At 45.3% G+C, this 110,478-nt stretch overlaps 1 protein-coding gene across 1 annotated transcript; it reads left to right on the top strand.

Moving 5' to 3' along the window:
• Positions 1-49,356: 49,356 nt before the first annotated feature.
• rasgrp3 (RAS guanyl releasing protein 3 (calcium and DAG-regulated)) lies at positions 49,357-110,134 on the top strand. The gene is made up of 17 exons (XM_056291543.1): positions 49,357-49,365; positions 76,097-76,227; positions 77,512-77,614; positions 79,139-79,201; positions 90,797-90,928; positions 91,170-91,317; positions 98,964-99,137; positions 100,313-100,429; positions 101,361-101,639; positions 102,465-102,545; positions 102,810-102,923; positions 103,314-103,429; positions 104,198-104,345; positions 106,046-106,082; positions 106,319-106,468; positions 107,319-107,698; positions 108,754-110,134. The coding sequence occupies exons 2-17, from the start codon at positions 76,158-76,160 to the stop codon at positions 108,760-108,762; spliced, it is 2,121 nt and encodes a 706-aa protein (XP_056147518.1). The 5' UTR covers positions 49,357-49,365; positions 76,097-76,157; the 3' UTR covers positions 108,763-110,134.
• The last annotated feature ends 344 nt before the right edge of the window (positions 110,135-110,478 follow it).

Here is a 110,478-nt window from a genome sequence, read left to right as displayed (position 1 = left end):
CCATGAGTAAATGGGGATGTGTTTGTTGACGCTACAGTCTATCGCCATTAGGTGGCACTGTGAGACGATGGCTGAAGGAGAAGTACTGCTGAAGGGGGACAGAAGAAGAACAAGCACGGCGAGGACCGGAAGTTACGTGTGGTTAACAACGGTTTGTTCTTCTCCTGTGATTCGCTGACCAACACAGCAGCAGGGACGGGCTCTTGTAAAGGCTCAGGAGACCTGCTGGGTGGATCCGGTCTCATGATTATAGTGCAGCGAATTTAGGGGGGCAGCCCGGGACCGCCACAGCCGGGACGCGAACCCGTGTCTCCTGCGCCGCAGGGGACAACGTTAACCCGTCGACTTATGCACGCACGTCCCAATATGTCGGGTATTTGGTTATTATAACGGACAGCGTCAGTGAGCCGTGTCTGGGTCAGAGGGGACCGGGTCCTGTGCGGGGACCGGGTCCTGTGAGGGGACCGGGTCGTGTGAGGGGACCGGGTCCTGTGAGGGGACCGGGTCATGTGAGGATACGCATGCAAAGTAAAACTTCATGCCCTGAAGTAAAAAAAACAAAGCAAGTCGAATTCAAATAAAGTCTGGGGTTAAATGATTGGTCAGGCTGGGGGGGTGTGTGTGTGACGTATCTGCAGCACGTTGTCACGTTGTGCCCTCGGCCGCGTGCTCTGAGCGCGTGTAGGCGCGTGTCTGCTGCGCTGTCGTTTAACTGCCCCTCGAACGGAACGCTGATGCGTCCTGCAGACCTCGCTGCCGGGACTGTGTGAGCAGCTGTGGTTTTTGATCTCGATTCTGTGGCGGCAGCAGGGTTTGGACTGTGTTGGTCCCGGTCTCGGTCTCTGGTCCCATCCTGCCCTTCAGGGCCTTGGCTGAGATCTGTGTCTGGGGGGACGCTGACCTCTGGCTGGGACGGGGCGTTGCCACAACAGACCCATGAAGATGTGCAGGGTTCTGCTGGAGGTCAGAGGACACCGCATCACCTGCAAAGCTACACAGGTGGTGGTGAGGAGTGTGCACCACCCGGCCGGTGTGCCGAGACTGAGGCTGGACAGGAAGCTCACTGTGGACTACACACGTCACCGTCCACGTGGCAGGGCGGTGTCGATGGGGAACAATGGCAGAAGCTCCAGCAGGACAGAAAGAGGGTTAGAGGAATAAGCCAGCAGACAAAACGTCAGAGGCCTTTGACCCCGGGTGACCTTATTACTGCTGCATTCTTGCTGTGCACCAGCCTTGATGGTGTCAGCACATGCCTGCTCCCTTTGTTTCTGCACCACCCGATTTTCCACCGTCCCCTCCGCCACCACTGACCCGCGAAGCCCCGAAGTCACACATAGAAATGACCACAGCTTCTCTGCATGAGCACTGCCTTTCTTTCTTTCTTTGTGACTGTGGCTGGTATATATCATAATATGACTGGTATATATAATAATGTGACTGGTATATATCATAATCCGACTGGTATATATCATAATATGACTGGTATATATAATAATGTGACTGGTATATATCATAATCCGACTGGTATATATCATAATGTGGCTGGTATATATCATAATATGACTGGTATATATCATAATATGGATGGTATATATCATAATAAGAATGGTATATATCATAATATGACTGGTATATCTCATAATATGGATGGTATATATCAGAACAAGACTGGTATATATCATCATATGACTGATATATATCATAATAAGACTGGTATATACCATAGTTTGACTGGTATACACTCACTGGCCACTTTATTAGGTACACCTTGCTAGTACCGGGTTGGACCCCCTTTTGCCTTCAGAACTGCCTTAATCCTTCGTGGCATAGATTCAACAAGGTACTGGAAACATTCCTCAGAGAGTTTGGTCCATATTGGCATGATAGCATCACGCAGTTGCTGCAGATTTGTCGGCTGCACATCCATGATGCGAATCTCCCGGTCCACCACATCCCAAAGGTGCTCTGTTGGATTGAGATCTGGTGACTGTGGAGGCCATTTGAGTACAGTGAACTCATTGTCATGTTCAAGAAACCAGTCTGAGATGATTCGAGCTTTATGACATGGGGCGTTATCCTGCTGGAAGTAGCCATCAGAAGATGGGAACACTGTGGTCATAAAGGGATGGACATGGTCAGCAACAATACTCAGGTAGGCTGTGGCGTTGATACGAGGATCAATTGGTACTAAGGGGTCCAAAGTGTGCCAAGAAAATATCCCCCACACCATTACACCACCACCACCAGCCTGAACCGTTGATACAAGGCAGGATGGATCCATGCTTTCATGTTGTTGACGCCAAATTCTGACCCTACCATCCGAATGTCGCAGCAGAAATCGAGACTCATCAGACCAGGCAACGTTTTTCCAATCTTCTATTGTCCAATTTTGGTGAGCCTGTGCGAATTGTAGCCTCAGTTTCCTGTTCTTAGCTGACAGGAGTGGCACCCGGTGTGGTCTTCTGCTGCTGTAGCCCATCTGCCTCAAGGTTCGACGTGTTGTGCGTTCAGAGATGCTCTTCTGCATACCTCGGTTGTAATGAGTGGTTATTTGAGTTACTGTTGCCTTTCTATCAGCTCGAACCAGTCTGGCCATTCTCCTCTGACCTCTGGCATCAACAAGGCATTTTCGCCCACAGAACCGCCGCTCACTGGATATTTTCTCTTTTTCGGACCATTCTCTGTAAACCCTAGAGATGGTTGTGCGTGAAAATCCCAGTAGATCAGCAGTTTCTGAAATACTCAGACCAGCCCGTCTGGCACCAACAACCATGCCACGTTCAAAGTCACTTAAATCACCTTTCTTCCCCATTCTGATGCTCGGTTTGAACTGCAGCAGATTGTCTTGACCATGTCTACAAGCCTAAATGCATTGAGTTGCTGCCATGTGATTGGCTGATTAGAAATTTGCGTTAACGAGCAGTTGGACAGGTGTGCCTAATAAAGTGGCCGGTGAGTGTATATTATAGCATGGATGGTATATATCATAATAAGAATGGTATATATCATAATATGGATGGTATATATCATAATATGGATGGTATATATCATAATATGGATGGTATATATCATATTAAGACTGGTATATATCATTATATGCCTGGTATATTTCATAATAAGACTGGTATATACCATAGTTTGACTGGTTTAAGTCATAATATGGATGGTATATAGCATAATAAGACTGGTATATATCATAATATGACTGGTAAAATCTCATAATATGGATGGTATATATCATAATAAGACTGGTATATATCATCATATGACTGGTGTATATCATAATAAGACTGGTATATACCATAGTTTGACTGGTATATATCATAATATGACTGATATATATCATAATATGACTGGTATATATCATAATATGATTGGTATATATTATAATATGGATGGTATATATCATCATATGACTGGTATATATCATAATAAGACTGGTATATCTCATAATATGGATGGTATATATCATAATAAGACTGGTATATATCATAATATGACTGGTATATATCATAATATGGATGGTATATATATCATAATATTACTGGTATATATTATAATATGGATGTACGTATATATCATAATAAGACTGGTATATATCATAATATGACTGGTATATCTCATAATATGGATGGTTTATAGCATAATAAGACTGGTATATATCATCATATGACTGGTGTATATCATAATAAGACTGGTATATACCATAGTTTGACTGGTTTATATTATAATATGGATGGTATATATCATGATATGACTGGTATATATAATAATAAGACTGGTATATACCATAGTTTGACTGGTATATATTATAATATGACTGGTATATATTATAATATGGATGGGATGTATCATAATATGACTGGTATATATCATAATAACACTGGTATATATCATAATATGACTGGTATATATTATAATATGGATGGTATATATCATAATATGACTGGTATATATCATAATAACACTGGTATATATCATAATATGACTGGTATATCTCATAATATGGATGGTTTATAGCATAATAAGACTGGTATATATCATCAAATGACTGGTGTATATCATAATAAGACTGGTATATACCATAGTTTGACTGGTATATATTATAATATGGATGATATATATCATAATAAGAATGGTATATATCATAATATGACTGGTATATATCATAATATTGATGGTATATAGCATAATATGACTGGTATATATCATAATAACACTGGTATATATCCTAATATGACTGATATATCATAACATGACTGGTATATATCATAATATGATTGGTATATATTATAATATGGATGGTATATATCATAATAAGACCGGTATATATCATCATATGACTGGTGTATGTCATAATAAGACTGGTATATACCATAGTTTGACTGGTATATATTATAATATGGATTGTATATATCATAATAAGACTGGTATATAATCATCATATGACTGGTGTATATCATGATAAGACTGGTATATACCATAGTTTGACTGGTATATATTATAATATGGATGGTATATATCATAATAAGACTGGTATATATCATAATATGACTGGTATATATCATAATATGACTGATATATATCATAATATGACTGGTATATATAATAATATGATTGGTATATATCATAATATGACTGGTATATCTCATAATATGGATGGTATATATCATAACAAGACTGGTATATATCATCATATGACTGATATATATCACAATAAGAATGGTATATACCATAGTTTGACTGGTATATATTATAACATGGATGGTATATATCATAATAAGAATGGTATATATCATAATATGGATGTATATATCATAATATGGATGGTATATATCATAACATGGATGGTATATATCATATTAAGACTGGTATATATCATTATATGCCTTGTATATTTCATAATAAGACTGGTATATACCATAGTTTGACTGGTATAAGTCATAATATGGATGGTATATAGCATAATAAGACTGGTATATATCATAATATGACTGGTATATCTCATAATATGGATGGTATATATCATAATAAGACTGGTATATATCATCATATGACTGGTATATTTCATAATAAGACCGGTTATACCATAGTTTGACTGGTATATATTATAATATGGATGGTATATATTATAATATGGATGGTATATATCATCATATGACTGGTATATATCATAATGTGGATGGTATGTTGCATAATAAGACTGGTATATATCATCATATGACTGGTGTATATCATAATAAGACTGGTATATACCATAGTTTGACTGGTATATATCATAATATGACTGATATATATCATAATATGACTGGTATATATCATAATATGATTGGTATATATTATAATATGGATGGTATATATCATCATATGACTGGTATATATCATAATAAGACTGGTATATCTCATAATATGGATGGTATATATCATAATAAGACTGGTATATATCATAATATGACTGGTATATATCATAATATGGACTGTATATATATCATAATATTACTGGTATATATTATAATATGGATATATATATCATAATAAGACTGGTATATATCATAATATGACTGGTATATCTCATAATATGGATGGTTTATAGCATAATAAGACTGGTATATATCATCATATGACTGGTGTATATCATAATAAGACTGGTATATACCATAGTTTGACTGGTTTATATTATAATATGGATGGTATATATCATAATATGACTGGTATATATCATAATATGACTGGTATATATCATAATATTGATAGTATATAGCATAATATGACTGGTATATATCATAATAACACTGGTATATATCATAATATGACTGATATATCATAACATGACTGGTATATATCATAATATGATTGGTATATATTATAATATGGATGGTATATATCATAATAAGACTGGTATATCTCATAATATGGATGTATATATCATAATAAGACTGGTATATATCATCATATGACTGGTGTATGTCATAATAAGACTGGTATATACCATAGTTTGACTGGTATATATTATAGTATGGATTGTATATATCATAATAAGACTGGTATATAATCATCATATGACTGGTGTATATCATAATAAGACTGGTATATACCATAGTTTGATTGGTATATATTATAATATGGATGGTATATATCATAATAAGACTGGTATATATCATAATATGACTGGTATATATCATAATATGACTGATATATATCATAATATGACTGGTATATATAATAATATGATTGGTATATATCATAATATGACTGGTATATATTATAATATGGATGGTATATATCATAATAAGACTGGTATATCTCATCATATGGATGGTATATATCATAATAAGACTGGTATATAATCATCATATGACTGGTGTATGTCATATTAAGACTGGTATATACCATAGTTTGACTGGTATATATTATAATATGGATGGTATATATCATAATAAGACTGGTATATAATCATCATATGACTGGTGTATATCATATTAAGACTGGTATATACCATAGTTTGACTGGTATATATTATAATATGGATGGTATATATCATAATAAGACTGGTATATATCATAATATGACTGGTATATATCATAATATGACTGATATATATCATAATATGACTGGTATATATAATAATATGATCGGTATATATCATAATATGACTGGTATATATAATAATATGATTTGTATATATCATAATATGACTGGTATATATCATAATAAGACTGATATATATCATAATATGACTGGTATATATAATAATGTGATTGGTATATTTCATAATATGACTGGTATATATTATAATATGGATGGCATATATCATAATAAGACTGGTATATATCATAATATGACTGGTGTATATCATAATAAGACTGGTGTATACCATAGTTTGACTGGTGTATATCATAATAAGACTGGTATATATCATAATATGACTGGTATATATTATAATATGGATGGCATATATCATAATAAGACTGGTATATATCATAATATGACTGGTGTAAATCATAATAAGACTGGTGTATACCATAGTTTGACTGGTGTATATCATAATAAAACTGGTATATATCATAATATGACTGGTGTATATCATAATAAGACTGGTGTATACCATAGTTTGACTGGTGTATATCATAATAAGACTGGTATATATCATAATATGACTGGTATATATCATAATAACGCCAACGGCAGCTCTCCCAGCCACACACATTCGACACGCCTCCCCGCGCTCCACACGACGACACAAACGGATACGCAGAAAAACACACCGCCCAGGCGACGCTAGGCGAGGCCGCCGCCTGGCCACCTACTGTGTCCTCTCGGGCGGGGCCGTTGGCTAGCAGTTAGCTTAGCCTGCCCCGCTTCCATGTCTGGTCAGAAATCTTGACAATCTTCAGGCTTCATCTTCAAAAAATAAAACTTCAGAGATCTAAACGTGTGCTTTTCACTGTGTACACACAGACACGCACTGCACCTCAGTTTAATGCACACACTGTGAACTGTGCTGAGATGATGCAGCACAACACATGCACAACATGCACGCTGCAGAAGGCCAAATGCAAGACCCGCAGCATTGTTGTGGAGAGCAACACGTGTAAGATGTGATGAATGGCGTTGAGCTGATTATCAAACACTGTCTGGTGACTCCTACTTCCTTTTTGTGTCCTGTCACAGTCGTCCCACGTTATGTCCGCTCACAGTGGAGGTGACAGCGGCAGTTAGCCCAGCTAGCTGAGAAAACACGTTCATCATATGATGCACACAATATCAACACGTGAAACACACTGACATGGCAGAACAGAAAGAAAATGCATTTAGGCCAAGCACGATCAGCCAAAACATGAAGTCCACCAGCCCCCCGTCTGGTCTGATCCCCCAGAAGAGCCGCTCTAGCTCAAACTGCCGAACAAGTTCATGCTGGCCATGAGAGCCAGGTGTCACGACACACAGCGCATCATAGCTTGTTGTGTATGGGGCTGCGTAGCTGCAGACCAGTCCAAGTGTCCATGAGGACCCCTGTCCACTACCGGAAGCTTCTACAAACCCCAATTCCAGTGAAGCTGGGACTTTGTGTAAAACGGGAATAACAACAGAATACAACGGTTTGCAAATCCTTTTCCACCTATATTCAATTGAATACACTACATAGACAAGATATTTAATGTTCAAACTGATAAACTTTATTGTTTTTGGCAAATATTCACTCATTTTGAATTTGGTGCCTGCAACACGTTCCAAAGAAGCTGGGACAGGGGCAACACAAGACTGGGAAAGTTGAGGAATGCTCAAAAAACACCTGTCTGGAACATTCCACAGGTGAACAGGTTAACTGGGAACAGGGGAGTGTCATGATTGGGTATAAAAGGAGCATCCCCGAAAGGCTCACAAGCAAGGATGGGGCGAGGTTCACCACTTTGTGAACAACTGCGTGAGCAAATAGTCCAACAGTTTAAGAACAACGTTTCTCAACGTACAACTGCAAGGAATTTAGGGATTTCATCATCTCCAGTCCATAATATCATCACAAGATTCAGAGAATCCGGAGAAATCTCTGCATGTAAGCGGCAAGGCCGAAAACCAACACTGAATGCCCGTGACCTTTGATCCCTCAGGCAGCACTGCATTAAAAACTGACATCATTCTGTAAAGGATATGACCAGGTGGGCTCAGGAGCACTTGGGAAAACCATCGTCAGTTAACACAGTTCGCCGCTACATCTACAAGTGCAAGTTAAAACTCTACCATGCAAAGCCAAAGCCAGATATCAACACCACCCAGAAACACCGCCGGCTTCTCTGGCCCGAGCTCATCTGAGATGGACTGACGCAAAGTGGACAAGTGTGCTGTGGTCTGACGAGTCCACATTTCAGATTGTTTTTGGAAATCATGGATGTGGTGTCCTCTGGGCTAAAGAGGAAAAGGACCACCCAGACTGTTATCAGCACAAAGTCCAAAAGCCAGCATCTGTGATGGTATGGGGGGTGTTAGTGCCCATGGCATCATGGGTAACTTGCACATCTGTGAAGGCCCCATTAATGCTGAAAGGTACATACAGGTTTTGGAGCAACATGTGCTGCCATCCAAGCGACGTCTTTTTCAGGGACGTCCCTGCTTATTTCAGCAAGACAACACCAAGCCACATTCTGCACGTGTTACACCAGCGGGGCTTCGTAGTAAAAGAGTGCGGGTACTGGACTGGCCTGCCTGCAGTCCAGACCTGTCTCCCATTGAACATGTGTGGCGCATTATGAAGCGCAACATACGACAATACGACAAAATACGACGGGTTCACTCAGTTTGTTCAAGAGTCAACTCGTTGCAGTGGGAACACCCTTGATTTGGTTTTATCTAAAGGAATAGCTGTTTCTGATCTGAATGTCTTACCAACCACATCTGCTGTGTCAGATCATTTTCTCATCAAATTTGAAGCATTATTGGTCTGTCCAGTTAATGTCAGCACAGATGTAATTGCCACTTGCCATATTGGTCCCTCCACTGTAGCTGCATTTGGCCAGCAGCTGCCTGAAGTCTTGGCTCCTTTCACTGTGGTCAACGACTCTGTTGAAAATTTCACTAATTTCACTCTAGTCTCCTCGATTCAGTTGCACCTCTCACTACCAGAGCTAGGCAACTAAAGAGGCCTACACCCTGGTTTAATGATGAGACACGTGCTCTTAAGCGGACCTGCAGGAGACTGGAACGTAAATGGCGAAAATCAAAATTGGAAGCTTTTTACCTATCATGGCACGAGTGTTTATTGAAATACAAACGTGCTTTATGTACTGCAAAAACATCGTATCTCTCTCACTTAATAAATATTAATAAACATAACCCCAGATTTCTCTTTGACACTGTATCTAAACTTATTAAAAAGCAGTCGTCTATTAGCTGCTCACCATTCATGGCCCACGAATTTCTAGATTTTTCCTGCAATAAGGTTGAGGAGATCTTAAGCAAAATGAGTTCTTCAACTCCATCTACTCCTGCAGATCCTGTCATACTAAATTCATATCTACACAATGAATCACTGACAGTTCCAGTTATCACAGCTTTTGAGACTATCTCTCTCCTGATACTTTGACTAAGTTCGTGTAAGCTTCTAAACCAACTGCTAGCCTACTTGATCCCTTACCAGCAAAACTTTTTAAAGACCTCTGGCCTTTTCTTGGACCTACAATGCTAGACATCGTTAATTTATCTCTTACTACTGGCATTGTTCCCAGGAGTTTTAAGACTGCTGTGGTTAAACCTCTACTTAAAAAACCGCACCGTGATCCAGGGGTCTCTTAATAACTATCGGCCAGTCTCTAATCTTCCATTCTTCTCTAAAGTACTAGAGAGAGTTGTGTATCAACAACTTTTGACCCATATAAAAGAAAACCATCTATATGAACCTTTTCAGTCGTCTTTCAGGCCCTGTCACTCCACTGAAACTGCTCTGACCAGAGTGGTAAATGATCTTCTACTGGCGATCGACTCCAATTCCACTTCTGTGCTTCTACTACTGGACCTCAGTGCAGCCTTTGACACCATTGATCACTGTATACTTTTAGATAGATTAAATTGTAATTTTGGTGTCTCTGGCTTAGCTCTCTCTTGGCTTAAGTCCTACTTATCTGGAAGAACACATTGTGTCTGCTATAATAATATATCAAAATTTTCGGACATTAAATATGGTGTGCCTCAGGGCTCAGTACTTGGCCCTCTACTTTTCTCTCTTTACATTACACCTCTTGGCCAAATTATACGCAGTTATGGAATAAATTTCCATTGCTATGCTGATGATACTCAGTTGTATGTGCCTATAAGGGCTGATGATCATACTCAAATCACTAATTTAGAGGCCTGCTTGGCTACTGTGAAAAACTGGATGTCACTTAACTTTCTGCTTTTAAATTCAGATAAAACCGAGATGCTGGTCATTGGCCCTGCTAGACACAGACACCAATTTGATCAAGTAACGATAACAATCAACAACTCTGTGGTTTCACAAAGTGTGGCAGCCAAAAATCTTGGTGTTACGTTCAATCCCAGCCTTTCCTTTGGTAAGCACATTAAAGAAATCACCAAGACTGCCTTTTTTCACTTACATAACATAGCTAAAATACAGTCTTTTCTCTCCATGGCTGACGCAGAGACTCTAATACATGCATTTGTTTCATCCAGACTTGATTACTGTAATGTTCTGTTCTCAGGTCTGCCACATTCTAGTACTAAAAGTCTTCAGATGGTCCAGAAGGCTGCTGCTAGAATCCTAACTAAAACTAGGAAATTTGACCATATTACACCAATACTTGCCTCCCTTCATTGGCCTCCTATCCGTGTTAGATCAGAATACAAGGTACTTCTGCTGACTTATAAAATCCTAAATGGGCTTGCCCCATCCTACCTGTCTGATCTCCTTAAACCTTACATGCCATGTCGAGCACTTCGTTCTCAAAATACAGGGCTCCTGTGTGTACCCAAAGTTAAAAAAGAAGTCAGCTGGTGGCAGCAGGGCCTTTTCCTATCGGGCTCCATTGTTGTGGAATAACCTGCCTGCTGCCATCAGACAATCAGAGTCTGTTGAGTCTTTAAATCCAAACTTAAAACTCATCTTTTTGCCTTAGTTTACAACTAGTTGCCTTTAAGCTTAGTGCTTCACAACCTGTACTGGATGGCGGGTTGGTTTTCTGTCTCAACGAATTTACCAACCACTGTTCTGCCGACGAGATTACAGAGTATAGATTATGACTAATTGATGACTTAATTGATTATGGCTAATGACTATTGCAAACTGTTCTCTTCTCTAACATGTCTTTTCTGTCTCTCTGAATGACGTCTTCTCCTTCCTCTTTCTCTGTGTTTGAATGGTGTCATGTGAGTCTCTCCTGCATGCATGTGCAGTCGGTTCTCCTCCCAGGTCTCCGTGGTGATGGTGGTCGCCATTTGGATGCTGCCTGCCCTTCCTCTCCTCACATAAGTTTTTCTTTTTTTACATGATGATGCTGGTCACGTGGCTTGGGTCCTGGACTGCTCCGTTGGCATGTGGACACTGCTTGGCATCCTGTGCATCATGTTCGTCATAAATGTTATGTCCATTATAATTCTGTTATCCTCTTTCAGTGTTGTATTATGTAAATTGCGTGAACACAACATCCATTGCACGCTGTCCGTCTTGGGAGAGAGATCCTCCTCTGTTGCTCTCCCTGAGGTTTCTTCCTATTTCTTCTCCCTGTTAAAGGGTTTTTAGGGAGGTGTTCCTTATCCGATGAGAGGGTCTAAGGACAGGATGTTGTGTTGCTGTTAAGCCCACTGAGGCACATTTGTAATTTGTGATATTGGGCTATACAAATAAAATTGATTTGACAAGGGAGACCCCGGACTGGTGAGCAACTGAAGTCGTACATCAAGCAAGAATGGGAAAGAATCCCACCTACAAAGCTTCAACAAGTAGTGTCCTCAGTTCCCAAACGCTTATTGAGTGTTGTTAAAAGGAAAGGTGGTGAAACACAGTGGTGAACATGCCCCTGTCCCAGCTTCTTTGTTGCCCCTGTCCCAGCTTCTTTGTTGCCCCTGTCCCAGCTTCTTTGGAACGTGTTGCAGGCATCAAATTCAAAATGAGTGAATATTTGCAAAAAAACAATAATAAAGTTGATCAGTTTGAACATTAAATATCTTGTCTTTGTAGTGTATTCAACTGAATACAGGTGGAAAAGGATTTGCAAATCACTGTATTCTGTTTTTATTTACGTTTTACACAACGTCCCAACTTCACTGGAATTGGGGTTTGTACAGTGGGCATGTGAGCATTGGAGCTGGACCATAGAGCAGTAGAAGAAGGTGGCCTGCTCCGACGAATCACATGTTCCTCTACATCCTGTGGATGGCTGGGTGTGTGTGTGTGTTGTTCCCCTGGGGAAGAGATGGCACCAGGATGCACTATGGGTAGAAGGCAAGCCTGTGGAGGCAGTGTGAGGCTCTGGCCAGAGTTCTGCTGGGAAACCCTGGGTCCTGGCGTTCATGCGGATGGTAAGTTGCAGACCAGGTTCACCCCTTCATGTCGGTATTCCCTGATGGCAGCGGCCTCTTTCAGCAGGAGGATGCTCCCGGCCACACTGCACACATTGTTCAGGAACGGTTTGAGGAACATGAGGAAGAGTTCAAGGTGTCGCCTTGGCCTCCAGATACCCCGGGTCTCCATCTGATCGAGCATCTGTGGGATGCGCTGGAAAAACAAGTCCGATCCACGGAGGCCGCACCTCGCAACTTACAGGACTTAAAGGGTCTGCTGCTAACGTCTCGGTGCCGGATACCAGAGGACACCTTCGGAGGTCTTGTGGAGTCCACGCCTCGACCGGTCAGAGCTGTTTTGGTGGCACGAGGGGGTCCTCCACAGTGTTAGGCAGGTCAAGTCAGTTTTAGTTGTGTAGCCCCATATGGTTCTGGCTGATCGGTTTGTATGTCTGGTTTTCATTTGAGTTGGATGTCCGGGTGGTTCTTTCACGTTGTCTTCGAGACACCTCGGCACTTGGAAATTTCAAGGTGAAATTTTACTACTTCTGATGTCACATTTTATGCTGTTAACTTGGGGGGGGGGGGTTATCAACGCTTGTAGGAAGAACTGTAACATATTTATGTTAAATATTCTATTTTTCAGTTAGAAGTGGGTTTTATCTAGATATTCATCAGTTTCACTGTGACGTCACTGAGGACCGTGGGTCAGGTCAGATAAGCCAGGAAACGATGCCTGAATCTGCAGCCTGTGACGGAGTTCAGGTGTTCCAGCAGTCCTGTGTGTGTGTGTGTTGGTAACATCTCTGAGTTGTCTTGGACGCAGCATGCAGAATCAGAGGCGACTCGTCTGGTTAGATACAGGACACCTGTGTGTGAGTCCAGTCTCTCCTTCTTCTTTCTTATCGCTCGGATCAACAAAACGAGATCTGTTCTGAAGGGTTTTCCTGCAGCTGCTGCTGCACGGCTGCCTGTGCGGCTCCATGTCGGCGCGCTGCTGGAGACGCAGGCGCGGCTGCGCGTCACACCGGCGGCATCTCGGGTGACGTACACCCGGCCCTCCTCACCGGCTCACACGCCCTCCGTCACACGAGTCTTCGTGGAGTCGAAGTCACGTGGGGAGGAGGGGAGGCGTGTGGGGGAGTGGGGAAGGGAGGAGTGAAGAGGAAGGGAGGAGTGTGGAAGGGAGGACCGAGGAGGAAGGGAGGAGTGTAGAAGGGAGGAGTGTGGAAGGGAGGAGTGAGGAGGAGTGTGGAAGGGAGGAGTGTGGAAGGGAGGAGTGAAGAGGAGTGTGGAAGGGAGGAGTGAAGAGGAAGGGAGGATTGTGGAAGGGAGGACTGAGGAGGAAGGGAGGAGTGTGGAAGGGAGGAGTGAGGAGGAGTGTGGAAGGGAGGAATGAGGAGGAGTGTGGAAGGGAGGAGTGTGGAAGGGAGGAGTGTGGAAGGGAGGCGTGAGGAGGAAGGGAAGAGTGTGGAAGGGAGGAGTGAGGAGGAGTGTGGAAGGGAGGAATATGGAAGGGAGGAGTGAGGAGGAGTGTGGAAGGGAGGAGTGAGGAGGAGTGTGGAAGGGAGGAGCGTGGAAGGGAGGAGTGAGGAGGAAGAGAGGAGTGAGGAGGAGCGTGGACGGGAGGAGTGTGGAAGGGAGGAGTGTGGAAGGGAGGAGTGAGGAGGAGTGTGGAAGGGAGGAATGAGGAGGAGTGTGGAAGGCAGGAGTGTGGAAGGGAGGAGTGTGGAAGGGAGGCGTGAGGAGGAAGGGAAGAGTGTGGAAGGGAGGAGTGAAGAGGAAGGGAGGAGTGTGGAAGGGAGGAGTGAGGAGGAAGGGAGGAGTGAGGAGGAGCGTGGAAGGGAGGAGTGAGGAGGAGCGTGGAAGGGAGGAGTGAGGAGGAGTGTGGAAGGGAGGAGCGTGGAAGGGAGGAGTGAGGAGGAAGGGAGGAGTGAGGAGGAGCGTGGAAGGGAGGCCTGAGGAGGAAGGGAGGAGTGAGGAGGAGCGTGGAATGGGGGCGTTAGGAGGAAGGGAGGAGTGAGGAGGAGTGTGGAAGGGAGGCGTGAGGAGGAAGGGAGGAGTGTGGAAGGGAGGAGTGGGAGGAGTATGGAACAGATTGTGCTCGTGTCATGTGTGTGTGTCTGTGTTCACAGGCCAACAGACGCAGGCGGAGCACCGCGTGTGGAGAACAAACGCGCACAGCTGGCGTGTGAGAGAGGGAACGGACGCATGTGTGCAGCATGAAAGGCCTATCTGATTATTAGAGAACCGGTCATGTGACTCTCGGGTGTTTATTAGAGAACCTGTCATGTGACTTGTAATGTCCGTAGACGCCTTGTCTTACTGACATAAGAATAATTCAAGAACGAGCCGACTTCTTAGGTTCTTAACTGTGTAGCTTTTACTAGCGTTCATCCGAGTTACAACCTTCATAACATGCGCTTCTCACTTCCTGTATACGTCACACGCACTGCACGTACATCCGTGAGTAGGTCAAGTTAAACACGTGACCTTTCATTCATTACATCTCCCCCTCTAAGATTATTTTCTAAACATTTCTCTGAACATTTACTGCCAACAATTTTAACCTGTATATCACCCCCCTTTTCACAAAAAATTAAAAATCTCCCACAGTACACAAGTCCATACGCCTCACAAATCCAGCCGGATTGCAGGCTTGCTCACCCTGCCAGAGCGAGTAACATATGGTGTGGAAGTTGGCATTTCTGCTGCTCGGGACTCATCCGTGTTTCCACTCTCCCCTGGAGTGACATGGTCAGGATCCCTGCTGACAAAGGTGAGTGTTTTAGGTGTGGCCAACAGGTGGCGCCTGTTCCTTCTGTAATGTTCACCTTGAGCTGTCTCCACTATGTAGGATCTGGGAGTGGAGCTCTGACTGTGAACAACTGCTGGCATTGTCCATGTTTTCTGTCCATCAGGTTTGGTGAGTACTGCGTCACCCGGGTTCAGTGGGCGCAGTGTCCGCACGCCGTTCCTGCGGTTGTAGTAGAAAGCCTGCCTCGATTTGGCTGCGGCGTCAGCGGTTTTGATCAGTTCCTCTTTAGGCCAGGCCGGTTTCAGGTTATGCTGCAATGTGGGTAAGGTGGTTCTGAGTCTCCTACCCATGAGCAATTCCGCTGGACTGGCTCCAGTGGAAGAAGAGGGTGTAGCTCTGTATGTCAACAGGGCGAGGAGAGGGTCTTCCTGCCTTAATATGCTTTTGGCTATCTGAACAGCCCTCTCTGCCTGTCCATTACTCTGGGGGTAGTGTGGGCTTGAAGTCACATGGATGAAATCATAATCCTCACTGAACCTCCTCATCTCTTCTGAAACTAGCTGTGGCCCATTATCACTAACTACAATTTCAGGGATACCAAAACGTGCAAATGTAGCCTTCAGCCTAGCTACAACCTGACTGCTAGTAGTTGTTGGTAGATTTAGGATCTCCAAAAACCTGGAATAATAGTCAGACACTATCAAGTAGTTTTGCTTTTTGTACTCACACAGGTCTATGCCAACTTTCTGCCATGGTCTGGATGGGAGCTCACTTGACATTAAAGGCTCTTTTCTCTGTGTGTTCTTGTGTTCTCTGCAGAATTGACATTGCTGTATCTTTGTTGTAATGTGCTCTGTCATTTTGGGCCACCACACTGACTGGCTAGCTCTCTCTCTGCACTTAGCTATCCCCTGGTGCCCGTCGTGTATTCTGTCTAAGATCACCTCCCTCATCTCTGTGGGAATGACGATACGACTGCCTCTGATGACTAAACCATCTACCTCAGATAACTCCCCTCTCACCTGATAAAAGTCTCTGACTGTCTCCGGCACTTTATCGACATACTCAGGCCAGCCGTGTCTGATGAAGCCCAACACTGTCTGGAGCTGCAGATCCCCATCCGTGCTCTGTTTTATCTCCTGCATCCTTTGAGGTGTGGCAGGCACCTGGCACACGATGGCATCAATGTGCGCTGCAACATCATCATGAGAAGCACCATCTCCGTAGCACTGCTCTGGGCCTCTGGAGAGTGCATCAGCCACAGCTAAAGTTTTGCCTGGTGCGTATTCAGCCACTGCATTGAAACGCATCAGCCTCATTAACAGTCTCTGGCACCTAATGGGCACATTATCCAAGTCTTTGCTGTTCATGAGAGGCACTAGTGGTTTATGATCGGTGACAAGTCTGAAATTGTCAAGCCCAAACAAGTACTTCTCGAACCTTTCACATGCCCAGACGCTGGCTAAGCACTCTTTCTCGATCTGTGCGTACCTTGTCTCTGCGTCACTCAGCCGTCGGGAGCAGTAGGCCACGGGCTTCCAGTGTTCCCCGTGCTGCTGGAGCAGAACGCCCCCCAGCCCGTAGCTGCTGGCATCTGCTGACACCACCGTAGCCTTAGTGACGTCATAAAAGGTGAGTACCGGGGCGGTGGCGAGTGCTGCTTTAAGGTCTTGGAATGCTGTGTTCTGTGCAGGTCCCCACAGCCACTCTGTCGTTGCTTTAAGCAGTCCATAAAGCGGCTGACCTACAGTGGACAGCTCTGGGACGTATTTTGCCAAATAGTTCACCATCCCGAGGAACCTCTTGAGTTCCGTCACGTTCTGGGGCTGAGGAAAGTTCTCAATTCCGGCCACTTTGTCCGGGTCAGGTCTGATGCCTGCCTCGTTGATGATATGACCAAGGAAGCGGACTTGTTTCTGTTTGAACTTGCATTTCGCTTGGTTCAGTTTGAGACCTGCTGTTTCAATGACCCCCAGCGCCTCTGCTAGGCGCCGGTCATGGATTTCCTCAGTCTCTCCATGTATAAGGATGTCATCCATGTACACCTCTGTGCCCTCTAGCCCGGTCAGAGTTTCCGCCATCTTTCTCTGGAAAATCTCTGGAGCACTCGTTATACCAAATGGAAGGCGGCAGAAAGCATACCTCCCAAATGGGGTGATGAAAGTGGTGAGCCCCCTGCTGTCTTCATGCAAGGGGATCTGGTAAAACCCACTTGCTGCATCCAACGTTGTGAAGAACTTTGACCCTGCGAGCCTTGGCATTATTTCCTCCATAGTGGGCAGCACGTATTTCTCACGTTTCACCGCTCGATTCAGCCTCCTGAGGTCAGCGCAGCAGCGAACCTCTTTCTTGTTCGGTTTCAGCACCGGCACCATAGCGGCGCACCATTCTGTGGGCTGAGTCACTTTTTCAATAATGCCCTCATTTTCCATGCGCTGCAGTTCTTTCTTAACCAGTGGTACAAGTGGCAGTGGTATCCGTCTGGCTGTATGCACCGCGTATGGCTGGGCACCCTCCACCAGAGCTATTTTCACTGGGTCTGTTTTCAGCAGTCCACTTGAACCGAAAACTCCACTGACCTCATTCATCCGCTTCACTAGACCCATCTCCACTGCCTCTGGACGACTCAGCAGACAGCTGCCTCTCCCCTTGATCACATACACTGGAAAGGAGTATTGTTTCTCCTTGTATTTGGTTGTGGCTTGAAACTGTCCTATGCAGCTGATGTTTCCACCTGGGCTTATGAAGCATGTGTCAGGAGGTCCCAGTTTTATGTTTGGCTTCAGCTTTTTAAATGTCCCTTGGTTGATAACAGTAGCGTCAGCCCCCGTGTCAATTTTAAAGGTTATTGGTACATCACTTATTGTTAAACTAACAGTCCAATCTTCCTGACTGCTCTCTTTGCCAACTTCTCCCAGAAAGTACAGCTGTTTAACCTCTTCAGTGACTTCTCTCACCGCTTTAGAGTGACATACACGCTCCCAATGTCCCTTTTTATGACACTTGTTGCACTTACTGTTCGTTGCAGGACACTTCCGCTCATCGGTGTGCTGCGTCTTGCCGCACCTCCCGCATTCATCTACTTTGTTGGTTGAAGGTCTGCTGCCACCATGACGCTGTCCGCCCTTTTTGTTTTGGCGTCCGTCCCGCCGTCGGACAACATTGACGTTAGCCAGCAGGGCCTCTGGTTGGTTAGCTTGGAGGCTGAGCTGCTTTGTTATTGCCTCCGCCTGGCGCACTTGTTCAATGACTTTCACCAGAGTAAGGTCCGCTGTGAGCTGGAACTGACGGGAGAGCACCTTATCTTTTATGCCCACTACCAGACGATCTCTGATATGTTCATCCCTCTTGTCCCCAAACTCACAGTGTTCAGACAGCTCATACAATGTCCGGATGTACATCTCCGCTGTCTCTCCTGGCTGCTGGCTACGTTGATAGAAGCACGCCCTCTCATGTATGATGTTACGGCGGGGAATAAAGTAGTCGTCGAACTTTTTCAGTACGATATCATAGTCCACTTTATCACCCTCCGCCGCGAAGTCAAACGAGCTGAATATCTTTTCAGCCTCGCTGCCCATTGCATAAATCAGCGAACTCACTTGAATCTCCCCGTCGTCTTTATCCAGCTTTGTCGCGAGCCTGAAGCGCGAAAACCGTTGTCTCCACTCCGGCCATTCAACGGGGCAGTCAAACTTGAATTCACTCGGCGGATTAAACTTCGGCATGACCGCTCGTGTTCAGATACACAGACTATTCTGACACCATGTAATGTCCGTAGACGCCTTGTCTTACTGACATAAGAATAATTCAAGAACGAGCCGACTTCGTAGGTTCTTAACTGTGTAGCTTTTACTAGCGTTCATCCGAGTTACAACCTTCATAACATGCGCTTCTCACTTCCTGTATACGTCACATGCACTGCACGTACATCCGTGAGTAGGTCAAGTTAAACACGTGACCTTTCATTCATTACATGACTCTCGGGTGTTTATTAGAGAACCTGTCATGTGACTCTCAGGTGTTTATTAGAGAACCTGTCATGTGACTCTCGGGTGTTTTTTAGAGAACCTGTCATGTGACTCTCGGGTGTTTATTAGAGAACCTGTCATGTGACTCTCAGGTGTTTATTAGAGAACCTGTCATGTGACTCTCAGGTGTTTATTAGAGAACCTGTCATGTGACTCTCAGGTGTTTATTAGAGAACCTGTCATGTGACTCTCAGGTGTTTATTAGAGAACCTGTCATGTGACTCTCGGGTGTTTATTAGAGAACCTGTCATGTGACTCTCAGGTGATTATTAGAGAACCTGTCATGTGACTCTCAGGTGTTTATTAGAGAACCTGTCATGTGACTCTCGGGTTTTTAATTAGAGAACCTGTCATGTGACTCTCAGGTGTTTATTAGAGAACCTGTCATGTGACTCTCAGGTGATTATTAGAGAACCTGTCATGTGACTCTCAGGTGTTTATTAGAGAACCTGTCATGTGACTCTCGGGTGTTTATTAGAGAACCTGTCATGTGACTCTCGGGTGTTTATTAGAGAACCTGTCATGTGACTCTCGGGTGTTTATTAGAGAACGTGTCATGTGACTCTCGGGTGTTTATTAGAGAACCTGTCATGTGACTCTCGGGTGTTTATTAGAGAACCTGTCATGTGACTCTCGGGTGTTTATTAGAGAACCTGTCATGTGACTCTCAAGTGTTTATTAGAGAACCTGTCATGTGACTCTCGGGTGTTTATTAGAGAACCTGTCATGTGACTCTCGGGTGTTTATTAGAGAACCTGTCATGTGACTCTCGGGTGTTTATTAGAGAACCTGTCATGTGACTCTCGGGTGTTTATTAGAGAACCTGTCATGTGACTCTCGGGTGATTATTAGAGAACCTGTCATGTGACTCTCGGGTGTTTATTAGAGAACCTGTCATGTGACTCTCGGGTGTTTATTAGAGAACCTGTCATGTGACTCTCGGGTGTTTATTAGAGAACCTGTCATGTGACTCTCAGGTGATTATTAGAGAACCTGTCATGTGACTCTCGGGTGTTTATTAGAGAACCTGTCATGTGACTCTCAGGTGTTATTAGAGAACGTGTCATGTGACTCTCAGGTGTTATTAGAGAACGTGTCATGTGACTCTCAGGTGTTTATTAGAGAACGTGCCATGTGACTCTCAGGTGTTTATTAGAGAACGTGTCATGTGACTGTGGGGGGGGGGGTCTAAATGGTCCACGGTGGTTAGATGGAGCACTACAGCAGGGCAGCCACTGTGCTTGACAGGAGGAGGGCAGCTTCAGATTATAACTGATTTCTGACTCTGGCTCACAGCAACAACAGACAGGAAGACCGGGATTTCACTCCTACCTAAAACGGCCGTGGGTGGTCAAAATGACCGCCGGGGTTATAAACTCCATACTCTGTCAAGATAAATACCCAGCTGAGATATGAATGCACTACATAGGTTAGTATGTCTGTTAAGAAACTAACTGACACCAAAATTAACATTTTAACAACTCTAATACTATTTTTAAACAATGTAAAATGGCGGCTGTCCAACGCCTGTAAATCCTGCAGCGCCTCGGTGGGAGTCATGGTGCGTCTGTAACCAGACATGTTGGACATCATCACACATCAAGTTTAGACTATTTCTCTGCACTGGGGGGCGCTAGTGTGTTTCTAGGACAGAGCAACAAACTTCACCAAGGAAATGACGCCACCAACACACGTCGTCAATACTGACATGACGCGCTCCATCACGCGCACGTTTTAGGTAGAGCTCATCATGACTTTTTCGTGCAGTTGGTCTAAAAGTCATTTGAATGCCAATATATGCAATGTTAGTGTTATGTTAATTAAGTGAATTAGGTTTCCTTCATCAATCCCCTTGTGGACGTTCAGTTGCTGCAGGTGAAGCCATCCTGGCTGTGACGTGTGCAGCTAGGAGCAGCGGGCTGCCGCCTTCATGCTGCGTCCGGAGACCAACTCCAGTTCTCTCCCCACTGCCTTGCTCAGGGGCACAGACAGGAGTATAAACCCTACATGCATGTCTCTTTTGAGGGTGGGGGAGTAACGAGGGGAGTTGGCATGCAACATGAGGTAGCATAGAACAACAGATGAAAGCAGACTAAAGAGAAGCTAAATGAGCCGCAGCCGTATAAAGTGGCCAACGACACAGAAACAGTCAGATGGATCAAAAAATAAAGACACCATATGTGACAAACAGAGAGAGAGGGGGAGAGAGAGGGAGAGAGAATTTTTAAAACAAGTCTTTGTGGAGTTAGAAAACAACGAGACAGAAGACGTGAGAGTAGTAGTCGAGGTAGTTTACTAGCTCCAACTTTGCATGTCATACATTCGACAACGACACTGAACTCTGAACCGGAAGCGGAAGTGCATTATCTGACCCCTCGCCTCTTTCCTTAAAGGTACACCGTCCTCTTAGGTGAATGTCTCTAGTTATATAGATGTGGGTCACCACATCTTTAACAAAATAATATTTTTTAAAAAAAGACTTGAAATCTTTTTAACAATTGTTGACATATAGGAAATGTGTGCTCTCAATTGTAGAAGTAAATCTATATTTTTTGTATTAACACAGGCAAACTTCAGGAGTACATACGGGTACTGTATGATGGACAATGATAACCAATGAAATGTGCTGAGATTGACACGTGGTCTGTGCGTATCTAACGGTGTATCTGTCAACGAAGTTTCTCTTTCTACGTTTGACCCCGGTAAGAGCAGAACTGACACCCCGCTGTGTATTTATTCCTCCTTAAAGTCAGCATTTATTTGGGTCCAGCACTGGGTCTACACGCCAGAATCGCTGAACAATTCAGCTCTGACAGCAGGTTGTGGGCCCAGAGTTACATGGCATGAGATTCTAGGGCACTGTAATTACGATGATGTTCAGAAATTACAAAATGTTGTTGATGGTATGACAATCAAGGGCAAAGTAGACAAACCTACCCTACATTGCGAAGTGTGCACTCAGGGAAAATATACCCAAACTAGGAATAGGGAGCCTGATGTGAGAGCCAAAGCAGCTCTAGAGTTGGTACACACAGATCTAGCGGGACCAACAGACCCAGAGTCCAGAGACGGGTATAGGTTTGCGTTATCATTCACTGGTGATTATTCCAGTGCAGTGTTCGTGTACTTTCTAAGAAATCAGAGTGACACGGTGCAAGCAACAGAGAAGTTTCTTGCTGACACAGCCCCCATACGGGAAAATTAAATGTATCAGATCTGACAATGGCACAGAATTCATGGGAAAGAATTACCAGGCACTGCTCAGCAGAAATGCAGTTAGGCAGGTGTAACGGGGGCAGTCCTATGCTGTTCTCTGCTGGTCAGCCTGCTGCACGCCCGTCACTCTCATCATTAGCTCTGCGTTGTGTTCTATTTTCGGTGGGGCCCTCAGTCTCTCATCATCATCATCATGATCAAGGAAGGAGGGGGGACACACAGGACTCTATTTGGCCCACCTTGCCATTTATTTTGGTTTCAAACCCTTCGACAAACGTCCAGTCCTCCAGCGGGAGCGGTGTTTCTTACGGACGTGGGGGTCGAAGTTCAACCACTGCCCGGACTTCACTCGTGTGCGTTAGAAGGAGAAACCGTCCACGGGACTCCGATGTAAGAAAGGATAAACAAGTATTTTATCCCACAGCTTGCAGTATCTTCTTACAGGGATACTCAAGGTTACGTTCTCTTCAACCAGCAAAACTGTGCTACGGTCAGAAACACGCGTGGCTCGGCTCGATCGCTGCTTGAGACTCCTCCCACAAAACAAAAATGGCCTCTCCCGCGTTCCCTCTTCCGTGTACCCACAAGACCTCTCTCTTAAAGCGACAGTACACGTATATGACGGTCGTTGTAAAACATACATAAAAGTAAATAATGACATAAAATAAAATGTAGTAAACACAAATAACAGCACACAGACAGGATTTGGTGATATTTCATACTCAAACAAAATAAAATAAAAACATTAATTTTAACCTGGTTACACACGAGACCTCAGCACCATACTCGCCACACCAGAATGGTACAGCTGAGCGAAACTAGCGAACCCTGTTTGACATGGCGAGGTGTATGCTAATAGAGAGCGAGTTGCCAAAAGTGTTATGGACCTATGCAGTGCAGACAACAGCTGTAGCGAGGAACAGATGCTTTTGCAATCGCACGAAGCAGACGCCTTACTTAATGTTGACAGGAAAACGGCCTAACACTGCTAGGATGCATAAGTTTGGGTCAGTGTGTTACGCCTATAAGCATGGCAAGAGAAAACTAGACTCGAGGTGTGAGAAAGGAATCTTTGGCGGGTACGACAAGAATAGGCCAGCCTACATGGTCCATTCTCCTGACAATGGGAAAGTGCAGAAGCACGGACTGGTTAAGTTTGTGACAAAAACGATTGCAGAGCAGCAGACACAGACTGGCATGACGCCTGATGACGATGACTTCGAGGTGCAGAATAAGGCTAGCAAGACCAGGCAAAATACTGATGTGAGTCCAGGATGTACTCAGAGCCAGGTCCCAGTAACTAGGCCTGAGGTGAACAGCCAAACACAGACGGGCGAGCCCAGCCATGAGCCTACACGATGCCCTTCTAGAGTGAGGCAGAAACCAGGTTATTTAAGTGAATATGTATCTGATGAGGAGAGTGATGATCAGGTACTGACGAACATAGATTACTGTTACAGACTGATGTGTAATGTACCCCTAACATTCAGGGCAGCGGTAACCTCACCTAACTCAAAGGAATGGATTAATGCAGTGGATGACGAAATGCAATCGCTCAGAGAACATCACACATTTACCCTGACCAACTTACCTGAGGGTAAGAATGCAGTGGGGGGTAGATGGGTATATGCGATTAAGAACGATGTTTACGGATCTGACAAATACAAGGCACGGTACGTAGCTAAGGGATACAGTCAAAAGATGGGTGTAGACTATGACGAGACATTTTCTCCTACTGCTAACTTGACCAGTATCAGAGTGTTGATGCAAAAAGCAGTGTAGGAATACCTGATTTTTACATCAGATGGATGTCAAAACTGCCTACCTACATGCACCAATAGATTGAGAGGTTTTCATGGAACAACCAGAGAGTTACGAGGTGAAATCCAGCACAAATGAAAAGTTGGTGTATAAGCTAGAAAAGTCATTATATGGGTTAAAACAGTCAGGCAGGAACTGGAACAAAATGTTGCATGGGTATCTGAGCGAAAATGAGTTTTTGCAAAACCCAGCTGATCATTGTGTTTACACAAGGGAAACAGAAACGGAGAAAGTCATAATTATAATATGGGTTGATGACTTGATTATTGCTGCCAGTGATGAAAATGCACTGAAGGCTGTAAAGGAGATGCTCACAGCAAACTTCCAGATGAAGGACTCGGGTAAACTGAAACCTTTTCTTGGTATGGATCTTGACCAGTGTGATAAATGCGTGAAAATGTCACGGAAGAGGTACGTGGAGAAAATGCTAGAAAGGTTTGACATGCAAGATTGTAAACCCGGAGCAACACCCCGTGAACAAAAATTGAACTACACTAATGATGCAGAAATGTTGAGTGATGCCAGAAAATATAGAGAGGTAGTAGGTAGCCTAATCTATCTGACTACACGTGTAGCCCTGGCTAAATATACCAGGCTTTAAAAATGCAGAGAATAAATAATGTCATATTATTGGGAAAATAAATTCATTTAAGAGAGAAGGTTAAGATCATGTAAATACTGTAACCGGTTATTTTCTTGCCCGGTGCGGGATTCGATACGGAGTGTACTGCACCACAAAGCGACATCACCAACCGCTCGGATAATGGGTCAGACCCGTTAGCTAGAGGCTAACGTGTCTTATTAGTAGTTTACAATAGTTTACAATAGTTTTAAAAGGTCATTTCATAGAGTTTCATAACATTGAATAGTATTGTGTGTTTCACTATTTACAAGGTTTATGCTCATACGTCATAAATTCATAGTTGAGCATAGTTTATTTGAATTACACATGGTCCAGCACGTGTTAAGTTTAACAACCTGACCTGATTTAATCCAAATGTCATTCATTCTTTTCCTTTAATGCTATTCGTGTATCCTAAATGATTAACCAATCTGATAGGTTATCGAGAGGAAAAGGGGTGGGGCTTGCGGCCCCAATACTTGGTTTCGTGGGTGACAAGATAGCAGTGAACCCGTCATTTTTTACATTGATCGTGAACTTTGTATTGTGGCGAACGCAGAAGTAACGACAAAGGTAACTTTACAGCCCCTTTATTGAACTCACACAGAAACGAGGTCTTACAGAAATGTGACGCAATACATGGTGGTGATCTACTCGAACAACAAAGTTGTTCAGGGTTTCAGTTCCAAGGTTACACAACACAACAGAATGACAACTGCAATTACGCCACAACAAATAGTAATCACATAAAACACATAAAACACTTACAAAACATTTAATAACAACTGACAATCTGCACGCAGTGCCTGATGGGTAAAACAGGACAATTGGCACAATTCTGACGGGGTAGCGACTGGGGATTGACGACCAGTTAATTTCATCGTGTGTTTGCGTATATTGTGTCTACTACAGGTAACTATGCAGTTTATATCCTGTATTATTGGCTATGACTACTCGTTATAGTTAAGAAACATATGTTTTTAGCTAATCGCCAGCCGCGATTAGCCTAGCATAGCGACGTTAGCTGTGTGTGTTGCTTTCGTATGTTGGCTGCCTGAGACCGGTTGTTACCAGCTCAAACCGGGATAGTATCGGGACTTGGTAGCTTAGCCATTGTGGAGTTAGAAAACAACGAGACGGGAGACGTGAGAGTAGACGTAGTCGAGGTAGTTTACTAGCTCCAACTTAGCACGTCATACATTCGACAACGACACTGAACTGAACTCTCAACCGGAAGCGGAAGTGCATTATCTGACCCCTCGCCTCTTCCCTTAAAGATACACCGTCCTCTTAGGGGAATGTCTCTCGTTATATAGATGTGGGTCACCACGCCATCTAGTTTATTCAAAAGGAGTCGGGACAAGGTGAACGGTGAGCAGGGAAGGCCTCCGTGGACAACACTGAAACGTTCTCCCCCGGCTGCTCTCCTCCTCTGGTGCTCGCTGCGGTTACCCTGATTCTCGCCATCGTTGCCCCTCTCCCCTGGCGCGGGGACTCGTGAGTACAACCCTCCATTCCTACACGTGGCCATAACAGTTTGTAGGCCCCACCGCTCCCAAGTGTTGGTAAATAAGGGTGTACCGCTTTAAGAGCAAGATGTGGGGTCGGACTCTGATTGGTTGGTAGAGAGGGGGAATGAGGAAGTTGTTGTGTGGCGCGAACGGTAGTGGGAGCTCCGCGCAAGTGAAAGGAAATATTACTACTAAGAACTGTGATATACTGGACCTATGTCAACGTTTTGTGCAGCTGTGAAGAAGGATTAAACGTGTTTCCGAAGAGAGAAGACGGTGCCCTCGCCATTTTCAGACGAAGTGAACTATTGAACCGTGTTGGGTTGTGCTCCGGAGGTTAGCTAGCTAGCTAGCACCAGGCAGTGACGGACAGCGCCGGCGAACTTCGGCCCTGGATCCCAAATAAATTCGGTTCCCCCGTAGCTTCCGGCGAAGGTAGTCAGAAGACGGAGACAGGACAAGTAACAGAAGCTACATGTCAGGCCTGCAACGTACCTGTGACAGTCTGGGTAAAAGTTGGACTGTGTCGTTGCATCGTGTGAGTGTATGTGCGAGTGTGTGGGCCCACTTTATTAATTTGTGCTGTTGAAAGTTGATAACAGAGTCTAATTGGAGACCCCGCTTTATTATCTTTCTAGGTTTTGAACCTACATGGCTTAAAGCCATACATTGTGTTTACATACAAATCCTGCTATTGTGATTTCCTGTCTATAGTATCATTGCCTATAATAGACCATTCCTCATTTCATTTCATATTGTTTGTTAAATAAATATCTATATTTTGGTCCATTTTAAGTTAAAGGTGTTGTGTCACATATTTAAAAAATAGATAATTCATATAATTCATAAGGTAAACAGGAAGTCTTAATTCATGTTACTTGCTTTTAGTCATGGAGGCGCCGCCAATATTTACAGTTTATTTACAGCATTAGGACATTTTGGTAACCAGTTGATAAGGTAAGAGCGCCATTTATTTAGATCATAACCCAGGGCCCGCCCGTATTAGTAACAGACTGCAGATTTTCTTTAGATAAATATGGGACGGGTGTTACACATTGGAGGCACCGCTGGGATGTTTGTAGCATAACAAGCATTTATTTAGTTTACTAATACAAGGGGTTTTTTGTGACACAACTACCAATCAGTTTACATTGTTTAGCACGTTGCAAGAATGGCAGGCCAAACAAGTAGCCCTTCACAGCTTGAGTTGGTCAACTGGTGTAGAGGAGAGAGATTGAACATAGAACATGCCCTTCTAGTGTATGGAGTGCCAGAAGAAACTACCATAGCAGAGATAGAGGAAACAGTAGGAGCAGTTAAAGTCTTGGGCAAGGTTGCTGTTAAGGGCAAAATGTTTAACTTGAAACATCAGTCCTTGATGGTGTTGTGTGACTGTCGTGAAGTAATAGACCCCATAACAGTCCCCCCAGAAATACCCCCCCTAGAGGAGGGTGGTAGTGCATGGAAGACGGTGTACTACACCGAGGAGGAGGAGGCTGAGACCCCAGATGACTTTGCAGTGAAGTTATCCCAGTTCCTACAGCATGAGGGAAAAACGATGGATGATATCCCGAGACTAGGCCAACCCACTGTAGCAGGGCACAGTAGCCCTGAGTCTATTATACGTGCCGTTGGTGATGTATGGGGTAAAAGTAGTAAACCACCAGACAGTGGTTAATATAGATGTCTGAGAACTTTTTCTGGGGTCAATCCCACCCCCACAGGAGAAGAAAGTCTACACCTCTGGTTAGAGCAAGCTAAAGTCATGGTAGACGAAGGCGAGTGCTCTGAGAAAGAAAAACGTAGAAGAATCCTTGAGTCTAAAAGGCCCTGCGTTGGAGATCATACAGGCTGTGCGTATGACTGATCCTCATGCTAGCCCAATGGAGTACATTCAGGCAATAGAGAGCATCTTTGGTACGTCCAAATCTGGGGAAGACCTCTATTTTTCCTTTAGATCTCTTCGACAAGAGTCTAGTGAGAGTTTGTCTGACTTCCTCAGACGTTTAGAGAGGTCCCTTGTAAAAATAGTGCAGAGAGGAGGTCTCCCAGCTAGTTCAGCTAACAAAGCCAGAGTTGAGCAGCTTATTAGAGGTTCAACCTCCGACCTTCTTCTACTCCAGTTGAAAGTTAGGGAGCGGAAAGATGATCCCCTTACCTTTCTGAGTCTGCTCCAAGAGATCTGTGAAGAGGAAGAACACCAGTCTGATCGCCAAAGCCTAGGAGCAACCACCACTAAGCAGCGAGTACGCGCTGTGCAGGCTGAGCAGGAAACAGAGCCTGAGATGGACCAGCAGCGTGAACTTCGAGCTCAGATCAAAGAACTAACTGCCAAGATGGATGAACAAAAGAGCAACCAGCGCCAGCAGCGATCTGACTGTTCACAAGCTGGGTCCAAGAAAAAACAAACACGGAGAGTTAAAAAGGAATCACATAGTGACATGGAGTCACTTGGCCAACAAGTGAAAGCGTTAGAAGAGAAAATAAGAGTGATGTCTGTGAGACCCAAATCAGAAAACACGCGAGAAACCACAACTCAGTCCCGTCGATCAGCTCCAGGCCATAGAGCTGGTTCATCCAAAGAATGCTTTTGCCATCGATGTGGCGAAAATGGTCGTATTGCACCAAAGTGCTCTGCACCAGAGAACGCACAGAAGGTAATCAAAAAGCTTGTGCGTTTGTTGCACGGACCAAAAGACAAACCTGATGAGACTCCCAAAACCTCTTCAGAAGAGGAGACAGTAGCTAGGACCCACAAGCTCGAAGTCTCGGAAGAGGGCACTGGTCTGCTTGGCGGTCTTCTGGGTCCATCAAGTATCTACCCTATCAAAAAAGTCAATGACCTGTCCTGCAATGCGCTCTTGGACAGTGGTTCTACTGTGACCATCATTTTCGAGCACTGGTATAACGAACACCTGCAGGGCGTGCCAATCAAACCCATCTCGCAGTTATGCCTCTGGGGTTTGTCAGACACAGAGTACCCCTACAAAGGTTATGTAGTCGTGGAGATGGAGTTTCCAGAAAAGCTGACAGGTGTGAATGGACCCCTAGTTGTTTTAGCGTTGATCTGTCCTTAGCCAAAGAACTATAACGAGGCCCCAGTGATTGTCGGCACCAACGCATTCCTGTTCCACCGACTCTGGGAGCTGTTGCAGCAGAACGGAAATGAAAACGTGGTTCACACCATGAGAGTACAACCAGCGTATGCCCCAGTCCAAGCACGGTCTCAGCTCTCTCAATCAGAGACAAAGGATGATGCCGTCGGAAAAGTGAAATGGGAGGGACCTGGCTCGCTTTCCATAGCCCCAGGAGAAAAGCACTATGCTACCTGTAAAGTAGACAAACCAGCCCCCACATCAAAAGATATAGTGCTGATCGATGCACCCACCATACGGACACTCCCAACTGGTGTGCTAGTACAGCCCAGTGTGTTCCAGAACGCCGACATAGACACAAACAGTTTCACAGTTCTCATTCATAATGAGTCCAAAAAGACAACCGCTATTCCTGAGGGAACAGTAATCGCAGAGATGTATGCTGTGGATACAGTTACTCCAGTCCAGCCATCTGACCTCCCCGCTGATGTGATCGACCCAGCCCTTTTTGACTTTGGCGACTCTCCTATTCCAGAGGATTGGAAAACCCGACTTTGCCAGAAGTTATCCGAGAGACGGAATGTATTCTTGCACAAGTGGGATGTTGGTCTGGCTAAGGGAGTGGAGCACCACACATAAGAGACCTGATCTAAGTTTTATAGTAAGTAAACTGTCACAGTACTTTACTGAGCCACCTGAGATATCTGAAAGGCACAACTGGCAAAGAGTTGTGTTACAGGAAATGTGACGATGAGAAACTGTGGCTACAAGCGTACAGTGATGCAGATTGGGCAGCTGATGTAACTGACAGACGCATCACAACTGGTTATTGTATAAGCCTAAATGAAAATGGTCCTTTGGTTTCATGGAAAACCAAAAAGCAGCCCACTGTTGCACTTCCCACTTGTGAGGCAGAGTATGTGGCGTTAGCTGCAACTACACAAGAGTGTATGTACCTAGTACAACTACTAGAAGGTATTGACAGACGTCAGTAGGCACCACCTACGGTACCAAGGTGTAATAGCATTGGCAAAGAATCCTGTAAGCAGCAGACAGAGATGTAAACACGTTGACATGAAGTATCAATTTGTGAGGTCAACTGTGAGTGGTGGAAAAACAAGTCTGGAGTACTGCCCAACAGACCAGATGGTAGCAGATGTGCTGACGAAACTCATAACAAAGATTAAGTTGGTTAAGTTTGCAAAGTTGATGTCTGGAGAGTAACCATGTAAGGGAAAGACTACATGATGCGAGGTAGAAAACCTTATGATGTGTTGAGTTCAGAAGGTGAGCAACATGAGAGCAAGTGGGGGGGCGGACATATATGAAATGTGTGCTCTCAGTTGTAGAAGTACGTCTTTATTTTTGTATTAACACAGGCAAACATGAGTACATACGGGTACTGTATGATGGACAATGATAACAGCCAATGAAATGTGCTGAGATTGACACGTGTTCTGTACGGGTATAACAGTGTGCATCTGTTAATAAAGTCCCTCTTTCTCTGTTGATCCCGGTAAGAGCAGAGCTGGCGCCCCACTGTGTATTTATTCCTCCGTCAAGTTAGCATTTATTCCGGTTTAGCACTGGGTATACAAACCAGAATCGCTGAACAATTCAACTCTGACAACAACAATATAAACAATATTTGTCAAGTTACGAACAAACACTCGACATGCATCTTTTTACAATCCCAAAAATAATCACACAACAACTCAAACCTAAACAAACAAAACAGGTAAGACCTCTTTTATCCGAGCTCTGCAAGCAAAAACAATAGAGACAGGCAGCAAAAGAGAGAGAGAGAGAGAGAGAGAGAGAGAGAGAGAGAGAGAGAGAGAGAGAGAGAGAGAGAGAGAGAGAGAGAGAGAGAGAGAGAGAAAGGGGGGGTGCAAGACAGCAGCAGGAGGAGAGAGACGGGTTAACAGGCTGACAGGAAGAGTGGGCACGAAGCCACGGGGGAGTCATATCACATGCTCCTCTCCCACTCCGGTCTACTCCTCCTCCCTTCCTCTCTCTCTGTGTCCTTATTCCTTCTTGTCACCTGCCCCCCCCCCCTTCACAGTGCGCTGGGTTTTTTTTTTCCATGTCTTTGGCCTCCACAGAGCAGTTCAGATGGAGGGCTGGTCAGCTGGCTCAGCTCACAGCGACTCCAGCAACGTGTCTCTGCTGCCCTGCTGTCCAGGACCCCTGCACCACACACTGGCTGTCCAGGACCCCTGCACCACATACTGGCTGTCCAGGACCCCTGCACCACACACCGGCTGTCCAGGACCCCTGCACCACACACTGGCTGCACTCCACCACTTGTTCTGCTGACGAGGAACACCACCGAAGAACCAACGAAGAACCCCACGAGTCACTACAAGGTACAGTAACAGCTGTCTATATATATGTATATATAGACACTGTCTGTTTCCAAAATCTACCATTTGAAATGCACACTGTTGTTTCTTATAAATGTACTCAGGCCCTTGTGTATAATGATAATATACATGACACAGTGCATGTCATGTTAGACACATGACACATGTTGGAAGCCGAGGGGCTGCTGACCTGTCTGCAGACCTCTGCCGACCTGTCTGCAGCCCTCTGCCGACCTGTCTGCAGACCTCTGCTGACCTGTCTGCAGACCTCTGCCGACCTGTCTGCAGCCCTCTGCCGACCTGTCTGCAGCCCTCTGCCGACCTGTCTGCAGCCCTCTGCCGACCAGCACAGCTGTTCTAACGCACTATTTGTAGGGGCAAAATGTCATCCGGTGTGTTTTACCCCAACATGAGCGTTGATGAGGTTTAGAACGCACACACTTTATCTCCAGTGTGTGGTGCTGGTCAGAAGTTGTTGTCTGAGGCTGTGTGACGCCACCATGTCAGACGGAAAAATGCTTTTGGGTCGATACTGAAGAAAGAGAGGTGGTTTCTGAGGGGGCCGTGTGTGGCTGCTTGTTCATACCCCGCAAGTTATACATGCACCAAGTACATTTACCACCCTCGCTTACTTCATTCTTACATATCCTGTAAAAACAGATTCACACTGTAAATGCCAAAGGTCCACCTCTCAGCCACTGCAAAGCAGCCTGCTGATGGTTTACATGGCGGTAGAGACCAGAGCTGCAATACCAGCGTAAAGCATGCCGACTCCTGACTTGTGGGATTCCTGCAGGATTGCCTTGTCTGTATGTTAGTAAATGGGGAAATCTGACGAGGTTACACGTCCGGAAAGTGTTGTGCAGCAGAGTTCAGTCCCACCTTAAAGAAAGCGGCTGCAGAACATGTCTGTGGAGGGGCGCAGGGCGCGTTTGTTGTGGGTTGAGTGGATTCGGTGAAACCACATTCATCTCGTTGGTATTATTCCTCATTCCTCTGCAGCTTAAGGAGGACGCAGGGGGCCTCGCCAGCGGCATTATGGGGGTTTGTTTACCATGCTGTCGCCAAACACTCGTGTGACATTTTGAATTTAAAAATAAAATGTGCATGGCGTGTGTGTTGTGTAAGCCTGGAAATGTTGTCCCCCGGATGGTGACCTTTGTGTAGGTGCCACAGCGGCTTCGCAGCGGACGGTGTTTGTGTTGTCATTGTCAGTGACTTTTAGCTGAGCCGAACTGTGGGCATGTCAGTGAGTCTGAGAGGCACCAAAAACTCCCTCCACCCCTGGAAAAGAGCGCCGAGAGTCACGCTGATAAAAAAGCATTTCTAGGAAGGGGGAAGGTCATGTGTGTGTGTGTGTGTGTGTGTGTGTGTGTGTGTGCTTGTATATTCCCGTGAGAACACCAGTTTACTGTCTGTCCATCTGCCTCTGTTCCAGAAAGTACTCTGACAGTCTTCATAAGCATTGCTGTGAATGTGTCGTCAGCTTTATTTGTGTAGCTGTTAGAAGTGATGGGGGTTATATTTGCCTCTTTCCCCTCTTCCTTTTCTGACATACTTGGACTGGTTTTAATTGAAATGACCAGGGGCGTGGTTAAGCAGTATTTATAACAGGACGTCACTGTGAGGTGCCGGCGCGCCCCCTGGAGCTAGTTAATGGCGGCAGTTTGCATACAGGATACGCCGTTTTGAACACGCCGTCCGGGACACTACAAGTTCCCGCCTTTCCGGCTCAACACCATCAACCTAAACTGAACTAACCTACCAAGACGGAGTCCGCTGCTTGCGGGAGCGGAGACCCACATGGCCGAGGCCTTGTCGGAGGGACCTGCTAACTGCTAGCCTGCTACCTCGGTAAGCTAGCCCACCTCCCGGCTATTTCTCTAGTCTTGGAAATCGGTCCTTCCTTCTTTTTCTTCCCTTGTTTTTCATCTTTTCTACACACTCCAGGTTAGGACTAGCATTGCACGTTTAACCGTTAACCCCTAGACCCGACTAGTCCGTAACAATAGCCCAATATCACAAATTACACATTTATCTCATTTACCTTACAGCAACACAACATCCTGTCCTTAGACTCTTGTATCGGATAAGAAACAACTCCCTAAAAATAGGAGAAGAAATAGGAGGAAACCTCAGGGAGAGCAACAGAGGAGGGATCTCTCTCTCCCAAGATGGACAGACATGAAATGGATGCTGTGAGTACAGAATAAAAAACAATTTACAGAATACAACATTGAAAGAGGATGACAGAATTATAATGGAATTATAAGATATATGAAGAATATGATGAGGAAGATGCCAAGCAGTGTCCAGATGCCACCAGAACAGCCCAGGACCTGAGCCACGTGACCGCCGTCACCATGTAGACCTGACAGGAGGACAGACTACACACGCACACAAGAGAGACTCACATCACATCATCAGGGGCGTTGTAGTGGAGGGGAGGGAGGGAGGGAAAGGACCTACCAGGGCCCAGAAGCGAGTGGGGGTCTCAGAAAGCCTAGAATTAAACATTTGTTTTGGTTTGCAAATTTTTATTTCTACCTAATTAGTGTCATAACTTCAGTTAAAATTGGCTCAATACATCGGTTGATGGACTTAAAGAGAATAGTGGAGGCTCTCTGAGGCCCCTCTCACCCCTCTCTGAGGCCCCTCTCACCCCTTACAAAAGGTGCAAAATGGTTCAGTCTGCCCCTCGCGCACATCTCTCAATGCAGCTCATCTAGTCCTGTCGTGAGTGGCTGCTGATACAAGCACAAGCAAAGATCAGATCAGCGGTGCCCCAGGAGAGCCTGAACAGCCTGCCACTACTCTCAATTTAAAGCCAATTAGCAAAACAATTGGACTTTAAAGTGCTAATCAATGACTTTGCAAACAAGAAGTCCCATCAGTGGACATTTACTGTGGAGTAAACATCATGGGTGTTGGCATCAGTACCCTAAGATGCATCAACGTTTGAGTCACCGTTTGAAATGATACTACACATGTTTTCAATCAATGCGAGATCGTTGAGTTAGGTTAAGGTTAGGTTAAGTTAGGTTAAAATGGATAATGTACTGTGATTGTAAATAATATACAGCAGGGGTGCCCAACTGCAGGCCACGAGGGCCGCAGTGTCTGCGGGTATTTGTGCCAACCATGCACTACACCACCTGATTTAACTAATTAGCTCACCTCTTGGACCAAGGAGGGAAAGGAATTAGTTAAATCAGGTGGTGTAGTGCAAGGTTGCAACAAATACGTACCTGCAGACACTGCGGCCCTCGAGGCCTGCAGTTGGGCACCCCTGATATACAGTGTGCTAGAACTCAAAAAATTGATGCGTGAGAGACAAAAGAGAAGAGGGGCCCACCGAGACTGCTTATGTATAGGCCCCAGAATTTTGTGCTACACCCCTGCACACCATTCACATACACGGGAGAAGAGACATGAGAAGGCATCATTCAGAGAGAGAGAGAAAAGACATGTGAGAGAAGAGAACAGTTTGCAATAGTCAATAGGGTATAATCTCATCAGCAGAACAGTGCTTGGTAAATTCATTGAGCCATGCAGTACAGGTTGTAAAGCACTCAACTTAAAGGAAACTAATTGTAAACTAAGGCAAAAGGTTGAGTTTTAAGTTTGGATTTAAAGGACTCAACAGACTCTAATTATCTGATGGCAGCAGGCAGGTTATTCCACAACAGTGCCCGATAGGAAAAGGCCCTGCCACCAGCTGACTCTTTTTACTCTGGGTACACACAGGAGCCCTGTATTTTGAGAGTGAAGGTAGGATGGGGCCAGCCCATTTAGGATTTTATAAGTCAGCAGAAGCACCTTGTATTCTGATCTAACCTGGATAGGAAGCCAATGAAGGGAGGCAAGAATTGGTGTAGTATGGTCAAATTTTCTAGATTTAGTTAGGATTCTAGCAGCAGCATTCTGGACCATCTGAAGACTTTTAGTGCTAGCATGTGGCAGACCCGAAAACACAACATTACAGTAATCAAGTCTGGATGAAACAAATGCATGTATTAGAGTCTGTGCATCAGCCATGGACAGTGTAGGTGCCTAAATGCATAGTTTGTATAAAAAAAAATAATTTAAGTTCACTTACAAGATTTCTTATGAATAAGAAAATAATTTTGTACATGTAGTTCATGGGATTTAAATAAGATATTTCATGATAATAAATAGATACAGTATAGTATTTACAGGAGATAAAATGTTAAGAAATAATTCATGTTTATTGATTAGACAGTGATTTCATGTGTAGAGTTCGTTTTTAGATGATATTAGTATGACATAGTATAGGGGACTTTTATTTTGAAGATAGGACTTTATTGTCATCAGATGTAAGAATTGCATTCTGGTCAAGTTTAGTTTAGTAAGAAATATCCAGATTAATCCGGTTAGTCAGGCCAAGTATGAGAGTGGAGCCAGACAGTCTTTTGACCTCTCTCTCTCTCTCTCTCTCTCTCTCTCTCTCTCTCTCTCTCTCTCTCTCTCTATCGCTCATCTGTATTTGTCCCTCTCTTTAAGTTTAGGAATCGTGAAAATATGTATGAACCTTTTTGATTTTGATAATTAAACAGTTAATTGTACTTCGTGGTCCGTGGATTTCCTTTTACGTGGAAATGGAAGACGGGAGATTGAAGTTTAGCATTGGGAGCATCAGAAGCTAATGGCATCGTTGTTTGGAACCTACATTCTAGTCAAAAGACTCGCTCTTCATGGAAAATTGGAACTCAAGTGGACTGGCCTGACTCAGGAGGAAACTTTTCACGGACATTTGGTCGTTTAATGAAAGAGAAGACATCAATCTGTAAGTCGTATCTTTTCTATATTGCCTGGAAGTGCCGATTGAAGCTAGCAACGGATTGTTGATGGAAAATAGGCCACACGAGGACGGTTGGCTCATGCGGTCTGAAAGTGAAAGTAAAAATTCTAACTAGCCTGCTCGCGCTACGGTGAATTGACATCTTTACTAATTAAGTGTGGAAAGCCTGACTGTTGATTTATTACGATGGCAGGTCAAGAGGAAGGCAGTGGAATTGGAAGACGGATAGTAAAACTGACTCAGAATGCCGTGGCAGAGCAGGCATCTAAACATGTACAAGCACGCAGGCACAAGTTATCCCAGCTAACTGGCATGATGAAAGAGATAGAGATGTTAATGGAAGATGTTGGCATTGTTAATAATAAAATGCGTGTTTACTTCAGTGGTTTGCAACAAGAAATCACACAACTAAATGCTGAGCTGGGTCGTTTTATGGCTGAAGAAGACTATGAAGATGATCAGAAGAATTTGTTTGATCCTAAAATTAAATTACTGAATGAGTTCTTCTGGAAATGTGAGGAATGGATGAAAGAGGTCGCAAAACGCTCTGATCAGGCTGAGGAGTGTGATAATCAGGTAAAGCCTATGGATAGTAAGTCTGGATCAGTAAGAACGAAAAGCTCATCGGGCTCAACACACACAGTCAGACTGAATACAGAGATGGAGTGTGCAGCTCTACAAGCAAAGGCTGCAGCTTTAAAGGAAAGTTAGGTATTGGGCAGGAAGAAGCAGACTGGTTAGCACAAAAGCGATGCAGGGAGGCTCAACTACAAGCTGAGGAAATGAGGTTCGAGGCAGAACAAAAAAGAAGGAAAGAAATACATGCAATGGAGACAGCTCTTGCTGAGTCAGATGCAAAAATGGGAGTTCTGGAAAATATGAATATACTTCAATAGACAGGACTGTCTTAAACATTGAAAAGGCTGAAGAAACGAAAGAGAATGCGAACTTCCAATCACTATACCAACATGCCTCACCACCTTCTCCCAGTATCAAACACAATGTGCAGCCTCAAGCAGCACCACCAACGACCAGCACATTAAAGGCACCAAAAAGGGAAGTCAATGATGGATTGGAGCTTGATAGTCTGAGCAAAGCTATCTATCAACAGGCCAACGTCACCGAATACCTCCTGAAGAATCACAAAGCGTCATTACTTCCTGATCTCACCATTCCAACGTTCACTGGTAACCCTCTTGAATACAAGACATTCATCAGATCTATGGAACATGGAATTGAAGACCGCACCAGTGACAATCGTGACCGCCTACAGTGTCTGTTGCAGTACACAAGTGGACAACCACATAAGCTGGTTAAAAGCTGCCTTCACATGGAACCAACAGCAGGCTACGTCAAAGTGAAACAAATGCTGAAACAGTTCTTCGGTGATGACTTCAAGATAGCGGAAGCCTACATAAAAGAGGCTCTGGAGTGGCAGACAATCAAGCCAGAAGATGGTGCAGCATTGCAGTCCTTTGCATTGTTTCTCACAGGCCGCTCCAACCCAATGACAGATATTAGCTACATGGAGGACTTGGTAAAGGCATCCAACATAAGAGCGCTGGCTAACAAGCTACCGTACAAACTCAAAGAAACATGGAGAAGACACGCCTGCGACTTACAAGACAAAGCAAACCAAAGAGCAAGGTTCAAGGATTTCGTGGACTTTGTCAACAAGCAAATTAGATACATTCTACACCCGCTCTACAGAAACGTAAAAGACAACACTCCAGCCACAAAAGAACCAGGCCAACAGAAATCAAAACCACACAAGACAAAGACACACAGGTCGCAGAAAGTGTTCGCGACAGCAGTCGATTCCCCCAAGGCTGAAAAGTCTAAAGCCAAGAAAGAGAGCGACAAACAAGCATTGCCAAAAACACTAACAGCTGCAGTGGATGCAAACAGCAGGCCCTGTGGCTATTGCAACGGAGAGCAGCACAGCCTAATGGTTTGTAGAAACTCAGGAGCAAACCACACAGAGAGAAGATAGACTTCCTAAAAAGCAAAGGTCTGTGTTTTGCATGTCTGAAACACGGTCACATGAGTAACAGCTGCACAAACAAAGTGCAGTGTCAAGAATGCTCTCGACAACAACCTACGCTGCTGCACTACGACTCTAAAGATGACTCTAAATATATGCTAGCCGCAGGTGGCGGCAAGTTCAGTACATCACAGATGTCTTCTGGAAACGCTGGTGCAAGAAGTACCTCACACAGCTCCAAGAATGACAAAGGTGGTCCACACCTTGAAGAAACTTCAGTGAGGGTAATGTGGTGCTGATCGTGGATGAGACTTCACCCAGAAATTCATGGCCACTTGGGAGGATTGTTGAGACCTTTTCAGACAAGAAAGGTTTTGTTCGCCAAGTGAGAGTCAAGACCAAGACCAACGAGCTTTGTCGCCCTGTAACAAAGCTTGTCCTTCTTCATAAGTCCGAGGACTTTTGATGAACTGTATCTGAAGGCAAAGCCTCACCTCGGGTGGGGAGAAGATGATGAACCGAAGTAAAGTCCCTGTCTGGGGCAGGGTGAAGATCAAGAGCTTCACCTCTTAAGTCTAGTTTAATTTAGAGACTTTAGATAGGTGATATTTAAGTTGGATGGCATTTAGACGCCTTAAGTTGATGTTTTAGTAATTGTTTCAAGGCCGTTGATAACAATTAGGGGCCGGTAATGTAGGTGCCTAAATGCATAGTTTGTATAAATAAAAATAATTTAAGTTCATTTACAAGATTTCTTATGAATAAGAAAATAATTTTGTACATTTAGTTCATGGGATTTAAATAAGATAATTCATGATAATAAATAGATACAGTATAGTATTTACAGGCACCTCCTCGCGCCCTCCAGCGCCAGGAGGTGCCTGGAGGGCGTTGTTGGGGAGAGGGACGTCTGGAGTGTCCTACTTAGCTTGCTGCCACTGCAACCTGACCCCGGAGAAGCGGCTGATGATGAGATGAGACAAGATGAGATGAGATGAGAGATGATAGTAGGAGCAAGCTAAGAGTTTCCCTCAGCTCAGAGATGCAGGTTGTCTTAGCCCATAGGGTTTGTGGTGACAACTGGATTGACAGCTGAAGTGACACTTGTAGATTCCGTAGGCTGCTGGTCTGTCCTGGGATAAGGCCTGTCAATATGAAGCATGGTTGGATGATTTTTTCCGCAAACCTTGCAGGTTAGTCGCTTGTCGCAATCACCACTCATGTGACCGGAACACAAACATCCAAAACAAATTCCCTTTTGCTTCAGAAAGAGAATTTTATCCTTGTGCTTCTTACTTTTCAGCCGCGGGCACTCCGCCAGAGAGTGACTCCAAAAGCAGCACACACAAGATCCAGATTTCTCCACTTTGGCATCATGCCCCTTCTGGACAGAGCCTGAGTCTGGTTCTTTGGAGTCCAGACGTGTCACAGTTGTAGCAAAGCTGTTGCCTTTACACACCACACCATTTTCAAGGCAGGAATGTTGCGCCATTAATCTGCCTTGTCGTTCGTTCTGTGTAAAACGTACGGACATGGAATGGGGGGCGGGGCGCTGTTGTTGGAGCGTTAAGCCGGTAGTGGAGGAGGTCACAGAGTCGAGTCGACGGGACAGCCGACGCTGTTGTGTTACGGGTCGTGAGGCCTCTGCGGCACGCCGTGTAAAACCACCAGCCTGAAGGTGATGCAATCCGTGCGAGGCTTCAGCGCGTAAAATAGCGAGAGCAGCTGACACGAGTTTGAAGGGAGCTGGTGTTACGACTATTTCCTTCCGGTGGAAACGTGAGCCAGGGGAGTTATTCGACAAGAGTTCCGGCCATATGTCATTGGGTTAATCGGGTGGGATAAGGGGGAAAACTAGAAATAAATGTATATTTAAAAAAATTTTTTTTTCCAGCGATGGCTTGGGGGGGGGCACGAAAAGAGACTTCATATGGTGTGACACATTATACTAAATACTGTAACGTGCATGCATAAGTAAACACGTTGGTCCTTGCCTAACGGGAAGAACCCTTTAGTCCAGCGGTCAGCAATGTCTCCCGCGGTGCGGGCGATACGGGTTCGCGCCGCGGCAGTTCCTGTGGTTGCCCTCTGAAGTCGCCACAATACGTTTACTGTTGTTTTGCATCGGAGCCTCCTTTTCACATCAGTGCGACTTCAAGACGTTTTTTTTTAATGTATTCACAGATCTTCATGTTTTTCCTAATTGGATTAAGCTTCTCTTGAGTGTTGATTCCATGTTACCCTTCTTCTGACATTCTCCTCACTTTTCTCCTCCTCATTTTGTGTTCATCTTCCTCCGTTGTCTTGTCTCCTCTTCCTCTTCTGTTCTATTCTGTTCTATTTCTGAGTACCCCCCCTTTTTTTCTCCCCAAATGTACTTGGCCAATTACCCCACTCTTCCGAGCTGTCCCGGTCGCTGCTCCACCCCCTCTGCCGATCCGGGGAGGGCTGCAGACTACCACATGCCTCCTCCGACACATGTGGAGTCACCAGCCGCTTCTTTTCACCTGACAGACCGACCAGAGGAGGCGCTAGTGCAGCGACCAGGACACATACCTACATCCAGCCTCCCATCCACAGACACGGCCAGTTGTGTTTGTAGGGACACCCAACCAAGCTGGAGGTAACACGGGGATTCGAACCAGCGATCCCTGTGTTGGTAGGCGCCCTTGTTTTCTGGGTATTTTAATGAGTCATTGGCCTTAAAGATGAAATCTGTCATTTTGTTCTATATTAAAAATGCCATATCTGATACCTTCTCCTGCCGCCTTCTTTTAAGCAACAGCCTTTCAGTGGAGTGGCGTTCTTTAGATGCTCCTCTACATGCCATTCTTCACCGCTTCCGGTGGGGTCCACCACTCCCGCCAAGTACCTAGATGTAATGGTGCCGGCACAGGACATTTATCATGTCTGGCACAAAAGGAGGAGAGGAGGAGAAGAAGAAACTTGAATGATAAATGGAAAAAAACAAGCAATAGGTGCTTAAATACAAAACTAAACATTATCCGTTGTTAAAATGAGGTTTGATTAGATGTTTGATATGATTTGATGTGTTGCTCAGCACTACCATGTCAGAGGACATTGGTGATCAGTCTTCTGTCACCAAAATGTGCTACCGCCGGACTGTCTTGCTGCTGTTCACCATGTTGACCAACATCTGGAGCTTGGTCAGCACGTGGACGTTCTCTGCGCGTGCAGGATTACATTCAATTTGAATGAAGGAGAGGGATTTGTGGAAGGAAAACGACTGTTGTGGCCACCAGATGATGCCAAATCCAGCCCAGACTGCAGAAATGAAGGATAACCACTTGAAATAACTTTTGTAAATTGTACCCTGCAGTGTTTCAGTTGCTGTGTGGTATGTAGTATCTCGTAAACAATTATAAGTAGGAAAAAAATTTCTCTCAAACACGTTATTATTGATTCTCTCTCTCTCTCTCTCTCTCTCTCTCTCTCTCTCTCTCTCTCTCTCTCACACACAGACACACACACACACACACACACACACACACACACACACACACACACACACACACACACACACACACAGCACTCCCTAATTCCATTATCTATATGTATCATTCACTCCCTCCTCCCTTCTGTCCCTACACACTGTGTTATTTGCAGAGCCGGTGTGCAGCTCCTGTTTCCAGTAAAGACTGAGTCTATTTATAGAGAGAGTGAGGGAGAGAGGGAGAGAGCGAGAGAGGGAGAGAGAGAGAGAGAGTGAGTGAGAGAGGGAGAGAGCGAGAGAGAGAGAGAGGGAGGGAAGGAAGGAGGGAGAGAGAGTGCACGTGTGAGAGGATTGCGTTTGCGTAAGCACAACTGGCAGTGTTCACCTGCACTACGTGAAGCAGGTGTTGGTGTTTTCTTGCCTACGCTGATCAGTTTTGGGGGGCGGTGCTGTGGAGGAACAAGGGTTCATGTCTGGGAGGAACAGGTCAGCATGGAGCCATGTTGTCTGGGAATGAATACAGGGAAAGTATAAGGGTAACAAGTACTCATTTCAGGGAGAATTGAGATTTATCAACTTCATCTCGCAGAGCCTTCAACTCTTTGTGTGACTGTATGGGATGGTTTATAGCTCAGCAGCAGCACAAATGACTGTCTGATTTAGTTTTTTTTTTTTTTAATAATGGACCTATTGTGCCTCCTTCACCATGCTTTTAATTCTTATAGAAGGGAAAACGATAAAGAAGTTTAAGCATGCGCCATCTGTCAGACACGGGGCTGAAAAAGAGGAAAATGTTCAATCTAAACGTCTAATGTCCACCTATATTTCCTTTATGTACCCGTGTTGACTGTTAGTTGCTTAATCCTACGTACAACCATGCACTGTAAAAAAAAAAAGTCTGTAGATTTTACGATGAAAAACTGTCAAAACATGACAGTAAAAGACTGTAAACTCTAAATAGGTCCAATACAGTTTCTGTCTCAGTAACACACCACCCACTCCACCCTGCCTGCACTCTCTTCTTCACCTCTCTTCTGCACGCCCCGTTACTTTGCACAGCTGACCCCAAGTATTTAAACTGATACGCCTTCGTCACCTCTGCTCCTTGTTTCCTCACCATTCCACTGTCCTTCGTCTCGTTCACGCATATTCAGTTTTGCTCCTTCTGACTTTCATTCTTCTCTCCGGCGCATACCTCCAGCTCTCCAGGCTCTCCAGAAAAATCATATCAAGTCAAGTCAATTTTATTTGTTTAGCCCAAGATCACAAATGGATCTTCATGGAAATACACAACAATATTCTGCCATTATAGCTGCAGTCAGCAGGATGGATAATGATACTGAAACACTTGAAACATGATCACAATGCTCCAGTACCTCATGTAGTTGTTCTCAGCCAGTGCCATTGCAGCCAGAGTATGTACAAAAGCGGAGGCAGCATGTGCGCAAGCATCATTTGCACAAAGGGAAACAGACACGATTAAAGCCAAGTATAGATTGAGGAGGAGGAACAAAAGGCTGCAGCGGAGGCTGCTAGAAAGAAAGCAGAGCTTCAAGCCAATCTGCACACACTGCGGCTAGAGAGTGCAGCTGTAGCTGCCATCGGTGAAGCTGAAGTTCTGGAAGCAGCTGCTGAGAACGAATTTGGGGATCTAGATCGTGCAAGCCTAAAGAGTGAATATGCTGAGCATATGTACATAGTGAATTCAGCACCTGACTCTCACCAAGACTTAAAGCTACTAGAACCCACATCCATAGCAATGTAACAGCTAGCAATGGATGACTGTGAGGCAGCTAAAAGCTAAATGGGGATAGGTAATGTGCAGTCAAGTGAGATCAGCGACCATGAATATCAGGATTTACCTGCTCAGTACACGTTCAGACAGAAGGTTGATGCCCCTCCAAATTATCTTCATGCTCAAAGCCTATCCAGGAACTCCTACTACAAGCTAGAGTGTCAGCACAGTCCAAATCTATACAAAGACACCTACAGCCACCAAGACTGGTAACACAATACAAAATCACACAATACAAAACCATCCAGCAGTGGTTACCAATCTCCTCCGCCACATCCCGGTGTTGCTTTCAGAGTCCAGTTCGTTAGCTACAACAGATTTGGCCAAGTATCTAATACGTCGTGAAATGGTAAGCTCCGGGCTATTAAAGTTTGACGACCAACTAGATAATTATTGGGCCTGGAAAGCATCTTTCCACAGCCCTACAGAGGACTTAAACTTGACATCAAGAGAAGAGCCCAGTCTCCTGTGTAAATGGCTTAGGCCAAAATCATCTGAGCACGCAAAGAGAATACGAGCAGTCCACGTCCTCAATGCATCAGCAGGGATAAACATGGTATGGCAAACGTTGGAAGATTGCTATGGCTCACCAGATGCAATAGAAAATCTATTTCTTGCCACTGGATTCCTTACCACTGGACCTGGGCCTTCTTATTTTCAAGGACCATGTGGTGACTGACTGTGTGCCAGTCTCTCCACCTAAAAAACCAATGCATAGGTGTTCTCCTGAAGGTCTCTTTCTATTGCCTACCATCTCCTAAATCCTATGGCGATCGGGAAATGATGATCGAAGCGGTACAAGTGAAGACTGGGAGCTCCTAGCCACGCCCTGGCACATAGGTGGTGGGTGTTTTGAATCAGTCGCCTTGCCCTTGGAACTGAGGCAGAGTGAGCATTCCAGCAGCTGCACCCATGACTGAGCGGCCCTATTAAGGATCCACTTTGCTCGCCCCACATGGGGAAGGGGCTAGAAAAGGTTCCCTAAAAATAGCCTGCCTCATCAAAACCTGACTGGAATACCGCAGCCAGTGGGTTCACCTCATAATGGTCGAAAGCAAAAAACTATGAACTTTGTAGCATGGACTGTTGTGAGCCCTCATGGACAGTGCCTCCAGTGATCGACCTGAATGCAGACCGGCAATCATCACAAGGAGCCAAGAAGGTTTAAGATCGACTTTGCTACCCTATCAGAAACCCACCTAGCAGAGAAGGGACAACTGAAGGAGGAGAAAGGTGGAGATACCTTCTTCTGGAAGGGCAAAATGGTGGACGAACCCAGAATTTGTTTGAGTTGGATTATCCATCAAAAACATCTTATTACCTACCTCTCCAAATCCCCTGTGGGCACCAACGAGCAGCTCATGACTTTGTGTCTGAGGCTCATGAAGAACCAGATGGCCACAGCTGTGAATACCTATGCCCCAACTTGGGCTCGCAGGATGAGGATAAAGAGACCTTCTATGATACACTGGCCAACATACTTATAAAAAGCCAAAAAGAAGAAAAAGTCCTCTTACTTAGAGATTTCAATGCCATGGTAGGCAAAGATCACAAGGTCTGGAAAGGTACGATGGGTAAAGAGAGTGTAGGTAATATCAACCTCAATGAGTCCTCTTGCTCTCATAATGAGCTGAAAACGACCTTGTCATAACCAACACTCTTTTCCGGCAGAGAAATAAATTCAAATCATCATGGATACATCCCCGATCCAAGTGCGGACACTGGTAACACCAGAGGTCTCTTCAGTGCTACCAATGCTGTGTATGGACCCAGTGACCAAGGCCTCAATCCCCTCCACTCCACAGATGGACAATATTTCCTGAACCACAAAGCAGCCATCAGCTCTAGATGAGAGAACACTTGCAGGAGCTACTGAAATGAAACACCTATATTGAGACGGAAGCCAGCAAGCAAATCCCACAGAGGCCCATCATGGAACACATGGGTAACCCCCCCCCCTCCGGCATAATCATGGTCTAAGATGCTATCAGAAACCTGAGCAACAACAAGGCCTCTGATCCTGATGGGATCCCAGCGGAAGTCCTCAAAGAAGGCAGCTCTGAACTCTTGTATCACAGCTATAACCTGCTCCATGAAATCTGGGATGAGGTGGAAATTCCTGCCAAAATCAGGGACGTCCTAATTGTGACAGTCTTTAAGAAGGGAGATAAGGTGGACCGTGGCAACTACAGAGGGATAGCACTTCTAACCCACTGCAGGTAAAATACTGACTCACATACTGGCTAGTGGACTAATAGCTCTGGGACAAGAGATCATCCCTGTGTGTCAGTGTGGCTTTCGCCCAGTTAGTGGGACAAGAGACATGATTTTCACAGCTCATCAGCATCAAGAGAAATCCTGGGAGCAATATCTGCCACTGTAAATGGCTTTCATTGACTTCACAAAGGCCTTTGACTCCATGAACCGGGCCACCCTCTGGTGTGTCCTCTCCACGAAAGGATACCCAGACAAATACATCAGGATTCTCTAACCCCTGCGTGAAGATATGACAGCTACAATCAGCAATGGCGGCTCTGAAACTACTCGTTTCGGAGTAGACACTGGGATGAAGTAATACCATACTCCATCATAGGAACCACCCTGTTTGCCATCTTCATTGCAACTATCCACCACATCCCCAGCAACAACCTACCTGAGGGTGTCGAAATCCTCTACAGGACCGACAGTGGGCTCTTCAACCTTAGGCTGTTTAAGGCTAAAAGCAAAGTGCTTTCCACTACCATCACGGAACATGGAACAATGGTGAGGTGTGCAGTTGGAATGACAGATGGGTTAAAGGTGGAGGTGGGATTACATCAAGGATCAGCTCTGAGCCCTTTCTTATTTGCAATGGTGATGGACAGGTCGACAGACGAGATCAGGCAGGAGTCTCTGTGGACTATGATGTTTGCGGATGACATTGTGATCTGTAGCGAGAGTAGTGTGCAGGCTGAGGAGAGCCTGGAGAGGTGGAGGTATGCACTGGAGAGAAAAGGAATGAAAGTCAGTAGGAGCAAGACTGAGTGAGACTGAATGAGAGGGGGGACAGTGGAATGGTGAGGATGCAAGTAGAGGTGACGAAGGCAAATGAGTTTAAATACTTTTGGTCAGCTGTCCAAAGTAATGGGGAGTGCAGGAGAGAGGTGAAGAAGAGAGTGCAGGCTGGGTGGAGTGGGTGGAGAAGAGTGTCAGGAGTGATTTGTGACAGAAGGGTACCAGCAAGAGTTAAAGGGAAGGTTTACAAGATGGTTGTGAGACCAGCTTTGTTATATGGTTTGGAGACATTGGCACTCACGAAAAGACAGGAGGTGGAGCTGGAGGTGGCAGAGATGAAGATACTAAGATTTTCATTGGGAGTGATGAAGAAGGACAGGATTAGGGACGAGTATATTAAAGGGACAGCTCAGGTTGGACGGTTTGGAGACAAAGCAAGAGAGGCAAGATGGAGATGGTTGGACATGTGTGGAGGAGAGATGCTGGGTATATTGGGAGAAGGATGCTGAATGTGGAGCTGCCAGGGAAGAGGAGAAGAGGAAGGCCAAAGAGGAGGTTTCACACCAGTCACATGCAGGTGACTGGTGTGACAGAGGAAGATGCAGAGGACAGGAAGAGATGGAAATGGATGATCCGTTGTGGCGACCCCTAACAGGAGCAGTCTAAAGTAGTAGTAGTAGTAGTAGTAGCAAGAGTTGTTCCTAGTTGTCTCCACAGTAGAGTAAGTTTGTGAGCCAAGGGCTACCGAGCCTATTCATGCGTGATCTCTATGAAAAAAACCACCCCACTTTAACGTGACTTAATGAGGCTTTCCACATTTAGATAGTGTTGTGTTTCCGAGTGGTAGAGTTGTGGCGGTGTTTGCTACCGGGCCGGGATGACAGAGCTGGACTCTAACCACCACGGCGAGGCTCATCCTGTGAGTGGTCCATTCAAGCAGCAGGATATGCAGTCATTGTTTTTTATTTTGAAACTTTTTTTTTTAGAAGCTGGAGACAAAACAATATGTACAACGTCACTGGAGTGGGGCATGGGGATGGGTTGACCCTCACACACACACACACACACACACACACACACACACACACACACACACATATATGGAATAAAGAATTATTATTATTATTATTATTATCAAACTAATTGGTTTTGGCTTTGCTGTTGACCAAATAGTTACATTCTCAAATTAGTTAAAAAATAAAGTTAAAAAAAGGGAGAAGGTCACCGTGCAATAGTTAAATTGTTCTCTGCCCCATTCTTCATTACCGTCACTGTGCTGGATTTGCTGTTTTGGGGTCAGAAGAGGGTTGAAGACCGTTTTGAAAGCATCAGGCATCAAACTCTGTTGTCCCTTAAGAGAGCCGATGAGGCCTAGTAGTGATGTCAAACACCACCTTTTTAAAAGAAAATACTTTAAGCTTTTCAGTCCTACAACTGTGTCGCCAGACACGTGAGTGTCCACACAAACATGATGTGACACATTTCCTGCTGGACTTTTTTCCCCCCACTTAACCTTGTGTGGTCCCTATATTTAGTCCAGCCCAGGGAAACCCACCAACACAGACAGGAAAACTAAGTTTGGAAAGAATTGAAGGAAGTCAACATGCCATTTGGACAAACAACCCGCACACTGGATGCGGCGCTAAAGCTGAACAGCTCGCTGGGTGAGACGGCGAGAGGCAAGGCAGTGAAGGGAGGACCGGGAGGACCGAGACAGACCAGCACAGAGGAGCCTGTCTTAAAGAAGGGCTGGTAGAACTATGCTGGTACTGGGTGTGGGCAGGAGTGAGCCGGTTTTGGACTTGATGTGGATTTTTGGCAACGAATGGCGTGTCTTCATGTGCGAAAAGTGGACTGATAGATGTGGACTGGAAAACCACCGGGCTGACTGATCGACTTGTTTAAGGTAAGGTGACGATGAAGGGTCTGAAGAAGATTCTGAAGGGAGACATTTTAGACCGTGTATTGTTGTCTGTACAGGACTGGTTGAGTACTTGGCTGAGACCAGATCTGCTACGTGCTGTAGTGGTCGTCCGGTGGTTGTGCGTGCTATCTGACAACATAATGCACGACAGTGGCTCAACTGGCAGACAAACAACAGGAAAGAGTCCACTAAACTGTGTACAACATTATCTGTACCAGAGCCTGCTTTGTGAATTTGAGGGTGTCTTTACTGACCTCCCTTGTATGCCACCCTCTATGCATCTCACAATCTCCATACACTGTCAGTCCACTTTACAATATTACGTAGTCTACATCTAGTGTCTATGGTGTATTATAACCCATCTGCCGCTGCATTTATTTACACCATTTTTTGTGTTTTTTTAAATTGCATAATTGCACATAATTTAATGATTTCATATAACAATGTATAATTTAATATAATTATAAAAATTTAATATAACAGCATAATGATTTAATAATTCATCAATACATTCTATGTGCAGTTAGTTCTATAATGGTAGTATGTGCAGTGTAGTAGAATGTCATCAGTATAGCAGTATAGTAGCATGTACACATACTATTATGACAGTAAGTATGCATTCTGTAGTATGCATACATACTGTCATAATAGCAGCATGCAGGTGGCTGGTGTGACAGAGGAAGATGCAGCGGACAGGAAGAGATGGAAACGGATGATCCGCTGTGGCGACTCCTAATGGGAGCAGCCGAAAGTAGTAGTAGTAGTAGTAGTAGTAGTATGCATTCTGTGGTAGTATGTACAGTTGGGACAACACATATTATAAATACCTTATTTTCGTCCTGTATATTTGCTTTTATGTTTTATCTCAACATGTTACATGTCATATGTTAAGTTATATTTCTTACATCTCCTACATAGTTTTGCCCACTTCACTGTATTAACAGTTGAGGGCGTCTGCAGGGATATATTTGCGCTGGTTGCTCTGTGTGTAAGAGCTGCACATGATGAGTGAGTTTGAGACAAGAAGCTACTTCCCAACAAAAACAAAAGACTTGCAGTCACAACATTAAGGCGAATAAAGTGAGCCATGGATTTTAAATATTTAGCTGAATAACCACTCATCAACAACCAACTAGCTAGCTAGCTAGCTAGCTAACTAACCAGGTGCTATATTATCTCATGCCATATGAGGGTAGTGAAGATCTTTTCACATTAAGGGGAAATGCACTACATATAAAGTGGCAGAGGTCATCACAGGCTGTATGTCAATGTGTAGTGAGTGGACTTATGGACATAATTCACCACACCCTGTTGTTTGTATTGTAGCGACCGGGGAGGACGGTCACTGGGCTGCTGGGGGCTGTGTGCTGGGGGAGCGCAAGGGATTATGGGACTGTTAACGTTCATATTCAGGTCATTGTTTTAGTAATGTTGTAATGTCGTGTTTTGACTGTTGTTGTATTGTTTGGGGGTTTGACTTGGACTGGGTAGACGACAATTTTACTGACTGACTTGAACGTAGGCCCATGACTAAGACTGATGTGTGCAACAGTGACCTCGTTAGGGGAAGCCGTTGTTCAATAGGCAAAATAAAGGAGCATCCCTGGGGTCGGGCGGTGTACGGGACACAAAAGCTGGCATTCAAATGACATCCTTGCCTCACCTCTCTCATCAGTGGTGTATGGGTCACTGGTGCCTCACAGCAAGAAGGTCCTGGGTTCAAACCCCAGACCGTTCCAGGTCCTTCCTGTGTGGAGTTTGTATGTTCCCCCCCGTGTCTCTGTAGGTTTCCTCCTGGTGCTCCGGTTTCCTCCCACCATCAAAAAGACATGCACGTTAGGATTAATACTCCTGCCTGTGCCCCTGAGCAAGGCGATGGAAAGAAGTACTGGAGTTGGTCCCCGGGTGCTGCAGCTGCCCACTGCGGCTATACAATAGGATGGGTTAAATGCAGAGAACACATTCGCTGCAAGAATACAATGCCAAATTAAGTGGCTTTCATTACGTCACCGAGACCTGGTGTTCGACTTCTGCAGTCACATCTGTACCCGTGTGACAGAATTGCCTGTAACGCTACACACACTGAAGTGCTTACCACAGATCAGCTCATTAGCCGAGCCACATCACTAGCGAGAGACAGGAGTACAACTGTCTAATGTCAAACGCAAACATGCAGACAGGCACAAACACGTGAATACGTGCAGACGCACAAACAGACAAAATTTCATGCATGCATGTGCACACAACCCCACGCAAAAACAGTTGACAAAAAGCCTGAAAACACACACAACAGACCCTCTCAAACACAAGAAAAGCAACATCATACGCACAATAATAATAATAATAATAATCAACATTATAATAATTAACACTGCTAATTATTAACTGAAATTGTGTTATTATTAACTAGCTATTAACTGAAATTGTGTAATTGTAAAGCGCTTTGAGTGGCTGTTGCAGCCAAAAAGCGCTATATAAAATGCAACTTGATTGGTTGATTGAATCATTATATTTAGTATATAGCGCTTTTCTAGGGGGAAATAATCCCAATTTTATATCCCTGTAAACTTGTGACTTACAAAGGTATGTACGTGCTGGCCTTGGAGAGAAGACTCACAAACCATCAAATCAAGAGGAAATCCCAGCTGCAATCACAGGCCTTTATTAAATGACACCCCAAAAAGTGAATTTCAAAAGAAATTTTAACTCAATTTCAGAGGGAGTTTAAAAACACGGATTTGTTGTTGTTGTTGTTGTTGTTGTTGTTGTTCACATCGTCCCATAACTGGAAGCTTTGTGTAATGATGAAATATGAAATAACGTCCTGGGTACCAAAAGCACAAATTAAAGCAACGCTTGTGTTTTCATCCATTTGAAAGCACATGGTATGTTTTGATGTCTTGCTCTGAATAGTACACATGGCCACTGTAACTCTAATTAGCGGTCACGGTAATTTGCACAGGAAATTGATGGTTGGTTTGGGTCGGTATTGTTTATAAGGGTGGGATACCTGCAGTCAGCTGAGACTGAAGAGGTCACTCAATAAACGTGGTGTCCGGATGAAGTGTTTCCGCTCTCTGTGACTTGTGGGTTCTGTAAACCCGTGTTTTCACTGAGAGGTGCGCGTGAGAAAGTGTCTGCCATTAGCAGGGCTTTCCCTGGAGTGCAGTAGATGGAGTACCTCATGGGTCTGAGTCAAAACCGCGGGGTTCTTGGAGGAAGCCCGGTTAGTTTGATTTGGATTTTGATATACTTTTAATGATCCCCGCAGGGAAATTACGCTCTGCATTCAAGCCATCCTAGCTGCGTAGCCAGGAGCAGTAGGTGGCCTCCGTGCAGCACCCGGGGACACTACCCCCCAATGCATGACTAGACTCGCTAGCCGGTCGGCTAACGGGTTGGACCCTTTAGTTGACTGGTTAATGTAGTCGCTCATGGTGCAGGAGGCCCAGGCTCGCGTCCCGGCTGTGGCGGTTCCCGGCTGCCCCTGAACTCGCTACACTGGTGTCAGAAGTGGGATGGTGAGACCGGGAGGCCATCGGAAGCACATGAGGCGCGAGGGAGCTGGTATCACTCCGATATCTCAGAATGGTTCATGCAACAGTTTTACTCTGGCGCTTAGGCTTGACAGAATTCTTGATTTTGTTAATACCCTCCCTTGTGTTACCTACAAGTTTTATCAATATTGACTGACATTCTTGTAAACTTGCCGAATCTTGCCCCCCCCCATCCCTCAGCACTGGTGCCCCCCCAGGGCTGTGTCCTGTCTCCCCTGTTTTTGTGTCTGTACACTGAACAATTCACCTCCCTGGACAGCTCAGTTGAAGTATTGAAATATGTGGACAATACCACAATGTTTGGCCTCATCTTGCACAACAATGGGACTCTGTACCAGCTTTTAGTGGTGCAGTAAGATGTTGCAATAACAACAACCTCCTGCTCAACACTTCCAAAGCTATGGAAATAGCCAGTGACTTAAGAACAAAAATCAAGACTACCAAAAAACCCATCCATATAGCTGACCGAGCCATACCTATGACAGACTCCTTCAAATTCCTTGGCACTTATCCAAAGCATCCTCACATCCTCCTATACGGTCTGGTAGGGAACCACGGACAGCATCACCAAAACCAAGCTCGAACAGATAGTGAAAAATGCCTCCAAAAATCATAGGATGTAGCCTTCCCCGACCCCCCCGGACTCCCTCTTCACCACCCACACAGCCAACCGTGCAGGTAAAATCATTGATGACTCCTTCCACCCAGCCAACTACCTCTTTAAGCTCATCAGGAAGTCGCTACAGGTCAATCAGTGCAAAAAACACCCGTTTCAGAGACAGTTTTCCCCACTGCAATAAGAGTTTTCAACTCCATCCCCTCCTAACCATGACCTCTGATGCATGGGTGGGCAATCTTAACCAGAAAGTCCCGCTGTGGGTGCAGGTTTTTGTTCCAACCAAGCAGTTACACACCTGATCCCACTAATCAACCAGAGTCTTTGCTGAGGAACTTGATTAGGAGACACAGGTGTGGAACTGCTGGGTTGAAACAAAAACCTGCACCCACACCTACACCCACACCGGCCCTTTCTGGATAAGTTTGCCCACCCCTGACTATACGACTGTTGTGTCTTTATGCATGCTCAATAATCCAAGTAAGGAGATCACAGAAAGTCACATCAGCTAATCTCAACACGTTTACTGACAGAAACGTTTCATCACTACTTTACTTATGTAAAAACGTGTTGTTGGTGACATTCTTGACAGTTCCCTCTGTAACCCTGGCTCACACGGCTGTCGGCATCATCTGCTGCTCTCCACTGCACAAGACCTGCTGAGGAGCTATGCCGATACTGACTTGTGAAGGTAGAACCTACTAGACAACATCCAGCTGGCCCAGGTGCCTCGGTGAGGTGATGTACAGGTGGGGAAGACCGGCTCTCCAGCAACCGCGCAGTGCCAGATACTCACTGCCCCCAGACCAGCATCTGCTAGTAAGCTCTCCTCCGGTTGTCAGGACTGGTTGGAGAGTATCGTCATCCACCAGTATCCGGCCCTTTCTCGTGTCTGAAAAACGGTCTGTTATGGGACATTTGGGGGCATGTAGGGAGACGCAGGCGAAGGGGGAGTGGTCGCTGGGGCCGGGGTGTCTCTAGGATCAGCAGGGGTGACAACATTCATAACGGTTTTGCATGTGTGACACGTCTGTGGATAAAAGTATTTGGACCCATAAGCATTAGGGAACGGATACTAATGGCAGTGTTCGGCCAGCAGAGGGCAGAATAGTTGCAGTTTTTATAATGCGAGAGGCGGATATTATCACGTTTGCACAGAAATGGTGAGACGTCATAGATATAGACTCATTAAAAATAACATAATTAGTAACACTAATGATGTAATCGTGCCACGGTATCTCTAGGCATATAACCCATCTAGACACCAACTATTTAATGCCAAATGTCACATTATTGACTAAGCAAATTAATAATGAATAGATCACAATAAAATGTTTAGGTTACCTAATCAAATTTAATGCTCCTTATCCCCTCTGCATCCAAGTCTTGCAACACCTTTGTGCTGCCAGCTTCACAGACTGGGGTAGATAACCTCCAACACTGGTACAATGAATACGGTGGCTGCAATGCATGGAATTAACCAACGAGCGCATTTATGGGCATTGTGTATTTAACGAAAAGTAGTCAATAGCAACAAAAAAAAAATCCCATTATGTCTGCAGCGTGTGCTAATATTGCCACCCGTGCTGTGGCGACTTGATAAAGAACCCACAGGAGACACACACAGCTCTTGTCATGGTTATGTTATCTGGGTTTCCTGTTTTATTTTGAAGACTCGCCGGTGTTGCCTTTTCCATTCCTGGCCCTGCCTTGCTCAGCTGTTCCCCGGCCCCTGATTGGCTCCCCGGCAGTTATAGTCCCCCTGGTTGCCCTGTCTCTCTGTCGGATTGTTATGTTAGCCTGGTGCTTCATGCCTTGTCCACTGTACCTTTCCTGTTATGTGGACCTTTAAACCCATTAAATCACTGCTCTGTCCCGGCCTGTCTCCGCTGTCTGCATGTGGGTCCTCAGGTCCTGCTGCCGGCGTGACAGCTCTCCTTCAGTGCTTCACTGATTGGTGTGTAATCACAGTGTACACCAGGGAAAGGGTGATGAACGTCAATGCACTCTGACATAACAGCGTACTCCTGTCTCTCTCAGTCCCAACCCGAACTGACAGTATGTGTATGACACACTATGAGCAGGCACAATACCCCCGGTGGCTATACCCAGTAGCCAAGACGGCTAAACGGGCACATTTACAGAAATCTGTATTACGGTGTACAGTCCCTAAACAAGTCACTACACAAGAACATACAGAAATAACGGAATAACTCAAAATACATAGGGTTAGAATCAACATACAGTGCATCCGGAAAGTATTCACACCCCTTCACTTTCCCCACATGTTGTTATGTTACAGCCTTATTCCAAAATGGATTAAATTCCTTTTTTTCCTCATCAATCTACACACAATTCCCCATAATGACAAAGTGAAAAAGGTTTTGTAGAATTTTTTGCAGATTTATTAAAAATAAAAAACTGAAATATTGCATGTACATAAGTATTCACACCCTTTGCTATGACACTCAACATTGAGCTCAGGTTCATCCTGTTTCCACTGATCATCCTTGAGATGTTTCTACATCTTGATTGGAGTCCACCTGTAGTAAATTCAATTGATGGGACATGATTTGGAAAGGCACACACCTGTCTATATAAGGTCCCACTGTTGACAGTGCATGTCAGAGCAGAAACCAAGCCATGAAGTCAAAGGAATTGTCTGTGGACCCCCGAGACAGAATTTTATCGAGGCACAGATCTGGGGAAGGGTACAGAAAAATGTCTACAGCTTTGAAGGTCCCGAAGAGCACAGTGGTCTCCATCATTCGTAAATGGAAGAAGTTTGGATCCACCAGGACTCTTCCTAGAGCTGGCCGCCCAGCCAAACTGAGCAATCGGGGGAGAAGGGCCTTGGTCAGGGAGGTGACCAAGAACCCCATAGTCACTCTGACAGAGCTCCAGCGTTCCTCTGTGGAGATGGGAGAATCTTCCAGAAGGACAACCATCTCTGCAGCACTCCACCAATCAGGCCTTTATGGTAGAGTGGCCAGACGGAAGCCTCTGCTCAGTAAAAGGCACATGACAGCCCGCTTGGAGTTTGCCAGAAAGCACCTAAAGGACTCTTAGACCATGAGAAACAAGATTCTCTGGTCTGATGAAACCACGATTGAACTCTTTGGCCTGAATGCCAAACCTCACGTCTGGAGGAAACCAGGCACCTCTCATCACCTTGCTAATACCATCCCTACAGTGAAGCATGGTGGTGGCAGCATCATGCTGTGGGGATGTTCTTCAGCAGCAGGAACTGGGAGACTAGTCAAGATCGAGGGAAAGATGAATGGAGCAAAGTACAGAGAGATCCTTGATGAAAACCTGCTCCAGAGCGCTCAGGACCTCAGACTGGGGGGAAGGTTTACCTTTCAACACGACAACGACCCTAAGCACACAGCCAAGACAATGAAGGAGTGGCCTCGGGACAAGTCTGTGAATGTCCTTGAGTGGCCCAGCCAGAGCCCAGACTTGAACCCCATTGAACATCTCTGGAAAGACCTGAAAATAGCTGTGCAGCGACGCTCCCCATCTAACCTTACAGAGCTCGAGAGGATCTGCAGAGAAGAATGGGAGAAATACCCCAAATATAGGTGTGCCAAGCTTGTAGCTTCGTACCCAAGAAGACTTGAGGCTGTAATCGCTGCCAAGGGTGCCTCAACCAAGTACTGAATAAAGGGTGTGAATACTTATGTACATGCAATATTTCAGTTTTTTATTTTTAATAAATTTGCCAGAATTTCCACAAAACCTTTTTCGCTTTGTCATTATGGGGTATTGTGTGTAAATTGATGAGAAAAAAAAGGAATTTAATCCATTTTGGAATTAAGTCTGTAACATAACAAAATGTGGGGAAAGTGAAGGGGTGTGAAACTTTCCGGATGCACTGTACCTGCAATCACAGCGTACAATAGGACAATGAAACCCTTACCACAATCCGCTTTCACACTGCAGGTCTAGTGAAATGCAGGAATGTATGTACATTCAGTCCCGCCTCACATACCAACAAACATGGCCTGGTTAGATCAGTCTGCCTGGTGCAGAAGTGAAAACTACATTCCCGACAACAGACCGTGACACAGCACAGAGGGGCGGCCACTTCAACGGCTAGCTTACACCAAAATGGCGGTCACAAAGCTTGCTCTATTTTAAATACTACAACGCTACAAATTCAGCTGAATCTCAGTTTACACAAAGCTGTTATACTACACTTAATCCACATCATCCATCCATCCATTGTCCGGCAGGTGGGGAGACACCCTCGACAGGCCGCCAGTCCATCACAGGGCCCACACACTCACTCACTCACATCCACACCTAGGGACCATTTAGTACAGCCGAGTCACCTGACCTGCATGTCTTTGGACTGTGGGAGGAAACCGGAGCACCTAGAGGAAACCCACGCAGACAACATGCCAACTCCACACAGAGGAGGACCCGGGAGGCCCCCAAGGTTGGCCTACCCTGGGGCTCGAACCCAGGACCTTCTTGTTGCGAGGCGACCGTGCTAACCACTGCGCCACCGTGCCACCAACATCATATCATCACATCATATCACCTGCATTTCAGCTTACATTAAGCAGTTAACCACAGTTTTATGTGCAGCACCTTGTTACCGTACCTGTCTCTGTCAGTCCCCAGCCCCAACTGAGGGGGGACCGCGTATGTGCCCATACCAACATGCAACAGGTGACGTCACATTTAAGATGCTTAACAAATGAGATTTCAAACAGCATCACTTATATTGACTGCATTAACCTCTTTTCAATAAAATACAGAACAAGTGCGCTTTGTATTGTAAACGTTATATGGAAAAGCAAAAATGAACAAATGATCAATACCTTATAACATGTCATCCCTTTAATCTCCCTCTAGTGTAACCTTCTGGCCCAAACCACTTCGCTAACATAGGGGTGCATCATTTGAAATGTAACGATCACAGATGATTGGACTCGCTAGCCCGTTGGCTAACGGGTCAGACCCTGAGGTTGACTGGTTAGTGCAGTCACCCGTGGTGCCCGTGGTGCAGGCGACCAGGGTTCACTTCCCAGCTGCCCCTGAATTCGCCACATTGAGATCAGTAGTGGGATGGTGAGACCGTGAGGTCATCGAGATTACGTGTGCCCAGAGGCCTGAGGGAGCTGGTATGCCGAAGCCGAAGGAGGAGGGTAGTGCTGAAGGTGGGGGGTGAGGCCACCGGAAGCGTGCACCCAGAGGTGTGAGGGAGCTGGTATGCTGAAGCCGAAGGAGGGGGGTAGTGTAATGATCACAGATGACTGGACTCGCTAGCCCGTTGGCTAACGGGTCGGACCCTTTAGCTGACTGGTTAGCGCAGTCGCCCGTGGTGCGGGCGACCCGGGTTCGCGTCCCGGCTGCAGCGGTTCCCGGCCGCCCCCTGAATTTGCTACAGTCCCCTGAATTCGCTACAGTAGGGATCTTCCTCAACCACAATGTTACCATTATTACACTTCTCACGTTGTGTTCTGGGGAAAGTGTGGGGGTGCCAACGAGAACGGTGTGAGATGAAGCCTCGATTAAAGGAAAAGGTAGCATTAACATGAGGGATGGTTAGAATCCAGACTAATGCTGTAAATGTGATTAACTAGGTTACACTACACTGCCGAGTCTAATGTCTGGTCTGTGAGTAGACACGTGACTGGCCAGGCTGAGCACACACACACACACACACACACACACACACACACACACACACACACACACACACACACACACACACACACACACACACAGAAACCATCTGTTTCACTCCCCCTGCCAATTCTTTGTTTCCAAGGTCATGTAACATCTGTCTGTTGTGTGCACTCTCTGTCTCTCTCTGTCTCTCTCTCTGTCTCTCTCTCTGTCTCTCTCTCTGTCTCTCTCTCTGTCTCTCTCTCTGTCTCTCTCTGTCTCTCTCTGTCTCTCTCTCTGTCTCTCTCTCTGTCTCTCTCTCTGTCTCTCTCTCTCTGTCTCTCTCTCTCTGTCTCTCTCTCTGTCTCTCTCTCTCTCTGTCTCTCTCTCTCTCTCTGTCTCCCTGTCTCTCTCTCTGTCTCTCTCTCTCTCTCTGTCTCTCTCTCTGTCTCTCTCTCTGTCTCTCTCTCTGTCTCTCTGTCTCTCTCTCTGTCTCTGTCTTTGTCTCTTTCTCTCTGTCTCTCTCTGTCTCTGTCTTTGTCTCTTTCTCTCTCTCTCTCTCTCTCTCTCTCTCTCTCTCTCTCTCTCTCTCTCTCTCTCTCTCTCTCTCTCTCTCTCTCTCTCTCTCTCTGTCTCTCTCTGTCTCTCTGTCTCTCTCTCTCTCTGTCTCTCTCTCTCTCTCTCTGTCTCTCTGTCTCTGTCTCTCTGTCTCTCTCTCTCTCTCTGTCTCTCTGGCTCTCTCTGTCTGTCTCTCTCTCTCTGTCTGTCTCTCTCTCTCTCTGTGTATCTGACCGTTTTCCTCTTTTACCCCTGGATCTAACATGAATCCAATATGCATGTTATTTTGCTAGGGGTGTTTCTGTGTGCGTGTGGGTGAGTGTGTGTGTGTGTGTGTGTGTGTGTGTGTGTGTGTGTGTGTGTGTGTGTGTGTGTGTGTGTGTGTGTGTGTGTGTGTGTGTGTGTGTCTCAGTGTGCGTATCCGAGGAGAGCTTCCTTTTGATTTGCTGAGGAGTGAAAGGTCACATGTCAGGGTTGCACCAAGACTGCTGCTCCAGGCTGCAGGCTGCTGCTGTGTTTACCAATGGAAAGAGGTAGAGAGGCGGAGGAGAGGAGGAGGAGGAGGAGGAGGAGGAGCGGGGCAGGATATCATGAGCAGAGGAGAGAAGAAGAGTACAGTGTATGTATCATAGCATGTCCTCCACCGTACCAGTCTGTCCGTTTCGACAGACAGACAGTAGCAGCCAGTGGTGTCTGCCAGCCAGGTGTCGGCGCTACAGAGCAAGTAGCCGGAGGGGAGAATGGTCTCCGCCGTGCACGGGGATTAACGGAGTGAGACGGGGGGTAAGAGTTAAGAGTTGGAGAACTCCGGCTTGTATGTGGACTTTGCGGGGGGTTTTGTCCTTTGGCTGTTGTCTGCTTTGTAAGTGCGGTGAGAACAGCTTTTACATGCTGTTTGTTCCGTGGTAGAGCTTTTGATAGATTTTCAAACCCTAAAACTTATTTTGATGAAATGTTAGTTTCATTAGGGTGGTAACATGTATTTCTGGAGAGGTTTCTTTGTCGCCTTAAAGCAATATGTAAGATCCAGAGTAGGAGTCGGGGCGGAAAAAGTGTATAAAAGTTCACATATTTGGCTAGCTCTGTCTATTTCTGCTTTTTTTGTTCGTGGATCTGCTTGTGTAGGTGGCTACCTGTCATTTAGCCTCCGGCACTATTAGTCTGTCTTCGTGACCCAGTCTATCTACCTCAATGGCAGTTGTCCATCTTTCTGCCTTTCTCTATATCTGCTTTTCTGTGTCGTGTGTAGAGTGGAGGACAAAGGTGAATGTGTTAGTGTGGGGAGTTTGTGTGTCTGCATGCGTGAATTGTATCTATTTTTGGGGGCGTGTGTATATTTTTTACAAATTATGTCACTTAAGTATGTGTTTGAGTATAAACACATACACAGTGCATACACACTGATGCGTCCGCAAGTCAGAGACAGAGACAGTGACCCATTGTGAAAGCAGAGAGCACAATTCATGCTAAAGGGCATAGCTGACCCTAACATGCACCACTCAGATTGGCCCACATGGTAGGTCTTTGCATTAAGATCCTTATTTCAATAATTATGCAGTGGCCTCTGTGTGTGAATATGGTGTAAGAGGTGTGGGAAGATGGCGGCGCAAATTCACGTTTGCTGCAGCCTCACCCAGTACCGTCCATGCAGTGTCTTTGTCCACGTCTGCATCTAAGTTTGTGTCTTCATTTGATGGCTGGGAGAGCCGGCGCTGGATCAGCTGGGGTAGCTTGGTCTGCTGCGTCCTGTGGGCCCAGGGACCACGGCCCTGCCTGGAGCTGTGCCTGAAGAGGAAACACCGAGGGCGGTGTGACATCATGCGAAAGTGGGGCAGGCTATGCTAACTGCTAGCCCACGCAGACCGGCAGTTCCGATAACATCCAGGGTGGTGTGGCGGCGGCCTCGCCTAGCCTTAACTGTGTTTTTACTGTTGTCGTGTGGAGTGCGGGGAGGTGTGTCGGGGGTGTCTGGCTGGGAGAGCTGGCGTTGGATCGGCTGAGGGAGCTTGGTTTGCTGCAACCTGTGGGCTCAAGGACCACGGACCTGACCGAAGATGCACCCGAAGAGAAAACACCGAGGTCAGTCTGGCAGGATGCAGAAGGGGGGCAGGCTAGGCTAGCCGCTGGCCTGTGCAGACCGGCAGTTTTGGCGGTCATCCTGGCTGGCGTTCGTTCTGCTGGACAGTGATTTTTATTTTTTATTTTTAGAATCTAAACTAAACAACAACAACACACAAAAAAAAAAATCAAAGCTGGCCCATGCCGCGCTCTCCTGAACTGCCAAGGACCAGATGAGAGTGCCTTGTTGGGAGCAAAGTTTAGCTAGCAGCTCGCTGGTCTTTAGCTTTCATGTGTCCCCGTAGTACTTTGAAAAAGCCGCTGGATGTTTAGTATCGTAGTGACGGCGGACATTGTACTCCTTCAGTAGAGCAACAGATTGCTTGCATGTAAGACAGACTGCCTTGGAATTCACTTCTGTGAAAAAGAAGTCTTCTTGCCAGCTTTGTTTGAAATGCCTTTTATCGGTGTGCCACAGTCTCTCTCTTTCCATTTTTCTGTTACTCTCGTCTCACTCGCGCCAAACTGACTTCCTGCACAAAGTGTCACTGCCCACCGTGCTCAGATTATGAAAAATAATTATTGTTAATAATTAGGGATCCAACATATTAAACATATGTTTTATTTAATTTTTTTACTAGAAACATCCTGCGGGCCAAATAGAACCTTGTGGTGGGCCAACTCTGGCCCGCGGGCCCCACTTTGGGCAGCCCAGGTTTTGATATATGTGATAGTTTGGATATATGTGTTCTTGTAGTTCTTGTAGTTTGGATCTGTGTTTTTGTCTTTGTGTTGCACTGCTGTGGGCTGGGGGAAACCATGTTTCATTTCATTTCATGTGCGCAAATGCATGAAATGAAATGACAAATAAAGTGTTTCTGATTCTGAGATATATATATATATATAGCATCAGTCCCAACAATAGTTAGATGTAAAGTCATGTTCCTAGACGGACTCCTTCATTTCATTCATCCATTTTCCAAGCTGCTTATCCTAATGAGGGTCACAGCAGGGTACTGGAGCCTATTGCAGCGCTCGTTGGGTGGAAGGCAGGGAAACACTCTGGACAGGTCGCCAGTCCACCATGAGGCAAACACACAGGCAGGCTCGTTCATGCACACATTCACACCTAGGGGGGGCAGCTTAGTATTGCTGACTTACATGTCTTTTGAAGGTGGGAGGAAGCTGGAACTCCCAGCGGAAACCCACGCAGACAACATGCAAACTCCACACAGAAAGGACCCTGGCCAGCCGGGAATTGAACCCAGGACCTTCTTGCTGTAAGGTGACAGCGCTAACCACTGCGCCACCGTGCCGTCTACACCATGCGGTGTAGAGGGATTCAGTTCTTCTATAATGCAGTTTGGCTGCTGCACAACTTGCATCAAGTGCATCTCAACGACCCTGAGAGCAGGATAAGTGGTTTGGGTAATGGATGGAGGGATGGGTTTAAAATGATTATATCTATTGTACATCATTTAAAGCTGCACTCTGAGACTTTTCTGCGTAAACAAATTATTTGAAATGTGATGACGATGTGGTGACTCTGTTGGACAGACAATCAGTATGACAGCAGAGCATTGTTTTGATAGAACTCCGTCAGGAACGACAACCAACAACAAAAGTATCGTAACAACATCCATCCATTATCCAAACCACATATCCTGATCTCAGGGTCGCGGGGATGCTGGAGCCTATCCCAGCAGCCATTGGGCGGCAGGCAGGGAGACACCCTGGACAGGCCACCAGGCCATCACAGGGCCGATAGTAAGAACAATGTTTAATATGATATCTAGAAGAACTTTGACCCTGTCGTTGATGACAATTTACAGGGCACCAGACTCTGTAAATGAATCTGGGTTTGGAGATTTTCCCTCGGAGTCGGAAGCCATGGATGGGGTCTTGACACTGGTTGTGGAGGAGCAAGTGGAATAGACAGCATCGAGATGTGTCGGTTACAATGTTCAAATCCTGTCAGCAAGCTGGCCATTGGCTGACAAGAAAGCACACCTGACCGAGCGTGATCAGTGGATGATAACAGAGAGGTGGAGACCAGGTGATTGATGATCAGTGGATGATAACAGGGAGGTGGAGACCAGGTGATTGATGATCAGTGGATAATAACAGAGAGGTGGAGACCAGGTGATTGATGATCAGTGGATGATAACAGAGAGGTGGAGACCAGGTGATTGATGATCAGTGGATGATAACAGAGAGGTGGAGACCAGGTGATTGATGATCAGTGGATAATAACAGAGAGGTGGAGACCAGGTGATTGATGATCAGTGGATGATAACAGAGAGGTGGAGACCACGTGATTGATGATCAGTGGATGATAACAGAGAGGTGGAGACCACGTGATTGATGATCAGTGGATGAATTTCTGAATTTCTTTCGAAAATTGTTTTGATTTAAAAATACACATTTTGAAGTGCCCTCCCACCTCAACAAGTTGCTTAGTTTAATGTTTAGAATAGTAAACAAAATTAAAGAAAACCCGTACTATGAGTAGATGTGTCCAACCTTTTGCCTGGCACTGTACATGGAACAGTGCTCTACTGTAATATCTCTTGTCCAACAGAAGCATCTCCACATTTTCATCACGTCTCAGTGCTTTTTCCTGTTTGAGTAGGAATGTGTTTGCCCTGCACCAAAGTTCATCCTTCCTGGTCAAAACATTTCAACAGCAATATACAGATACTAGAGAATGTCTCCAACCATGGAAAAGATGTTACCTGAGTCCATGGTCCAGACGGATAAAATAACTGTCAGTTCATAAAACAATCTAATGTATTAGTGAGACAGGAGAGAAACGGTGAGTTTCTGACATGACTGTACGGGATCGCTTGAGTCATAAAACTCTACAGATCAGAAAAGGTGGGAGCTGGCTGCCCAGGGGCCGATCTTGGCCAACAAGCAGACCACCTCTTTCACCTGCTGCGCAGCTGTGGGTGGGTCTAGGTGGGCATGAGCCCACCCACTTGGCACCCAGGCTCACCCAATCAGAAGGCTTCCTTTTTTATCAGAACATCCGGTGAGTAACAGCCAGTGAATACTTTTTCAGTTATCTGACTACGCGACCAATAAAAATAAAACAGTTCTTGTTTCTTGCTTCTTGTTCACCATATAATGATGATAGGTCAGGTGTTCGAACCGGTGTCTTGGACTCTGCCAGGGTTGTCCCTTGTCTCCGATTCTGTTTGTGATATTCATGGATAGGATCTCAAGGCGCAGCCAAGGTGAGGAGTGTGTCTGTTTTGGTAACCTCAGAATTGCATCGCTGCTCTTCGCAGATGATGTGGTTTTGTTGGCTTCATCAGAACGTGACCTCCGGTGTGCACTAGGGTGGTTTGCAGCTGAGTGTGAAACGGCCGGGATGAGAGTCAGCACCTCCAAGTCTGAGGCCATGGTTCTCTACCGGAAAATGGTGGATTGCTCCCTCTGGGTTGGGGATGAGTTGTTGCCTCAAGTGAAGGAATTCAAGTATCTCGGGGTCTTGTTCACTAGTGAGGGTAGGATGGAGCGGGAGATTGACAGGCGGATTGGTGCAGCATCAGCAGTAATGCGGACGTTGTGCCGGACCGTTGTGGTGAAGAGGGAGCTGAGCCGGAAGACAAAACTCTCAATTACCAGTCAATCTTCGTTCCAACCCTCACCTATGGTCATGAGCTTTGAGTGACCGAAAGGGTGAGATCATGGATACAAGCAGCTGAAATTAGTTTCCTCCGAAGGGTGTCTGGGCTCAGCCTTAGAGATAGGGTGAGGAGCTTGGACATCCAGAGACCGCTCGGAGTAGAGCCGCTGCTCCTTCACGTCGAAAGGAGCCAGTTGAGGTGGTTCGGGCATCTGATCAGGTTGCCTCCTGGGCGCCTTCCTTTGGAGGTTTACCGGGCACAGCCAACTGGGAGGAGATCCCGGGGTAGACCCAGAACTCGCTGGAGGGACTACATGTCCAATCTGGCCTGGGAACGCCTTGGGATCCCCCAGGAGGAGCTGGAGGGCGTTGCTGGGGGTAGGGACGTCTGGAGTGCCCTACTTAGCTTGCTGCCACCATGACCCAACCCTGGAGAAGCGGATGATGATTCGTTGAATGAATGAATGAATGAATGAAGGTCAGGTGTTTTGAGTGGCAGTGCAGTTCACAAATGGCAGATACTGAGTAGCCCCATCCCGCCCACTGCACAGAGGGACAGAAGCTACTTCCTGCTAGCTAGCTGCTTGTAATGTAGGTTAAGATAACAATCATGGCAAAACAAAGCAGTTTGCTTAAGTTTGTCACAAAAAGACGTCGTGAGGAGCAGGAGGATGAGAATTCAGCTCAAGTTCAACATCATTCTCAACTCACCACCCACACCAAGCCCCGTCATCTCCTGCGGTTATCAAAAATAAGCTAATTTACAACTTCGGGCTGTACTACCCAGTTGCCTATTCCAATATTATTGTTTTTTGGTGTAGTTTATGTTGGTTGTACAGTTGAATTTTGTGCTGATGTTGCTGTGTGTGTGTGAGTGTGAGTGTGTGTGCGGTGTTGTACAAGTCTATACTTCTCTAGAGCTAGCTCAAAGTTCAGTTCACACAGATTTTTTTCAACAATATATTCATTAATTTTTCAATAATAACAACAAAAACATTGCAAAGTATAACAATACAATGCACATCTGGAGACAAGGGAAAAAATGAAAAGTAATAAATACAATAAAACTCTATGTACCTACACTAAGTGTACATCGTCACATGTAACATCAAGCATAGTTTCCGAAAGGTCAAGTCAAGTCAAGTCGATTTTATTTGTATAGCCCGATATCACAAATTACAAATTTACCTCAAGGGGCTTTACAGTAACACAACATCCTGTCTTCAGACACAGTCAGAATGTAAATAATTAAACACAAGCGATATCAAGTAAGAAAGCTAAACCCATGAGCCATCTGGGATCATCAAGCTCAGCAACATGTAGCCTTGCCTTCTTCCATGAATTCTCTGATCGCCTCCCTCAATTCAAAAAACCTTTTCAGGACACTGCCCCTGCTCAACCAGCACAATTGTGTGAAGTACAACACGTCTCCATATGTTGCATCTCTTTCCTCCAGAAACACACAGGACTGATGGTGTTGTGAACCTTGATCTGATGTAATTAAAGCGTTTCACCCCAACAGTCACATTTCAAGTGTTTGCTGCAGCGTGCCTGTTGGTGAATGATGCAGTGCAGTGCAGTTGCAGGATCTAGCCTCTTCCTCCAGCCTTCTTTGAATCAGTGCTACAAGCCCAGCTTTTCTTCCCGTCATTGGCGGGGCACCATCAGTGGTGATTCCAGCCAATTTATTCCAGGGTAGACCACCACCCTCAGTTGCATTGCACAGCACCTGAACTTTATCTTTGGCTGTGGTCTTTCCCTGCATTGGATATAAAGTTAGCAGGTCTTCTGTTAACTCAAAACGGTCATTGATACCCCTTACCCCCACTACAGCGAGCTGAGCGTTGTCACTTACATCTGTGTAGGATGTAAACAACAACGGACATCCACTGTAGGTAGGACACACGCGGGGAAGAACGTGAACGAGGGTTGCACTCCGGCTGCCATTGAGGTGTCCCCAAATGAGACATGTTATTTATTTATTTTCCCCTTTTTTCTCCCCAATTGTACTTAGCCAATTACCCCGCTCTTCCGAGCTGTCCCGGTCGCTGCTCCACCCTCTCTGCTGATCCGGGGAGGGCTGCAGACTACCACATGCCTCCTCCCATACATGTGGAGTCGCCAGCCGCTTCTTTTCACCTGACAGTGAGGAGTTTCACCAGGTGGACGTAGCGCATGGGAGGATCACGCAGTTCCCCCTCCCCCCCTGAACCGATGCCCCGACCAACTAGAGGAGGCGCTAGTGCAGCGACCAGGACACATACCCACATCCGGCTTCCCACCCGCAGACACGGCCAATTGTGTCTGTAGGGCCGCCTGACCAAGCTGGAGGTAACACGGGGATTCGAACCGGCGATCCTCGTGTTGGTAGGCAACGGAATAGACCGCTATGTTGCCCGGACGCCCAAAGTTGTTTTTTTTAAAAGTTAAAAAAACATAGAATAAAATAAGTTTGCAGTAATGTCAGACAATCCTTTGCGCATTGTCCGTCTTGGGAGAGAGATCCCTCCTCTGTTGCTCTCCCTGAGGTTTCTTCCTATTTTTTCTCCCTGTTAAAGGGGTTTTGTTTTTTTTAGGGAGTTGTTCCTTATCCGATGAGAGGGTCTAAGGACAGGCTGTTGTGTTGCTGTTAAGCCCCCTGAGGCTAATTTGTAATTTGTGATATTGGGCTATACAAATAAAATTGAATTGAATTGAATTGAATGACAGAGTGCCGAGAGAGGAGGTGTGGTATTGTATGAGGAAGTCGGGCGTTGCAGAGAAGTATGTATGAGGGCAGTGTGACAGTGGTGAGGTGTGTGGTTGGAATGACAGATGGGTTCAAGGTGGAGGTGGGATTACATCAAGGATTGGCTCTGAGCCCTTTCTTGTTTGCAGTGGTGATGGACAGGTTGACGGACAAGTTGAGGCAGGAGTCTCCATGGACTATGATGTTTGCAGATGACATTGTGATCTGTAGCGAGAGTAGGGTGAAGGTTGAGGAGAGCCTGGAGAGGTGGAGGTATGCACTGGAGAGAAGAGGAATGAAAGTCAATAGGAGCAAGACGGAATACCTATGCGTGAATGAGAGGGAGGACAGCGAAATGGTGAGGATGCAAGGAGTGGAGGTGATGAAGGCATATGAGTTTAAATACTTGGGGTCAACTGTCCAAAGTAACGGGGAATGCAGAAGAGAGGTGAAGAAGAGAGTGCAGGCAGGGTGGAGGTGGGTGGAGAAGAGTGTCAGGAGTGATTTGTGACAGAAGGGTACCAGCAAGAGTTAAAGGGAAGGTTTACAAGATGGTAGTGAGACCAGCTATGTTATATGGTTTGGAGACAGTGGCACTGATGAAAAGACATGAGGTGGAGCTGGAGGTGGCAGAGTTGAAGATGATAAGATTTTCACTGGGAGTGATGAAGAAGGACAGGATTAGGAACGAGTATATTAGAGGGACAGCTCAGGTTGGACGGTTTGGAGACAAAGCAAGAGAGGCAAGATTGAGATGGTTTGGACATGTGTGAAGGAGAGATGCTGGGTATACTGGGAGAAGGATGCTGAATATGGAGCTGCCAGGGAAGAGGAGAAGAGGAAGGCCAAAGAGGAGGTTTATGGACGTGGTGAGGGAGGACATGCAGATGGCTGGTGTGACAGAGGAAGATGGAGAGGACAGGGAGAGATGGAAACGGATGATCTGCTGTGGCGCCCCCTAACGGGAGCAGCTGAAAGTAGGAGTAGCAGTAGTAGTAGTTATGTGTTAGTGTGGATATACACTCACTGGCCACTTTATTAGGTACACCTTGCTAGTACCGGGTTGGACCCCCTTTTGCCTTAAGAACTGCCTTAATCCTTCGTGGCATAGATTCAACAAGGTACTGGAAACATTCCTCAGAGAGTTTGGTCCATATTGACATGATAGCATCACGGTGTTGCTGCAGATTTGTCGGCTGCACATCCATGATGCGAATCTCCCGGTCCACCACATCCCAAAGGTGCTCTATTGGATTGAGATCTGGTGACTGTGGAGGCCATTTGAGTACAGTGAACTCATTGTCATGTTCAAGAAACCAGTCTGAGATGATTCGAGCTTTATGACATGGCGCGTTATCCTGCTGGAAGTAGCCATCAGAAAATGGGAACACTGTGGTCATAAAGGGATGGACATGGTCAGCAACAATACTCAGGTAGGCTGTGGCGTTGACACGATGCTCAGTTGGTACTAATGGGCCCAAAGTGTGCCAAGAAAATATCCCCCACACCATTACACCACCACCACCACCAGCCTGAACCGTTGATACAAGGCAGGATGGATCCATGCTTTCATGTTGTTGACGCCAAATTCTGACCCCACCATCCGAATGTCGCAGCAGAAATCGAGACTCATCAGACCAGGCAACGTTTTTCCAATCTTCTCTTGTCCAATTTTGGTGAGCCTGTGTGAATTGTAGCCTCAGTTTCCTGTTCTTAGCTGACAGGAGTGGCACCCGGTGTGGTCTTCTGCTGCTGTCGCCCATCTGCCTCAAGGTTTGACGTGTTGTGCGTTCAGAGATGCTCTTCTACATACCTCGGTTGTAATGAGTGGTTATTTGAGTTACTGTTGCCTTTCTATCAGCTCGAACCAGTCTGGCCACTCTCCTCTGGCATCAACAAGGCATTTTCGCCCACAGAACCGCCGCTCACTGGATATTTTCTCTTTTTCGGACCATTCTCTGTAAACCCTAGAGATGGTTGTGTGTGAAAATCCCAGTAGATCAGCAGTTTCTGAAATACTCAGACCAGCCCGTCTGGCACCAACAACCATGCCACGTTCAAAGTCACTTAAATCACCTTTCTTCCCCATTCTGATGCTCGGTTTGAACTGCAGCAGATCGTCTTGACCATGTCTACATGCCTAAATGCATTGAGTTGCTGCCATGTGATTGGCTGATTAGAAATTTGCGTTAACGAGCAGTTGGACAGGTGTGCCTAATAAAGTGGCCGGTGAGTGTATGTGTCCTTGTAGTTCTCGTAGTTTTTGGATGTGTGTTTTTATCTTTGTGTTGCACTGCTGTGGGCTGGGGGAACGATGGTTTGTTTCATTTCATGTGTGCAAGTGTATGAAATGAAATGATGGTTTATGTGATTCTGATTCTGACAAGCTTGACAATTTTAGTCATATTTTTCCCAATTTATTGGTCCTTTATTATTTATTATTTATTAGTTAGTTATTAGTAATTTTGTAGCGATAGTGTTTCAGAGCAGTATAGATTAAAACTATGGCGTCAGTCAAATTTATGGTTTGGATCCGCTGTGCCGACTAAGATTCATCAGACTGAGTCACTGGTAAAACCCGCAGTATTGTGTGTCCTTTTGTCATGTACACAAAAGGCGAGCGCTGAAGGAACAGTGGATCGGTCCGCTCGCAGTGATTACATGCACAGTTGCAGTGCACATGCACAGACACACACATGCGCTTACGTCATCAGCTGCTCCTGGAACAGGCGTCACAGAAGACATTGAGGTTGGACCATGACATCTTTTGTGTCACTGAGGTAACAGCAACTTTGTGTTGTTAATAGCCCTGTGCGTAATGCACCAAGCTGTTAACAAGTTTGAAACCGCCAGAAGGTGAGTTCGGTGTCCCTACAAGCCACTCCGAATCCTCATTCAAGGCTTGTTTGGCCTCTCAGGAATCAGTGCACAACAACACATAGCCACCGGCAAATTCCAGACAACCGAGTGCCTTGACAACCCAACATAACATTAGTCTCCTTTCACATTTTCTGTGAGTTCTCTTTTCACATTCCCCACTTCACCAGCAGAGCCTGGTTTCAGAGTTCAGATCTAATGATTGTTGCTGCCACGTTGATTATTCAGAGTTCTTGTGCTGTTAATCATTTGATCTTGTGGAAAGCTGGAATGTATTTATATCACCTTTGTGTCTTTCTGCAGTCCATATCAGTAGAAGTGAGTTTTGTAGGCCTGCACACATCTGGTGCACACCTGGGCTGAAGGTGTTAACAGTGCTGGTTCCTGAGCAGCTCCAGCTTGGCTCCATTGTGTAGCTTTGTCGTGTTGTCGTGCTTTAACAGTGACACAAAATCACTGACGACGGACAACCGGGTTCTCACACAAGCTGTGATCTCCAAATTAAACACAGTGAAACATATACATGGAGGTGGCATGAGCAAGAGCATCTGTGTGTGTGTGTGTGTGTGTGTGTGTGTGTGTGTGTGTGTGTGTGTGTGTGTGTGTGTGTGTGTGTGTGTGTCTGTGTGTAGATGGACACAGAGTGCAGACTGTACATGTGAGTGATTAATGACTGATTATTCTATGAATAGCCTGGCCGCCTGTTTGAACACAGTACCACATAAGGCTGAGTCCTTACCGCATGGCCTGGGTTTGAATCTGGCCCAGGCCCTTCGCTGCATGTCATCCTCCTTTCTTTTCTGTCTCTCTCAAATAAAGGCGGAAAATGCTAAAAAAAATAAATAAAGAATCTTGAAAAAAAGCTACATTCTGTCCAATCCTGGTTGGCATGGTGACGCAGTGGTTAACACGGTCGCCTCACAGCAAGAAGATCCTGGGTTCGAGCCCCGGGGTAGTCCTACCTTGGGTTGTCCTCTGTGTGGAGTTTGCATGTTCTCCCTGTGTCTGCGTGGGTTTCCTCCAGGGGCTCCGGTTTCCTCCCACAGTCCAAAGACATGTAGGTCAGGTGAATCGGCCGTACTACGGTGCATCCGGAAAGTATTCACACCCCTTCACTTTCCCCACATGTTGTTATGTTACAGCCTTATTCCAAAATGGATTAAATTCCTTTTTTTTCTCATCAATCTACACACAATACCCCATAATGACAAAGTGAAAAAGGTTTTGTAGAAATTTTTTGCAAATTTATTAAAAATAAAAAACTGAAATATTGCATGTACATAAGTATTCACACCCTTTGCTATGACACTCAACATTGAGCTCAGGTTCATCCTGTTTCCACTGATCATCCTTGAGATGTTTCTACATCTTGATTGGAGTCCACCTGTAGTAAATTCAATTGATGGGACATGATTTGGAAAGGCACACACCTGTCTTTATAAGGTCCCACTGTTGACAGTGCATGTCAGAGCAGAAACCAAGCCATGAAGTCAAAGGAATTGTCTGTGGACCCCCGAGACAGAATTTTATCGAGGCACAGATCTGGGGAAGGGTACAGAAACATTTCTACAGCTTTGAAGGTCCCGAAGAGCACAGTGGTCTCCATCATTCATAAATGGAAGAAGTTTGGATCCACCAGGACTCTTCCTAGAGCTGGCCGCCCAGCCAAACTGAGCAATCGGGGGAGAAGGGCCTTGGTCAGGGATGTGACCAAGAACCCGATGGTCACTCTGACAGAGCTCCAGTGTTCCTCTGTGGAGATGGGAGAACCTTCCAGAAGGACAACCATCTCTGCAGCACTCCACCAATCAGGCCTTTATGGTAGAGTGGCCAGACGGAAGCCTCTGCTCAGTAAAAGGCACATGACAGCCCGCTTGGAGTTTGCCAGAAAGCACCTAAAGGACTCTCAGACCATGAGAAACAAGATTCTCTGGTCTGATGAAACCAAGATTGAACTCTTTGGCCTGAATGCCAAACGTCACGTCTGGAGGAAACCAGGCACCTCTCATCACCTTGCTAATACCATCCCTACAGTGAAGCATGGTGGTGGCAGCATTATGCTGTGGGGATGTTTTTCAGCAGCAGGAACTGGGAGACTAGTCAGGATCGAGGGAAAGATGAATGGAGCAAAGTACAGAGAGATCCTTGATGAAAACCTGCTCCAGAGCGCTCAGGACCTCAGACTGGGGCGAAGGTTTACCCTTCAACATGACAACGACCCTAAGCACACAGCCAAGACAACGAAGGAGTGGCTTCGGGACAAGTCTGTGAATGTCCTTGAGTGGCCCAGCCAGAGCCCAGACTTGAGCCCCATTGAACATCTCTGGAAAGACCTGAAAATAGCTGTGCAGCGACGCTCCCCATCTAACCTTACAGAGCTGGAGAGGATCTGCAGAGAAGAGTGGGAGGCATACCCCATATTATAGGTCTGCCAAGCTTGTAGCTTCATACCCAAGAAGACTTGAGGCTGTAATCGCTGCCAAGGGTGCTTATGTACATGCAATATTTCAGTTTTTTATTTTTAATGAATTTGCAAAAATGTCTACAAAACCTTTTTCACTTTGTCATTATGGGGTATTGTGTGTAGATTGATGAGAAAAAAAAAGGAATTTAATCCATTTTGGAATAAGGCTGTAACATAACAACATGTGGGGAAAGTGAAGGGGTGTGAATACTTTCCGGATGCACTGTATATCTTCCCTAGGAATGAATGTGTGTGAATGTGTGGTGGGCTGTCCAGGGTGTCTCCCCGCTTGCTGCCCAATGACCGCTGGGATAGGCTCCAGCATCCCCGCAACCCTGAGAGCAAGATAAGCGGTTTGGATAATGGATGGATGGACGTCCAATCCTGTCCACTTCATCTATACACATAAATCATCTAGCTGTAATTGGTGCTTATGTAGATAAAAATGAGATATTGTTCAACTCAGTTGATTTGACATCCATCCATCCATCCATCCATTATCCAAGCCGCTTATCCCAATCGGGGTCGTGGGGATGCTGGAGCCTATCCCAGCAGTCATTGGGCAGCAGGCGGGGAGACATGGCTCGTTTTTGCAAAAGATTTAACATAGCCATCTGAACGCTGATTAATTCTGCAAAATCAGCTGTACATTTTCAATATTTTCACACAAAGTTACAAACCTACATCGACCATTTTCCTAAACTGTATACACAAAATGCTACAGAGAGCTCAAATTTCATATTCAAGGATATGTGTGCACCAGCCATCAAATATGTGTCGGTGGGCTTATCGAGGCATACAGAACAGGGAGTGCTAATTGCTAAATTGCTGACAGGGTAATTGGATTGGGAGAAAGAGGAGAGGCAGCACTTAGGTGGGCACGCAGCGGGGAGAGCAACATGCTGCAACTGAGGTGCATGCAAGAGGGGGGGGGCAGGTACCAGAAGCTGCTGGTGGATAGAATCCACTTTGGCCAGGAAGAAGTCCAGGAACTTGGACCAGAGGTCAGGGCACCTGAAGGGCGGGGGGCATCAAGGGGGAGAAGTAGTCGGTTGATGGTGGAGAACAGCATTGTGGGGGGATTGTGCTGGTTGCCAGTGATCGTAGAGTAGTAATGCATTTTGGCCTGGGAGAGAGCTTCTTCATAGGTCTTCACATGATCTTTAAAGGCCTCGAGGTGGACAATGAGGCCAGACCTTTATAGAGCCTCTCCAGTCGACAATCAGTGGCCTTCATGATGCCGAGTTTGTAGGTGAACCAGGGGGCAGGATGGGCGGAGACAGACGGGGTTTTGAGGGAGGCAAGAGAGTCAAGGCAGCGTAGCGTGGCGGTCTATTCCGTTGCCTACCAACATGGGGATCGCCAGTTCAAATCCCCGAGTTACCTCCGGCTTAGTCGGGCGTCCCTACAGACTCAATTGGCCGTGTCTGCGGGTGGGAAGCCGGATGTGGGTATGTGTCCTGGTCGCTGCATTAGCGCCTCCTCTGGTTGGTCGGGGTACCTGTTCAGGGGGGAGGAGTAGGGGGAACTGGGGGGAATAGCGTGATCCTCCCACGCGCTACATCCCCCTGGTGAAACTCCTCACTGTCAGGTGAAAAGAAGCGGCTGGTGACTCCACATGTATGGGAAAAGAATGTGGTAGTCTGCAGTCCTCCCCGGACTGGCAGAGGGGTGGAGCAGCGACCAGAACGGCTCGGAAGAGTGGGGTAGTTGGCCAAAATTTGATTGTGGAGAAAAAGGGGGGGGGGTGATCAAAACAAATTGATGAATGAATTCAATTCAATTCAAAACTTTATTGCCGACTCAGGGTCCATAACAGACAAAGACAAATAGGTAAAAGACAAACCCTAGACAATACACAGAGTAAACACAATAAACTAACATAATTGAACAAGTCAGTGTGTTATTAGAAGGCAGCTTGTACCAGTGGTCCCACTGCCGGAATTGGTAGCGTGTGGCACTGAATCTTATATTAGTTAAACTCTTGATGGAATGAATGAATACTTATCGCTATTTATCCTTTATTGATACCTTGAAAACTGCCAGGTGTTAAGCTGCTTCACTACATTATGGAGCATCTAGGAGTATCTAGTTACATCTACAACATACTAAACAGTCTACAACATACTAAACAATCCCAGATAGCACACACATTTGGGCTCATCTGGGGCACTTTTGGGACTTACGGCTCAGTTATGGCACTGGCAATTGTTGTGTGGGCCAGACGTGGCCCAAATGTCATAAGCCGGGCCTGACTTGGCTTACGGTAAGTGTTGTGTGGGCCAAACATGGCCCAAATGTAATGAATCGGGCTTGACTTGGGTTACAGCACATACTACGTGAGCCAGATGTGGCCCAAATGTGGCCCAAGTGTGTCTGAGCTGAGGCAGCCACACTCACCCTGAGTCAATGCCGTCATTCAAAGCCAAATGCGGGCCATAAGAGAACTGCAGATGTGGGCCATATTTGGGCCAAAGATTCTTCGCTATCTGGGATGGAAATGTACAACATACCAATTTTTTTGTCCTTTGTGGTATGTAGACCGTAGTCTTTTTTTGTATGTCTTTTTTTGACACATACCTTGTGTTTCTCTGTCCAGGGGGCCTAAACATCTCTGTCTCAACTGCCAGGACCTCCCTCGTGTCCTCCGGCGTGACATCATGGGATCACCCACACTTGGAAAGGCAGCACCCCTAGATGTTCTCATAGATGAATGCATCCACGCCTTTGGTGAGTGGAGGGTTACATTTCAAACATAGAAGTATGCAGAACGAAGTTGCTTGCACAAGTCCAGGGTTTAGAAAAGTTTTTGCACTCCATGGCATTTAGACTTTTTTTTAAATTCTGTTATAAGAGACTCATTTGAGCAGAGGGATATATGTGTGAACAGTTTTAATTTCAAGTTGAGGCATTGTTGATCATCAAACAAGTTTCCACATACAGGGGATTTGACTGGGTGGGTGGGGTACTCACAAGGAGCAAAACAATATTTTAGAAGATGGGTAAGTAAGAGTGACAATCTAGTAAAGTATATCTAAGAATGGGCAATAGAATAAAGAAAATTAGACATCAGTAAGTATCTTTGTACAGAGCGCAAACTTGAAAAAAACTACAACAGAACATTTGCATAACACATCTGCATTGTAGGGAGCGTGTGGGTAGAGGGTATCTAGTATATAGTATATATAGTATACACACTTGGCCTTATGCAACATTATCTGCACTTCGCCAATGTTTAACGCAAAGTAGCTTAACTACCTAAGATACTAAAGAACCCTTTATAAAACAATGCAACCACTTTTTGTTTTATATATTTTATATATCGTGGAATATGTTTTTTTATTTATATTTTTATTTTTATATTTATATTTTTATTTATTATTTTTTATATTTATTTTTTGTATTTGTTTATTATTAGTTTGTTTTATATTTAGTTATTAATGTATGTATATAAATTAAATGCTATATTAAAGTATTAAAGTTTTTTCCTACATCTATCTTAATCTATTGCTTTTGGCATGAAACAGGCTTGTCTGTCTCATAAAGAATTTACTTGACTCAGTGGATTATGGAAAAAACTTTAATTCATAGCATTTAATTTCTATACATAATTAATGATTAATACATTAATACATTTAATATATTTTTCACTCTTTAATCACTGTACTTGAAATAACGAAATAAAGTTTCCGGCGCTGCGGAGGCAAGTGTTGAGGAACAAAACGGTGAGACTGGTTAAACACTAACAAGCTAAACAGACAGAGGTAGAACCTCCCAGTAAAATACATAGAAATTTAATCCACAAACTAAACTATTTCAACTGGGGTAAACTCGCTGGAACACAAATTGTAGAATAGAATCAATCGTGGCTTGACTTCTTGCAGATTGTGGGTCTGCGCAACACAAGCAGCTAATCAGACAAAATGAAAACCAGTCGAACAATTTGACTCGAGGCAAGACTCGGTTACGCTGCACATCAACACCATGGTGACGCCGCTTCGCTTGTCTCCATAGATGACAACGGGGAACTGAAGGGGAACCTACTTCCTCGGATCCTGCTGCTGATGCACCGCTGGTATGTCACGTCCACCGAGCTGGCCGGGAAGCTGCTGATGATATATCCTACCCAGCACAGACCTGCTGAGCCTGCAGCTTACCCATAAGCACTATAGCCCTGGCAGTTGTTGTAGTGAAACATCACATTTCCTCTACGTCTGGTTTAAGTATGTGAGACATCAGATCATTTGAAATGATCTGATGGATTATCAGAGGTTTTGCTCATGGAGCACACACATGTTCACATGGACCCAACAAAGGTAACACAACAACGAAATAGTAAAAGTGTAAGTAAGAATGAGAGACAAACAGACCCATCATGAGTGTAAGGTCTGGCATCGTGGCGAGGCATACAGATGATTTAAGGGCCAAATCAAGAGGCTTGTGGTTTAATGTAAGTGTAGGAAAGATAACCTTCACAATCAGTGTGACTGAGTTATTTGTTTATAGAATTACTTTATGTATAATTCTTATCTCATTTGCAATATCTCTGTCCTTTTCCCTTCTTTCTTCCTTATTGTGAGGCAAGCGAATCTGACGTAAGTGTGCGCCTTAATGGATAGATTTAAAAATTGATGTTGCAAGTTATGTTGTGCAACATGGTCCTCATATCTTTCATTTATCATGAAAACTTTATAAGTCAAGCATTTTATTCTCTTTATTAGGAAACTAAGCCCCAAAATTTTAATCATCTCTGACGCGCAATCACTGTGCAACGAACTAGACAAACTCCATCTACTGGCGGGGAAAAATAAAGACTTTTCTTCATCTTGCGTTTTGTGCTTCGCAGAAATTCAGCTGTTTGGATCAATACCGGCGCCCCGGTGGCTCACCTGGTAAGAGCGTATACCACATAAGACTGAGTCCTTACCGCAGCGGCGTGGATTCGAATCCGGCTCAGGCCCTTTAGGGGTGGCACTGTGGCGCAATGGTTAGCGCTATCGCCTCAAAGCAAGAAGGTCCTGGGTTCGAGGCCCCGGGGTAGTCCAACCTTGGGGGTCGTCCTCTGTATGGAGTTTGCATGTTCTCCCCGTGTCTGCGTGGGTTTCCTCTGGCTGATCCAGTTTCCTCCCACGGTCCAAAGACATGTAGGTCAGGTGACTCGGCCGAACTAAATTCCCCCTAGGTGTGAATGTGTGTGTGTGTGGGGGGGCCCTGTGATGGTCTGGCAGCCTGTCCAGGGTGTCTCCCCGCCTGCCGCCCAATGACTGCTGGGATAGGCTCCAGCCTCCCCATGACCCCAACTGGGAAAACTGGCTTGGGTAATGGATGGATGGATCCCTCATCTAAATCATACCTCATAGCTCCTTTTTAAAGTTTGGTGACTAAGCCTGACGTTTTATCAGTGCTGTGTTTGCAAGTTCTCGACCACCGGCAGAGTTGTTTAGTATTTAGTTTTTTAAAATAGAATTTGGTCCAACTGACATGTTATATGCTTTCCATTTACCGTTTCCCCTCCATGTAATGTGTTGTCTATTCCACACATTGGGGGGTCTCTAGGGAAATGGGAGCCATTTATTGTACTACATCAAGTTTGTCATGTTCAAAATTTGGAGGAGAAAAAAAGTCCTTAACCTCTTCTTACGTATCGGGAATGCCAAGATGACATCTGCTCAAGGACTCGCCTGAAGATCTGTTATTTAATGAGGTAAGATACAACAGCCTCATCCACCCCAACCTGTCAGTTAAGCTTCATCCACAAAAAGTGAGCCTTTCTTCACGAGGGGAACAGGTCTTGGTGCTTGTTTCATTGGGCACCTATTTGTGAGAATCCCACACATCTTGTTAGTTCATTTTAGGCCTTCAAATATGGTTGTAGTTGTTGACCCTTTCTGTTTTATTTGTGTTTGAATATGTTTAAATTTGCTTTGAAATGGTTTGGTCATTTACTCTTGTTAATGGCAGATTGCTGTTACATTGGGATTGTTTTACGTGCAGGTTTTTCACACGCTCAATTCCCAGATGAGGGGTTGTTATGAACTGACTGTATTCAAAGGCTACTGTCAGTTTGCAGTGAAAGTTAATTTGACTTCATTGTGCTGTTGATATATTGTCACTGATGACAATGTGACACCACTGTGGTCATGCCCATATCATGCCACTGTAGCTGCATCTTTTTCAGGGTCTTCCTCCCATACCTAAATCCCTCCATGACCATATACCGAGGAATTATTTCTTTTTTTAAAAATTATTTCTCACATTATTTCTTTTTTGTTTGGGGGGGGGGATTTCCCCCCCTTTTTCTCCCCAATTGTACCCAGCCAATAACCCCACTCTTCCAAGCCGACCCGGTCTCTGCTCCACCCCCTCTGCCGATCCGGGGAGGGCTGCAGACTACCACATGCCTCCTCCCATACATGTGGAGTCACCAGCCACTTCTTTTCACCTGACAGTGAGGAGTTTCACCAGGGGGACGTAGCGTGTGGGAGGATCACGCTATTCCCCCTAGTTCCCCCTCCCCCCTGAACAGGCGCCCCGACCGACCAGAGGAGGCGCTAGTGCAGTGACCAGGACACATAACCACATCCGGCTTCCCACCCGCAGACACGGCCAGTCGTGTCTGTAGGGATGCCCGACCAAGCCAGAGGTAACATGGGGATTCGAACCACTGAGCCCCGTGTTAGTAGACAACGGAATAGACCGCTACGCTACCCGGACGCCCCACATCACATCATTTCAAACTTTATTTCTATTTTTTCCTTTGCTAAATGAGAAAATATTCTTTTGTATCTGCAACCACGGGCAAAGATGGGATCAGGCCAACATCCTGATTCCTCACCAATGTAAGCGTCTGCTGTAAGCGTCAGCTCTTCGACAATAAAGTATCATAGACCAGTCATTATCACACAGGTCCTCAGGTCACAACAGGACTGCTGGTTTTCTATTCCACCAGGTAGTTAATTACATCCACCTGTTGCTCCAGGTGTAAACTTCCCAGATTTGGAAGCTGGAATCACTGGAACAACAGCTAAATGTAATGAAAAACCTGGTAGAATAAAAGATAAGCAGTACCAGTGGTATTTGAGTTGAGGTAATGAGCCATCAGGGTCAGTCCCCGCATTCTTCCCGGCTGGCACTTGCCCCTGAAAAGTCCCCGGATTGCCTGACATTTTATAACTATTATACATGGATAATAACAGTCCAATACTTGTATTCTCATTCCAAAGGATTTTTAAAAATTTGCTGTAGCCACTCTAATCCACTCAAATTCCTGTCGATGCTACAATCTCACAAGGTCACTGAAGCCAAGATAAGCAACAGGTTTATATAAAAAAAATCATATTAACGACAAGCTGCAAGAAAAACTCCCATTCATCTGATCTGTAACTAGGGGAAAAAATATGGTCATGAGATGGAAGATGGCGTTGATGAGATGGAAGATGGTGTTGATGAGATGGAAGATGGCGTTGATGAGATGGAAGATGGCGTTGATGAGATGGAAGACGGCGCTGATGAGATGGAAGACGGTGTTGATGAGATGGAAGACGGTGTTGATGAGATGGAAGATGGTGTTGATGAGATGGAAGATGGTGTTGATGAGATGGAAGATGGTGTTGATGAGATGGAAGATGGTGTTGATGAGATGGAAGATGGCGTTGATGAGATGGAAGATGGCGTTGATGAGATGGAAGATGGCGTTGATGAGATGGAAGATGGCATTGATGAGATGGAAGATGATGTTGATGAGATGGAAGATGGCGTTGATGAGATGGAAGATGATGTTGATGAGATGGAAGATGGTGTTGATGAGATGGAAGATGGCGTTGATGAGATGGAAGATGGCGTTGATGAGATGGAAGATGGTGATGAGATGGAAGATGGCGTTGATGAGATGGAAGATGGTGCCGTACTATGGCGACTCGCCACAAGCTGCTCTCACCTTGTGGTTTGATTACGTGTTATATGTCGATTTTGTCGCACAAAACGCATCTTGCCCATGATCACCAGACTTTACTGGAAATAAGATTAGAAGTTCCCAACAGCTGGAAGCCGCGGGACTTGCCAAAAGAGATTACCTACAACAAACAGGTACCACAATGGCGCAATGGCCACAGACATCACTGCTGGAGGCGAGGTTAATGAGGCAGCACCCTGATGAGGCTACGACGGTGTCCTACACGGCCCCCGATTCCCAGCATACTGTTTTTAACTGCCAGTCCCTCGACAACAAGCTGAACAAACTTCATTGCTGAAAATCAACTGTCAAAGGGACATGAAGGACTGTTGTGTGTTGTGCTTTACAGAGACTTGGCTAGGCCCTAATACACTTGATAGGGCTATACAAAACTGAAGGTTTTTCTGTGCACTGCATGGACTGACCCATGACAACTACTGGCAAGGTAAAGGGGGGTGGTGTATGCTTCCTTATCAACAATTCATTGTACACTGACATGGAAATACCAGCATGTGCCCTGGTTCCACTGCATGACAGAAGCTAAGCAGGTATGGGCTTGGCAAGTACATGGATGGGAGACCTGAGACAACTGAGTTGCTGCTGAAAATGGTGTTGGTGGGCCATTAGGCGGCAGTCTTCCCATTTGTCCTAATGGAAAAAATCCCAATGCCCCAGTGCAGTGATGGGGACACTGTGCTGTAGGAGATGCCGTCCTTCAGATGAGACGCTAAAAGCGAGATGCTGACTCACTGTGGTCATTAAAGATCCCATGGCACTTATCCAAAGAGTAGGGGTTCCCCATTGTCCTGGCAAAATTCCCAACTTGGCTCTCTCCATCTGGCCACCTCATCATCCTCCCGTGTAATTCGCTCAACCATTCCTCCACCTCAAACTGCTGTGTGGTGAGTGTTCTGGTGCAGAAATGGCAGCCGTGTCTCACCCAGGTGGGTGGTACACATTGGTGGTGGTTTGAAGTGGGCTCCCTCCTTCAATGTGAAGCACTTTGGGTGTTTAGATAAAGTGCTATATAAATGTAATCCATTATTATTATTAAATATTCTCTGTCCTTTTATCCAGTGTTGGTACAACTAACAGTAAGGCGCAGACCAGTGGCGGCTGGCCAGTACAGTGCACATTGGGGCATCGCCCCCTTCAGATATCAAGGAATGAAAATCTACTTACACATGTTAAATATAATTTAGTTGTATAATGCAAATAATTATTAAATAAAGGTGTTTTTCAGTCTGTGAGCGCCTGTCAGCAGCCATTAAATATTGGTTCAAATGGTATTTGGCTGATTTCTGTCTGAATACATATACTTCCTGGGTGAGGGGCGCCGGCCAAAGGATTCCTTATGTATGTCCTCAAACGTTTGGCGAGCAGGTGACCTGAGGCTGCTTTCTGATTGGTTTCTTCAGATTTTCCATGGGGCGCAGTGCTGTGTGCCCCAGACACTCCCACTTTTATTGGTAGTGAATTGGTATTGTTTTAATGTTTTTTTCATCTAATGTGATTGGACGATTCTCGTGGCTGTCAGTCATGTTCACACCCACCACGACGCCTCGTTTCGACTGTCAATCGTCCACCATCTACGAACCCTGATAAAATCTATAGGCTACCTTGTCCTTCTTAATAACTCTGTGACTGTGTGGACATTAAAGCAGCTGTCAGGTGTGCTGCGCCAATGTAAATTGCACCCCCCCCCCCCACAATTTTCAGCACCAGCTGCCACTGGATTGGCTATTTGATTTCCTGACAGGCAGGCCCCAGACTGTGAGAATAAGTAAAACATATTCATCCACATTAGTTCGTAGAACAGGCGCACCTCTCAGGGCTGCTGTCTCAGTCCCCTATTATAGTCTGTACAACACATGACTGTGTTGCCAAATATGACAATAACAGCATCATTAGCTTCGCAGATGACACTACAGTGATTGGCCTAATAAGTGACAGTGATGAGAGGGCCTACAGGAGGGAAGTGGAAGATTTAACCATATGGTGCCATGATAACAACCTCTCTCTAAATTTCAGTAAGACAAAAGAAATCACTGTTGACTTAAGAAGGATCAGAGGAAATCACATTCCTATTCCCATCAATGGTTCATTTCTTGAAATTGTGGGCAGTTTTAGATTTCTCGGTTTACACATCACAGACACCCTCACATGGTCTCTCAACACCAATTGCATCCTCAAGAAGGTACAGCAGTGACTGTATTGTCTAAGGTTTCTCAAGAGTTTTGGGATGACAAAACTCCTATGAACCCCCCCCCCCCTTTTTCTCCGCAATTGTACACGTCCAATTACGCCACTCCTCTGAGCCGTCTCGGGCGCTGCTCCAGCCCCTCTGCCGATCCGGGGAGGGCTGCAGACTACCACATGCCTCCTCCCATACATGTGAAGTCGCCAGCCACTTCTTATCACCTGACAGGAGTTTCGCCAGGGGGACGCAGCGCGTGGGAGGATCATGCTATTCTCCCCAGTCCCCCTGAACAGAACAGGCCCCCCAACCAACTAGAGGAGGCGCTAGTGCAGCGACCAGGACACATACCCACATCCGGCTTCCAACCCGCAGACACAGCCAACTGTGTCTGTAGGGACGCCCGACCAAGCCGGAGGTAACACGGGGAATCGAACTGGCAATCCCCATGTTGGTAGGCAATGGAATAGACCACTGTGCTACCCGAACGCCCAAAAATCTCTTATGAACTGTTATGGCAGTACCATGGAGAGGGTCTTGACAGGCTGTATCCCAGTGTGGTTTGGCAACCTGACTGCTCAGGACTGCAGACTGCTGCAAAGGACTGACGGCAGCAAAAATCACTGGCATGGAGCTACCACAACTTCATAATATTTACAGAGCACAAGAATGTCATTGTATTACTACACACGACAATAAAGTTGAACTTGAACTTGAAAGTGTCCCAGTTTTGCTCCCAGAAATGGGGTCACCTGAACTTGAGAACCACTCTCCTAGAGGGATATGACAAACACTGGATTCAGAAGTTTGCGAGCTAGGCTTTATTGCTAAATGAGTGCCTAGCTAAAGGTAATTGAATAATCAGCTAGTGACTCATTTGCTGTTGTTGTGTGATTAAGGCCTAGCTTGCTAACTAGCGAGCTGACCGTGATCTGTTGGTTCTGCTGATGATGGTGTTCGGTCTGCTGCTTTTTTCTTTTTAAATGTGAACTTGAGAATTTCACTCAGTAGTTAAACCTTTTCTTGCTATTTACATTTTTATTCATTTTTGAAACCCATTTGTTCATGATTTCATAGACATCTTTTTTATTTTTTATTTATTTACATTGTTTTTTTTGGATTTTCCCCCCTTTTTATTTCCATTGTATTCAGCCAGTTACCCCACTCTTCCGAGCCGTCCTGGTCACTGCTCCAGCCCCTCTGCCGATCCGGGGAGGGCTGCAGACTACCACATGCCTCCTCCCATACATGTGGAGTCACCAGCTGCTTCTTATCACCTTATAGTGAGGAGTAGCATGTGGGTGGATCACGCTATTGCCCCTAGTTCCCCCTCCCCCCTGAACAGGCGCCCCAACCGACCAGAGAAAGCACCAGTGCAGCGACCAGGACACATACCCACATCCGGCCTCCCAGCCGCAGACACTGCCGATTGTGTCTGTAGGGACGCCCCACCAAGCTGGAAGCAACACGGGGATTTGAACCGGTGAGCCCCGGGTTGGTATACAACGGAATAGACCGCCACGCCACCCGGACGCCATGTCATAGACAGCTTGTCATGCACACAAGCGGTTATTGGTCATGACATAACACGCTGTTCAGTTAAAAAAATGCTCTCATTATTTGTCATTGGTCATCATGCCTATACCGATTCATTTTCTAATCTGTAATTCAAGCATGTTTTGTAGTGTCATGCATTGACCTGTAGGCAAAAGTGTAACTGTACATATGTCTAACTAAACCAGATACCCATTATATCAAACGTCTACGCCTTTTTTGCGTTGTAACCGACAAAGAGTGGACATTATGAACCGAGCCGCAAAATCTTACTGTTCATTCATCATCATCAGCCGCTTCTCCGGGGTCGGGTCGCGGTGGCAGCAAGCTAAGTAGGCCACTCCAGACGTCCCTCTCCCCAGCAACACCTTCCAGCTCCTCCTGGGGGGTCCCAAGGTGTTCCCAGGCCAGATTGGACATGTAGTCCCTCCAGCAAGTTCTGGGTCTACCCCGGGGTCTCCTCCCAGTTGGACCTGCCCGGTAAACCTCCAAAGGAAGGTGCCCAGGAGGCATCCTGATCAGACGCCTGAACCACCTCCACTGGCTCCTTTCGATGCGAAGGAGCAGCGGCTCTACTCCGAGCTCCCTCCAGATGTCTGAGCTCCTCACCCTATCTCTAAGGCTGAGCCCAGACACCCTACGGAGGAAACTCATTTCAGCCGCTTGTTTCCACGATCTCACCCTTTCGGTCACTACCCAAAGCTCATGACCATAGGTGAGGGTTGGAACGAAGACTGACTGGTAAATTGAGAGCTTTGCCTTCTGGCTCAGCTCCCTCTTCACCACAACGGTCCGGTACAATGTCCACATTACTGCTGATGCTGCACCAATCCGCCTGTCAATCTCCCGCTCTGTCCTACCCTCACTCGTGAACAAGACCCCGAGATACTTGAACTCCTTCACTTGAGGCAACAACTCATCCCCAACCCGGAGGGAGCAATCTACCATTTTCCAGTAGAAAACCATGGACAAAATTACTGTTTTGTCCTGTATTTGGACTGTTTGCATTTGGTCAACCTACAAGTATCTTATATTTCTTCCCTCTTGTTTTATATAAAATTGCCTTTTTGATGGAGAAAGGTGGATTTTTTTTTAATGTAGACATAACATTTTCTGTATGCATATACTATGTTATTATTGTTCACCTTAATAACACCCCCCCCCAACTTGAATTATAAGATGAGGATATAGGAGATGAGCGTGGAGTGTGGAAAGTGGATGCCAAAATAGCTGTTATGGTATTGAAGAGGAATTTTAGGCTCCCTCAGCACTTGTTTTTGTGATGTTAATATTGGGGTCAGTTGTACACAAATTACTCAATAAAACATTCACCCCCCCCTTTTTTTTTCTCTCCCCAATTGTATCTGGCCAATACACCACTCTTCCGAGCTGTCCCGGTCTCTGCTCCACCCCCTCTGCCGATCTGAGGAGGGCTGCAGACTACCACATGCCTCCTCCGATACATGTGGAGTCACCAGCCATTTCTTTTCACCTGACAGTGCGAGTTTCGCCAGGCGGACGTAGCAAGATCACACTATTCCCCCCGAGTCCCCCCCCCATAAACAGGCGCCCCAACCAACCAGAGGAGGCATTAGTGCAGCAACCAGGATACATACCAACATCCGGCTTCCCACCCACAGACACGGTCAATCGTGTTTGTAGGGATGCCCAACCAAGCCGGAGGTAACACAGGGATTCGAACCGGGATCCCCATGTTGGTAGGCAACGTAATAGACTACTACACTACCCAGATGCCCCCTCAATAAAACACTCATTTGAGCTTCGAGCTCACAGGCAAATGCAGGGTACAAGTGAAAAATTCCTTTTTCAGTAAAGGGCATCCTGCAGACCCTGATATGGCCCTGGCCCACTCTTGTTATTTAGTTGCCTGTCAATGGTATGGATAAGGAACTGAACTGTCTCTTGACTTGCCTTGATTTGTTGCTTATTTGATTGGTATTTCAGCATTATGCTGTCAGGCATTTGCAGGGCCAGAATAGAGTGGCATGACTAAATGAAATAGAACTAGAAAAATGCTTTTCCACAGAAAAAGCGTGTGAATGCTGAGCAGGTGAAAGAAATCGCGAAAGCATTGCTGAAAATGGATAAATAGGAAAAGTCAGAAAGTCCCTAGCCTACCTGAAATACCTGGAAACTGAAATGTGAAATGGCTGAATATTTTAAAAGTTTTAAAGGTATAAAAAACTGAAAAATTTGCCATAATGTGCTAAATACATAAATAGTTTGATTGTTGAATGGTTTCTGTAGTTTAAAGTATGAAAAAGTGGAAGTGGTGCCACTAATAAAGAACTGCAAAGCAATAGTGTGAATGCCCAGCATTCACACTAATTAGGCTGGCAGTTGAGTTTCAAATTGATATGTGACGTCACAATAGGACCGAACATTCTAACAGGCAAAGTGTATGGCAGAATTGCTAAACTTCAGAGCTGAATTGTTGAAAAACTATAAAATGTTTTTAAAATCTGAATAGGGTTCTGAAAGAGCTGAATGTCCTGAACTGTTTAAGCTTTAAATGGGGTTTCTAGCTCAAAACAATGAAGGAGGAGATACAGTTCAAAGGTAGTGAGGGTTTCAACCTTTCCCCATAGACTTCCATTGTTTCGAAAAAGTAGAAAAAGCTTAATATGTCTAAAAGTATAAAAGATTTCAAAAAAACGTGAGCCTTAATGGGCTTAACGAGATGAACGTGTTGATACCTGAATGGTTTCAGTGGCTAAAAGTATGAAGGAGTAAAAGAGGTGGAAAGGTTGCAAAAGTCCCCCATTGACTCCCATTCAAAAAATGGCTGAAAAAAGTTGAATATTTCCAAAAAGTTCAAAAGGTATGAAAAATCTGAAAGGGGAGCACTAATGTGCTTAATGAGTTGAACATTTTGATAGTTGAATGGTTTCAGTGGCTAAAAGTATGAAGGAGTAAAAGAGATGGAAAGGTTGCAAAAGTCCCCCATTGACTCCCATTCAAAAAATGGCTGAAAAAAGTTGAATATTTCAAAAAGTTCAAAAGGTATGAAAAATCTGAAAGGGGAGCACTAATGTCCTTAATGAGTTGAATGATTTCAGTAGCTAAAAGTATGAAGGAGCTACAAAGTGTCAAAAAATGGGCGGGAAAAAAAATAAAGAAATAAAGAACTGCAAAGCAATAGGGTGAATGCCCCCAGCATTCACACTAACAATGACTGAGCAGTGACAAATAGAAATGTGAACTATACATTGAAGTTGTGAGTCTTAATTAATACCCTGCATATAAAATATTAAGAAATAATTTGCAATGCACCTCTTGCACACTTTGGGACCAATTTTAATATTCTTTCAGGGGGCCCAGCATTTCTTTCCTTATTTTTCTAAAATTTATTTCTGATTTCTCCCTTTTTTCTCCCAAAATAGTGGCCAATCGCTCCCTATTTTAATTCAAACACCCACCCTGGTACTGCATGCGTTCGCCAACTGCATCTCTCCGGCCGGCAGTCTCGAAGGAGTCGCCTCGCCACTTTCGTGACAAGGCGACTCCAGGCCGAACCACTGCTTTTTCCCCACACACACAGACGCATTCGTGTGACGAACACAAGCTGACTCCGCCCCCCTCCCGAAGACGGCGCTGCCAAGTATTGCTGCTTCATCGAGTCCGGCCATAGTCGGATCTGACGAGACCGGGGCGTGACCCCCGGTCCCCAGTGGGTAACTGCGGGGGGGCCCAGCATTTCTAGCTACGCCCCTGCAGTGACGTAATGATACAGGACCTCTCCTTTTACAGTCGACCTGCTGGATCACCACCAGGGACCCCATGATTTACAAATTCAGCCCTGGTTACAACCAGTGCTCTCCAAACAGAGGGCAGATATTGTTCAAGGGTGCTAGAAGGGGCAGTAAAATCTCACTGAGTGGTTCAGCAGGCTTGTGAGCCATGACTTTACAAAGAAGGCCGCGGGCTATGTGGAGAACATGACGTTCTACATGTTAGCGATTTTGGCGCTGGGTCGGCCGTCACTCCTTAATAAAGCGCATCTGTCCTTTACCAGGAGGAAACATGAGCAGGGTTTCACTGGAAGTCCTCCAGGGCTTGTTCTCCGACCACAGATTAGACAGCCTAGGCTTGAACTCTTGATATATGTCACTCTCTTTTCTGTTTGCTTTGAATTGCCTCAGTTATGTACGGGAAACCAACCCTATCATGTGAATAACTTATGGCAACGCCCATGTTCTGGGGCCCAAAACAATGCAGTGTGGTCATTGGGGAACAGCCAAGAAACCGTTCTCCTTTTGTTTGAGGACTAGTCGCTGCATCATTCTGTCTGTAGGTTTTGGTACATTGGGGAAATATCTGTGACTTTTGTCACAATGCTGCACTTCTGCCACGTGATCTGCAGCTCATCACATAAGAGAAAAAGTCAGTTATCTCCCATTTTATGTCTAAGAAATTACACACCGTCTTTCCAGGCAGAACATGAAATTAGCCATTAGCAGTGCTGCTCAACTCAGACGTCTTCAAATGTAATTAGTAATGGAATCCAATCCAGTTGTGTCCAGTCCAGCTGTGTCCAGTCCAGCTGTGTCCAGTCCAGCTGTGTCCAGTCCAGCTGTGTCCAGTCCAGCAGTCCTTCGGAAAGAATCTCATCATCTACTTTTTTTTTTAACAAATTTTTTACCCCTTTTTCTCCCCAACTGCACCTGGTCAATTACCCCACTCTTCCGAGCTGTCCTGGTCGCTGCGCCAACCCCTCTGCCGATCCGGGAAGGGCTGCAGACTACCACATGCCTCCTCCGACACATATTGAGTTGCCAGCCACTTCTTTTCACCTGACAGTGAGGAGTTTCGCCAGGCCCAGATAGCAAAATTGCTGTGACCCGGACTGCTCCTGTTTGCCAGATCTGGGCCAGAACCAAGCCATAGCAATGCCGCATGTGCCACATATTTGCCAAAGGTGGCCCATATTTGTTTTTTGATTTTTGGGCCATATTCACCATTTACCACACGGGCCACCTCAGGGTCACATCCAAATCACATGTTGCCCACAGCACTACATTTTTGCCAGAAAAGGCCCATATTTGATTTGGCATATTTGGGCCATATTTGCTATTATACATGTGGGCCACGTCAGGCTCACATCCATTTTGTCAGGGCCAGGAGAAGACCATCAGTGCCGCATCAGTGCCTGAAGTGGCCCTTATCCGGATGCTATCTGGCGGGGGATGTAGCACGTGGGAGGATCACGCTATTCCCCCCAGTTCCCCCTCCCCCCTGAACAGGCACCCCAACCGACCAGAGGAGGCGCTAGTGCAGCGACCAGGTGACATACCCACATCCGGCTTCCCACCCGCAGACACGGCCAATTGTGTCTGTAGGGATGCCCGACCAAGCCGGAGGTAACATGGGGATTCGAAACGGCGATCCTTGTGTTGCTAGGCAACGGAATAGACCGCTACGCTGCCCGGATGCCGGACTGTCATCATCTACTTGTGCACCCATTGAAATTCACACAATTGTGTCCGAGAGATACAAAAATGTGTGTGTGTGTGTGTGTGTGTGTGTGTGTGTGTGTGTGTGTGTGTGTGTGTGTGTGTGTGTGTGTGTGTGTGTAGGTACTGGATAGTGACATTCCCTGCAGAGTTTAACCTGGATCTGGGTCTGATCAGGGTGACAGAGGAGTTTAGGGATTTGGCTTTACAGCTTGGTTGTGAAGAGCACATCAAACTCATCGACATCTCCACCATGTAAGCCCGCATACTCACAGGATATACTCGTATACCTAATACACCACCATGTGCACGCAAGTGCATGAGTATAAAAGCATCCAGGTATAATTATGAATGCATACGCACAAAAAAAGAAAATCACCCACATTGCATGCTGTTCATATGAGTATTGCATTTTGCACAGACAGCAGGCGAGAAAATACACATGTGCACACAAACAGCCAGGTGTTGACATGAGCGGCTGCTTCTCCCTCTGTAGCTCATCATATGACTGGATGCGTAAGCTGACCCAGAGAAAGAAGCATGTGAAGAAAGGCAAGGCCTCGCTGCTCTTTGACCACCTGGAGCCCATGGAGCTGGCTGAGCACCTCACCTTCCTGGAGTTCAAGTCCATCAGAAGGATATCGGTTCGTACAGAAATGTCCATTAATGTTCCCCTACTTTTTGTGCGTTATCGATGTTTGTGTTGTGCATGCAACCAGTGTTTTTGGGAGAGATGTCTGTACAAGCTACACGTTAGGGGTGTAAACACAGGTTCATCATGATACAATATTATGTTGACTCTTTGGACGACGACATGATATTTGCTGATATCACAGTCTGCCACAATATGATGTTGATTTGATTCCATTCAGGGGCCTGTGATTGATATGAGACGATATCATACACCCATTTAGCACAACCAGTTATATTCATATAAATCTTGGAAAGTGAGAGGATGCCTGAGGAGTGGAGAAGAAGCATGCTGGTACCGATTTTCAAGAACAAGGGTGATGTGCAGAACTGTAGCAACTACAGAGGTATAAAGTTGATCAGCCACAGCATGAAGATATGGGAAAGAGTAATAGAAGCTAGGTTAAGAGGAGGAGAGGTGATGATCAGCGAGCAGCAGTATGGTTTCATGCCAGGAAAGAGCACCACAGATGTGATGTTTGCTTTGAGAATGTTGATGGAGAAGTATAGAGAAGGCCAGAAGGAGGTACATTGTGTCTTTGTAGATTTAGAGAACGCATATGACAGGGTGCAGAGAGAGGAGGTGTGGTATTGTATGAGGAGGTCGGGAGTTGCCGAGAAGTATGTAGGAGTGGTGCAGGATATGTATGAGGGAAGTGTGACAGTGGTGAGGTGTGTGGTTGGAATGACAGATGGGTTCAAGGTGGAGGTGGGATTACATCAAGGATCGGCTCTGAGCCCTTTCTTGTTTGCAGTGGTGATGGACAAGATCAGGCAGGAGTCTCCATGGACGATGATGTTCACGGATGACATTGTGATCTGTAGTAGGGTGCAGGTTGAGGAGAGCCTGGAGAGGTGGAGGTATGCACTGGAGAGAAGAGGAATAAAAGAAAGTAGGAGCAAGACAGAATACCTATGCATGAATGAGAGGGAGGACAGTGGAATGGTGAGGATGCAAGGAGTGGAGGGGATGAAGGCATATTAGTTTAAATACTTGGGGTCAACTGTCCAAAGTAGTGGGGAGTGCAGGAGAGAGGTGAAGAAGAGAGTGCAGGCAGGGTGGAGTGGGTGGAGAAGAGTGTCAGGAGTGAGTTGTGACAGAAGGGTACCAGCAAGAGTTAAAGGGAAGGTTTACAAGATGGTTGTGAGACCAGCTATGTTGTATGGTTTGGAGACAGTGGCACTGATGAAAAGACAGGAGGAGGAGCTGGAGGTGGCAGAGATGAAGATGATAAGATTTTCACTGGGAGTGATGAAGAAGGACAGGATTAGAAACGAGTATATTAGAGGGACAGCTCAGGTTGGACGGTTTGGAGACAAAGCAAGAGAGGCAAGACTGAGATGGTTTGGACATGTGTGGAGGAGAGATGCTGGGTATACTGGGAGAAGGATGCTGAATATGGAGCTGCCAGGGAAGAGGAGAAGAGGAAGGCCAAAGAGGAGGTTTATGGATGTGGTGAGGGAGGACATGCAGGTGGCTGGTGTGACAGAGGAAGATGCAGAGGACAGGAAGAGATGGAAACGGATGATCCGCTGTGGCGCCCCCTAACGGAAGCAGCCGAAAGTAGTAGTAGTAGCAGTAGTAGTAGCAGTAGTAGTAGCAGTAGTAGTAGTAGTAGTAGTAGTAGTAGTAGTAGTAGTAGCAGTAGCAGTAGCAGTAGTAGTAGCAGTAGTAGTAGTAGTTACATTTATATAAACTCACAAAAAGCAACTAAAATATGATGGACAATTTTATTACTGAGCTCTTCCACACATTTAAATGAAAAACGATCTATTTTAATTTTTAAAATGTTTACTTAAATAATTAAATAATTAATACTTTTTATTGAAAATAATAAAAATAGACCTAAATGAAAAATTTTAATTTGTAATTTTTTAAATTTAAATAATTGAACAAATTGGCTAATTAAATTAAGTAATTTAAGTAAATGTGATAATATATTTCATTTATTTTAATCCATGAAAAATACTTTTTATTAAGAAGACTAAAAATAGACTTCCTGTTACTCACTATGACGTGTCACTTTTCTCATGTTTAAGTGCATGTGTTTTTTATTAGTTAACTGGAGGAGCCCTTGATGACCTATGACCTATGAACAAGAACCATGCACATCTCTGCTTCAGCACCTTGGATTCACGAGGTTCTACCTGTGTGCCCAGTGGTTTAGAGATATTGAGCTCTAAATTGTTCACATCCCGGGCTTATCTTAAAGATGATGATATGGACTGGTTTATACTTTGCATCGATCATACTGGATTGTTGATCATTGAATCGAAAGATTGATCCAGATCGACGGGTCGTTACACCTCTAGTAGATATGAACCGTAAATTTGAGCAGTATCAACATGTTTCTGTGTTTAAAAGAGGGTTATGTGTATTAAGTGGCATATAGCTGAACAGGAACTTGATAGGGAAGGCTGTATAAAGTGTCCTGAGAAGCTGTACAGCTGTTGGAAAATGTGAGAGCTACAGCTGGCGTCAGCATGAGCTGGCTGCTCTTCTGATTTCCAGACACACTGATTAGGTCAGAACGCTGATGTCAGTCGGAACATCAAAACATGTTCCCAGGGTGTGATGATAAGAAAATGAGTAAATATGTTCTTAGTTGAGTGTGCGAGTTTGTGTGTATGCACGTGTATGTCGGTAGGAGGTTTTTTCCATTTATGAATATGTGCACACAATCTTGGAAAGTGAGAGGATGTCTGAGGAGTGAAGAAGAAGCATACTGGTACCGATTTTCAAGAGGTGCAATGTGCAGAACTGTAGCAACCACAGAGGTATAAAGTTGATCAGCCACAGCATGAAGATATGGGAAAGAGTAATAGAAGCTAGGTTAAGAGGAGAGGTGACGATTAGCGAGCAGCAGTATGGTTTCATGCCAGGAAAGAACACCACAGATGTGATGTTTGCTTTGGGAATGTTGATGGAGAAGTATAGAGGAGGCCAGGAGGAGTCACATTGTGTCTTTGTGGATTTAGAGAAAGCATACGACAGGGTGCCGAGAGAGGAGGTGTGGTATTGTATGAGGAAGTAGGGACTGGCAGAAAAGTATGTAAGAGTGTCAAATAAACCCAACCATATTGTATAATACTGTACATTGTACGTATACTGGTACACTCTGTCATGTCCATCTACCTCAGACATGTCTGTAAGTAACCTGCTAACATTTATTTCAGCATCTCTGATATATTCTCTGCACCACTGCACTTTATCACCTCTTATTTTGCCTGTATATAGTCAATCCTTGTGTTGCTTATAGCTGAAGATTATAATGGCCAATAATAATAACAATAATAATAATAACAATCTGATTATGAGTGGTGCAGAATATGTATGAGGGTAGTGTGACAGTGGTGAGGTGTGTGGTAGGAATGACAGATGGGTTCAAGGTGGAGGTGGGATTACATCATGGATCAGCTCTGAGCCCTTTCTTGTTTGCAATGGTGATGGACAGGTTGACGGACGAGATCAGGCAGGAGTCTCCGTGGACGATGATATTCGCAGATGACATTGTGATCTGTAGTGAGAGTAGGGAGCAGGTTGAGGAGAGCCTGGAGAGGTGGAGGTATGCACTGGAGAGAAGAGGAATGAAAGTCAGTAGGAGCAAGACGGAATACCTATGCGTGACTGAGAGGGAGGACAGTGGAATGGTGAGGATGCAAGGAGTAGAGGTGGTGAAGGCATATGCGTTTAAATACTTGGGGTCAACTGTTCGAAGTAACACGGATTTCGGAAGAGAGGTGAAGAAGAGAGTGCAGGCAGGGTGGGGTGGGGGGAGAAGAGTGTCAGGAGTGATTTGTGACAGAAGGGTACCAGCCAGAGTTAAAGGGAAGGTTTACAAGATGGTTGTCAGACCAGCTATGTTATATGGTTTGGAGACAGTGGCACTGATGAAAAGACAGGAGGTGGAGCTGGAGGTGGCAGAAGATTGAGATGGTTTAGACATGTGGAGGAGAGATGCTGGGTATATTGGGAGAAGGATACTGAATATGGAGCTGCCAGGGAAGAGGAAAAGAGGAAGGCCAAAGAGGAGGTTTATGGATGTGGTGAGGGAGGACATGCAGGTGGCTGGTGTGACAGAGGAAGATGCAGAGGACAGGAAGAGATGGAAACAAATGATCCGCTGTGGCGCCCCCTAACGGGAGCAGCTGAAAGTAGTAGTAGTGACATGGTCATCTGCTGTTGCAGATATAGAAACTACAGGGGCACAGGCAAACATATTACCTCCTTTTGTAAAAGTATAAATTTCAAATTTAGTGTAGACTTTAGAGTAGATTATGTAAATTAAAATTGAGCTTGTATGTTTCCCTGTTAATGTTCACATTTGCTTGTGAGATGGTAAACACATACTTCCCAAGGTAAGTCTGGTAAATTTGTACATTGCTGTACAATACTATCAAGTCAACAATGATATAGTAACTTAATTTCTTTGCAGAAAGGGGTCTAGTTTATTTTTAATTGTCAGCATTATATTGTTGGCTTTTGCATTTGTTCTTCACACGATAAGCAATCACGTGGAATTATGGAATTTTAATCATGCTTTTTATAATTTTTCCTCCAGATAATTTTTCATTTATTTTACATGTCAGGATAAAATGAGAACATATTATTGTACTAAGTTGTACTACTACTCAGTACTGTGAAATCCAAGCTCAGGGCTCATCTCCTCCGTCTGAAAGAACTGCTGTCCATGCTCAACCAAAACATTAAAGAGGCGAGAGTTACCTACTTTGCAGGCCTAATTAGGGACAATAAACATAATCTGAGGTACCTGTTTAAAGCCATTAACTGGCTTGTAAACCCTGTCCATCCTGCTGTATCTGCCTCTTCCCCAGTAGACTGTGAAGATTTTTTGTCTTCCTTTGTTGACAAAGTCAACAACATTCATTGTAATTTTAACATTGCTCATATTTCCTCTGACTCATCAGTTTACTGTCTTACTCTCTTGTCTGATTTCTTCCCGATCTCTGCACAGTCTCATTAACACTGTATCCCATATGCGCCTTTCCTCTTTTCCTTCAGATTTAATCCACCCCAAATTCCTTATAGAGGTCTTGCCTACCCGAGGCCTTAGCCTGCTCTCCATTATTAAGCTTTCTCTCGCCTCTGGCTGTGTTCCTGATGGTTTTAAGATGGCGAGTGTCTAACCTATTTTGAAAAAAATCTGCCCTTGAGCCAACCCTACCAGATAACTACAGACCTATTTCAAAACTACCATTCATCTCCAAAATGCTTGAAGAAGTCATTGCACACAATATTTTCAATAAGTTCCAATCTGGCTTTCGCCACCAACATAGTACAGAAACAGCACTGCTAACAGTGACAAATGACATCCTCGTGCAAACTGACAATGGCAAACATGCTATCCTGGTTCTGCTTGACTTAACTGCTGCTTTTGATACTATTGATCACTCCATCTTGGTTGAATGTTTAAATAACTGGGTTGGTATCTCGGGCTCTGCTCTCGGTTGGCTCTCATCCTATATGTCTATCAGGAAGTTTCAGGTTGCCACAGACAACTTTGTGCCCTCAACTGCCCCTATACTCTGTAGAGTTCCTCAAGGTTCAATCCTTGGTCCCATCCTTTTCTCAATCTACATGTTACCTCTAGGCAATCTGGTTAGCCAGTTCAATCAACCAATCAAGAGCATCTCTCACCACTGCTATGCTGATGACATGCAGCTGTATTTATCAGTTAAGCCAAATGATATGGGTAATATTGGTACCCTTCATGACTGTAGGGCTGCTACTAAGGAATTAATGTAACTCAATTTCCCTCATCTCAATTCAGACAAAACTGAGCTTCTGCTACATAGGTGAGGCACTTTTGGTATGACTTCTGTGACATCTTGACCAAGATCACAAGAGTTACCTTACCATTCGATCCTGAGCTTTGCTTACTGGGGAATTTCACATGTCAGTAGATCCTCAACCATTTCCAAAATAAATTTATGGAAATCGTTTTATGTGTGGCCAGGAAATGCATAACAGTGACATGAAAATCTGATTCCCCTCACCTCATTGATAGATGGTCTTTGGAAATGAACAGTTGTATTCCTCTTGAAAACATCACATATAGTCTTAGAAAAGGATACAACACCTTTATGAAAATTTAGCAGCCTCACCTAGAGTACATAGACACATCACTGACACCACCATTTCTGGTAAACCAGAGGGCCTCTTTAGAGGATGTAACACTGTGTTAGTGCAGTGTGTCTGTATTTCACGCTATGCGCTACCCCCCCGCCCCCCCCGTCCTTTGTTTATAGGAAGGGTAGGGAATTGTTTGGGGCGGTTTTTTGTTTTGTTTTGGGTTTTTTTCGTGTTTTGTGTTCTATGGTTGTTAAAATGGGTTTGAAAATGAAAAATAAAATCCATTATTCCATTATCCAAACCGCTTTATCCTGCTCTCAGGGTTGTGGGGATGCTGGAGCCTATCCCAGCAGTCATTGGGCATTTCAATTTGGGTATTGAAAAATAAAATATTCCAAAAAAATCTGAGGTTCTCCTTATTGGTCCTAATGAGTTTGTCTCAGAAGTGAAATCTTTTATTGGCCCTCTGGCCACCAATGTTAAACCCTCCTCAAGAAATCTGGGTCTACTCTTTGACCAAAATCTTAATTTCGACCTACACATAAACAAGCTTGTGCAAACCTGCACTTTTCCAACTCCGGAACATCGCGAAAATCAAATCAATGCTATCAGCCAGAGATCTTGAGTTACTAATCTGTACCCTAATTTTCTCACGCCTTGACTACTGCAGTGCTCTTTTCTCCTGTCTCAGCCAAGTAGCCCTGTCCCACCTGCAACATGTGCAAAATGCTGCAGCCAGGCTGCTAACCAGTCCCAATCTTAGATCCCACATCATGCCAAGCCTTGCATCCTTTCATTGGCTCACAGTAAATTATAGAATAGACTTCAAGATACTGCTTATCACATATAAGGCCCTACATGGTCATGCCCCTTTATACATTTCCAAACTTTTGCATCCTTTCTCCCCCTCTAGGCCAATCAGATCTTCCTACCAGGGCCTCTTATTTATACCCTGCTCCCTCCGCAAATCAAGTGGTGGCTGTGCTTTTACCATAAATGGTAAATGGGCTGCATTTACATAGCGCTTTTCTAGTCTACTGACCACTCAAAGTGCTTTACACTGTATGCCTCACATCCACCCATTCACATCCACATTCATACACTGATGGCGGAGGCTGCCATGCAAGGTGCCAATCTGCTCATCAGTAGCAGTTAAGGGTTCAGTGTCTTGCTCAAGGACACCTCTATATGCTCTCTGCAGGAGCCGGGATCGAACCAGCAACCTTCCGATTACTAGACAACCCGCTCTACCTCCTACTATACCTCCAGTCATGTGTAATACATGCTTACAAAGGAATAAGAAATATATATTTTGAGTCTTAATTTCACAATAGTATGAAGGACCTCTTCATACATGGTCTTGGTGATCTGTGGCAATCTAGAGCACCCTAATTTCTGTACACAATGTGCTAGAATCTGCAGATACTACGTTTCTCAACTGCTGTGTTTATCGTTAGTCCTTGTGAAGGAGAGTATCAGCTAAGTGCCCTTGTATTTCGTCTACAGTTCCTAGACTACCAGAGCTATGTGATCCATGGTTGTCTTGTGGACAACCCAACTCTGGAGCGGTCCATTGCCCTGTTCAATGGGGTGTCGCAGTGGGTCCAGCTCATGGTGCTCAGCAAACTGACACCTCAGAACCGTGCAGAGGTCATCACCAAATACATCAATGTGGCACAGGTAAGAGTCACGGGGGCAGTCATGGGATCCCAGATGCACAGATATAGTACATTCAGACTGCATGCACAGACATAAAATAGGTATCCACTAGTTTTTTCTTACTCTTTGTTTGTCGGACACCCTGGAAACCAAACTATCTCTTTAACAAATGACTGGATTACCTTGGAGTATTCAAAGACCATTCATTATATGCTGGGTTTTATAAATGTGTGTTGAGTGTTGTGTGGGTGGGTGTCTGCTTATGTGCACATGATTGGCTTAGGGCACACTGTCCAACACACACTAACAGCATTTGTGTAAGGTGTTTTTTAAGAGCAAAGCTTCTCCATCACCGTTGTATGACTGGCTCTTCCTTTGAAGACAACTGACTCTTTAGGGACCTTTTTAGTGCAGTAACATGGCAGCTGAACCGGGATCAAGAAGGAGAACCAAAGCTTTTGTTGACTTACAAAGGGCAGTGCATTATGTAATTCCATTCATCCATTATCCAAACCGCTTATCCTGCTCTCAGGGTTGCAGGGATGCTGGAGCCTATCCCAGCAGTCATTGGGCGGCAGGCAGAGAGACGCCCTCCAGGCCATCACAGGGCCAACACACACATTCACACCTAGGGACAATTTAGTTTGGCCGATTCACCTGACCTACATGTCTTTGGACTGTGGGAGGAAACCGGAGCACCCGGAGGAAACCCACACAGACATGGGGAGAATATGCAAACTCCACACAGAGGACGACCCGGGACGACCTCCAAGGTTGGACTACCCTGGAGCTCGAACCCAGCACCTTCTTGCTGTGAGGCGACCGCGCTAACCACTGCACCACTGTGCCGCCCAGCATATTCTGAATGAAATTAATTAAGATATACGTGGGGTGTTTGGGTAGCATAGCGGTCCGCTCCGCTGCCCACCAACACGGGCAGGAAGCCAGCTGCATGTGGGCACGTGTCCCATTATGTGCATTATGTAATTATGTTCAATTAATTTATAGAATGGTTGGTTGATGTAAAAACAACACAAAATATTCACAGCTAATATAACTTCCTTTCTCTGTTCTCATCACGGCCACCATCCCTCTCTCTGTCTGACCTGGATGCTTCCAACCCTTATGATGAGATGTGAAGACTGTTTTGTTACAATAGCTAATATTTTATTCTTTCTATATTTTGCTTTCCATAGAAATTATTACAGCTGCAGAACTTCAACACTCTAATGGCCGTGGTCGGAGGACTGAGTCATAGCTCTATCTCTCGACTGAAGGAGACACACTCACACCTGGCCCCAGAAATAACAAAGGTAACTGAGCTTTAGCATTTAGATTTCCTTTCTTTCATTCTTTATATGAATAGGAACCATATCTGCATTCAGAGCAGGGAATGATGTAATGCATATGTAGCGAATTCAGGGGGCAGACGAGAGGTGAACCCGTGTCGCCCACACCACAGATGACTGCGCTAACCAGTCGACTAAAGGGTCTGACCCGTTAGCCAAGGGCAGCAAGTCTATTCATCCATGGTCATTACACGACCCCCTCTCCTTCGGGAAGTGCGTCCCCATGCTTCATGAGCTCCCTCACGCCTTTGGGTGCGTGCGCTTCCAGTGGCCTGACAGTCTCACCATCCCGCTTTTGACACCAATGTAGCAAATTTAGGGGCAGCCGAGATGCGAACCCGGGTCTCGTACCACGGGTGACTACGTTAACCAGTTGACTAAAGGGTCCTACCCGTTAGCCAAGAGCTAGCAAGTCTATTCATCTGTGATCATTACACATACACACAGGGAAGTGATGTAGGTTACAGATGTGCAGTGCATTGTGCTGTTGCAGGTCATTTAAAGCTGCGTGCTTTCACTTAATTCGCTACTGACATTGTTATTTTATGTCTGATTGTGATGGGCAGGCTGGGGTCCGCTTTGACCATCTTGCACAGCGATGACTTGTTACACCTGTGGTATCAGCGTCACTATAGAGTTCCTAGCAGACAAAGACTGTGCATACAGTTTTTTCATTCGGTCATTCAGCATTAGTGCTACGGACTACTCACAGCAAGAAAAAAGAAAAGAAATGAATTAAGTCACGTTTCTTGTGTACTGATACTTAGACATGCTTTTTTTTTTGTTTTTGCATTAACTCAATGATTGATGGAATTGTAACACCCAAATGTAACATCAACCCTAAAGCCCTACACACCACAATATATATATACACCACTCTTGCCTGTCCCGGCAGATCTGGAGCGATATGACGGAGCTAGTTTCCTCCAACAGTAATTACTCCAACTATCGTAAGGCCTTCAACGAGTGCCAGGGCTTCAAAATCCCTATCCTGGGTGTGCATCTCAAGGACCTGATAGCCATGCACGTGGTCTTCCCTGATTGGGTGGACGACGGGAGTAAAGTGAACCTTGGGAAGATGCAGCAGCTCTACGTGACTTTCAATGAGCTGGTGTCGCTACAGAGCGCAGTGGCCCAGGTGGAGCCCAACATGGACCTCATCTACTTGCTAACGGTGAGGAGCCCACAGGGAACCAATACACAGTGATACTACGACTGCCTGGGCAAATTTCTGGCAATAACCTTAAAATGTCCATACTAAAAAGAAAGATTTCTGATTTTTGAACGGGAGACAAATATTTGAAGTTTTAGCTGTTGATCGTTCTGTTTTGTTTCTGTGTTCCTGATCTAACCTCAGTACATTGCTCTGCGAGGTTACCTGTGCATCAGTTCCTCAAGAAGATCTCTTGGTACCATGTTACATTACAGCTCGGTAATACCGGGGTAATTACCATGGTAATTACCATTAGTTACCGGTGGTTACTAGTTGTAGTTACCTAGGTAGTTACCCCCCAATCCTTTCCTAACGTCCTATTTAAAGTTTAAAGTAATTAATTCAAAGTTTATTTCAAATTGCATTTTCCAGCTGATTCCACGTTATTACATAGAAACTACCATCTCTGTTTCCATGTGACAAATCATGGGCTTAAAAAGGATGTTAGGAAAGGCTCCGGGGGGGTAACCACCTAGGTAACTACTACCAGTAACTATTGATAACTCATGGTAATTGCTGGTAATTACCCTGGTATTACCTTGTTATTACCGAGCTGTAATGTACAGTAGTACCGATCTCTTCTGAGTGAATGGGTTAAATACAGAGCATGTTAACCTGCCGAGAAGATACCAAAGATATTGCCTTCACTGTAGGTCTTACAACCAACATGTGTACAGAAGAGCCATGACCTCGACCAGTACAGTGACTGCATACTGCTTCTGTGATACTGTCACCTGCACATGGACTATAAAGATAATTATAACTTGTCTCTTCACATTTTTCCAGCTTTCTCTAGACCTGTATTACACAGAAGATGAGATTTATGAGCTTTCATTACTGAGGGAACCACGTAACCCAAAGTCACTAGTAAGTCTCAGGTGAAGAGAGTCGCGTCTGTCCTCTCTCATCCCCTGTCCGTCAGTTTATCTTTTTCTTTGTCCATTATTCTTTCCATTTTATTTTGCAGTTTATGCAATAATATAATTTCAAGCAATGTTTAACTGTGAGAATCTTGTAGAGCTCATTCTCAATTATTGCATATACCATACAACTAGAACCTATTTAGAGATTTTGGAGAATGGGAGGAAGTTTTGATATTTCAGATCTTTGACACTGTTTCCTTCTCTGCAGCCCATATCTCCCACAACTCCCACCAAGCACCTGGCTCCGCTGGACTGGGCCACAGCGGTGACCACCAAACCAGACCCATCTGTGGTCAATAAACATATCAGGAAGGTGGTGGATGTGAGTAGACTTACGTTCCAGCCAATGGACCGCATTTCATTTGAAATTACTGATTTCAGGCGAGGGTTTGTCAGTCACACACGGATGCATGTTAAGATGCTGATGACAAATTGGTCCTGCCATTCTTAATATGGATTGCAGTCATGAAAACTGTAAAGGGGAAAGTGTAAAAAGGAAGGACGGTGCTGCTCATGCCACAAGCCGTCATCTTGTCGAAAGAAATGATCTGCTTTGCCTTCACTTTCACTGCTGGAAATGTTCCTGTAACTGTCCCCACGAAGGAAACTAAGTGGGCACCAAAACATATAATGATGACTACTTGTTGGACAGATGCTTAGGTTCTTCTGAAATAATCTTGGGAGTGATTTGTTCCCTCTCTGGTTCTGGAAGTCTGTGTTTAGAAATTATGACCATGACCACGATGGCTACATCTCCCATGAGGACTTTGAAAGCATTGCTGCCAACTTCCCTTTCCTGGACTCCTTCTGTGTTCTCGACAAAGACCAGTGAGTGTGTCTATCGATCTAATAGAAAACTTCATAGCAAGATATTGCAAGAGATTTGAAGTATTGGTGAACTAAGTGAATGAACAAATCACATTTGATCAAGTCATTTCTGAGTTTGATACACAACGTCTTGAATGGGATTTACTCCGTGGTTCTGAATCTGAACCCGTCCCACTGCTGCAGGGCTAAAATAACTTTTTACTGCCGTTCTCCCCAGTTGTACTTGGCCAATTACCCCACTCTTCCGAGCCGTCCCGGTCGCTGCTCCGCCCCCTCTGCTGATCCGGGGAGGGCTGCAGACTACCACATGTCTCCTCCCATACATGTGGAGTCACCAGCCGCTTCTTTTCACCTGACGGTGGGGAGTTTCACCAGGGGGACGTAGCACGTGGGAGGATCACGCTATTCCCCCCAGTTCCCCCTCCCCCCGGAACAGGCGCCCCGACCGACCAGAGGAGGTGCTAGTGCAGCGACCAGGACACATACCCACATCCACATCCACACAATATTTATGCACAATATTTATAGGCAAAAATTCCCTCCAAGACATAATCAGCTGTAAATGAACTGATTTGGCAGTCAAGGATGATAGGTCTGTTATCTTTGTAGCAGTTATCCTCTTCTGGCTGATGTGAATATGTTGGTCATGTTGAGGCATCGAAATCAAATTGAGACTGATACATAATCCGTGAAAAGCAGCTTTCATCATCCACCCACCCCACCCCACCCTACCCCACCCTACCCTACCCTCTCTCTCGCTCTTTCCAGAGACGGACTCATCAGTAAGGATGAGATGATGGCGTACTTCCTGCGGGCCAACCCTCTCCTGCAGTGTAAGCTGGGCCCTGGCTTCATCCACAACTTTCAGGAGATGACCTACCTGAGACCCACCTTCTGTGAACACTGTGCTGGATTTGTGCGTATCTCTGAAAATTGTGTTGCTGTTGTACCTAATTGTGTATATCACCCCCCCCCTCCTCAAATTACACTTATAGCAATAGTTCTGTCCTGTAATTTCCATGATGGCAGGGGTGTTGCATGATTTTTTTTAAAAAGCATGTCTGTCAATCTGAAAATGCTTTTAACCCGTTTAAATTCACATACATATCCATATCTTCAGGTTTATGGAGGTTTATAGTTGGCTTAAAAGTACAATCCTGAAATTTTGCAAGTAAATATGTGTTGATTTTTTTATCTTTCTCATGTTTAAGACAGTCTCTAATCCACAAATATTAAAAACAGCAACACTTTAGTAGTTGTTCATTTTAACAGTTACTGGGAGGTAAACAACACAACACAGTGTTTTATTTACTCATTACAGCAGCCAACTGGAAGAATAAGGGACAGCAGATTTGAAAAAAGCAATATTTTTTTTTAAAACAAACAGATATGGCAGACGCTACATCAATACATGAAACACAGTGTCAACTTTTTGTCTTGTTTTGTTTTGTTTTTGTTGCTTTTTGGCGGTTAAGAAGATGCTGACACTTCAGTAACTGTGTAACACCATTGCGGTTACTACCAGACACAATAGGTATCAGTATTTTGATATAAAAATGACAATCTTCAGGATTGTAACTTGATGTAGAATCTACTAGAACAGTGTGTCAGAAAATATCCCACAATAATTATCGTCTTCCACTGAGGCTGGCATTGTTGTGGCCAGAAGAAGAATCTGACTGCAATAATCCAATGTACATCTGGATTTTTCCTCTACTTGTAGTATGTCCATTGGTTGACAGTTGAGTATAGATTAAAAGTCCATTTGTTATTTTATTTTTAGATACGTATTCTTTTTATGGCTGAGTTATGTGATGGTATATCATCTGAAAGTGCAACATTTGACAATCTTTTTGTTCAAGCCATTTGAGATGGTTCTTTTTAAACTTTCCCGTGGTTAACGGTTTGAAAAACCCAACGAAGACCGGACATCCGGGTGGCGTGGCGGTCTATTCCGTTGCCTACCAACACAGAGATCACCGGTTCGAATCCCCGTGTTACCTCTGGCTTGGTCGGGCGTCCCTACCGACACGATACACTGTGTGCATAACTGTAGTCCACTGACTTCCGGTTCCCAATATATTGATTGGGAGTATTAATTGGCAGTATGGATTGCAGTATTGTTTGGTAGTATTGATTGGCAGTACTGATTGGCAGTATTGTTTGGTAGTATTGATTGGTAGTATTGTTTGGTAGTATTGATTGGTAGTATTGATTGGCAGTATTGTTTGGTAGTATTGATTGGTAGTATTGTTTGGTAGTATTGTTTGGCAGTATTGATTGGTAGTGTTGTTTGGTAGTATTGATTGGCAGTACTGATTGGCAGTATTGTGACTCAATAGTACAGTTTACAGTGTGAGCCAATAACACGAGGCAATAGAAATGACTGTTATAACATGTTGGTTCATTAAAATCACAATTCCATCCACTTTGGCGTTAATAGTACTACATACTACATAAGTACTGTACACGGATGCAGTGTCCTTTTGTGGCCCATTGGCTCAGCCACATTTGTTGTGCGTTGTGTCTTCCATTTCAAACACTGATGTGATTTTTTTTTTTCTTTTGCATCCTCTCACCTCCTTCCCCCTTCACACTCCCGACTTGCTCCTTCAGCTTTGGGGAATCATCAAGCAGGGCTACAAGTGCAAAGGTAGATCTCCAGTGGTTTTACGTATTTATCCAGCCTGTAACAAGTATTTTAGATTAAAAAACGTGTTACTTGTGTAGAATGGCTCCCCTCCCTAAAAGCATCTACGATAAGATGTAGTTTGTTGACGATGAGATGTGGTGTCTGGGACGAGAGCCATCTGGAAAAAAAAAGACACCTTCATAAATGACTAACTTCTCATTTCTCGTGTGAACTCATCTTGTTTCTTCATATGACAGACTGTGGAGTAAACTGCCACAAACAGTGCCGGGAGCTGCTGGTGTTGGCGTGCAGGAAGCTTCTCCGCTCCACCTCTCTTGGCAACGTGTCTCCGGGTGGGCTGACCCACAGCTCGCTGCCCAGTAGTCCTGCCCTGCCCACGTGTAAAGGTAGCTTCCAGCAAAAGTTAGCAATGATCAGCTATAATTTCACTGTCAAATCTTAGAGTTTAGGGCGTCCGGGTGGTGTGGCGGTCTATTCCGTTGCCTACCAACACGGAGATCGGTGGTTCGAATCCCCGTGTTACCTCCGGCTTGGTCGGGCGTCCCTATAGACACAGTTGGCTGTGGCTGCGGGTGGGAAGCCGGATGTGGGTATGTGTCCTGGTCGCTGCACTAGCGCCTCCTCTGGTCGGTCGGGGGCACCTGTTCAGGGGGGAGGGGGAACTGGGGGGAATAGCGTGATCCTCCCACGCGCTATGTCCCCCTGGTGAAACTCCTCGCTGTCAGGTGAAAAGAAGCGGCGGGCGACTCCACATGTATGGGAGGAGGCATGTGGTAGTCTGCAGCCCTCCCCGGATTGGCAGAGGGGGCGGAGCAGTGACCGGGGCGGCTTGGAAGAGTGGGGTAATTGGCCGGGTACAATTGGGGGGGGTCCAAAAAACATGAAAAAATATCTTATAGTTTAGAATGACTGGCTTCAGCTGTGTCTTGAACTAAAGAACCCAGAACCAACTAAAGCTGCTGCGGATATGATTTGTGTATCAGACCTTCGCCCAAAAGGACATTGGAAATGGTTTGTATCAGTGCAAAGGCCTGCATCTCAATGATATACATATATTTATATTGACTTAGTCCTGCACCGCTTGATAATACAGCAGGTGGCACTGATGTTTGAAGGTGGATATGTATATATGTAAGTTTGCATATATGTATTTATGTATGCAAAGTACATTATAAGTTCTGACAAACCGAAGACAAATTCCTTGTATGTAAAACCTGATTCTGCTTCTGATCCCAGATGAGGATGAGCTTTTTACCTTTGGAGCAGTGACACCTTCAGGTCCGACGCTGGACAGCAGGTCCATTACCCTGATGACCGGCTCGGCCCAGCGAATCTCTGTACGCTTGCAGAGGGCCACCACGAGCCAGGCCACCCAAACTGAACCGCTGTGGTCCGAACACAACTGGGAGGCCACAGACGGCGGCTCCCACACCTTCCCCAAGATGAGGTACCGACCCCAGCGGAAGACCTCCAAGAATAAAGGCTTCAGCCACTGGCAAAATCAGGATGGTAGGAAGCACCAGGGGGGCAAAAACCAAGGGAAGACTGACTGTCTGGAGCGGGCGGAGGAGCTGGGAGAAGTTGTGCAGAATGGGATAACCACACACAAAGGGAAGGTAATACAACAAGCAAACAACTGTTAAGTAAATAGCATATTAGGAAAACACAAATGTATTTTTCCTTTGGGTCAGCTGGTTGGTTCTTTGTTTAACACGAATGATAGAGTAATGCAGTTGGAGCGAATTCAGGGGGGCAGCCAGGAAGCGCCGCAACTGGCCGGGACGCGAACCCGGGTCTCCCGCACCGCAGGCGACTACGTTAACCAGTCGACTAAAGGGTCCAACCCATTAGCCAAGGGCTAGCGAGTCTAGTGTCATCCGTGATCGTTACACAGTCCACTGAAAGCATCGTATTTTAAAGGCGCTTCATTTAGATTTCCAGCAGTTTAGTTTGCCACCTCACAGCCATTTGTGAAAACCGAGGGCTGGGAACTGAGACTGAACCCCACCGCCAGTCTGCTGGGATGAGATGATTTACAGTTTTAGCTAGCTTACCTGATCGGCCATTGTCTGAGTCTGCAGTTTGGTGTCACAACAGGTAGTTATGATGCTAAAGTTCCGTTTTCATTGAATGTCAGTTATTCTGAGCTAAGCTTCGGACCACTGGTTTATATTCAGCTTTTTAAATCATGAAGCATATGAAAAATACATCGTGTAACGATCACGAATGACTAGACTCGCTAGCCCTTGGCTAATGGGTTGGACCCTTTAGTTGACTGGTTAACGTAGTCGCCCGTGGTGTGGGAGATCTGGGTTCGCGTCCCGGCTGCCCCCCGAATTAGCTACAATATGAAAGGAATTCTTCTCAGTATTTATGAGGAAAATATTTTCTCTCAACTATAAATCTGGGCTTCTACTTTATGAAAAATTCAAATTCTGCACTACAGACACATTTTAATTTTAAATTAGTCACACTAGGATCCAGTGTCATTTCTTAGGTTTAGCTCATTCCAAGCAAAAACAAGCACCCCCCTGTCGACCTTCAGCTCGCACATTTTGTTCAGGAAAGTACTTTTCTAGTTTGGATAATCCCCGTAACCTGGTGGACCATTAGTTTTGAGGGGGTTTTCAGAAGGAAATGATTAATTTACTGACATCCTCTTGTCTTACAGGACAGCTGACTTGGCCACAGTGTTGAGGGCCAGACCTTGGGGTTCAGATCTGATCAGGGGGCTCGAACTTGCTCAGTCCAGCCCTCGGGGCCATATATAAGGAAGCTCTCGTCACTCAGGGAGGTCCTCGGGTGTTTGAGGCCCCATCATGGTGGCTTGGAGTAGTGAACCTGGCCGGCTGGAGACGTAGCCGTGGACAGACAGCTGTGGACAGCAACATGTAGACTCTGAGTCCATAGAAGGACGTACGGTATGAGATCCTACAGGGAAGCTGAAACTCAAGAGGAAGACCGCAGTGAGAAGTGGATAACAGTCTCCAGCGACGTCTACATCGTCTCCACCTTCACAGTGTCATCTGCTGTCTTTTTGCTCCTGGATGAATCAGTGTATCAGCTGAAGGTATTTTATTGACGGTGCCTGCATTGAGAAGAGGTGTGTAAGGCTGCGAGGAGTAAGTTTAATGTATATTGGCTGTGCAATCTACTGTTTGTTCGTTTTGTTTTTTTTATATTTTAAAGAATCAGATATAGGGGTATTTCTGATGTAGGTCATGAGGTCATGGTGTGGTGTAGGTAGAAGGTCATTCTAAGGTTGCCACAGGGTTGTTTTTGAGACGGACTCGGTGGGAGATGAGGTAGAAAGTGTGGCGAAGAGAGAAGTTTAGAGTGTTGCAGATGTTGATGAAGAGGAATTGCAGAGAGACGGACAATATGAAAGTGAGTGAGATGAAAAACTTACTTTTGTGTATTTTTGTGTTTGCTTGCAAGTCAATTTACGTTTAGCCTCACTAGATCCAACACAACACACTCTGCTGGGGATTACTTTTGTCAGTTACATGCCAGTTACATGCCAGTTACATGTGACCGTGGAATCTAAGAGCTAGCACGCTGTATTACAGCATCACTATTCAGGAAGTCACAAGTGCAAGCATGAAACTTGACTTTTTTTTACAATGACCAGCGTAACACACCTCTTTCTGGTGACGGCTGAATAACGGAGAGAAATCTGCTAGATGCCTTGTTAATGGCAGAAATGATTCTAAAGGGACCAAAAGGAAATATTCTCTTTCGTCAGAAGAGACGAGAGACGTGAGCCGTCTGAATGTACATCAGCTGTCGCAGCACATTTCCACCCAAATGCGCTCCAGCGTCCGCCTGCCGCCCCTCGACACCCACTCACAGCGGTGCGGTTCATGACGTGTCATGTGCCATCATCAGCGAGGCTGTTCGTTTAATTCAGCCAATCCCAAATACTCAGAAACACGGGTTCGGTGGAGCAGCATTGGATGGAGCAAGACCCAACTTCATGCTAGATTACGCAAGGAAGGTTTTATTTTTATTTATTTTTTTCCCTTTTTTTCTCCCAATTGTACCCGGCCAATCACCCCACTCTTCCAAGCCATCCTGGTCGCTGCTCCACCTCCCTCTGCTGATCTGGGGACGGCTTGGAACAGTGGGGTAATTGGCCAAGTACAACTGGGGAGAAAAAGTCAACAACAACAACAAAAAAGGAGAAGATGAAGTAAAAAAGAAAGCTGAAAATTTGGTCAACATTTTTTTCCCTTTTCCTGCCTCATAATGTTGCATGTATTTGTTTCTCAACCCTTGTTGGGCACAATCACATCCTCAAACACATCACAGAGTCCACATCACATCCTCAAACACATCACAGAGTCCACATCACATCCTCAAACACATCACAGAGTCCACATCACAGAGTCCACAT

Source organism: Lampris incognitus, chromosome 13, assembly GCF_029633865.1.
Source record: "Lampris incognitus isolate fLamInc1 chromosome 13, fLamInc1.hap2, whole genome shotgun sequence".
Classification (NCBI taxonomy): domain Eukaryota; kingdom Metazoa; phylum Chordata; class Actinopteri; order Lampriformes; family Lampridae; genus Lampris; species Lampris incognitus.
Note: the sequence above shows the minus strand (reverse complement) of the source record. Positions and strands in the feature narration are given on the sequence as shown.

Bases quoted from the DNA above. Each gene is read 5' to 3' on its own strand.
- rasgrp3 (XM_056291543.1), top strand. From the start codon at position 76,158: ATGGGATCACCCACACTTGGAAAGGCAGCACCCCTAGATGTTCTCATA. The intron at 104,346-106,045 runs GTGCGTATCTCT...TTGCTCCTTCAG, and splicing joins GTGAACACTGTGCTGGATTT to CTTTGGGGAATCATCAAGCA. The intron at 106,469-107,318 runs GTAGCTTCCAGC...TTCTGATCCCAG, and splicing joins TGCCCTGCCCACGTGTAAAG to ATGAGGATGAGCTTTTTACC.